A 138,423-nucleotide genomic window follows, 5' to 3' on the forward strand; every position below is an offset into this window, starting at 1 on the left:
AGACATGGCTGTAACAATGGCTCATGGTACTCACCAGCAGCTTCCCAGAAAAGCAGGGCTGCCACAACAGCAGCTTCCAGACATGCCAAAGCACAGTTGTGTATTTCTTCCCCAAATCAGATGTCTCTGTTTAAAACTGGCAGACCCTCGAGCTCCTGGCTGCCAGTGGGGAAAGATGCTGCTAGTGGTTGGCACTGGGTATTGTGCCATGCAGGAGTCACGGTGTCTGAGGCAACACGTAGGGTGTGACCTGATCTCATTGTCGGTCCTTCCGTTTGTGCTGCCTTCAGCACCATGCACATTGCACTGAGGTCACTCACACCTTTGCACACACTTGCAGCTGCAAGCGTGGCACTCACGGGTACCAAACCTCTTCTGTGCATGTCCCTACATACCCCCCCACCAAGGAGTTCCCGGGCCAGAAATCCTATGGGCAGGCAGGCCTTATAAAGCAGACACCGGGGGACAACAGTCTGATGCGGTGTGGGCAGCTGCAGTGTCACGCACAGCACTCCGACACCGCCAGTGCCAAACCTGCATGCGCCAGACGCTGCATGATGCTGACAGGTCCCTGAACAGGAGCTGCCACCTGGTGGCACGGGGACAATCCTGCTGGCCTGCCAGCTGCCAGGACCTGGATGGGGACATTGGGGTGGCCCTGCACCATGGCACTGGCTGTGTTCAGCTGTGCTGAGGAGGCTAGGGGTACTTTGGCACAGGCTGGTATTGCTGCTTTCACCCAGGGACACGTCCCCAGCTGGGGGAGTGCCCAAGCCCTGAATCCTGGCTCTCGCCAAGTGTTCCAGCTGTAGCTGCTCTCCACAGGTTTTGCTCCATTAGTTTGTGCCAGGCTAGAAGGTGGCTGGGAAACGCTGCCTCCGAATCCCCTTGACTTCCCGTGGCCACTCTAGACCTGATGCTGCAAGGTCAGGCAGCTCTGGAAAGACGCAGCTGGGTTTGTGCTGCAGGGGACATGTCTCCATGTGTGCCGCACCTCAGCCAGCGCATGGTGGGATGGGATGCCTTGGTGCAGTGGGCACAGCAGCAAAGTGAGGAGGTGAAGAGCACCACCAGATCAGAACTGCTTTTCTGGGACCAGAGAGGATGTGGGTTTGAGCTTGCTGGGAAACTCCAGACCACAGCAAAGGCCCTTTTCCAGCCAAGGTTATCCCTGAAAACATCAAACTGTTCCAGCTATATTGACAGGAAAGCCTGGAGGGAACAGGTTCTGCCAAAGGGAAAGCCCCCTAGGAAGTTGCCTTCCCTTGACTCTGGGAAGCCTCAGCAGCACAGAGGTGCTGGAGCAAAGCATGGGCTGGGGGCTGCCAGCCCATTCCCAAAGCCTCCTTGCCCACCATGATTCCCTTGCTCAACAGGACTCGGCCCCGTCTCACTTTCCAGAAGGAAACAAAAGAGCAGGAGGGGGAAGGGAAGGGCCTAAGAAAAACTTCTTCCAACTTCTTGGAAAGAGAAAATCCCTATTCAGGCAGGAAGAATACCCGTGCGGAGCTGGTCACTAAGCAACCTGCAGCAATTTGGTATGGCCACAAGGAACAAAGCTGCCTCACTGCCCACCGAGAGCCCAGCCGAGCAAGCGACTGGCTGGGAGAGCCTGCAGGGCCTGGGGACGGGGGACACCAGCCATAGACCACCGCTGTGAGGGGCTGAGACACCCAGCAGGGTCCAGAGCTCCTGGGTGCAGAAGTTTGTCCTCTGTCAGCTCTGGATGGTGACCAGCCTTTGTCAGGCTCCCACTTCACGGGGAGGCCATTTGCTGCTCAGGAAGGACTTCTGGTCTGCTCCAAAGCCTGTGGCTCCCCATGGGTCTGGTGCTCATGTGGGGCTACATACATCACCCCCAACAGAGGCATGGTGCATTTTGGATAATTCCCTGCTCCCACAGACACTGCATGGCTTGTATGGGCAAAGCAGCCAAATGCAGGCTACACCTTCCCCCAGATAAGCTGGATTCTTCATTTAGATTGTCAGTGTGGGGGGTTGTCCTTTGCAAACAAGCTTAGTGAGACATGAGAAACTGCTTGCCTCTCTGCACAAGGAAGAAAGGGACAAAGGAAATCAGGCCTGACAAACCCTGCTGACAATCTGCACTGAAATGCCTCCCTTGGAGCCTAAGGGTTCCTGGAGATTCTGTTGTCCTCAACAGAAATGCTGCACAAAAGGAGAACTGCTCACAGTCAGAGCAGGTCCACTGGGACCAGTCAGTGTGCAGCTGGGCCCCCAGTCTAGAGCCTGATGAGCTGCCTGGACACCCAAAGTGGCTTTTCACTTGCATGTTGTCATGGGGGACACATCCAGCCCTTCATGCATTTATCTCCAGCTTCCGATACACTTGGACAGCAGTTGCTGGGACAAGGACAAACTTTGCTGTTTACCCACTTCCTCAGGGAGGTGTTTGGCCAGGTGTGATCCCTGCCCTCTGACGGCAAGGTGAACAAGTGGGGGATGCTCAGGTAAGTCCACACAAGCAGAGCACTTGCAGATGGAGAGATTCTCATTAACACTCAGTCCTGCCCTTTACTCACTTCATTGTCTGCTATCTCAGCCTTTAAGCAACCACTTTGGACACATATTAAATAACCACAACTCGCAGGGCTGCAATGAAAGATCAGCTTGGCCAAAGTATGGCCATTTATTTTGCTTGCAAACCCCCTTTCAGAAGGCAAATAAGCTGCAGGCATGCTGGCTGCAACTGAGTTCCTCTCAGTGCAATGGGGTCAGGCACTCCAGCCAGCAGCAAGGACGACAAGCATCCAGCCCTGCACTTGGAGAGCTCCGACCTCCCCAGGCAAGAGGGAAAACACGGTGTTTCTGGCACAGCTAGGAGCCAAGCATGGCAAAGCCCAGCTAAGCAAGGACCTGGCACACCAGAACTGTGACACAAAATCCACATCTCCTGCCGTCAGGGGAGCCCCAGAGCAAGAGGTACCAAGTCTGGCATGCCTGCTGCGCCACAGAGAGCATTTACCTGCTCTTGAGCTGATTGTGGTGCTCCTTTGGAGGTGTCATGACGAGGCCACACTGGGAAGCAGAAATGAGACTCATTCTCTCTCAGATTAGCCACCTGGAAGTGTCCCGTCCATCCTCTTTATCTGCAGGGAGCAGAGGAAGAGCAGCACCTCCAGGAATTAAGTCAAACTGAGACAAGATCTGTGTGTCCACCTCCATCCAGTGCCTGCTGAGAAAGCTTGCTTAGACAATAGACCCAACTCCAAAATGGGCACCACTAACGGAGAGGATCCATCCGAAGTAGCCCCAGCCTGAAAAGCATGTCCTTGCAGAGAGAGAAAATCTGCATGAAGATGCAGGACACTGGACCATATGTTACCCAGATCCATCCTGGATTCTTCTCTCCCAATACCAGTGCCTACAACCGTCAGCAACAGTCTTGCAGCATAACCAGATGGAAAATTTTTTTTGGTGTGCTGCATTTTCTTGCTGTTCCTCTGCTCTGCAGCATTTGCACATTTGTAAAAACATTGTAAGAAAATAAAGGTGCTGAAGAAGGGAAATATCTTTGTGAGAATGAAACGTGCCTGGAAGTCCAGAGTTAACCTTGGCTTTGGTGGTCCTCTTCTGTTCCCAGGGAGGTCTTGTTGAGATTTCCCAGGCAATGACCCCTGCCACACAGTCTCTGGATCTCAGGATCTCTGGTAAAGCTTCATTATATTCTCGTCATGAAGCCTTTTCCACACCTGCTTCTCCAGGCCGAAGTCATGGTTAGTGTAGAAAATCAGACGTTTCCAGTTCTTGTCATAGTAGTGATCTGAGTACTTCTCGTGACCCTCCGTGATGTAGCCATAGGCACTCACCTGGGAGACACAGATGGCTCACTGGGGAGAGGTACCAAGGACAGAAGGAGCCAAGTGAAATACAGGACACATTTTCCAAACTGTGTGGGAGGGAGCACAGGACAGGGGTGCCAGTCAGTGTGCCTCCGGGTGACCCTGCATGGGGGTCCAGAAGAACTAGATTATGAACACCGGCTCCAGAGAGCCTGCTGGCCTCCCATGGCCTCCCTGGGAAGTAAGATGGCTCTCAGGCCATAGCAAGCTTCACAACCTCTACGTGAACTAGAGGGCTGTTTCTCTTGTCTTCAGTCTACTTCTCCACAGCTGACAAGAACCTATACACTCTCAAGGCAGATGACAGGCAGAGTTGCAGCCACCCCTGCTCTTATTCTATCCCTGCTTCCAGACAGTGCTGTGTGCAAGAATCATTGTGCCCTTACCCGGTCACAGAGATGGAGGGCAGTCAGCAGCAGGAAGGCCCCTGTTGTGGGTCTGTACAGCCGCCAGTAGGGCTTTTCTAGACTTTTAGATTTTAAAAACCTGCAGCAAGAGAGAAGCAAGCACAGAAAGCTGGGTGTGGTGGCTCAGGTTGGGCACACCTTGTCCTCCTGTAGCCTGCACGGCATCTTCCCTCCCTGCAACAGTTTGTGGTCATACAAGGCATTTCAGACAAGCCACAGTGTGCTCACATGCGTGGGTACCGCTGTGTCCTCAGTAAAGCACAAGGCCAGCCCAGAATCACCTGCATCACCTGCACTGCAAGCTAAGCCCAGCTTTGCCCCAGCTTTATGGAAGTGGTAGGTCTTGAGGCAGTGGTGATAAAGAGGGGGTAGGTTAAAGGATCTAGTACATTAAAGCCCACTCAAATCTGTCCTTTGCCTTGCAGCGCAGAAGTAGCTTTGAAGCTCCCTGGTATATTCTGCTCCCCATCCGCATTTAGGAGTGAAACAAGACATAGGAAAGGTGCAGAGGAAGGTCACGACACCCGCTAGGAGTTGCAGCATTTTATGCCAGCAGTTGTTAGCAAGGCAGGAGTCCACACCAGGAAAAAATAGCATTCGAGTCCTCCTGGCCTTGGAAAGGACCCAAGTCAGAGGGGAGACAGCAGAACAAGCAGGAAGATACAAGCCATCTGGTACTGCATTTGCCTTCTCTCAGAGAAGGCGCAACTCGGAGATCAAAGGGTAAACACAGCCAAAGCCAGACACAACAGGAGCTCTTCTTCCTATGCCTCTTGGTCATGTCTGGCCCACAATTGGCAGATTTTACAATGACACTCACTGGCCAGCAAGCTTGTGAAAAGGATTAGAGAGGTGAAAAAAAGCAGCCAGGCCAGGCAAATGGGATACTGAAGAGGTGCCTATTACTGTGTTTGAGGGCACAAACAACTTCCCAAGTCAAGAAGGGATCTCAGGACAGAAGGGCTGTTACAGAGCCTGCCTCAAAGGTGCTAAGCAATAGGGAACATGAAAGGTTGCTCCTGAACTAGAATAGCTATTCTGGCACTTTAGCAGCACTCTTCCCAGCTCTAAAGTTGCCGTTTGCCCAGGACCTCTTCTGGATGCAGAAAGCCAAACTCTCTGACAGCTGTTCCTTCTCCAGCTCACAGATGCTGGACATCTACACTAACATCCCACTGCAGCACCACGGAGAATTTTAACTGGATGCACACTGATGAAGTTTACCCCCCAAATCTGGTGGTGTGGCTAAATTGTAGCTACAAGGGAGTGAGCTGTGAAGAGAGCGCCCAGAGACAGAGATGGTGCTGGCCAGAAAGCCCGTTAGAGCACGTAAGTGCCAGCTCACCTGTTTTTCATGTATCTGAGGAAATCAGGGTGAACCACCAGGTATCTGTCCATCGTGAAATCTTCACTGAATCTCTCCCGGGGCCTCTGCCTAAGGACAAGAATGTGGAGGCTCAGGACAAGCTCCTATATTTCATCACAGCTGGAAAGCATCAGCCCTGATGCACTGGGTGATAAGAGGAGAACCATAAACACTGATAAGTTGTTCTGCAACACTTCCCAGATTATGACAAAGCCTCCATAACCTGCGTGCATTGCAGAGGAAGAGATCAGGAAGGAGAGGCAACAGGAGACAGGAAAAACAAAAGCACATATGTGTATAGACAAGAATTGGTGAAATCAGGCCTTCATCCATGCGTAGGCCACCGTGTACAGACACCAGACCAGACAACAGCACGTGTTCACCCCAGAGGACCACAACGCTTTCTCCAAGCTCTGTCTGCATATCACTAAAATCAGCTATTTCTGGGAAGGTGGTATACTGGTTACAGCAGTGCTCAGAGCTGTGGAGGCAGTAAGCTATTTCTCCAGACAAATCTGCTGAGGAGGGATGCTTTAACCTAGCTTTACCCTGGCCTGCACCTCGGCAGGGCTGAGCACTGTGGAGAGAAAAAGGACAAAATACAGAGCTCCACACTGAAGGATGTAAAGGTGGGGCTAGTTTTGTTTACCCATAGTGGCTCAAGAATCCTTTCCTGATGTTCTTGTTCAGCAGAAGAGCCTTCAGCCACTCATAGTCTCTAGCTCCCTCCAGGAAGTGAATGTATCTGACATGCTACGGAAACAAGTGAGCATTAGTGAACAGCACAAGAGAGGTGCATCCTTTAAAAATGGAAAGCAAGTAGGCATTAGGCTCAGTGAGTTTCTCACACACACATCTTCGGTCTGCAGCATTTAACTATCCCACAGAAGCAGAATGGACATAACACCTGATGTGCAGCTACTTCTACACACCGAAAGGCCAGGGTAGGAGTGACACAGCTTACCACTGAAAATACTCACCCCGAGCCAAGCCAATGCAGGTTCCCTCACTAAGGGTAATGCTGAAGTGTTAGCTCAGCCCATTTGCTCCTCATGCACGGCAAGGTCAGAACTGAAGGCCACAGACTAACAGCATCCTATCAAAGCTGTGCATGCATACAGCATGGACCTGACTTACTTTTCCCTGTGGGATGTTGCTGAACCCTCTGTGTCCCAAGATCTCAAGAGAGGACACCAGGGAGTAGGCTGTGAATCCATAAAAGGAGGTTTTTGTTCCCACATCTTTTTCGTAACCTTTGATTACAGCCCCGCTCACCCTGGCCAAGGAAATCAAAGAGAGGAGCAGAGTTAGAAGGTCACCCTTGAAAACCCTTGCATCCGTGTTCCCAACAGGAAAATACAATGGTAGTGTGGAGGAAGGGAGGATTAGGCCCATTTTGAGCTACATCTCTTGGTCCACAGGAGAGCCCCTGCTCTGGAGATGGCTCTTTACTGCTTATTTGTGAGAATCCAGGCTCTTCCTGTGTGCTTTGGAACTTTTTTCATCTCCTCCTGCCACCACTCATTTTGGCACTTGGGAGTCAGTGTAATACTAAAAGAGGTGAAGTTATCTAGCTGTAATCATCTGCTAGCCAGAATAAGCTATCTGTGTATCTTCTAAGAAGGAAGCCTGCCTTACCGGAAGATGTAGTCATGGGAGTCAATCTCCTGGCCCATCCCAGAGTTATTCAGTATTCCTCCATTTCCCACGACAGCACAGCTGATGCATGTTGGCATGCTGGTGTTGCTGTTGGCCAGGAGCAGCTGCTGGTGGGGATTCGGGGGCAGCAGGGACATGACTTCCTCCACCACTATGAAGCAAACACGGTGGAGAGTTAGCATCAAGAGCCTTCGGGATGGACACAGTGAAACCACCACAGTTTCCACCATGCAATCCACCTAGCCTGATGCCTTTGACAGGGAGATGCTGCAACCCCCCAGCTACTTGGCATAAGGCTCCTGTTGGGAGTTTGATGATCCCATCCTGACATGCCCTGAGGGACTCACATGAATAATTCAGCTCCATAAAGCCATAGGGAGGTGCAAAATGCTCCAGGCGGTCCCATTCACTGTCACTGAAGTATCTCTTGTCTGTGAAGAGCACAATGTTGGGCAGGAAAAGATCTCGCAGCCAGTCAGACTTGGCAGCTTTGGCCTTTACTGATTCAGAGCAGATCTTGAAAAACAAAAAGAAAACAATAAGGACTGATTAGCAGGGAGCTGATAAACCTGACTCCTGAAAGAGTACCAGTGCTTGTCTGCCTGTGTGTGAGATTATTGGAAAGAAGCATAGAAACTCCAGTGGCACATCAACCATTACCCTCAGTGTCCCTGTAACCATGAACATGAGGCATAATTTCAGCACTACATCAGTAATGAGCTGGTGAAAAGTCACCTACAAGGAAGCCAGAGTGAACCCAGGTCTCCGAGACTTTCCTCTTCAGAACAACAGGCCTGTGATGCTCAGGTTTTACTGGCTTTAAGCCTCACTAACTGATGCAAACTACTATCTGTAATAGGTCTAACCTAAACATACCAGGTAAGGCTAGCAGTCTCTGTTGGCAACACACCTCACAAGGTCCTGGCCTCAGAGTGCACATGAGCAAACACATTGAGGTATATGTGAGATCAGATCATCTTTATCACTCCCTTGAAAGATGAAAAAAAGCATGCAAACAACCTGTTCAGTGTCATAAATGAATCAGAGAAGTGTGCAGCTGAGAAGGGAATCCAAGCCAGCTTATCCTAACAAGAGGGCTCTCATTGTAGCTGACAAGAGTTAGGCTGTGTGTACAGATGGAGAGCAAGCAACTACGCTACACTGGTTTTTCCACCCGGTCAGTCTGGGCTCTACTTTCTTAGACATCTTCCCCAAATATCTACTGTAATACCCACTGAAAGACAAAACAGGAGACCAAGGGGACCCGCATGCCCAGCTCAAGTGGACCCCACATTGCCAAAGCCTCACTGTGTGCTCCACGGCTGAGCTGGGCTCTTTGCTATGGGTGAGGATGACAATCCAGTCACAGCCTCAGGAGACAGCCCTCATTCTGCCTGTCACAACAGGAGTTCAGTAAGAAAAACATTGTGGAGGGTTTCATGTTGGCATCATTCCACTTGTAGCACATTTCAGGGCCAAAGACAGGGACATTCCCTTCCTGTTCAAGCTGTGCTTTGTACTGTCCAGGGCCTGGTACTTTTTGTGCCTCCACAGCTAGACTGGATCGATACCAGAGGAACTAGAGAAAAGTCTGATTATGCAGGAAATGAAGGAGGTGGGAATGCTTCTAGTCACTCCCTCTCTCTGCAGAATTAGAGATCAGGTGTGGGAGTGAGACTCAACATGTGATGTCTGGATCAGCATCTTCACTGAAGACCCTTCTGTGTGCATTTTCACCCCTTTTACATACTGGGGAAGGGTCTTCCCCACTGTCTCAGATGTTATGCACACCCAGATGCTCTGCAGCCTCAGTTACAGTGGAGGATGTTCTCAGCTTCCTGCTGTGAACTGCTGTCTCATATTTCTCTGCCAGCTCCTGCTCTGCACTTCTGAGATGGCTACACATGCTCTGCAGCTCATCAGGTGAGAAGATGGGAGCATGTGACAGTAAATGAGCAGGATCACGGTGACCTAACCCCACTGCTAGAGGCAGTAACATTAGGCAGGTGGGGTGAGGTACTGTCTCAGGTGGCATACACGCTCTTGGCTATATAATTCACCTGCTTCCATCATATATTGGGTGCCTTGAGACCATGTGGAGCCCAGGAAGAAGGATGCACATCCTGCTCAAACCACAGACTGGATCATCTGCCAGGCCTTTCTGCTGTGACTCAGTAAGGCTGGGCCAGTGCATGAACTCAAGCGTTTAACAGCCAAGTTCCATATTTAATAGTCACAGATCTTTGGATAACAGAAGTATCTTTGGGGCCAGTTGCTCCTCTCGAGCGGCTCGATGCATACTAAAGAGCACATCACATCAGCAAAAGAATGCTGCCAAAAGGGGCAATGGGGAATAACATCAAAATACTAGAAGGGAGAGAGAACTTAAAAATAAAGCATCAAACAATAAAACTCATCTTAAGATTATTTTTTTTATCAGCCCAGCTCACCTACCTCTGCTTGCTGCATGTCTCCCAGGGCATCCTGGGAACCCTGGGGTTGGGGAATGGGATTAAATTTTTCAAGAGTAGCTCCTGCTCCAGTGGGAGATGTCTGAGCAGAACAACATGGTGCTTGCAGCCCTGACAGTCCACTGCAGCAATATCTACATTCCCCCCAATGCCACCAAAATGACACATGGCAGCAGTGGAAGACTGTGGCTCTGGGACTTTAAATGGGCAAACAGCTCATCTAAGACCACTGAGCCAGAGCAGGGGCACCCATCCTCTGCTCATCTGCCCATACCCTCTCTCCTCCCTAAACATGAGTAGCGTGTAAATGCCACTTAGACACATGTACAAAGACTCTCCTCACTCTAAAGAGGCTTACACACCTGCCCAAGCCTTCCAGCAATAGGAGTGCCAGGGAAAACTGCTCTGGCTAAGTTTTACAGAGTTACCAGCATAAGATGGGGGACAGAGACAGTACTGGGCACCACAATCAGCCCCATCTGCTTGTTGAGAACTTTACTACAGTTTACAACTTTCCTAAAGACCCTGTTCCTGGACCCAAGTAATTATGAGATACTCAAAGTTCACTTTAAATTAGTTCCAAACCCTCATAGCTACAAAATAAAGGTCAAAAATATGGTCAGAATGAGAGTTCAGTGCAAAACAGAAAAGAAAAAGCCAGGCGTTCAATTCCATGGCTGTTAAGACAACCTGACGGCAGGCACCAGATTTAGCATTTTGGAAGATCGCATCAGTAACATAACCTATTCAGGCTGAGGTGATCACCAAAACTAACCTACAGAACAACACTCCCAACAAACAGGATCTGTAAGAAAACTTTGAAGCTGTAGCTGTGCAAGTGCTACTGCCTTGACAGGTACAACTGTATCATTTGAGATTCCCATCTTCACCTCTACCAAAATACGTCACCTGCACTGACCAAGCCTACGGTTGTTTCTATTTAACAAAGAGGAACAAAGCAAGACTGTTGAATGCCACATCCGTTTATGAATTATTTGCTCTGCTGTGATGAAGGCTCAATGTATTGCAGGAAAATCCTAGACAGCAACCCAACATGCTGGGACCATCTGTGTCATGGAGCTCTGAATGGGTAAAGAATCAGCTTGCTCACTACAGGTGTCTACACACAGAGTGGAAAATGTGACTTGGCAGCACCTGGGAAAGACTCTCCTCTTGTTGATAATAAACCACAAGAACATAAAAAGAGTTACTTTTTAACCACCATTTCTCCAATGGGGAACACATACACATAGTTGAATTTTTGCCAATATTGACAGAAACCCTAAAAATGGGAAGAGTCCCCACCCTACTGTCTCCAAAGCAGGCAGGTACATGCTTATCAATCCTCATCAAACCCTTCTTCTTTGACCTTATTTTGACTTTAATAGAAGCAACTAACAAAGCCTCCGTTCCCATGCACTGAGACTCTCCTTACCATCATGGTCAGCATCATTCTTCACAGCCTAGCACAGCACAAGTGTCACTGCTGCCCCATTGCTGCCAAAGCTTTTGGTTTACTTTGGTACATGTGTGCTGGGGCACACAGAGGAATTCCTATTCCTGTTCCTCACCATGACCCTGCTTGTTTTCTTTAGCTGGGCTGTATAAAACTGAGATCAAGGCAAATCTGGGGTTGCAAACCTGAGTCTTCATAGGAATGTAAATGTTCAGTTTCCCAAGAGATCAGGTTAGAAATGAGATGCCTGTATGACCATTTAGTATCAGACATCTAATGCCTGCTCATACGCATCACAAAGACTAGATGTGACCCACCTTACCTTAGGGTGCCATGTCACAGGGAACATACATGTCATATTGTGTGCTTAAGTCCCCTATGCAATATATCAAGGCACTTATGAGTGGGACCACCTGGTAGCACATGTAGAAAGACAGATATTTTCCCCAGCTTCTTATGCACCTGAACTCCAGAAAGGGCTTCTAGGGCTGACTTTCAAAGTAACCCATGGAAATATGTGCAGTTGCAGTAAGTTCCCATACTGGAGCATGGTGGAGGACTGGACAGGCTAATTGAGTCGTTACATATAGGTCTCCCTCTCTGGGTCCCAGCAGCATCTGCATATACCAGTGAGTTGACCTACCAGCTTGAAGATCATCCTTGACTGCAAAGAGCACACATGCCCAGGAGACAGCAGACAAGGAGGTCAACAAGGAGGCATCAATCTTGGTGAACACACAGGGCCATCTCACCTACCGATGGTGGAGATGAATTGTCCAGCAGGTACCTGTCCTCGAAATCCCACTGTGGCTCAGACTTGAAGTCAGCAGCCCTCAGTTTCTTCTTTTTTGTCACTGCTGCAGCCGGAAGAACAGGTCTTAAAATTTTCACTGATGCAGGAGGCTCTTCTGGCTTTATTTCGTCTTTTGATGCGTTCTTTTCATGAGCTCCCTTCACCCCAGAGGATGGTTTCACTGTTGCCTTCTCCTTCGCTCCCTCCACCATGGGACGTGGTTTCACTGTTGTCTTTTCCTTGGCTTCTTGCACCCCTGGGGCTGGTCTCACTGTTGTTTTCTCCTGGTTTCCCTGCATTTTAGGGGCCGTTTTCACTGTTGCATTCTTAATTCCCTCCAGTCCAGGAACTGGTTTCACAGTCATGTTCTCCTTGGCTTCCTCCACCCTGGTGATTGGTTTCACCATTTTCTTCTGGTCCTCCTTTCCTTCCCATTTTGATGACCTCTCAACCATATCTAGCTCGAGCCTGGAAATGTCTCTCCCCAAAGTCATCTTTAAAAATCTCCTTGAGTTCCCAGTGTCAGAAAAGTTTAAATCCTGTTGCTCTTGAGTGTCCACTTGTAGCATATCTGGGGCATCTTGGAAAATGGTGAGTTGCCTGAATGCAATTAAAGGAAAAGAAGACATATCACACACACTTCCCACATCTTCCAGCCCATTTCTAGTGCTCTTGATTCTGAGCACTGCTCTGTGCTTCAGAGCAACCACTGAACATGACAACCATACCCAGAGGGCATGCCTTGGCAGCTGCTGCTGAGTTTCTGTAGGATGCTGTATGCAGGGGTCCTCAAACTACGGCCCACGGGCTGGATACGGTCCCCCAGGGTCCTCAATCTGGCCCCCGGTATTTACAGACCTCCCCTGCCCCCCCCCCCCCCCCCCGGGGGTTGGGGGGGAAACCAAGCAGCTGCAGATGACTGCCTGCCACTTCATCCACGCACCGGCCCCCTGTTTAAAAAGTTTGAGGACCCCTGCTGTATGAATTCATTCTCAGCTTTGCCCCTGAAGTGTTATTCAGCTTCCCACACCATTCTGGCCTGTATACCACTTCTCTCCCCACTAAGCAAATCCCAGAGGCTACACAACGTTCTCAGCACTTGGCTCCTGAAACATCCACACTAGCAGTAACTACAAACCAGTACAGAACAGCTTTGCCCTGTGCTGGGCAGGATGTCTGGCAATGTCCCCAGAGCACCGCAGGACAGTTTTGGAGATCCTGAGCTAAGGACATGGTACACACCATGAAGGCAGCCATCTGGTTCTCTTCTTTGCCAGCAGAGCCACGTGCTTCAGCAACAAAGCATAAAGATCTCCCAGAATTCAGTAAGGGAAGTGTAATAAGAAGTGAAAGACTCCTTTACCATACGCCACTTCTTAAACATTTGGGGCCGGAAGGCACTTCTTCCTCTCCTCCTCCCACTCAGCCAGCTAATGCAATGGCCTCACCCAGCACTCATAAGGTACACACATCTTAAGACCAGCACTTTGAAGCTATTAAAATACAGTGTGAAGCTTAAAAACGTAAAGACCTCTGCATTTTCAGCAACTGCCTCTAATACTGCAGCTGCCCTGTTGCCTGATTCAGAGGCACAGGCAGGTACAAGGATATCGTAGGAGGATACAGCTGCCAACAGCAGAAGAGCCACCTGCAGCAAGACTGGGCTGAAACCCAGCAAAAAAATCAAGGCAGAAGCGGGGGATTTTTGTCCCAAACATTAATTCTTATCTGCACATGCCTGGAGGGTGGAACAGGAAAAAGGAAGGTGAAAAATTTCTGCAGCTGAGCTTTTATGTACAGCAAAGCTTTTCAGGATAAACCAGCACAGTTGTGGCAGTTTGATTTCACACTCATGTTCACCCTCTGCATGACACATTTGTTTTGGAGAGCTGTGGATTGCTTCCGAGGTGATAAATGAGAAGAAAAAGCACCTTTGCAGATAGCAGGCTGTAGATAACAGTTCAATTGCTGCTGAAGTTTCAGAGTGGTATGGCATTCATTAAAGTGCTCAGGAAATTATCAGCTAAGGAGGTTTTTAAAAATCATTTTGTACCAGATAAATATTTGAACGCTTCCAACGCTATTTCTAAGAAAAAAAGGTTGTAGTAAATGGCCTATCAGCTCTTCCTCTACTTCCCGACATAATCATTAACAGTTTCAACTAACTATGCAGCAGTTGCTCTCTACCATAGTGCTTCATGTATAAACTTGTGCTACTGTTTACTGCCTAATAAGAGGATACTTACTTATATATAAAAAAGTGTATTTTATATATACACTTTAAGTAAAAAGAAATTTGGTAAGGTAGCTCAGGCAGATCTTAAATCCCTGGATGATCTTCTGTTGTATTTTTAAGATGACATTTAAAATTTTGAAATTAAACAGCAGAGAAAAATGAAACAGGACAGTATGACAAACCACCCCCTACCCCAGACTTTCCATATGTGCTGTCTTGTAGGGCACAGAGTCCACCCCAGCTTTAATTTCAAATACTGTCCCAAATATACAGAGACCAAAATGTAAAACTGAGGGCCCTTCACACCCAAAACCTTACTCCCTGCAGTCAGACCAACATGGCCAGGCACTCATGCCTACAGAGGACTCTGCTCTCCTGACCAGCACTTTAAATGCAGACAAATGGTCAAAGCAGCTCATCAAATTTCAGGCTCTAGAGTCCATCTGGCAAACAACTGCAGAAGCTCAATGACATTTACTGTCATTTTCCTCTCCATTTACAGACCCCTAGGACAAATAGAGGATAAAGCCATGAAAACGCTGCTTTGTGTATTTTATGTTACATATTAAGGTACATAAATAGAACTGACACACAGATAACCACATACAGCGTGTGCCTAGTTGTGTTTTACTTAAGTTGCAAAAACATGGACATTTCCATTACCTGAAACTACAGCAGAATGAAATGCCTTCAAGCAGCTGGGCATGGAGACCCAGTTCTTGTCCCAGCTCTGGTACTGATGGGCTTTGTGATCAAGGACAACTCACTTCATTTCTCTGCACCTCCTCCTCCCCTTCTCCCCTGCCTCCCTTGTGCAGATTCCAACCTCTCCAAACTGATCACTGTGCCTGTGGTCTCAAGTCGCTGGAGCTGAGCTAAACTCATGCCACCTCCAGAAGAGATGTAGGTGTTCCCAGCCTCTCCCCTCCTGCCTGCCCCCACAGCGTCAGCCCTGACAGGACAGAAAACTAATCCCACCAAGATCAGCCAGACAAGCTCACCAGGGCAGGTGGGGCTATATGAGGACTGGTGGGGAGGCTGAGGAGCAGTGCTTCCTATGCATAAGGTGCCATGCTTGTAGTAGGAAAGGCTCAGATATCTGCTGTGCTCATGCCAGGAACAGTGCTTCCTGCCAACAATGCTGGAGACATTTTACTGCATGGCAATTCCCTCCACACCCACTGTTGTAGTATTTACTTGACCATTTACATAAAAAATAATATATATATATGCATCATGTCTGCACGACATTGGTCTCCCAGTCTGCAGCATATCTGTGTTAGGAATCAAATGCTGAACTCACTATAAATTCAAAGCTATCCCACCAAATTCAATGCCCAGCAATGCAAACTGGACTAGGGCTGAATGAGGTCCTTCTGGAAGTCACCAGAAACAGCAAATACTATGTAGTGTCAAAGTACAAAAACAGCATTAAGAAAGCAAAAGCTGCTTTCTCAAACAGCTACACATGGAAACACTGGAAACTAGCAATCCAGCAGGTGCAAGTTTTTGACTGTGGAACTTCCAACACTGTGCTCCAATTGTACACGACATGGTCTGCTAAAGCAAAGTGGTAATCTAACTCAGATCAGAATTGCAAGTTTCAGGGTAAAAAGACACAAAGACAGAGAAAGAAAGCGAGCAAAAGCACCTGACAGTGCATATCACAAAGAAGCTGGTCTCCTACCTGAAAGTCCTCATCTTCAAGAAGCCAAACAAGGAGCTGAAATTAGTAATGAAGACACAAAAGTGTATTAAAACAATGAGCCAAATGAGGGCTCTGGGAATTTTAGGAAGCCTTCTCCTGAAAAAACACATGGTGAGATGCCTGAGAGCTACAAAGGCTCAGCTACTGCTGCCCAGAGGTGCTCATCAGCAGTGCTTTTCCAAAGGTGTGTTTGAATGAGTGGGTTGGTCTTCTCTGTGGATTTCCGTACAAGAAAACAAACATCCTCTCTCCCAACATTCCCAGACTTTCTGGGACAAATTTCTGAAACAAAACAGCAGCTTTACATTGTTTCCATCTACCCCACTAAGCTTATTGCAACACAGAGTGGGAAAAGAAAACCTTTTACTGCAAACAATGGAAGTTTGCTACGTTTTCCTTAATGGGGTTAGCCAGCCTAATCTGCTGGAAACATCATTGGGAACATTCATATGAATTAAGGAAGTAGCCATAGTTACAGCCAAAGAAATTAGCTTTCGTACTACCATCTGTCCAAGGGCCCCGGCAAGATTCTAGGCATAATCATAAACATATCTTTATTTTCTTCTTCATGCATTAGTTGCTTGTAGCTCCAATCTAGAAGCATCCCTGCCCCCAGAAACCAATGGCTACATACACATCCATTTTACCTTGTGATTGCTTTGAAGTAAGTCAAATAAAGAGTCCTTGCAAGTCCGCCATAGAACAGAGGAGTTTGTGTTTAAGGGCAGATGAGTGCTTGGGTAAAGCATCAGAGGACAGGGCTTAGAGTCAGACAGCCCCATCCCTCTCTAATAAAGCTGACCTGCCTTTAGGGCAACTGGAAAAACTTCAGTCCAGCATTTCACTTGTGTGAAAGGTGTCAACTCCATCACAATCTAACTGCATTATTTCTGACAAACTTGTTACACAGGCCTGCCTGCAGCTCAGGTTCCCAGGCTGAATCAAGTTTGCCACTTCAGCTCTGAGCTGCTTGTAGACAAAGCAGCAATACACATTCTTCAGCTGCTCCTCTTTTTGAGCTTTCAGTCAAGCTGCCTCCAGTACCAACACTAGGACTAGTCTTTTGACTTTTGAACGATCCCAGCATTTCAAAGGGATCACTGAGTGGGCGGGAAAGGATAGCTATGTCAGTTGACAACTAAAACAGGACCTGTATGGATTTGAGTCTGTGGCTAGCTGTAGAATTTAAAAGAACTAAATCACCCTGGAGACCCCCACAGTACCACTCCTTAAAATCCAGTTGGTTTCAATGGAGCATCTAATATATCTGAATTTTTATTCCACATGACACCAAGATAAATTTCATGTTTCTCATATCTGTGAACTATGCCATCATGGACAGACAGACAATCGCCTTCTGCATTACTGCCCTTAGTGGGACTCTGGTCATTTAGATTTTGTACAGTACAACCAGGCTTTGCCCATCAACAGTATCAGTTAAAACAAAGCTTCACTAATGCCACACGCAAATGAAATGCTCCAAGAGTAATGAATCCCTGCCACAACCCTAGGAGTTTGCACTACACTTGATTTGAGCTATGAGCATATTCAGACCTGGGATATGTTGCTTCTTATTGATAGGTAGCACCTGACAATCAATCTCCCCATCCCAAGTTCCACAATACATATCTCATACTCTTCATGAAAATCAGTGGTCTGTCTGGAGATTGATCTTTGGTAGTCCAGAATACATCTCCCCACCAGCAAAGGGAAGATTAGCAGAGATCAAGACCACAGCCAGAGAAACGATTACCTGTGCCAGAGATGCCGTTTTACATGCTACAGCAAAGGGCTATTTTAATTCATGGGGACCTGTTAAATATTAACCCTGACAGTTCAAGGTGAGATGGCTATATCGCTTCTTACAACATAGACTGCTGTTGCACAGCTCTTCTTAAAAATTAAGCTCAGATATAAAAAAGCTTTTGTTGAAAATCTCAGAAGCTAGCACTCACACTGTTACTGAATAGACAGAGAACTGAAAATGTTTGCTTTAAGTTACAGGAAAGCCAGTCAACAGGTTTCATACTTACCTTGTACCCCTCCATGCATCACAGCAAAAAGCTGCAAGGATTCCCTTGCTCAGTAGTAGCTGCATTTCTTTATTGTCCATACTTCCTGACAAGTTATTCTCTCTAGATTTAAGTGCAAGACATTGGTTATCAGAGGACCTAGGAGAGAAAAATGAAACAATAACACAGGTTTGAAAAGCCCTTGAAGAAACACAAGGGAGGTTGTTAGTCCAGGGTACAACCCTGCCGTCATCTACAGCAAAACATTTCACTATTGCTCAAACTGAGCATGGGATCAAAGGAAATCCACGGAACAATTACAGGCACTGAGAAAGGGATCAGCCAAGATTTTGCCATATTCCTAGGTGGCCCTCACTAGCTCCGGGCAATTATAGAGAGGTGGGCTACAGGTCTGAGTGTGCAGCAGGCAAGTAGCAACTCTGTGCCCGCAAGATCTCCAACAGGACATTCTTACAGGAACAAGTACCAGAGGCCTGAAGCTCTGATATGCAGCATGCATCGTAACGGCTTCACTTTAGCCTTCCTCTTTCAAGCCCTACGCACCTTCAGGCATAATGCTTGGAAGAAGCCGCCTGTGTGCAACTACAAGACTTTTTTTGTTAATAGGGTCCCAAAGGGAAATTCTGGAGGCAGCAAACATTTTCCTTCAACCTCCCCCATGTAACATTACTGTGAAGTCAAGACCCACAAGGGATAGCAAGATTCCTACAACCAGAAAAAGACAGCTTTCTTTGCTTTTAAAGAACTGGGCTGGCAATTGTGGAGAGCATGTCTGTAGTACTCCGTGTTCAGGAAAGACTGCGCTTGGGGGAATATCCAAATCCGCGGCAAGTGCACTGGCCAAAAGCAGGCTTGCTATGCAAAACACAGAGCTTTTCACCTTCTTGGTATAGAGAAAAGAAAATCTGTACTGGCTTTCACTTGGCTTGGAATTTCATCCTCCTCCTTGCCCACTGCTGAAATTAGTCTGTCAGAGCCCAGGCTGCCAGGCTGGTTAGCTCAAACATGAGGTCACACTGGGAAATGCGGATGTATTGCAGCTCCTCAGGGATGGCCAGGTGAAAACTGGAACAAGTTGCCCAGAGAAGATGAACACTGCCAGGAATGGGGAATCCTCAAGGCCTGGTTGAATGTGACTTGGAACACCCTGGGCTAGTGGAAGGTGTCCCTGCCCATGGTAGGGGGGGTTGGAACTAGATGATCTTTAAGGTCCCCTACAACCCAAACCATTCTATAAAAAGTGAGGCCAAGAGCAGAGCTTCTCCCTTACAAAGCTCTGTAACCCTGGGGATACACAGGGGTCCCAGCCCACAGACAGGAAGATAATAAATAAAGACTGCACCTAACACAGGGGCTGGAAACCTCTCAAGGGTCACAGGCCAGATGCCAGCCTCCTCTTTCAAACAAGGTTTTTAATGTTCTCTGGTAGTCCTACTGGCAATCCCAGGAGATGCTGCTTCTCTCATGGTGTAGAGATTCTGAGCTCAGCACCATTACTCCATGTTCAGTGTGTCCAGCTACCAATATCAATGCCCACACCAGAAGTTCTGTTCTTTAGTTTGTGAAAACAAAGATTTTTATTATTTTTTTTTGCTAATTCCACCTGGGATCATCATGTGAAGATGGTTATCTGTCAGCCCTTTTCCATCTCCAATACTCCATTTAATTCCACACCTACTTAACTACATCCTGGATAGATAAAAAGGGCAGATTTCCCTTTCTGTTTTTTTTCTTCCATTTGTTTTTTTATTTTTAATGAACAAACTTTATCTCCATTAGATCTTAAGCTGTGTGTGTTGTGGGTGTTGGCTAGAGTCTGAACTACGCCAGCAATTTATCTGCGTGCATGTTCTCCAGAGGGCTGTGTATTAAATCTTGTTTACTTGCTTGTGCACTGTATGCTTTCCATTTTCCCATGGCTCTGGGCTAGGGAACAGGGGATCACAAGATGTGCTTTAAAAACAGAGCTCTTCTACAAATTGATTAAGCTTCAACATAGGACAAACTTGTCTTTCAGTGATGTCCACAACATGCCAAAATGAGTACTTGACTGGAAGCCTGTGGAATAAGAAACTGCTAAAACAGCTTGGGAGTTGTTTGGACTGGTTCACAGTATTACTTGATGCTATAAGAACTGAGTGAGTTATAACTGGGAGAGAAAAAGAATGACATTTCTTGCAGTCATGCCTGTGAGTTAGCAAAGGCTTGGCTTGAAATATGTTAAGATTCTTGTTTTCCCCTCCCAGTTCAGTAGTCATCTTCAGAAGCACATGCTTTCAGGCTGGGAATTCAGAGAGGAAAGATATTACAAGAGCATGCTCTGCACAGCCATTCATCTTGTTTTCACCAAACAAAACTAATAGCCCAAAAACTCCCAAGCTTGTCTTAATTCCCCACTCCCTAGCCATTTTTCAGCTAGTCCATTCCCTTTTGCACCAAACCTTCTCACAAAAACACGGAACAAACACCCAGAGACAACAGGATTTATCGAGGCAAAGCCCCCACCTCTTCTACTTGCCAGAATACCTGCAGATTTGCTACAGAGCAAAGGCTCAGAGAACTGTGCCAGGAGGTGGGGAACAGCTTAGTGAGCCAACTGATCCGTGCTCTCCATAGGCTGAAATGCCCCAGGAGAGAGAGAGTGTGAGACTTTCATGGTGGAATGCTAAAAAGCACCTTTCTGTCCACACAGCAGAGTTGCAGAGAATGCAAAACTTTGAGGGTTTTTTTAGTGCTGTTTTGTCTGCTTGGTATCCAGCCTCACCCAGTTAATGCCCCAGTAAAGAAACTGCTTTGAATTTATGTTGTGACAGCAGGTAATATGGGTCCAAGCTGGAATATTTCCCTCTCCCACACAGTAATGGAACCATAGGCAGGCTCTTCTAGCCAGCTCCCATGCACCAGGGAAAGTCCATGCCTAGAGAAATCACTGGGGGATAGGGTGTAAGTGCTCTGAATTTGGTCATATTATAGCCTCTGGTCACTGGAACGTGTTTTAGTTCTTTCTGCAAGCACAATAACTACTCAGCTACTGAGCATGTTCCCTATGGCCACAGCTATAGGTACTAACCACTCTGTATTGAGTGAAGCAGACTGTCTTACATCACACCGCTTTTCTGCTTCTTGAGCTCTTGCCATTCACCCCATCCTGCTTAAGCTACAACACTGAAATGGCTCTGGTGCCTGCATTCCTTTCTCAGATACACAAAGCTGAGAAGACTGATGAGCCACTTCATTTGAGAGAATTAAAAAAAAAACCAACCCAAAACCAGAAAAATACACTCCCAGTATCAATGCCTGGAAACATCAGCTGGAAAGAACCAGGGATCCTTTATTCAAATGCCTCCCTCAACAAGCTTTTTGTCTGTGCCATCCCAGCAGGAAGCCTAACATATTGCCCGAGAGCTGACAGAGATACAAACTGACACCACTTCAAGGCTGATATGGATTGTGGGATTTTTTTCCCCTTTAAAATCTGTTTGACGGAAAGGAAGAAATTATTCTGCTCCTTGACTAGGAATCTCTCGGAGAGCTGTTCACCCAAGAAGCAAGGCAGTACTGCAGACAGGCGAGGAGGTAATTTATTAAACTCAGGGCTAACTGACCTCCCATCAGAAAAGCAGCCTCCCCAGTTCCTGTCCCTGACAGCTGCCAGGAGTAGGAGCATTCTGGGACTCTCCACTGCTCCAGAGAAACACAAGAATCACAAAGCTCAAATCACTCTCTGTACCCTTGGCAAAAAATGCAGGTATATTATCTCCACACTTCACATCTGGCTGCAAAAATCAGGCCCTGCACAGATATGAATTGCAGAACCACATCTGTGCAGGGGTCTACTAATTTTAGAGCCAAAAGTGAAATATTTCTTGCTACAGGTCTTTCCTACACTCTTCCACCGACTTAACATCAGAAACCATCCCTCTTGACATCTGGTAGGACAAATGTGCCATTTGGCATCATTCTGGATGAAAAGTGCTATAGGAATGCAAAATACAAGTCTGCTTCTTGAGTGGTATAAATCAGTGTCCCTGACTTACACTTGAAAAAAATGGGGCCTCGCAGTGCCTTTGTCTCTGTTCCTGACAGATACATCAGAGAAGTGCAGTCACATTTTTAGCTGCCATAGTAGCACAGCCACAGGGTCCTGTGAGAAGCAAGATGGGCATACTGCTGGGAATCACATGCTTCTCTTTCCTTCTGTCTTTTGTCTATTGTCTTCTATTTAACAGACATTTATTGTCTTCTGCTGCTGCTTTGTTTAGATACCTCGAGGGTCCAGTGCTATTTATCTCCACCCTCCTCCTATTAACTTGACAGAAGCTTTTGCCAGCCATGGAGAGAAGGTAATTCTTTGCCACAACTGCACTACATCTATCAACCTCATACTGAGAGAAGCCCAGGCACAGTAATTGCTGGGCAGGAGAGCACCACACTGTGCTACTGTAGTGGAAATGTGAGATCTTTGTGCTCAGGAAGGGCATGCCATTCTCTCCTGGTACCCTAGGAGCTGCTTAGCATCTGTTCAATTGGGATTTGTCTCACAGGCGTTAGATCTCTGGGAAGGACACTCCTGTTGCACAGTCTCAGCCAGGGCCAAGAGGATCAGGCAGTCTGTTTCTAGTAATGCTGCTCAATGACATTATTCATCTCCTCCCATACGCTGCACCTCCTAAAGATGGGTGTCACTAGTGAAAAGCGTGGCACAGAGGATTCAGGCAGGACATACAGTGACTGTGCTTGTTCCTAGCTCTGCAGCTTGCATCTCAAGCCTCGTGTCCCCAGTTTTTAGTTATCAAATGGGAATGACCAGGCCTACAACAGGAACGTTCTAAGCTGTGTTGTTAACAGGACGATATCAAATTCAGGTGGTGTCCTGCCCTTACAACTCTCTCTGTAGTGAGCATTTTGCACTCACTGAGACACTACCCATTCATCTAGAGTAAGTTACACTAGAGAGGCACAGCAACAAAGGCTGGAAGAAACATCCTGGAAGGTCATCCCATGCTGCTCCAGGGTTAAGTGATATCTAAACCAGCCCTGTGACTCAGAGCAGATGTCAGTTGGGGCTTGTTTATCTTTTGGCACTTGAGGTTTCCCTCCCTCTCCCTAAGCAATCTACTACTGCGTCACACTCCATTGACCATCATCTAGGGCACCCTCTTTGTTCCACCCCACCTTTCAGCTTGGTCAATGTTTGAGTTCATATTTACACCTTGATATTGTAACCATAAGTAAACACAAGCCCAGTTAACCACAATAATTAGTATCTGAAGAGTAAATGCACAAAACAGTAAAGAGCAAGAGGACACCGAAAACTCTGTAGAAAAATAAGGACTGTGGAAAATGACTCTTCTGGTTGTTTAACTACATGTATGATTCTGTGAAACCATATGGTAAAATGCTCTGAGAATCCAAGGGCAAATAACAGGCCCTGGGGTTTATAAACTTTATGTAATTTATGCTAAAACACTTGCAAATTACCTTACTGTGTTTCCTGCAGTTGACATTGAAAGGCAGTCATTGCTGAGAGGAGTATGATGAGTGATGCTACAGCACCACACACTTTTCCAGACAGGAGGTCTCTGAAATGAACAGAAAGGAGTATTAATGATGTACAGAATTAGACACTATAGCTCAAAAGTTATAAAGTAGGTATGTTTATTGCGCGCAGATGCACGGGAGATCGCTCCTCCACAAGCGTGCATGCCCGAAGTGACGAACCATCTCACATTTATACAATAAAACAAATGAATATTCAATTAACGCCTATACATATTCGTTACCTAAACCCGCTTACTCTCGCTTCGTATGTTAATTAGCTTATCAGTCCTTTGCCTGGAATGTGGTGGTCTTGCAGGTTTGTAGGTGATTCATGTCCTTGTGACCATCAGATCTTCTCCAGCAAGAAGCCTTAGCACTCCCTCCCTCTAGATAACATTGGAATGTCTCTCATCCTTTTCTCATCCTTTTTATAAATAGCCCCTTTGTTAGAGGAAGAAGGGTAGTGTCTCCTCAAAGCTGTGTGAGTATGTGACCATACACCACACCCATGACCAGTCACCATACCCACATTCCTTGAGCAGACATATACAATCACAATCGATGTCCATTGTCCCCATTTCACACTATTTCTCCATATCATTAAAAGGCAGTTAATCGCATGAGAATTTAACAAGGATGGTGCCAACAGTCCTGTTTTCACCCAGACCTACATGGATTATCTGTCTTCAGCTTTATCGAGACACCGGTGTCTCCACCACAATGTCCTCAGAACTCTGATGGCTGAAGCCACAATGCTCTGGCAGCTCACGAGTCTAAGGTGGGCTATCTGTTTTGCCACTGCCAAAGTATTTCACTATTGTTCAAGAGGCCAATCTATTAAAGCATTTGGATATATCATCAAATGCCCCACAAACACATTAAAATAACTACACTGTTTCATGGAAGTTCAGGTTCTCCCTTAAAATACAATTTGAGAATTAGCTTTCTCTCACCCATAACTCCCATCTGCAAAAAGCAGATTGTCTCTTTCAAGATAAATAGGTGGCATCTTACTCATGGAACTTCACATGGTTTGCTATCTAATCTATCGGGGGTGGGGTGGGTGGGTGGGGGGTGGGGGGTTGGGGTGGGGAATATCCCATCTTGTCATGTGGTTAGTTTTTGGGTTCTCTGTTATCCTGCAAAAGAATTTCTTGCCTAGGGATTGCAGCTGAATTGCAAGTTTTTCGAGAAGGTCAGTTCCTTCAGTTGTCTACTGTTTTCTGTAGAATGCTGTATTCAGACAGGCTCTCACTTCTCTTAATATTAGTATTTGACAAGTTCTGGCCTTACAACTTTAAGTAAATCAGAAGACTGCAGTTCCATTAATGCATAAATACATAGTGCACGCTTCACCAAAAACGCCATTCACTGTACATACCTCAGGCACAAGTTTATCTGCTACAAACTTTCAAGTGCACCAGCAGTCTGGAAGGTCAACAGAAATGGTATTTTAAGGCCGCCTGATCTTGTGCCGGGGACTCTGGGTTAGATATGCTCAGTCACAGATACCTGTTCTACCTGCCCACTCTGCCATCTGCACCTGAAATGCCAAAATCAAGACAGGCTTGGTGGCCACCAGCATTACCGGGGTTTTCCTGCAGGCCAAATCTGAGTCACAATCATGCCTACAAACCCTTGGTCACCAGTTTTATTAACCTGGTTTGACTCAGAGCAGAGTCCAGGTGATGAAATTTTGTTCCAACACTGCAATTGGCAAGTAGAATTGATGCATGAAGAAGAGATGAGCAGAACTGGCAAACAACAGACAATCCTTACACCATCTCTTCCTATATGCACCAAAACACAACTTCAAATAACACACCTGTCAATACCTTCAGCTAAGTGACTCAAGAAGCACATTCTCAGTACACCAGCCACCTCTTTCTCCAAAACTAGCTGTACACATGGCTATTTTATCATATTTTGTGCTCACAAAGAAGGGAAAAGAATTGAGTTCCTGACCTTTGGTGGGTTTGTTTAGAAAGAAACAAGGTTTGTACGAGGGGGTGTCGGATCACACCACATGCTGATGATCTCCTGGGTTGAGGGGACAGAACCCTGCCATTACCATCACCACATATGCTCTCCCACCTCAGAACACCACGGTGGATCAGTCTTGCACTCCCAGATCCTAATCCCAAGTGTCTGCATGGTGTGCCACACCCCACCCACCCCCCTTCCCTGTATTAGAACAGTCACTTCTCAGCTGAGTCAGTCACCACAACTGCAGAGGGCAGGATAAAGCCCACCATGTTTTGATACAGTTAGCAAAAGGGTGTCTGCCCTATCTCTTGTTGCAGAAAGGTGAATAGGGACATTAATACCATTGTCACAGGCTTGTCAGTATAAACAAACGTCATGCACAACAAAGATTGATCCCGGATACAGAATAGCCATGTACAAACAAGCATAACCCACCTTTTACTAAGGAACCAATTGCCACAAAAGGCTATTGAGGTGGAGCTGGCAAAAAGGATGATGGGAGCCAGAGAGAGCGGGTGATGATCCCACAGCTCCATGGGATCCTACCCAGACAGGCAGCATCACTTGGCTGCAAAGACAGACTTTTGCCATGAAGGAGCTTTCGGAGGGGCCTCCCAAAAACAGTATTTCTGCTGGAAACCAGTATAAAGGTACTGGATGCAGGTCCATCATCTTCTCTGCTTGTGCACCTAGTTTTGCAGTGATAAAGTTGCCACCCCCAACCAGTACCAGCAGCAGTGGAGCAGCTCCACTAGCAGCCTTGCATGGATTAAGGGGCTTCTTGTAAACCTGCAGCACCTCTGCTGAGATGACTGCTGAGCTGCAGGTGAGGTAGAAGTGCAAGAGGGGAGGGACCATCCCAAATTTTGTTTGCACAAGTTCTCAGCCCTCAGAATAGGAAACCACCTGCTAACACCAGTTAGCAGGATCTTCACAGCTGTACTGAGTCCTGGGCAGAACATTTCAGTGGTGAAAGCTTCCCAGAAGGCACAGGTCCACAAGCCACTGGTGCAGGGTTTTATTTTTATGACTTTGTATCACACAGGAATTTCTCTGTTCTGCAATACATTATATTCCCAGATTTCCTCCCCTCATTCTGCTCTCTGTTCTCATCTGTGAGAACATATGATAAAGGAAAGCTTGGGACCAGAGTCCCTCACAGGTCTCAGAGGCAGCACAAAGGACTGCTGGATCTTTCAGTTGCCTGAACGGTGTGTTAAATCAAATAGCCAAACAGAAAATTTCCCACCTCAACTGTGCTGACAGCAGTTTTTAAAAAACAAAGGAGGCGTGTAAGATAGGGTGCAACTTCCTCAGGACGTTTTAGAGAACCATCTCATCAACCCACTCACAGTGCAGTTATAGGGTTGCTGAAATTGTCATGGTCTACACACAAAACAAGAAGAAAGAATCGAGACTCATCACTCTTGGGTTTTCATGGGCAGCTTGAGAATAACTGGATGATAAAATCCCTCACTAAAAACAAGTTTTCAGAATGCCTCTGCTCCTATCTCAAGGTTGCTAGGTTCATACACAGCAGTACTCCCCTTCTTCACTAAGGTCATACAGTTCTATGCTACCCCAAGGACAGCAGATAAACAGAAATCCTTTATTGCAGGACAAAGAAACACAGCCCACTGAGGAGAAAGAAATGGCAATACCCAAACTACAATTTTCAAGCAGCACTCCCTGAAATAGAAGCCTTTTTGCTCATGCCAAAAGTCAAACTTCACCACTACAAAGTTGATTTAAGTGCATGGGTGTGAAAATCTCATCAGCGTAGTCTGTACAGAGGAAGGCTGAATTTTCTACTTTCTCCATCCAGCTTCCTTTGGTCTGCCTATTGCCAATATGCAGGTAACACCCTGTGTAACTCATCCAATAGCTTCACATCACAGTGGAAAAACAGAAAGAACAAAAACCATGGAAGAGGAACAGACAACATCTACCTGGCAGATCGAAACTGAAGTGTATACACACACAGAGGAGATCTTTTAACAAAAAGCCAAAACAAACAAAGTTCAGGAATCAACAGGTGTGAGCCTCTCTCCCAGCCATTCTGATCACACACAAACCACATCTTAGAAGTATCTAGAAACTGTAACTCCTCCATTTTGCAAGACATAACTCTAACTTTTAGTACAAACATCAGATACTGGACATGCCTAGGCAGCCAGTCATTCTATCTCCTTGCAAATCTGTTTCCCCAGGCAGTTCTGGTTTATCCACCAAGTCATATTTTCAGTAAGTTCCTCTTCCCTCCAAAGGCCACAGTCATCTCAATTAGCTGCTGGGCTGTAATGTTTCTCCTCCAAAATTAAACTGCTGGATTTTCAGATGGTCCTTGCTGACATGAAAGTACACACTCCGCACAAACAAGTAGCAGCTAAAGGGAATTCAGGGTGACAGGAGGGATTAGAAAGATCCTGTGCTTCAATGGGGAACCACTACCCTGAGTCCAAACAGCTTACAATAAGATGAGACATTAAGGCATGAATCTGACACAGGACTTGCATCATATACGAATCATCAGCATCCTCAAAGATGCTATCTCTTCTGACCTCGCTTTTGTAGCAGCCAGTCTCTAGACCCTGGTTAGTCACACTCACACACGCACCCCACCAAATCTGCTCTTGATTAGCTCAGACATGACTGCTGCAGGAACCTGGGTACCGATGAAAGCCTTGCCACTGACACAGAACACAATGCGCTGAACCAGTGCCACCAACACAGGGGTTTTCTACCTGTAGCCCACAGACTTGCAGTGATAATCAGAAACCTATTTACTGCCAGCAGACTGCATTTTCTCTGCAAAGTTCTCCTCTGCTACCAGAATTTGGGGTATCTGGAAACAAAAAAGTTGACATTCAGTCCTCTGATGCTGGAAGGCACTAAACATTCAAAGTATCACCTTTCAGAAGAGTTACTGAACCAATGTGGCCATCTTCACTTACTACAAACTAATACTTTCACCACTTCTCACCCTCCAATTTCCTTAAAATCAGCATCTTGAGTTAGTTTCTGCTTCTATCAATTATCAGTAGCAGAATTCCAACAACTGAGTAATAGGCAGAGCTTGCAAAACAATTTCTCATAACAACCAGGCTACTATTCTTTGTTTCCTTTCCAATAAAGGCTGTAACAGTGTTGACAAGGAAGACAAATTACAGAGGCAGTGATCCACAAAGTCCTCTCCTTCGTAAGAATTACCATTTTAAGAAAGAGTTATAAAACAATACAATAAAAAGTTACAGGAACATTAAACCAATGTCACATAAATTGCAAATACCTATTTCAGATCTTATCTAATGTTATGGCAAGCAAACAACATTTAAACTCAAGTCCTGGCCTCTGGAAAGGTGGCTTAGTAGTCAGAGGAACAGGTCTTCTCTTCCCCCACGATGAAGTATAACCACAGGATCTGAAAACAAGCTTTTCCTCCAGTGACTCCCAGCTAGCTTACTGCACTTGAGTGAGCCAACAAATACTCATCCTACATACAGGTGTACACATACAGGTGTACACATACAGGTGTACACATACAGGTGTACACATACAGGTGTACACATACAGGTGTACACATACAGGTGTACACATACAGGTGTAACAAAGCCTAATTGGGGTGGGTGAGGGCGGGCTGGTGGATTGAAGGAAGTTTTAAATAAGATTTTTCAGAAAAGTTCTGGTCAGGAGTAATTGCTCAGAAAACAGTTTTCCTATCTGCAGTTACTAGTTAAGTTTAGCAAGTTACAGGAACGCTGGATAACAGGCAGATCACAACATGGATTCACAAGAGATTTGCTATGGAGAAAAGGACTGTGTATATCCTCCTTAATTCTCTCTGAAAGAAAAACTGCTTGAAGTCTTCAGTCCGAGTCAGGCAGAACGCGGCTGCTGTTTGAATACAACAGCACCATCCAGCGGATAAGCAGCACTTGCTTCTCCTCTCCCACCACCTCACCTACATTTACCTATAGAACACGCAGTATATAAACCTTCTTCCAGCTGTGAGCATTTTAGACCACATTAGAAAGCGTGAGCCATTTCAGGAGAGTGGTAAAAAACATCTCCAAAAAGAACTACACTTTCTACTGCCAGGAAGCTCTGGCAGCAGCAGATTACATAGCACCATCTCTCTCTAGGTGTTACCTTTCCTTGCACCAGAGCTGCAATCTCTTAACCCCTGTAGAGGAGAAAAGATTGACCCTGATGTAACAACTGACCATACCTCACCCTTGGATTTTACCACTGGGAACAGCTTCACAGCCAGACACGCTGCAGTGAGTCCACACGTGACCCCCTAGAGAAGGCAGGCAACCTCCTCTGCACGTTTGGCCCTGCTCACACTCCAATTTTGCAGATGCATCCAGACTGCTTGTGACTCCCCAGGACGATGACAGTTGGCTGTTTCATCTCTTTCCACAGCGGCATCCCTAACAATTTGTCTTAACACTTGCAAACAGTCAGACCCCCCCCCCAGGAGGTTTGACACTACGCCCTCTCACAGGAAACAGGATCAATTATCCCCTTTCTTTGAGACAAATGAAGATGAGACAAACTATGTAATGCCTCCTCCTTGTTAGTTTATTGTTCCCAATGCAATTAGCAGTTAACAAATGTAATAAATCTATCCAAAGTTTTAAAAAAAATGAAAATCACAAAGACTTCCATGTTTTGCTCTGTTCCCATCCTAGCAGAAAGCCAGATTCAAATCCATGGTACTAGCACTTGGTCCCCATCCCCTGAGATTATCTTTAGGAATTCTTACTAACTAGTGCCACTTCCATAACTCAGTCTGAACACTTACTCATAGATCTGAGTCTCTGCTGCTTCACTTGACACTTACAGAAGACTCACAAGAAAGATCACATTACTAGAACACGTCAAAATGCCTACAAAATCTTACCTTTGTGAGAAAAGCTTTAGTCACATTATGGAGAAAGAATAAAACAAAATACCATTGACTTACCACAAAGAGAAGGTAGCAGACACCACTATGTTTTCCACCACCTGAGGTTGGGTTGGTCAGACAATTTCCAGAGAAATGCAGGTAGAAAAGGCTGCAATATCAAGGATTTTGTAGATATATGTCTCTCTGACCCTTTTAATACAGCTCTTACATTATATCAAAATGTGATTCACCAACAAAAGCATGGGTGGTCATAAAGGTAAAGCTGCCTTCTTAAAACAGGAGAAGCTCATGCCACACATTCACTGCTTGATTACTACACAAATTCCCTGTAGTCACCAAGTTTCAGAACCAGTTATTTCACTCCCCAGAGGAAATTAAATTCTCTAAAATTGACTGTTATCTACAACATGATTTTTGAACTTTTTTCCCCACCATTCTTATGTGAATAAACTCAAGTCTATTATAAATTCAGAGACTGTGGATTTAATTCCCTGTCAAATGCATGTAGCCTGGATACAGTGATTAGGAGACATGAGGGACTGGGGCAGGCAGGGGTGGAAAGGAGTGAAGGTTTTTCAGTGTTATGATAACCCCCAAAGCTTGTCCGAAAACTCCTGCTTGTTCTCCTCTGGCGGATATCAATGAGAACTTTTGCCTTTGATTCATACCCCTGAGGAACTTACACAAAATATTTAACATAGTTTGAAAAAAAAATCCCGTAACATCCCTGAACAACAGAGAAAGCTAGAATACAACCTTGTAGGTGCAAAAAGCAGGTTTATGGTGGGTTTAGGGCCACACTCTTTCCCATCTGTAACTATTCCCATTTCCTTCAAAGGAAAGGACGGTGGAAACAGGTTTATCAGATACACTTGACAAGCTCACCGGCACAATTCCCCATACCGTTGGCACAGCCATCTGTTTACACTGCTAATGCACTGGGCCAAGCCCAATTTACTGACTTTAGCCAGCTACAGAATGTAAAGCAGATGCTGTTGTATTGTGGAACATAAGGTTTACCAATTCCAGAAGCAACCTATGCAAAAAAACCCATTTAAACGACCTGTATAAGACAGTCTCTAAACCTGAAATCCCTATCAAAGCTACCTACAGAGCCACAGCAGAATGATTCTGCTCACTTCCTCCTGCCTCCTCCTTCTCCACCTACTAGATGTCCTTAACTAAATAATTTCAGATTTTTTTTAAACCTGCATCTGTGGTTTAGAAAGACTGCCCAAGTTTGCATGTGAAGTGGAAAACACATCTAGTAACGCTGAGGATGCAAAACAAAATGCTCTCATTTTCTCATCTACCCATGATTCGATTGGGACAACATTATCTATTCCTTATGTGCAGGATCAAGGGTTGTTAACAGTAGATGACACTAAAGCACGTTTAGTGGGATGTCAGGAACACACACGAATAAGAGCATCAGAAAATACGTGGCTACAAAACATCATAGCGAAGATCCAGGATGAACCATTCGTGACAAGTACGCCAGAGAGGGCGGCAACACACCCTGCACTGGGCGCTCTGCAGGGGCGGACAATCCATTTCAGCACAGGCAGAGCCCCAGACCATCACCGAGCACAGATTTATTAAACAGTTTAAACCGTCAGCACCTCATCCCACTGAACCCCGACGGAAACGACTGCCCTGACGCCTTCAACGGCCGCCGGGTCAGGCGAAACACCCGGCGAAAACCGCCAGCGCACACCGGGCCAGCCCGGGCGGCAAGGCCGCAGCTCGGGGGCCGGCGGAGGGGCGGCAGGTGAGGCCGAGCCCCCCCGCCACCCCCACGCGGCAGCCCACCTCGCAGGCCCCCTCCGAGCGGCCCGCAGCGCCGCCACACCCCCGCAGGGCCAGCGTATCACCAGAGGCTGCCGCGGGCCGCCGAGACAGACGCCCGCAACCAGCCCAGCCCGCCGCCATTTCAGGGTGAGGGGCGCGGCGCGGCCCCGCCTCGGGCAGGCGGCGGAGTGACGTCACTCGCAGCGCCCGGCGCCCACGTGGAGCGCATGCGCGTTGCCTCACACCGGCGGGTCGGCCTCGTCCCACCCTGCCCCTCCCCTCCCGCCCGGGGCACGCAGGCCAGCGAGGGAGGAGCCAGGCCCGTTCCGCGCGGCGCGGCGCGTGTGCGGTCGCGGGTGGCCCGGGGCTGGTTGCCGTAGCAGCGGGACCCCTCGCCGGGCCCTGCCCAGGCTCCGCCGAGGCCGCGGGCCTTGCGGCCACAGAGACCCGCCACGCTGGGCCCTGGCCCCCGTCGCCCTTCCGAAGCGTCCGCGACGGGGCAGGAGCTGCCGCCGGCCGCGGGGGCAGTGCCAGGGCGGGGGGCAGTGCCGAGGCTGGGGCTCGCAGGACGCCGGGCCTCCATGTGCTGAAGGGCCGTGAGAGGCCCCTCGGTGGCAGCGCTGATTCGGGATCCTCCCACCCGTGTCGGGGGCCTAGAGCTTGTCAGAAGGGAGAAGGGTCTCCCCAGGGGCCCTGACAGCGAGCCCCCGCTGCCCGCAGGTGTTCATACAGCCACCTCTCCACCCTACGGCCACCTCAGTGCCCTATGACCCTGTGTGAGGCTGAGGAAACGCTGTCAGTGTCATTTAAAGGACAATACCCGGAAGGGGAGATCCTGCCATAGCAACTGGTGAAATTTCCTGTATAAATATTGATGAGCCCAGAGGGAGAAGTAAATGAGAAGCCGGCCGGCCAAGTCGGGACGTAGCCTGCCAGTGCAGGCCCAGCAGCAGCCTGTGGACTCCAAACGCTGCCTCCCCCCAGCTGCCCCGACTCCAGGGTGCCTTTATTTCAGCCTTCCAACTGCACACAGAGAAAACATCACTTAAAACCCATGGGGTTTACATCTAGGCATCCCGTTGTTTCATGTCTTTGGCAGAGGCTTTTTTACTTTGCTTCACTTCTTTCTTAAATCGACCTAGGAAATGTCAGATCTTTTACCACTGTCCTGTTATGAACAGTATTGTAACACTTTGGTGACAGTGCTTGTAGTTGGTCTGGACAGAACAGGTTTAATGCCAGCTGCTCTGCCTTATTCAGCATATCATTGCTGGCATGATGTGAAGCTGAGGAGTTTGAGGAATTTTTCCAGAAATGTTCCTATTCAGAGAAGGCCCAAATGTAAAAGAAGAAATATAAAAATATTTTGGAAATAATCTGTAAAGTCTACAAGAGAAAGACTAAAAATCAACTAAACCTTAACTCTCCATTGCTTGCTTTCAAGAAGAGCTTTGGAAAAGATCCTGCTTTCAATTTTGAACTAGAGAGAAGTCTCATATACAGATTTTCTATATTTTCCCCCTTGCACAGCTTGACAAAGGAAACTGTGGCCTAGATACACAGCAAGCTAGGATGATGTTTCCCATCATGAGACTCCTTTTCACCCTTAATTCCTTCACATTGAGTAAGAAGAGGTGATTTTCAGACATTAGATTAAGTCATGACTGGTAGCAAACCCAGCTTGATCTCATGATAAATATGCCTTCATCTAAGTGAAAACGATTAGAAGATAAAATGATTCTTAGAAGTCAAATAGTATGGTGTTATAGAAGATACTGTAGTGGGAAACAGTGACCAGATAATGAGATATTTGGTTTCCCAGACTCAAAAGGATTACACAAAATAAAGCAAACCTAACCTTTTAAGAGATCATTCCCTAAAACTGGCTCAGAAAATGTTGCCTTCCTTTGTCAGCAGTTATTAAAACTGAGAAAATCCTCCCTGATAATGAAGCATTTAACAGGATTTCATAGGAGAGATAAGCACACCAGAAGACATTCAGTTAAAATTAGGAATGCTTATTGATTTACTCTATCCAAACCCAGGGCTGGTTAAGACTGTTCAAAAGACTTGATAAATTCAAGAGATTTCCTAAGTATGTAGTTTCCCACATAATTTTTAAATTAGGGTAACAGGATCTGAGTTTGACACAATCATCCTTATAGAAAAGGATGCCACCTTTCTGCACTACTTTCACCAGTGTCAAGAGGCGAAGAGATGTTTGTGTTTCCAGGCTGAAGTTAGCTGCTGTTTTTTTTCAGGTATGAAGATGAGCTCAACGAGGTCAGCCGGAACTGACTTGGCTCTGTTTCAAGAAGCCAGCATGAAGGAGGATGAAGCATTCCTTCCGAGGAGTTGAGAAAGACAACTCACCTCTGATCAGAGCACTAATGCCTTGCCTTTGGCTATTTGTTTTCCGACTGTAGGATTGGAAGCCTCTCTGCCAAGAGAGGTTGTGCAGTCTCCATCTTTGGAGGTTTTCAAGGCCCAACAGGATAAAGCGCTGAGTAACCTGGCTTGATCTCATAGCTGATACTGCTTTGAGCAGGAGGTTGGACTACAGTCCTCCTTAGATCCCTTCCAATCTGAGTTATTCCATGATTCTATTATTTTCATTCATTTTACATCTATTTTCTTTGGCTTTCTTCAGATATCAAACTGGTAAACACTAGGTTTGAAAGTTCATTTTTATAAAGCATGGCCAGAAAGAAGTTGTGAGTTTAACTGCTTTGCGTGACTGAGATATATGACCCAGCCAGAAAGAGGTAAAAATCTCTGTATGAGATGAAAATATCATCATTATTCAAGGAAATACAATAAAAAGGGTGAGAAATTACAGGTCTTTTGAAATACATATCACAGGCCTATATGCATTTGCAAAACAAACTGGAACAGCAAAATATCTACTGGAACACATTTATAGCGCTACAGCCTCCAGTGTCCTGCATAGTAAGGGCCAAGATCAGGTTTGGGCATAGTCTCCACTGGCTGCAAGGTTATATATCATACAGTCTAAGCTGCTCCTTCATGTCTCCTTCAGACATCTCTCCAAATGTGTCACTTTTTTCCTTCATGAGCCTGAAGATGGCAGCCAGCTGCTCTCTCTGAACCCTGTCAAGAAGAAAAGGAGAAGTAGGAATAGCCAGTCCCCGAAGGCACTTTGAGCAAAAAAACTATGGTCAAGTCAAACACAAAGCCAAACGCAGGTCATTTTATAAGCCTTACTGGCTACAGGAAATCTGCCCATGTGAGATAAGAAAGAGGTAGCCTCTGGTTCTCCTTCCTCCACCTTCCCATCTATCCAATCATCCTGCACATCTCTCTGTAGTTCTTTAAATATGGACATAAAACAGGCTGCTTTAACTCTAGCTTCGGAGATCCTTAGGGCTTAACTATGCTCAGAGTTTCAAGATGACATGTAGAATTTCATAAGACCAACATGTCCCAATTTAGCAGACTCCATAATGAAACTGGATTAAGCTTCATCAACACAGTGTCCTTTCATTCTGTAATGACAGCATGTAGATACAGAGTAATTCGGAAAGAGCTATTAAATTTTAAATGCATACCCTATCTTAAAACTAGAGACCAAACTGCGTTCTAGTGGGGACATGACTTTAATCAGCCACTGGAAGATAAGATCACAGAGAGAATTTTGCTTTGATTTGAGAATTTGCCTGCCAGTGTCAAATAGAGAGATGGACTCATGTAGCCAGTCCAGCAGTGAAGTGATCCCCGTGCGGGCAGAGGCTGACCAGCAGACCACCTAGCTCAGCTTTCCTTCCCTGGAAAGTCCCATAGTAGATGATTAACACCCTTCTCCCCATAACAGATGATATCCTGATTTTTCCCTAAGCTGAAGCAGTTAACCATTGTTGTATGTCCTGCAGCATGAAGATTGGTATCTGTCACAGGGCTTTATTTGAGGAAGGTTTGTAGGAGGGCTTATATTGGTCATACATCTACTGATCATCATTCAGAGATACAGAAGGGTGGGCAACACAGGGGTGTCATTTGTGCACAACTAGCTCATGAACTGATGCAAGCATCTACAGAATCCTCTTTTAGGGCAAAACCAACGTGCACCTTGGCTCCAGTCAGGGTTGGCTGCGGGCTGGTACGTTCTCATCGCCAGACTCCTGCCTGATTGGGATCAGACTGCAGTATTGCCTAGCACATCTCATACCTGACTCTCCTGTGTGAGATTAAAAGAACTAATGAGGTTGTGGTGCTTTATGGCTTTAACAAGGGAGAAGCAGTTTCTATTACTTCAAGGCTTATTTGCCCCCTACGTGACTGCAGGGCCAGAATTCAGCGACAGCTCAGCAGCTCAGAGCACAGACCTGCTGCAATCCCAGCTCTCCTGCTTGCTTAGCATCTTTAGACCTCCCATGGGCTAGAAAGACAGACTCTGGCTTTTACTTCCATATGGTCACCCTGTCAGGAGTCCTCTTCTCTGTCACAGCCAGCTTTCCACATAGGACTTTAATACACTGTCATTAATCCATTTAAACGCGTGCCACTAGTTAACATGGGGTAGTCTTCCTGCAAGTCCTGTGTGGACAAGGTGTTAGCTGTTCCAGTAACAGGAGGGGCAGAAATACCTATTGACAGACAAAACCGGGACACAATCTTGTCTTGAAAGAAGAAGACAGCATCAACACATCAGAAGCAACACCACCACGAATAAGATCAATAGAACGAGACAGCCAGGAACAAGCAGAGGGGCCCTTGCGTGCTGAGCTCCTGCTGAGTGGAGCTCTGCATTTTTTCCTTTCCTGGGCTAAGCCCCAGCAGAAGCAGGACCAGCAGGCTGTCCTTCCAGCACCATTGGAGCAGGCAGGGCAGGAAAAAAGCAGGTGCTGGCAAAACAAAGCTTATTTGTCTGTTCTTTTCTATTGCAATTAAAATGTAATTGTCCTAAGGCCAAACATATCCTGGTAACGATGTGGGATCTTTTGGTTATGAAAGCTCTGCCCATAGGCTGTCAAGCGCCTGGATTTGTCTGTCTCTTCTGTAATTTTTTGTGCCCTCATGAATAACATCCATCTGCCCTTTCCAGACAAGAGGAAGGGAAGCACAGTCGTTAATGATCAATATTTTATTTTAGATCACTGCTGGGCACCAGAGGGCACATTTCCAGTCTGGTGTGGAGAAATTCAATACACAGCTTTGCCTCATGTGTCTGAAATGCATGCCAGCTGGGAGTGCTCCACACAGGTCTTGCATCCCTCACTCATCATTTCACAGACATTAACACCCGTGAAACCTCCCCAAAGGTCTGTTTCCTTGTCTCCAAATCTCCAAAATCAAGATCACAGACAATATTCACTCTATTTTTTTAAGCACAACATCAATGCACTTTGGCTCTTCCCTCACGTTTAAATATCATGACTGCGTATTTGAAAAACAGAAATTAAAAAAAGCTATTACTGCTGTTACTTCTCTGTACTACATAATTACAACAGGAAAGCAAAACAAAGATAAAGAGAGAAAAGAGCCTGGGAAGGAAGAGTAAGGCATCAAAAACATGAAACTGATTTTAAAAAGGAGTTTCTATCAAAGGCGGCCTTGCAAGACAACCTTGTACTGCTCCACATTGCTTTTTTATTATTATTTCAGATCAAGCCTATCCCATTCTCAATAAAATCATTCTTTCTTCCCATAAGTGGCATCCTCAGAACTACTTGGATTCAGGAGGTCAAACAGGATTTTACTTACTGCTGACAAAATAGGTTAATTAAGGATTTTCAAATTGCCTTGATAGGCAATTGAATTTGCATACTTAACTCCCTTAGGCTTTTTTTAGGCATTTCACTCCAAGACGTTTACAATTAGCTGGAGGTTTGGGCAGTGAGCTGTAGGTATTTTAAAGGAGATCTCGGTTTCAGGAACTGCTAGGCACCCGTGTTCACAGCAGCTAAAATCCTGGGCAGAGCTCTGCATTAGGAACATTGGTAATTACTCTGCAGCCAAACAAGACCAGGATCCTGCTGTGACACCCTGTTGCTCCAGCAGAACTAAGGGAAAATCCCTGACTTTCACCATGGGTCTGACACTATTGTTAAGGAAGCCACTGGAATCTTTTATGGGGTAAAAGGCGTAGGAGGACAGAATGTACCTCTAACCTAAAATCCAAATTTTTCAACACAAATCTCTTGAGAAAGAAGTTACAAGCTGCTGGAGGCAGGGAGAACAAGCACAAACCAAATAAACTATTCAAAGGTTTATTGGACCAAACAAAGGCAATTTTTACAGATTCAAGCCACTAGAATTACAGTCCTTTGTGTAAGAGCCACCATCAGATACAAAACAAACAAACAAAACAAACAAAAGTAAAAAATACCCAGACAGCCATTTGAGTTGAAGAAATAGTTTGACTTGCTGCCACTAGCAAAAATCTGGACTCGGCTCTAGACTTTGCTCAATGTACATATTGCCATGTAACTTCAACACAATGTATATAAGGCATTCTTTGCATAGTTGGGTGCTTGGGACACAGAGTCAGCCAGCCAGCACCAAGGGGAGACAGCGGCTGTACCAGCGGGATGTTGAAGCAGAGGGTCCAGATGTGCCTAAATTCATATGCAAACCAGTGAACACGCTTGCAGTTGTCGGCTGTGAAGGGGCAGCCCAGCCTCTTCTAAAGCTGAAGCCTCCTGCTGTTCTTTAAATGAGCCCTTTTATTAAGAGTTTGCCAACCCCAGGTGCTGGAAATGACAACTGTGTACAACGTTTCAAGTATTGTCTGCATAGGAATTCAAAAGAAAGAAAAAAAAAAAAAAAAAGCAGCCTGTTGGGTTTCCGATATGTTTGCAGCGTTAGCCAAGAGGCCGTTGTCCGGCAATGGAACGGGAACTTAAGGACCCATCCCCACCCAGCCTGGTACTCATACAACACTGCTAGAAGACTCAGATCCTCTTGTCACGCTTGCAAACCAGCTGGGTTTGATTTGAAACCTGCTATGTCTGAAGCAGGTATACACACCCAGCCGAATTCATCTATACGTGACAAAGCTGAGGAGCAATGCTGAGCTCTGGCTCCAGTGGACAAGCCATGGGGCTAGCAAGAGAAGAGGGCACTGGAACAGCAAGCAGTCAGAGGGTGAGGAGGAGGATGTCTCTTCTAGGACCCCCACTAAATCATCCTGAGCCAGAGGGAACCCCTGATGCTATAGCTACCTCCTTGGGTGTCACCTCTTGGGAACCAGCGTAGGGAAAAGCGAGAATCCAGATATTAACAGCAGCCAAAGTGTGGCCTCCTAAACCTCCACCACAAACAGAACAGCTAAACTATCAATCCTTGTCACTTCTCGAGTCTTCTGTCTACCTACAGAATCAGCTTTCTGCTAAAATAACTACAGAAGCAAGATTTGAGTCAGTCCAGCTACCATCTGCCATCCCTCACTTGGACCCCACTTTGTCCCTCCACCCCTCAGAATAAAGCAGCATCATACAACATTTTAAATCATAGACAGTTTCCACCCCCCAGCAATAAAGAGGGAGTTTGGCCCTAGGAAGAAACAACTTAGTCTAGTATAAGGTCCAGGCTGGTCTGGAGAAGAGCTATGGTTCACCCACCCCAATAAAGGAACAACAGAATTCATGACAAGTAATACATGGTAATGAACACAACTAACAGACTCACTGCATATTTAGTGTCAAATGCGGGTTCTGTTTAGGGGAGGGGGAGAAAGGTTCATCCCAGCCCCTCCAAACACAACTCAAGTCACTGCTTGGGCCCAGCCCCGGTCCCCCGGAGCCACACAACAGGATCTCCTTAAACCAACAGGATCTCCTTAAACTTGACACCACAGGAGTTTTTGAAGAGCTCAACTTCAGACCAAGAGGGGATCCCAAATTTTGAGGGTTTATGGATTTCTCTTATGGGTGTGTTTGGTTGGTTTTGGTATTTCTCTCAAGCCTTTAAAAGATGCCAAGGGATGCCTTTAGGAGGAGGCTAGGGACAACTTCATATAGTCTTCAGTTCTGCAAAGAGAAACAGGGAGAGAAGAGAAATTTCAGTCATTTTCACCCCTCAGGCTGGTTCATTATTATTCACATAAATGAGCAGGGGGAAAACTCGGTGTGTACGTGGGAGAAGGCAAGGCAACTTCCCACCTCAGGGCAGAACAAGCTGCTGTTTGCAAACCTCATGCCTCTAAGAAGGAGACACTTTGCTTCATCAACTGCAGCAGGATAGTCAAAACCCAATCAGAAATGTAAATTCTCTCATCTGGCACCAATCTAAGTTACAGCCCTTTTGACCTACTGATGAGAGCTGGAGAAGCCCAGCTAATTGGAAGCCTTCATTAGCTCTAGGGGTTATTGCCTCACTGTCCTGTGCAGAGCCTCCCTGAGCTGCTGGCACCCTCGTCCAGCCCAGATTCCTCTTCCCTGCAGCCAGATGAGCTGGGAACTAGCACTGGTTTCACAGGGCAGTGTGCCTGAACAGGTTGACCTTTCTCAATTTTCCTACAGATGTGTCTGTTCAAGGAAAGGAGGCAAAAAGCCCCAGACTCTGCAGGTCACAAGGCTTCCTCTTCATGGGAAGCTCTCCTAATGTCCCAGGGAAGGAGGGTGAGATAATTAGAGATGTTTTATGTGTGGGGACATCCAGGCACTCCCTGAGGTCTTGCAGCACGTTGTTAGCAGAGCCAGGGCTAAAAAACGTGATCCCTCATTCTCAGCTTGAGCCTTTCAGACACTCTGCCCTTACTGCCCCAGCATCTCCCATGGCCCAACCATCCACAACGGGAAACACCTTACAGTAGGCTGGGCAGCTGCCCACAGAGAGAGACCTGCACTGAGGGAGAAGGAAGCCTCAATACACGTTACCTGGGTAGTTGCAAACACACGCAGACACACCACAGCCTAATTCCTCCTGAATTCAATAGGATTCACTGTCTGTAATGCCTGAACCCCATTTGAAAGGTCCTTACTCCTGCCAGCCGCAGCATGAAGGCAAGTTACAGCCTCAATTCTTCCTCACTCTTCTGCAAAAACTTGCCTCCTCCAGCAGCCTTGCAAGTGCTGCTGGCAGCTTGGATCCCCCATGGGAGATGCAGAGTGAAGCATCACGTGGGACCAGGGTTATTTGAGCAATGCTGCAGAGGCTCAGTGGCCAGCCCATTAGGACAAAGAAAGGAAGTTCTCCGGAGTAGATAATCGCTCTGTGGGATTCACAGTGCTGAGGATCAGATCATCCCGCTCAAGTCACGCAAGCATAATCAGATTTCACGCGTGAGGGCATAAGGTTGTTGCCACAGGGGCCCAGAAGGAGAGGTCCCCTGCAGCATGCCACAGTTGGAGCGGGGAGGGATGGAGGACGTCGGGGAGGGGGGCTGAGGCTCAGTGGCAGCCTACAGCCCCTCACAGGGATACTCACCTCCAGGACATGGCCAGGCCAACAGCTGGGGTAAGATGATTTTAAACCAAGTATGAACTTAATGGAGGAAGTCCATCAGAGCCATAAATTCCCCATCTGCAAGACAGGGTTCCCCCTTTCTGCTGCTGGAGCAAGCTGTGAGGGGAATTAGACTAAAGAACATGAGGCAGTCCCTCACTGGGGACATCAGGGCCATATAACTGCCTAGGCTGAGAAGCTCTGGCATTGCTGCCATGGAGCCTGAAAAACTTAATTAGCTTGGGATGGAGGCTGAGAGCTTTGAGCCACTGCTTATCCTTGATTCTTCCCTCCTTTCCGTTCACCTTGAACAATGAAATCCACCTGATCAGCATGCTTTTCCCCAGCAGCACAGCAATCAAGCCAGGTTAGGGTCTTCTTTTGCTGGAAGCCCATATCCTTTCTTCAGATATAGATTACCCAAATATCTCTGCTCTGGCCCAAGCTGAGGGCCAAGTCCACAAATCATACGATTTTTCAGCTGGACATGGTTCTGTGCAAGGAACAGCTGGAGAATAAGGAGCTTAGACAAGAGCAGGTCCTGGATTATGAGAGACGCTCAGGTGCTGAAGGTCTCAAAAGACCATGCTTCTCCTGAAGCATGGAAACTGAGTGTCCTTCTGGTGGCTTCAGAAGCATTCCCCTTGCTCCCTCTCAGCCATGGCATTGGCACAAGGCTTCTTGCCTTTGACAGCAGACAGCGTCCCAGCACTGACAAACAGGGTGGGCTGGTGGCATTCCTGTGTGCATATATCCCTAGTGTGCAAAATCTGCAGTGGGTCAGGAAATCCTGTAGCCCATCGATAGACTGTAGCTTTCCAAAGGAGTCCTGACCTGCTCTAAGGAGATCCCAGAGCATCCTGCTGTAACCACTTCTGGTAATTGCTTGTGCCCTTTCCAGGAAGAGTGTCACTCAGGAAGCTGATTTTCAGAAGCATGGAGCATTCCAGCTCCTTCCCCTGGCAGAAGGAGAAGGTGCTCAGCTTGTCGGGACCATCAGTCCTCTGGTCTGAAATCCTGGCAAGGAGGGCAGATGGCAAACTGTCTCCAGACTCTTCTTATTCTAGTCAGGCTAGGATTGACCCTTGAGGATCAAAAGCAGTGAAGAAAGGCCCTAGACAGACCTGGCAATGGGTGGTCAAGCCCTCCCCAAGCAGATCCCTCCCATCTCACTGCTGGGGATGGTCCCATCACTACTGCTTCCCATTTCTTTACCACAAGGACAGCTACCATCTCATTTCTGGTAGCAACTGTAGCCTGGTCTTGTCCAGGACTGGGGTATTGCAAGAAGAATATGAGGAATGACACACTAAATCTAAGCTTTCCCAGTGGTCCCAAAAGTGTGGGCCAGTTGCTTCAGCCAACAGGTAAAACACAGAGAGAGGAGACATAAATGCAGAACAGGGAGAGACAGTCAGTGCTTAGGAAAGACAAGAGCAGGAGAGTGAGAGGTACCAAAGGGAGCTTCTATCAACATAAAGCCAAAATTCCTCCAATGGGACAGAAAAGTTGAAAGGGGCACTCGACCTTGGGAATCACCCCTGCTCCTCAGGAACACCAGGAAAGAAGTTGAGGTTACCAGTGCCTGCATAACTGGGGAACGCAAGTCCCATTGTCTTTAGGACAGGGGCCAGCAAGAAGTCAGTGGGGTTGGGGACTGCATCACCCCCCTGAGCAGACCTTGCCTACCGCTGTTTCAAGGCAGAAGCCTCCCATGTCTCCCAGCCACAGCAGCAACAGCTGAAAAGGCCAGAGCACAGCCAGGAAAGTGGCGCAAGCTCCTGGCCAGCTCAGCCAAAAGGCCACAATTGCCTCCTTCAGTTGTGTGCCCATCTCATTGCAACACCCCTGACCCCCCCAGCCAACATCACAGCAGCGGGGAAAGCCGTGGACAGGCCAGCCGGTGCTTTCCTCCATCACTCGGTGTTTGTGCCCCAGTGAACTGTCTACCACTTGCACCCAGCCTAGTGTAATGCCCCCATTCCCTGCAGCCCTTGAGGAATGAAATTAAACTCCCTGGCCGCAGGGGAGCCTCAGGAGAGGCAGGGCCAGGCTCCCAGAGAATTAGCAGATAAAGAACAGCAAGCTGCCCATGCTGCACAGGATTAAGCAGAAGCAGATGAAGACAAGTTGTGAGCATTGGGTGAGGGAAACACGGAGAAGCAGCCACAAACTAGGACAATTCAGGACCTGAGCCGAAAGAAAAAACCCAGAAGCTCAAGCAGAATTGCTGTTTGGTCTGAAATCTCATGCCAAGGCAGGGTCAGAGACTCATACCCTGCAAAGACTATGCAGGAACTTGCAAAACTTTCCTCTCTGGAACAGGAGAGGAGGAGATGGGGAAGGGGCCTCCTGGCCTCCCCTTCCCTCGGTTTCTGAGGGAGGTATCCAGAGTTGCTCAATTGTTAAAGCTGCTGGCGACTCATGACTCAATCGGATGCTCTATAAATAGGGACAGAGCTCAAGCCTACTGTCATCTCATAGATCAGAGGAGATTTTCCTTGGGGACACGGTGGAGGCAGGGAACAGCACTGGGCCACCAGGAGACTCCCTCCTCATACAAGCAGAGCCTGGCATCTAGGGAGGGAGCATCAGAGCAGGGGAAGCTCAGCAGGGACCTCCCAAACACACAGTGCCCCTTTCCTACAAGAGGAAGGTGGGAAGGAAACGTGCCTCATGCACTGGGTGTTTTGCAGCTGAAAGCAGCCTTGCCCATGTTGGGTGTCATCCCCATGGCTGGTGGCCACAGTGAAGCAGTGGCCAGCCTGACCTGAAGAGTCCCATGGCTTTGCAATCCTTTGCTGCCACTCCTCCTCCCTCTGCCCAGGATGACTATCGTGCTGCAGAAGATGAAAAGCAAACAAATAATAAAACCTCAAAGAAAACCCAAACTTACCAGCTTCCCTCATCCAAAAGAAGCACCATGCTGGACAGGACAGCAAAGCTGCTGGCTTGGGGGTGAAGGTTAGCAAAAGAGAAGGGAGGAGAAAGAAGGCCAGATCCCATGCTATACAGAGCGGGGAGCAAGCAAGCAAGCCAGGGCTATGTGATGGCAATGCAGGGGGTGGACAGGGACACATGCCAATGGAGAGCTCTCCTGAAACGCAACCTCCCCCAGCCCAGTCCACCCACTTATTTTTGGAGGGCCAGTAGTGGAGATGTTTGGAATAGGTCAGGGTCTGTCAACACGGTCATTAAACCCCTGCAGCTGCTTCCTGCCCTTGTGTGCTCCAGAGTTGTCATCACAAGCATTGTTTCATTCAAAACCAATCTTCGGCACGGCTGTCCCTCAAAAGCCACAGCTGCATCCCCACTTTGATCCAAGATGTCTGGCAGAGCAGGGAAAGGTCTCTCCTCTCTGCCATTCCCTGGAGCCAGGGTCCATCCAGGGCACCCTGCCTTGCTGAAACTCCAGGGCTCAAGCCCAGTTTTTATTCAGTGCCTCATAACCAAGAGGTACTCTGAACCCAGCTGGGGAGGAGACAGGTTTCCATTGCTAAATTCCCACCAAGAAAAGGACTGAGCATGAGATTTACAGCCACTCAATTCCCCTTGCATTAATTCCAACTTGCAGTGTCCCCTCAACCCATCCCTGGCCAGCCATGAGAGGAGAGGAGAGGACTGAGAGGCAGGAGGACAGTTTGCTCCTAGAATGGGTCACCTGGCTGCAGGAACTGAGCCCATTAGCCAGGGAGACCAGGAAGCCATCTCCACCTTCTCCTCAGTTTTACAGAGACTGAGTCCATGTAAGTGCATCTGCAAACAGTGGAGCGTGTCCGAGCAGTTTGGTGCCATTCACTCGGACCTTGCTCAAGGGGTGCCCTAGCTGAGGCTCATGGGGCAGATTCTGGCTCTCCAGCCCAACCTAAATCCCAGAAAGAAGAGAGAGGACAAAGAGGAGAGACCTTTGCACAGACTGTCAGATGGGTTCTGCTTTCCTTTCTCCAGCCAAAACACCTAGCAAAGAGTGGCAAGAACAGAGCACAAACAGCTCAACCCCTTGGCATCACCGATGCCAACCAAGACTGCCCTGCCTCAAGGAAAAGAGAGAACTGAAAGCAGAGACCCAGGGGAGTAATTTCTCCTGACTGTTTTCTCTTTTACTATGAGTGGAGCCTTCTCGCAGCTGTCGATGCTTAAGAGAGTCCTGATCATTCTCCTTTCTAACTGCAAAAAACCCCTCACTTAACCTCTTTCAACTTCAAGGGAGGTTTGACAAGCAGCTGATAGAGACCACTTCAATCCATCCATGTGAGCCAGGCTCCGGAGGCACACTGGGGAGCCCTTCCTCTTCCTCCCTCATCTGCACGACGTGCCCAGCCATGACAGCAACACCTAACAGTCAGCCTTTGTCAGCTGCATCTCATTCCTACACAACTCAGCCCTGTCTGAACAGGGGTGAGCTGCACTGCTACCAGTCACATATCTCAGCCTGAGCTACTGCTTTGCACCATGGCAGCTGCAGTTGGCAATAGATGGTCAAAAGCCTCTGGTGCAGAATAGAAGGGTTTGGGAAATAAGCTGTGCTGGCTTGACTAAGAGCTGCATCCTTCCCCTGCACTCTTCCCCTTCCTGCCCAGACTGTTTTTCTCCCCCAGGGAAGCAAATGCTACGTGCTTCTGTACTAGAAGTACTGGTGACTCCCAAGCATGATCGAGCACAGCCACCACCTGTGCAGACATATTTGCCAACTAGATTTACTGTCCTCCTCCCTCATTGAGCAGTCCCTCTATTTTTTAAGGCTGAAGTAACCAGAAGGAGGAAGTTGCATCGCTCAGTAAAGGTCACATTCCTTCTCCTTTTAGTTCTGATTTAGCACCAGTTCGAAGCCACAAGACTCAAGTGAATACTAGGCAAGAACCACAACTTCTGGAGTGATGCAGCTTAGAGCAGAAGTGGGTTTTTGGCTAAATATCCCAGTCTACCGCATGCCTGTCCTCACCTGTCTGAAGTCCTGCAGCTCTGCCTGGAAAAGGCAAGTAATTCTTTCAATGGCACCTCCAAAATTAGGGGTCCCTAAATTAAGACTTGTGGACACCGATCAACACAACAAGTAGCCTCAAGGGGGTCTGGGGGACCCACTTGCATTTTTGGGATGTTGCTTACAAGCTCCTTCACGTGGGAACCTGTTGGTCCATGGGAAAGCTGGAGGAGTGACAAGTCTAAAAGCAAAGACTAAGCCTGTCTCAGCTTTGGCAACACACCTTACGACTAACTACCCACTCACTCAGCAGCCCTAATTATTCCAAATCAGCAAACAGAAGTGGTTGTGGGACATCCAGTTTCAGACATCTAAGACAGAAGAGATAAGCATCTGAATATGAAAGGCCCCATTCCCGCCCCCCTCCCTTCCCCTAGTGCTCATGGAAAACAAGATGCAGGCAGAGGGGAGAGGACTCATTAACCTGTTATGAGGAGGGAAGGGGGAGGGAGGTGAGACAGGTGGTCAACTGCAGCTCAGAAACAAACCCTCCCCCAGAAAATGAGACACAAAAGCAAAAATAAACAAAAAACACATTAGCAGATGTTATCAGTGGTACCACTACTTCTAAGAAGCAGCGTCCTTACCAAATAGATTTGCAAGAATGTTTGTGGTCGAGGACCTAATGTACTGGCTACAGAGATGTGAGATCAGAGGTCAGCTCAATCCTGCAACATAAAGGTGGCAAACCTGGGTCACAGCAGATCAGCAGCATGGTCGGGGTGCACAGAGTTAGGGAAAGGGACGGGACTGCCGAGGGAGAAGGATGAAGGACTGGGCTGAGCCACTGCGCTCAGCTCACCTCGGAGCTTACCTGGCAGCAGCCCTGCCCCCTTACACCATCTGCGAGGCCTGAAATGAAAAGCTGCTGATGCCGCAGTGAAGATTTGGGGGGAGGGAGAAAGTAAGCCAGCAACAAAGCAAGAGAAAAAAAAATTCACAAAGCTGCCTTAAAGAAATGAACAACACAAATATGGAAGAGAAGAAAATAAAGGAGCAGTAGAAAAAACACATCTGCCAATGGTCCTCAGTGTGGAAGGCTGCTTGGTCCCTTGGAGGGACCCAATGCCTGGGCACTATCCATCAGTTCTAGGTGCACTGTCCTGCCCTGGGATTGCTCCAGACAGACGTGAGAAGTGATGTCTGGGAGGTCCTTCATGCCTGGGAAAGGTCCATCATCCCCTGGAGCCTGTTCTACAGTCCTGAGTACAAAACCCCCATCCCACTGCTGTCCATAGCCAATGCCCCCTCAGTGTCCCCAGGGTGACAGCAGGAGCATTTGTTGCCACAGAGGAACCAGCCCAAGGCCCTACAGGACTCCTGGCCTTGAAAACCTGAGCAACGATTGCTCAGCTGGTTTGGATGGAGCTGCTGGTCTTGCTGCAGGTAGACTTCTTGCATTGGAACTTAGCAGGGTCCTGAAAAGCAAATCCCATTGAGCCCCATGGCCTCCTCCCACATCCACTCGGTTCAATCCACCACCACCCACCCCAGGTGAAAAATACAGTGACACTAACAGACCTGCTTAGCACTTTACAGGCTGGGGGCTTCAGGCACAATAAAGATATAACAAAAGGAAGCAAGCAAGCAATGTTTTTCCTGATGCCACCAATGCAGATTCAACCGTGTACCAGAAGAAACTGGAGTTCATTTCTGTTCCTGACCCCAGAACACACAGCCCTTGCAGGTATTTGCTCCTGGCAGTGCTAGAAGGTAGGTAAAGCCCAAGATTTGAGGACAACTGGGAGCCCAGAAACTAGGGGAGAAAGGAAAGACATCTCTTGTTGCTGACATGGAAAGGATAGCTGCAGGCTCAGCTAGTGAAGGCAGCCTGCACAAAGCCCCGTGCACCACCTGAGTCTTTCCCAGGACCAGAGTGAGCGTGTGTCAGTGCCTTGGGCAGGTCTCTGGATTTACGCTGCCTACCGCAATGCCCTGCTCATGCCACAGAGACAAACCCTGGCCAGCCCAGCAACTGGCAATGCAGAGATGTTGCCCAAGGGCCTTGAGGCAAGGCTTGCCAGCAGGAGCACGCCTCGCCCAGGGGTGAGGTGTGATCCCTCCTCCATCCTTGCATTCCTTGCTGCACTCAAGTTTCCATTTGGTCTGTATCAGGCCCTTACACCATATCAGTTGTGGTGGTACTTAGACCACGACGCCACAGGCGAATGGTGACAAATTCCCACAAATCATTCTAGGAGGTGCACACCACTGGGTGCAGAATTGGGTCCTGCAGCTCCTGGGACAGCAATGGAGAGAACAACATCTCCCAGGCTTGTTGAGCCACCACTGGGAAATGAGTTCCCTGCAGCCTGACCAAGAGGGAAGGGGTACGAGCTGCACACATCTGCTAGGGAGCAGCCTGCCACAGAGCCTGCCTGCAGGGCAAAGCCCTTGGCTGTGGGGTTTGACATCTCTGGTTCAGCATGCTGGTGAGCTAAGGGCTCCCTCTGCACGTGGGCAGAGGCTTCATGCTGACAGCACAGACTGGCTTTGGACAGGGCTTTGCAGCTCAAGGTGCAAGGCTGGCATTGATTTCCGTTGCATAGGCTGTGAAATCCTCAGCTAGAAAGCTTGGTTTCAGCAACAGGACAGGCTCTTCCTTTCTTCATGCAGGGCTCAGGAGGACACTAGCAAAAAGCGTGAGATGAACAATTCTCCAGCTCTCCCAGGCCCAATACGTGGCAAATCCCCACTACTTACAGCTGAGGAGCCAGCCCTGGGTACAGACATTTCCAGTCTCAGCCCTATCACAGTGAACTCTAAAGCTCCACACTCACTCACTTTGCTCCAGCATTTCTCAGCTATGCCTGTGTCCTCAGTTTGGAGGCCATCCACAGGGTAAAGGGAGGGGAAGTAGCTAGAGATCAGCTCCTCAACAGATGTAAATCAACATGGTACTAATAGGATCAGGGGAACTACACCAACTTGCATCAGCTGGAAGATTTGGTCTAAGCATCCAGAGAAGGAGCCACACACAGTGTTTCCATCTCCTAAATCAGTGTGACTTTATTTGTTCTCGTACCTTCCTTGGTCGGAGAGGTCTGGACCACTGTGCAATGAGACGTTGAGCCTGAGGCTACCAAGGCAGTATGGGGAGAGAGAGGTCTGAACACACCAGGCTTGCTTCAAGAGGATGATAACCAGATGGCCTTGGGCAAGAAGAAAAAGGAAACTCACCTTTGTTCTTCCTCAAGTTCTTCTTTGGTCATCATTGACTTGTACTGGTTTCCCCTCAGCTTTCCAGGACTGTATTTAAAAGAGAATGTCTCATCTGCAGCTGGAAAGGGGGAGAGAAAAAGAAAATCAAGAGATCATGTGAGCCAGAGACCTCCCGCGAGCAACAACCAACAGCAGTGGGCTTGTTCCCTTGAGATGCTTGCTGACCCCTGCTCCTGCACACATACCCCAAACACTACAGCCACCCCAAAACCACTCTTCCTCAGACAGCTCCAGTCTCCAGAAAGCCTGGGCAGCGCTGGGGAAACTGTGTGGATTGCAGTGGAGAGCCGAGGTGTTGCTGGCCAGAGGATGTCAGGAGTCCTGGCTGCAGCTAGCACTGGCAACAGCACGGACTGTTGTGAGCAAGCAGCCCTGCCTGGAAGCAGATACAAGTAAATCCTACAGCACGGGAACCATATGCTATTGCTCTCCCTGGATTCAAAGCCTTGCAGGCCCATCTTGGCTTATCAAGACATGGTAATCCTTCCCTGATTAGCTTACAGCATTTCCCACTTCTCTCCAGACTTGCATTCCTCCTTCCTCCCTCTCCTCATCCAGGGGCCCTTTCCCAAGCTTGGGGCTCCCAGACAGTGCCACAGGCACAGCCGTCCCAGGCCACGCAGCCCAGCAGCTCTCCTTCAGCCCTTGGCAAAGCCTGTGAAAAAAGGAGGTGCCACACTGCAAATCCCAGGGCAGCCCCAGGAGCACCAGCATAGCTGGGTCCAAGTCCCTCTGTCACCAGCTGACAAACCTGAAGAGGAAACCAAGGTCTCCTTCTCCAAGCCTGGATGGTCTCCTACCCACATTGCCAGCCTCAGTCCTGTGCTAATTACAGCACCGAAGCTCACAGACTCTGAGCCAAAGCCAATCCTTCTCCAATCGGATTTTGTTCGAGCACTATTTGCTTTTAAAAACCTCTCCTCTGCTTTATCTTACTACAGAGGGGAGAAAACAACAGAGTGGAGGTCAATCCAAAGGGCAGGCCAGGAAGAGCAGCTGCTTCGGCTAGTTGCCTTTATTGGTTATCTGTGGGCTGTTTATCTGCAAGCTGTTATCTCCCAAGGACTGCAGGACTCAGCGGCTGGTTCACATCAAGCCATCTAGCATTGCTGTTTCCACATCCACCCAGAAACATCTGCAGATACTTCCAAAGAGTCCGCAAAAGGAAGATGTTATGGTATTATCTGCACGGCCCTGAAAAATTGCACATCATCCACAAACCAAATATCCAGGGTGATACTTCCCAGAACCAGCAAGACCCCAAAAGTGGTGAAACTCTCCCGATTTTCTCACCTGATGTGGCAGATGAGCAAGCCCCAACTTGCGCATCACCCATGGACCCATCCCCTGTCCTCAGCCACCTAAGAAGACCCTTCCAATCCTTGCCACTGCTGCTGCAGGCACCACATGCATGACAGTCTCTCCTCCACCTGCCCAAATGAAAAAAAACACCCCACAGCCCCTTTCCTCCCTTCCTCACACTGAGAAGGATTCAGCATCAAGCAGCTTCCCTGTATTTTCTGGTCAATACTGCCATTAAGGATTTTCTGCCCACATCCAAGGTCAGCTGCTTCATTTAGTGATTTCTCCCAACCCCAAGCTCACACGTGCATTCAGCTGCTGCCAGAGCTCTCGCAGACCTTGGGGACCCCCACGCAAAAGGCAAGGCAGAGCCACATTTTGTAGATGGGGATGCCTGAGATCTCAAAAACAAGGCTATGTGGGCAGGTACAGGACCGACCACGCCGGCAACAGCAAGGTCACTGCCACTAGCATAGAGTCTGCCTGGAGCAACAGCAGCGGGCTGGGAATTTCACAGAAACCTCCTCCCTGCAGATACCCACATTTCCTCCCTTCTCTATATCTCTGTCCCTCATCTTGGGGAGCTTCCCTGGGAAGTGCTGGTGGATTACTGTGCAGTTACTGATCAAGAGTGTTCCTCTAATCCCCAAACGCCATCAGAGCTCCCGGGGGAACTACAAGGCAAACCCTTTCCCTAGCATCTTCATAAGTGTCTGAACACAAGCGCCCCGATGCTCCGGTCCTGCAGCCCCAAACATTCAGCTTGGCCACATCCCACTTCCCTCGGTGGGAAAACCCTCCAAACAGGCAGACAAACAAGTCTGGAAGCAAGCAGTAATGCTGTGGCTTATCAGCCTTTTGGGTGGCTATTAAAGTGAACAGAAAGAAAATTCAGCTGGCTGCTGCTTTGGGAGACATTAACAGAGAAAGAAAAAAAAAAAAAAAAAAAGCAAGGTGTAACATCCTGTTTCTTACCCTGATGCAGAGCAGGAGCCGTTTTGTTACCTTTGTATAGCTCGCCTGATTTCAATAACAGTTAAGATCATTTCCCTGATGTGACTTTCTGCCAAGTAAATTGAGATTTGGGACTTTGCCTGTCCCCAAAAGGGCAGTTGAATCGCCACCCCTCCAGGAAAGAGTAAGGGAAGGGGGAGGCAAGGAAGCTACCCATCTCCCTGCCCACATGTTGTGGTTGAAAAGGAGCCAGTCTGCAGCTTTGGAAACCACTGGCTGTTTTCTGAGCTCAGGAACTTTCTTTGCAGACCAAAAAAACACTTCAGGAAACACACAGAAAAGGGGAGGCTGGCTTTTCACAGGGACAGCAAAAACACTACAGAAATATGGTGACCTGCTTACTCAGAGCCTCCATGAGTTCATATTAAAGAAAACACTTGTCTTTCATCTCTCTGCCCTCGCGTCGCCAGTGCCGTGACCTGGAGCTGGCAGGGAGAATGCAGCCCCAAGAGCGCACCTCTCCCTGAACATGCTCACTCTGGCACATACCGCGTCTGCTCCCTGCCAGCTTTGCTGCCCAAAGCACACAGAAGGCTGTTCCGGTGGGTTTGGCCACCACAGCAGCATCCCAGGCTGGTGACAGACCACCTGCATGATGTCCAAGGGGAGCCTCTGCTCGGGGGCTTGCCAGGCAGCAGCTCAGCAGCTCGAGTTGGGCCAGGACCAAGCGACACACAGGAGACAGTGAAGGGAGGAACGAGGTTGCTTCTCAGCAAAGCCAGGGCACTGCCGTTATTCCCAGCTGCAAACTGCTTGCCTCCTCAGGCTGAGCCATTGCTTTACCCAGTCCCATTATAAAGCACTTCAGAAATGGTGCAAATATTTCAGGAGAGGGGTTGATGGCTGTCTGCAGGAGATGCTTTAGGGAGAATGCTGGGATAGCCACAACTCACGGCCAGGGACCATCATCTCCTTTTGATCCCAAGCCACAGCCGCTTTGGGGTGATGCGCAGCTGTGCTGGAGCAGCCCTGAAACAGAGATGAACTGAAGGAGGCAGACCCTGGCAGAGCTTCTATGTGGCAGGATACATCCATCATTCCTGCAGTCCCGCATGGTAACATACCTGATCACCAGTGCTGCAAGGAAGCCTAACAGGGTGGAATAAGTGTGTTTTGAGAACCCCACCTCCAAAGGCACTTCCCCCACCTTGTGGGCACAGCACCAGGATTAAAATTTGATTCTCCATGGCATTAGGCATAATCCTCCTGAGCTGGGGGATTGCCACACAGCGCCTTAAAAAGGGCAAGCAGAAAGTGGGGCAGGGAAGGGGGAACACCTCAAGCTCTCCTGCTGCCTCTGGCTACCCTGGGCAGGGGCTCCTGGGGATGTCCCAGCATCTCTGGGGCTGCTCAGGAGAGCAGAGTCCCCTTCAGACGCACACTCTTGCTTGGCACCATCTTTCATTTTCTTACGAGTGCAGCAGTTGTCACACCAATTAGTCAATTAATCATTTTCCAATCAACTAATTGGTTAATCAGTTAAACACAGCTCTGACTAAAGCCCTGGAGATCGTTCTGGATGTGAGCAAGGAGCTTTTTGGGCAGCTTTATCACAAAGCTACCCCATGGCAAACAGCTCAAGGGCATGTGGGGAAGGAAACAGGGGCTGCTGTCGGGGTAGGAATTTTCTCTGCATTTCCTGGAGGAAGGAGACCGTCCCCAGGCACTTGGGGTTTCAGCCCTCAGACCCATCCATACCCTCCCCGCAGGGTACTGGCTTGCTTGGCACTCACCGTCCTCATCCTCTGGCTCTCTCACCACCAGCTTCTCGTTTTCTAAGTCCAGATCTTCCTCCTGGAGGAGTTAAAAACAGAGCAGCCGTGAGAAGAAGGTGCTGTACTAAATAACCTGTGCCCAGTCAGGGCATCAGAGCCCACAGGGCAGGGAGCAGAGCCCAGAGCCCCTGCGGTGAGGGCTGGGTACCCCCCTTCCCTGCCTCCTTCATTGGAATAGGCCAAAAGGATGTGTGCTAATGAGCAGGTTCGTTAGCCTGCTTTCCTCTCAATAGTCAGCGGGAGGGATTTGGCCTTGCTTACTGCAGTCCCACCCAAAGGCTGCGAACTACAAGTGCCTCCCCACAGTCCAGGGGATATTATGGGTTTTAAGAAGAACCTGGTGTCCCCAGGCGTAGCCATGTGCCTGAGCACCCTCCTGGGCTGGCACCCCGCTCCCCTGCACCCCCAGCTCTGTCAGGGAGCTGCAGGACTTCTGCATGCCCCCAGGTCGGGCTTGGGCAGACCATCCCAGCTCTAGGAAAAGGGGGGTCCCCAGCAAAAGCCACCTTGCAGCTATGGGCCAAGCAGCTGCTCCAAAGCACAGGAGCACTCACCATCTGGGGGGGTCGAAGCCAGCACTGGGGCATTTGTGCCGAGACCCCCCAGCACCCCTCCCAGCCTCGCCCGGCAGTGACCCCCAGAGACACCGCTGCCTCCTGCCCATGGGCCCCCAGCCCCTCACCCCCCTAAGACGTGCCTGCCCACATGCACTGCAGCGGTACAGCTGATCTCTGGAGTACAGACAGAAACAGCAACAGCATGTTTTTAGTTTTAAATGCAAAGCAATTCTGGAAGTTTTGGGGGTTGCCTTCTACAAGTCACAACAAGCTTTATCAAGCCCAGGTTCCTTTCCCTTGCAGAAAGTCAAGCAAACTGCAAGCAGGGAGGGAGATGGGCACTCCAGCTCTGGAGATAAGACAGAGGACACACAGCAATGCCCCCATGTATGTGCTTCCTCCTGCAAAGCACAGCACTCCGGCTGCAAACCCCTACAAGCTGAGCCTGGAGGTCAACAGCACCCTGGAGCATGTGTCCTCCTGCATCCTCCCCAGCGCCGTGCATCCCATTTGAGGTAATAAGGCTGGCATGCAAAGGGCAAAGCACATGGGAGAAAGGGGAAGGAGCACGGAGGGAGCCTGGTGAGCCACCACGCTTTTGAGGGGGACACAGAAAAGGGAGGGTGAAAGAGAAGTGAAAAAAATGAAGGTGATCTGAGAAGGACCTTGCACAGAGCTGAGCGCTGGCTTTGCAGTGCAGTGCACTCCGGCTTTAGATAAACTGCTGGGGTGCGGTATGCAACCACAACCCAGAACTAGGTTAGTTTGTCATCGGTGAGGAATGCACATTATTCACAGCCGTTTGGCTTCTTCTTGCCACCCTGCTCTCCAGAAGGACATGCCCCTGCAGCCACCGCTATTTTGGACCTTGCCTCCAAACATGGGCACTTCCCGGCAGAAGCACAGGCTTCCCCAGGGGACAGCTGGGAGCAGGGAAGCACCCCAAGGAGTGGCTTTGGGGAGAGTGTGGGAAGGGGATGCTCAGCCCTGGCGACTTGGCTATGAGCCCAGGGCAGAGGTTCCCTGTCACATCCATCTCTCCCAGTGAGCCTGGATGCCCCCAGGGAGACCTGATCCTCCAGAAGCCAGCACAAGAAGGGATATTTTAGCCCAATCCCTGCCCAGCCATTAGGAACTGCACGTTTCTGAGCATTTAACAGTGCAAGCAAGTAGGAAATTCGGGTGCCAAACCTTCAAGGAAGGAAAATATCTCTGCTCCAACCCAGAGGAAGAAACATTCAATGGGAGCAGAAAGGGAGCAGCCGGGGATGCCAGGCTAGTAGGCGCCAGCAACTTGCCATGGCCGTGCGGGGAACCCCCGACTCGTGACAGCCAGTAGCTCACTGCAGCGCAACATTTTCCTGCTTGGATGGCCGAGGCGCAGATGCCAGCACCTCCCTTCCTCCCACACTGCGGCCCCAGCCACAACATCCCCGCCTGTCTGCCTCGCTGGGGCTGCTCGCACCCTCGCACCCACAGCCATGCTGCCCCACTGCCGGAGCCCCCCCAGGCTGCCCCCTCGCTGAACCCCTAGGATCCAGGCATCCCTCCCTGCACACCAGAGAAGCACATTTGCACCTGGAGCACTGCTGCTCTCTGCTTTAAATGGACCAAGCTATTAAAAGCCTGGCCAACCCCTGCCCAGGGGAGCGCAGCAGGCAAGCTTTGCCCCCCGCCATGGCCCCTGCTACCCTGGGATGATGTCCCACCCGTGCAGGGACGCCAGCACACTGTTCGCTGTGCCACCGTCCCCAGGCTAGCTCTCTGTCCCACGCACCTCTGCCTTGCTGGAAAGCACTGCATGGCTGCATCCATCCTCTGCTTGTCCTGTGTGCCCGAGGTTGGACCCAGGTGAGGCACCCAAAGGTGTTATCTGGAAAGAGGCAAAAGTTTTGAGCACAAATGCCCCCAAGCCCTCCCTGTGCCCCAGCAGCATCAGTACACATGGACAAATCTCCAGATGCGGCCAGCAGCCTGCCTTGTCCCAGTGCCCAAGAGCCTCCCATCCATGTGCCAAGCCATGGCATGACTGCTGGAGTGAGGAACGCCAGAAACCTTCGATGCCCAGCCCTGGAGCCAGGGTTTGGAACTGGTGCACTGCCCGCTGTGGCAGCCCCAGCCTGCAGGATCAGCACCCTTGCAAGGAGCCGTTGGCTCGGCTGCCCTCGCGGGGCTGGAAGCAGCTGCCCAGGATGCTGATGCAGCAGATCAGGGCTAGCAGGAGGGAGGAGGAGAGCAGGCACAGTATGCTCCGTTCATTAATGCTTGCAGGGCCTGCTCTGCCAGCTGCCTTCTCCATCACAGGGTAATACTGAACACTCTCCCCGTGGTGCCGGGAGGGCAGCTGTGGAGGAGGAAACGTGGGCAGGGAGCAGGAACATCATGTCCATTGGCCTTGCAGCAGAATACCAGCGCCAGGCTGGAAGCAGCCTCTGGACTGGCTTGAAAATCTGTCAGAAGGGACAAAACCCCCACCTGAGCCTGGCTGTGCCCACAGCCCCTGCCAGCCGAGTTGGAGGGGAAAGCCCTCCCTGCCTGGAGCATCCCAGCACCTCCAGGGAGCCTGCCCCAAATTTCAGGGCTCCTCAGCCGGGGGGTGCTGCTGTGTTGGCTCCTTTGCAGCCAAGGGGCAAGAGCAGCCAAACTGGGGGCTGTGCCCCCAACCATGTGATGCTCTGCAAGAGGAGGGCAGCATCCTGCAGCCAAAAAACGGAGGAGGAAGGTGTTAGGGCAATGCTGGGAGACTCGACAACCAAAGAGGACACTACAGCACCCACACCCCAGGCACTGCTCTTCTATAAGAAGCACAGCCCAGAGGCAATGCAGGGAGACTGTTTCAAGCTGTGGGGAGCAAGGGAAGCGTTGCCCAGGGCCAGGTGGCAGCAGGAGCTGCTGGAGAAGCAGGGACCTGACTGCTCCAGCCACCAGCCTGTGAGCCAGCATCTCTCCACAGTTGCATGCCGACAAAGAAAGCCTCCTTGCAGGAAAAAAAATAAAAAGGCAACAAGGAGCACTGCAGGGAGACCATGCACATCATTATCCAGGAGCATCTGGAGGACACTTGACAAGGGACGCCCAGGCCAGCTTCTGTAGCAAACAAAGATTGCGTTGCTGCTGACATCGGCAAGGGGACACATTCAGCAGCAGCTGCCTAGCTCTGAGGCTGTGCAAGGCCAGGAACGTGCCCTGCATTCCCTGCCTGCTCCTGCTTGCAGGCGGGATGGACCCAGCCCACTCCACAGCACATCCCATGCCTGCTTCTCTCTGAATCATACCCCTGTGCAGCTTGCCAGGGGCTCTGGAAAGCCCAGCGCCCGCCACCGCAGGTTTAAAATCCAGCAAGTCATTTACCTTAAATAACAATGCAGCAATACATCTATCTTGGCTTTTGAGCTGAAACATTTGTTGGACCATTGGAAACATGCTTTTGCCCTTTAGTTTCCATGGCCAACAAGCAAGACACCTGTGTGTGAAGGTGACTCTGGCAGCAGAGGCTTTGGACCAAAGCAGAAGCGAGGGCAAGACTTCCAGGGACATTTTGGGCACAGGCAGCACTGACCATGGACAGTCTCCCAGGGGAAAATGGCTCAGCTGCAGGAGCTTGGCATCATGACCCCAAAATACCCCCTCATGGCTCTGCCACCACATGAGCCTTCTCTCAGCTCTATGGGAGAAGGAGGCCAGGCTCCCCATCACAGCATCATCTGGTTTTCAGCTCATTTCCAGCTGTTTCCTTTCCGCTTCTTCCATCCACGGCACAAACCCCTCTGAGCAATGGGTTTCCCTTCTTGGAAAGGACACGAGAAGGCCATGGGGCTGGTGTGTCCCTCCCCCTTTCCTTAGTTGAAGGGACAACCCTGGCACCTATGGGCAGGATGGGGACAAATGAGTGCTCCACTCCAGCTCTGGGAAAAGGGCAGATCCCAGGCTGCAAAGCAGGAGGAGAAAATTGTCTTAAACTCCTGAGCCCTGTGTGTTGCCATTTATGGCTGCACTTTCTGCTCCAAGCCTGATGCAAGACATTGCAAGAGGGAAAGAAAGCAGACAGGAGACAGCCAGCCAGAAAGAGAAAAGCCAGGAGGAAAAGGGGAAGGAAGAAGCCTTTAAAAAAAGAATAAATAATGTTGGGCAGAATTTAGCAAAGCAGCTGCTATGTCGGCAGCTCCCTTTCACCCCACCACTGGGGCTCTCCCATCTTCCTGCCAGCCAGAGAAGCAGCTACTACAGAATAAGAGCAGTTTTCCTGGCCCAGGGGATGGTCCTGCCAGCCCTGGGGTGCCTGGTGAGGACGTGGCACTTCGCAGGTCTGGCTCCCTGCAAAGTGTGGAGAGTATCTGCTCCCACCAGTGCCCCTCACCACGGCGGGCAAAGACGAGCCTCGGAGCAGCCAGAGCCCTGCCAAAGCTCCGGGCCCACCCAGCCCTCGGCAAGGGGCCAAGCAGTGTCAGATCTGATGAGAAAAACACCGGCACATTGCATGGTAGGGTGAGGAGTCCCAGCTCAGCAGCACCCATCCCTGCAGGGACCATCACACCCCGACACAGCATCCCCAGCGCTGCACCCAGCCAGCCCATCCATTGCTCTTCCCTTTTGTCTCCCACCTCTGGCAAGCAAACACCACAGGCGCCGACACTGGGACATCCCCTTGCTGCCACAGACAAGCCAGATGGCATCCTTGGGCAGGGAGCGAGGGCAGGCAGCACAAAGCCCCAAAACAACCGTGCCCCATGCTACATCCCAGCATCACAAAGGGATGTGCCTGGGATACAGGGGAGGGCACGACGTGTGCACAGGCTCCTTGCAGGGGTGTGTGACACATGTCCTGCCTCGCTTCCCAGTTTGCGGCCTCTGCAAGAGACAATGCATTTGTTATCGGCACAGACTGCCCTGGGCGACAGCCGGGACACATCCCAGCAGTTAGGAGTCTAGCCAGCGAGCCCTGCATCCCACCAGCACGGGCCACGCTGCTGCCAAGGCTGCAACAAGGGGTAGCACATCACCACATCCCCCCCCCAGCAACACTGTGGGATGACGGAGCTCCTGCACAGACCTGTGGCAGCGCAGAGGCAGCCTGCGCCGCTGCCAGTTAAAACCAGACTAATTAGACACCCTCTCCCCTCCAGCACTGGGTAGAGGTACTAGAGGGGGAAATGCCGACTTCTTAAATTTAAGAAGGTACCTGCTGGGAGCCGGGTGGTTTGTATTTCTGCTGCCTGGCATGTCTAGAGGCACAGGGAGCCCCCAGGAAGGCACAGATCTGGGGAGGGGGCGGGGGGCAGAGGGGGCATGGCGGAAAGGTGCTGGGAGCTTTGTAGAAGAGGCAGGTGACATCCCCTTCGTGCCTTTGCTATCCAAGTGACAGCACCGCACACTGCCCTGGTCAGGCAGGGTTTGCCTGACTCCCTGGCCAGGACGAGCTGGGCACCTCCAAGTGCAAGGCTCCCCCTTGCTGGATCACCTCCAGAGCTGTCCCCTCTGTCACCCACTTGCCCCTGCTCTGTTTGAAGCCACCGGGGCTGCAGTTAACCCTTGGCAAACCAGCCAGGCTGCCATGCCCGGCAGAGAGCCTGGCACTGCCCGCTCTGCACATCCAGAGCATTGTGGCCAGGATGGCACCCCGGCAGAGGGACTGACCACCACTGAAAACCCTGCCCTGTCCTTGCCACCTGCCACTTCCAGAACAGAAATACTCATTACAGAATTGAAGCTTTCTGACTGTTTTCGCAAGAGCGAGACTCATCAGCTCCAGCGATGCCGAGTTTCCACCCAACAGGTTTTCATTAGGGAACGGCTTTGACAGCACTGCCTCATCTGTTAACAAGCTGGGGATGGGGATGAGAACAGACAGCGACACACTAATTAACTTTTTTCAGTGATGAGAGCCAGCAAAGACAAGGGGAACCACTACCAGCAGTTAATGGGAACAAGGACTTCTGGGCTTCTTTCCCTACTCTGCCACGGCTTCATTTTATAGCCATGGGGACAATGCCGTAACAGTCCGTTCCTCCCAGAGAGGGGCAGGGAAGCCTCGACCCACACTGATTTTACCAGCCAGTTTCACATCACAGGCTGCCCTTGTGGGAGGTGGGAGCAGGAGGGAGGCTGAGTCACGCAGCTGCCCCAGCAGATACTGGGTTGCACAGGCCGGGAAGAAGGGAAAGAAGGAGGCAGCGAGGTGCATGGCTCCAGCCAGCCATTAAACACGCCAAGACTGCTCTCCCCGAGCGGGTTCATCTATCAGCATTTTGGTCGAGTGGTTAATGGCTGCAGTGATTCCGAACCAGCCTGGCACGGTATGTGCTGAGCAAACAGGAGGGGGAACAAAAAAAGGATAGCAAGCTCTCCAACTCCCGAGCATAGCCCTCTGCTTGCTGATGCGCTGAGAAGCCCTGAGCCTGCAGCAGCCCGGACACCCCGCAGCTGAGCGGAGGGCGGCCTCTGGGAGCCTCGTCTGCTGAGTCACATCAGGGGACCGCAGGCTGCAGCCGAGCCAAGGCGGGTTTGATAGGGCACATATCCACCAGCAGCCAGCCGCCTGCAACGCACTTGCTGCTCTGCCCACGGGCAGTCCCGTCCCTGCCTGTAACATCTGCTGGGGTTTGGCCTAAGCTATGCTGGAGGAGAAAAATGAAGCAACTCTGAGGATGTTTGCAGACAGCAAAACCAGGGAACCTAGGGGAGACTCTGCGGAGCTGCGGATGGTCTCCCCAACTCTGCCTGCAGGATCAACCCCTGGATCAGCAGCCCGGGCACTGCTCCCAGCTCACATGTGTGCGGTGCCTGCTGGAAACGCACGTACATGCTCCGCCGTGCCACCCAGCACCATGGGACTGCCAGCCTGTGCTGAGCAGTCCTGGCAGCTGTGGGATCACGCGCGGGCCAGCACTCCCAAACACTTACTCAGCAGTGAGGAGCACCCTTCCCCCTTCCCACTGCTCTCCACCACCATCCAGATTGCAGCCACTGCCCGGTCCCTGTCCTTCCCAAAGAGATGCTGCCCAGGTCCAGGGTGACTTGTCCTGCCTTGCTCCTACAGTGAGGTAACCATTTCCCAGGGAGAAAAACTGGCCAGGACCCTACTCAGTTCCAGTCCTGCCTTTGCTCTGCTGTAAGAGGGGCTGAGGGCAGTGCAGCAGAGACCCCAGCCCCACAGAGCCCAGCCAGGCTTCTGGAGGACACAAGACCCCCTGTGTCTTGAGTAAGGGCTCACCTCCAGGCATGCAAAACCCTGTTACTGCACCTGTGCCAGAGCAGGGATAAAGAAGTGGGGCCCCTCTCCAAAGGCAACAAGCATTGCAGCAGCATTCGTTCAAAGAAATCAGGACTGAAGAGCAGCCAGAGGGGAGGAAAAGCATTCCTGAGACTCAAGCTAGAAAGACAGCAAAGAAACCTGTGAGCTGTGGCACCACTGGATATGGCCACCTGTCCCAACAGGGTGCTGCACCTCATCAGAGAATGCTGGGTGCACCCCAGCCCCTACAGCAGCTCGGGCTGGGTGGCCAGCCTCAGCGCCGAGCTAGCCCAGCCGAGACCCAGCCAGCTAATGGCAGCCCAGGGGCTCTCCAGCTTGACAGCGATCCTGGTACTCAAAGGCACCAACAGATCATGCAGCAGAGGGACAGATGTGGCTTCCAGGAAACTGGGAGGAGGCTGCTCAAGAGCCAGAGAGTGCTGGGAAGGGGAGAGGGAGAGCTCTGAGGCTCAGAAACAACAAGGAGAGGCAAGGAGGAGCACAGGGAGGCAGACTCAAGCCCCAGCCCAGAGAGAGGGTCGGGGCTCAGCCCTGGGCATTGCAGAGCATCACGGTACAGAGGGGGCGTGAAACGCCCTAGGACTTGCCCAAGGCCATCCAGTGAGTCAGTGGTGATGCTTCCCAAGACAAGGGCTGTCTGCGCACTGCCCAGCAGCCTGGATACAGTTGCTGAGGATTACAAATGCTGCTAATAATAGCCAGCAGGCACCTGGGCCCCAGGCCTTGAGCTCCCCAACCGAAACACGAAACACGCTGCCTGCACACACACAGACGACACATCGCTCCCCGATTCCTGAGCCACCCCATTACTCACTTCTCCCCACTGGGACAGGGGGCCGCCCCAGGAGAAAGCCACCGCTGCAGGGAGTTCAGACACTTTGGGTTGTCACCGAGTCCCATCTGAGCTGGACAAGAGCTGAGCAAGCTCTTTCCACGGATGCTGGGTCACCTTTTTATTTTTAAGCAAGATCCGGTGCCGAAGGAGGATTTACCCGGGTGTTTATAGGCATCACTGCCCCCCCAGTTCAGCCAGGGGTCAGACCTCGGGGCCAGCACCCTGCTGGCTGGGGAGGGAGGGGGCAGGCTGCCCCTTCCCCCGGGCAGGCCAGGACAGCTGGCGGGGGACAGGGTAAGGACCCCGCGATGGCGAGGGGACCGCTTGGCGCAAGGGGATGTGGATGGGAAACAAACACACGCGCACCCCCAGTGCCCGGCTTCGCTCTCGGGAGAGGGAAGAGCCCCCCCGGGGCAGATGTGCGGATGGGGGAGGCTCACACCCACATACGCTTCTTCTCCCCCAGATCTCCGCTACCTCAAGATTTTTAGGAGTATACCCTGGGGAGCGGTGGTGGACAGGAGCCAGACACCCCCCCTCCCCCCCCCCCCCGGGGACAAGGGGCTTGTCCGCACCGGAGGCCACAGCCCGGCTGCCGGCACCTCTCTTCTTGCAGCGGAGACCCCCGGCCGCTGCTCCCCCTCCCGCGGGACGGAGGCAGCCGGGGGCGGGGGGTGGGGGGGGGGGGGGCGGCGGACAGAGCCCGGCTGCGGGGACCCAGCGCCCCCGGGGCCGGGAGAGGCTCCGCAGGGAGCCGCCTTACCTCGCTCTCCGCATCCTCCCGCTGCCCGGGATCCCGGGGCTCGGCGGGCGGCGGCCGGGGGATGCTCTCGGCCGCCGCGGGGCTGGGCTCGGCCGCGGGGCTGGGCTCGGCCGCGGGGCCCGGCTCCGCCGCCGCCTCCCGCTGCTCGGCAGCCGCCTCCTTGCCCGCCTCGCCCGCCCCGACCTCCTCCACCGGCACCCGGCTCCCCTCGGCCTCCGGCCCCGCGGCCGGTTCCGCTCCCGCCGCCTCTTCGCCGCCGGGGTCGCCCTCCCGGGTCGGCTCGGCCGCTGCCGGCTCCTGGGGCCGCTCCCCCTCGGCGCCCCGCAGCCTCACGAAGACGGAGGCGAGGACGAGGGCCAGGACGGTGAAGAGCAGCGGCACGGCCAGGTACAAGTCCACGGCCACATCCATCCTGCCCTGCTCCCGAGCCCGCCCCGACTGCGCGGCCGCGGAGGTGCGCGGTCAGCCCGCTCGGCCTGCGGCGGGGCTGGGCCGGCGCTCAGCCGGCTTTACCCGGCGTCACCGCCGGGGCCCTGCCCACCGCCGGGCCCCCCCGCTCCGGCTCGGCACCCACCTCCTGCACGGAGCCGGCGGCCAGCGCCGGCCCCCCCCGCACCCCCAGGTGGGGCTGGGCGAGAGGGGGGGCGGCGGGGGGGGGGCTGGCGCTGCCCCCAGCCCGGCTCTGCCCGATGCAAGCGGCTGGCTTGGGACAGCAGGATCTTTCATTAGACACTGCCCTGCATCCAAAAAGTCATTCCCAGAGCGTTCCACACAGTCGCTGGCATCATTCCCAGCTGTTTGGCTTGGGAAAGTCTCTGTCTCCTGGGATGCTCGCTGTGGGCAGACAAACACCCACAGCTTGGTGGGCGGCAGCTGGCCTCCTGGAGCGCTTAATGGGCCACTGCACCTTGCTAGCCCTCGGCCGGGTGGTGCAGGAGCTGGCAGGGCAGGGGAAGGCTGTCCTGGCTGTCCTGGCTCTCCTTGGCCAGGAGCATCTGCCAGTGCATCTACGGCAAGCTTCAGGGCATCCCTCCACCTTGCCCGGGAGCTGTGGGTGAGACCAACGGTGGCACGTCTGTGCCATGAGCTGCTGTTGCACCCACCAGGTAAACTGGGTGCTGAGAGAAGCTGGGCTGCGAGAGCCTCCCCCCAGGCACCGTGCTGCTGGGGTCTCTGAAAAACAGGAGGCTCAGAAAACAGGAGGTGCCCAAAGGCCATCGCAAGCTGGCAAAGGAGACTGGCCGAGGGTCTTCCAAGAGTCCTTCCAGACTCCGCCACCAAGGATTTCTGATTTCCTGCCTCTTGAGACTGCTGGGAGGATTAGCCAACCTTTTACAAAGCAGGCTGAAATTAGAAGGCCTAAGCTATTCCTGCCAGGGTAAAACCAGCGCGGAGCTTTTGCCCAGCTGCGCATGAGGAGAGCAGACGTGGGAATCCGCCCCCAGAATTTCCTCCAGAGAAAAGGCTTTGGAGATATTTCCAGGAGCAGAGTTTTTTATTGACTGGCTAAAAACAAAACACGAACAAAGACGGGATTAAATCCCCAGGATGGGAGGAAGGAAGCGAGGCCATGATCCTCACTGCCATTTGTCTTTATTGGTAATCCTATCAGGCAGGCAATCGTTAGCGTATGGCTAATTGTATTCTTAGTAACAACCAACCATGGTACTTATCTTCCCTGCCCCTGCATACTTTGCATTTCCTGGGCCACGATCATCAGAGCTGCTCTAGAGCTCAGCCAAAACATCTAGAGATTGCCAGCATCACAGCACTGTTTGGTTTGGCATCTTTTTTTGATGTATATTTGGTCCCTTCTCCCTCCCTGTCCAAATCCACTCTTTGGTTTGGTGAAGCTACCAGCTTCCAAAGGTTTGACTCACTAGATGGAAGTAGTGGAAAAGCTTGAGGGATGTGACAGTCAGGTAGATATAAAGGGATATGAATAGGTCTGGAGTATAGTGAGACCAGAATTCTCGCTCAAGCTTCTGGAAGTCCCTTCCAGGGGCCGAAGGAGCAAAGAGCCTCAGCCGAAGGATTTATAGCAGAGCCTGTCTGACAGGACAGGCTGACTGCTGATTAGAGCCTGGCACAGCCTCGGGTATGTGATACATCACCGTGTGTTTGGAGAGGCGATTTGGGAATCAGTAGTTAATCAGGTTTGGGTTTATTTCTTCTAGTTTTCTAAATAACCTTGGAGCTGAGCAGACCCACCTGCAGCAGCCATGAAGGCATCGTCCCCAGTCCAATGCATCACCTGCTTTCGGAGACTTCCCCTGAGCCCTGGAAATCGCTCACAGCTGGAGACAGAACCAGGGTGGGGACACTCACGGGACTGGGTCTTTGCTCCTGTGTTCATGCTGATTGTCTGTTTTGGGGACAAAGAGGGATTTGTGGCAAGACTGCCAGAAACTGGCCACTGTGGCGTGCCAGTAGGGTGACTTGGGGTGTTTTGGCCTTGCACACATTTGCAGCTGTCACACTTCCCTTGATTACTGCTGACATCCGGGACATCTCCTGCTCTTTTTCCCTGGCACCATATGTTTTGCATGGCTCTTGGCTGGAAGTCTGCTAGAGGGTGTTTGCCCGCGCAGGAATGCAGTGGCACGTGGCTTGCATTAACCCAGCACAGAGATGGAGCGCTTCAGCGCATACCTCCCAAGAAGGATTTCTCAGTGCCTTAAAATAAGAGGCACCGGCTCTCACGGCTTCTTTTGTAGTCGAGGTGACTGGCGGGGGAACCAAGCAGGAGCTGCAGCCAGAGACGACCGTTGGCGGCTTCTGGCTCTGGATCTGCAGCGATTCTCTATCAGGCTGCTGGAACCTGCCGCACTTGTAGGCGAGTTGAGAACTGCAGGGCTCAGACATCTCCGAAAAACACCACCCCTGGTCCTGAGAGCAACAGCAGCGTCACGGACGCACCTGCGAGAGCCGCTGCTCCAGCCAAGATCGCTTCATACAGCAGAGAGGTGGCAGAATCAGCAGCAGGGCTCAGCCCCCCACATCCAAACCCGGGGTGACAGCTAGGCCCTCCTGCAGGATGCGATCTGAGGGTGACGACCCCCCAGGGAGAAGCCAGGCCCAGCAGGTCCCGTGTGACAGTGGTTCGTCCCCTCGTGGCTCTCCAGGGACACCCGGATGGACTAAGCTTGCCCCGACGCAGCGAGGCTCGCACTGCGGGGGGCAGGGGGCATCTGCCATGGCTCCCCCACCAACCTGCGAGGTGAGATTGATGCCGCCAGCTCCTGCCGGGGCGGGCGGGGATGGAGCCGCACGCCAGCTCCAGGCCGGGGAGCTCTGCCCTGGCCCTGCCCGCCGGCTGCAGGGGGCTGCCGCAGGCGGGGTGGGGGAGGGCAGCCCCCCATCCCCCGTACGGCGCCCCAGCAGGGGCCAGGACCAGCCCCGGGCCGCGGCGCCAGCCCCGGGCCGGGAAGCGGCGTGGGGACGCGGCGTGGGGACGCTGCCCTCTCCCGGGGGACGAGCCGCTCTGCACCGGCCGGGGAAGGGGCTGCCTGGGCGGCCGCTCGCCGACAGCCCCGGCCCCGCACACCAGCTGCTTTTCGGGGGCTGCCAGCCCCAGGCCGCAGCGGGGGGATAAGGGGCTGGGTGACAGCTGAAGAGCTTCACCAACAAAGGGGAATTCCGGGCAGCCGCGGTGACAACTGCTCCGGGAGGCAGCCCCGCCATGGAAAATGCTGGGCTGCAAATTTGCCTGCAAGAGGGATTGGGCTGGGTTGGGTCCCTGCGGTCGGCGCTGCTCCTGGCATCCCGGGCGTAGCGTGCCCAACACGCGGGAGAGCCTTCCGCGGGGACGCTGAGGGGCCGATTCACCACGCCGCATGTTACTCTCTCCCACAGCACCTGAACTGTGCAGGCAGTGGCTGCTCCCAGGTTCTCTGCTGACACAGTCGCATCCCTCCCACCCAAAGCGGGAGTCAGCTGAAGCAAGCTGAGCTTCCATGCCCCTGTCCCCAGCCGTAACCCAAGCACGGGTCAGCTGTGAAGCGAGCTGAACAGACACACGCTGGTTTCCAGCAGGGAAAGCAGCAACTGCTGGTCTGCACAGACCTTAGCGACTTCAGGCAGCGCCTGTTCCGTACACGCTTCTCTGTTCCCAGGCCCTCCAAGAACCCAATTCCCCTCACGTAAAGCTCCAGCACAGACTGGTCTTTGTAACTGCTCCAAACTCAAATTATTTCTGCAACCCCCAGTCACGCTCCCAGTCACCAGTACTGCTTTTTTCTTGCCAAGGACGGTAACATCCTCTCCGTGTTGATGACAGAAAATGAGGAGCTATCCCAGGAAATGTCCCCGTACTTGCCCTGTTCTTCAGCCAACACAGGCTTGGAAGTCACCAAACGATCTGCTGTTCCTGTGTTTTGTCGCACCTGGTGATGTGCCAGCTCTGGTGCTGCAGTGATGCTCAGAGAGCTGGTTCAAGTCACAAGTGGCAGCAAACAAAACATTGCAAGAAGAGTTCAGCTCACCCAGAGGTCTGAGCCAGCACAAGGGCGAAGGGTGGCTGGCTGTAACTTGCTCCCTCGGAGAGGCCCTGCCAAAGGAGTGACCCTACCAAGCAGCTCTCCTGCGAGTGCCTGTTTCTATACCTTCTCCCTAAGCTCCCGTTACCAGCCCCTCTGCTCGCTACGTCTCTGGTCTCACCCCTACAGCTCTTCCTCCATCACATTAAAACTCATTTTCCAACCTAATCCCTGAGCCAGGGCAGGCTCCAAGTTGTTGTTGATCTTCAAAGTTCTGAAGCAGCTGGATGATTGACCTTGCCCTTGAAGGCAAGCTGATAGTCTTAACAGTGAACCAAAAGCTCATGGACACTGGCGGCCAGTCCCGCTGAAGAAAGGCACAGCCTTGTGTCCACACCAGGCAGCGCTGCATTAGAAAAGCAATTCTGAAATGCTCCTCCCGCCCCCCCGTACGCCCTCCCGGCTAGCACAGCTGGGACATGGCTGGACCAGCTGCTGCTCTGCCAGCCACCCTCCTCCTCCTCTTGCTGGCAGGCAGCGCAGACGGTGGCAGCCCCCCAGTTTCAGGCCTTTCTGTTGAACAAGAGGACACACAATGGTTACAGACATCACCTACAGCTGGGAGCTGCCAGCTCTCAAACCACAAGGGACATGGAGCCGTTATTTCCTTTTGAACACATTCCCAATCAGCTCTACCTGCCTCAGTTTGTACTTCTCCAGACCCAGAGGAAGCGCAGTCCTGCACAGGAGTCTTTTATATGCCTTGGGGAAAAGAGATGCTACAAGCTTGTTAGTTCAATCCCAAACCAGTCTTACAGCATGTAGCTACTTAGTGCCGCACCTAATGCTCAAGTAGGAATGCAGCCCTGCTCTCTTGTCACTTGCTTTCCAAGTGCCACAACAGAAATGGCAGTTACTTGCTTTCGCATCAAACTGGAGGGAAGGAGCAAGAACATCAGCAAGGGTGCAGCACAGCCAACTCGACCTCCACAATCCCACTCAAGTAACCTCATCCATTGGCTCCCCAGTAGCAATTAAAAAAAAAAAAAAAATCAGTATGCTGTCCTTGTTGAATTGAGGTATTAGGTTGCAACTGTCACAAAAAGAAAGATAGGTAGATAAGTCAGAGGAATACAAATAAGTCAAGTCCAGATTGCAAGGCCACAGCAGCACCGAAGGAGGTACCAGCGGTACCTGCAAATTAGGAAGAAAAACTGGATTATCTTGAAGCTGGGAGCATGCAAAATCGCCTCTCTTGGGAATTAAAAGCAGAAGATATATGTTATAAAAGTATTTAAACAATGGCTCCACATAGCTTTCAGCCACCACAATTCATACCATTTTCTGGATTTGGGTCTTCTTAAATGCCAAGCACCGACGTGCCCAGAGCACCCACAGAGAACAGGGGCTCGTTTGCTAATTGTGACTGCTTGGCTGCATCCAGCTAGACAGCACCTAGCAGAAGGCATGAACAGGGCACGGGGGCAGATCTTCTGGACAGCCATTGGAAAGGAGGGAAAAAATCCCTTTAATTTTTATAGGTGACACCAGAAGAGTGTTTACATCAGTTTGGGAAGGACAGAGGTTTATGCAGAAACGAGCAAACTTACTGTTGCCATAAAACCATTTACTCTGAGGTGTTTCTTTTACAAAATATTAATATAAGTATTTCAAAAGCTTCCAGGCTGCTGTTCCATACTCAGCTTATTTACCTACAGTTACCGGTTTCAACAAAGCTCACTAACAAAATACACAAGTTTTCCCACTTTCTCAATCCTCATTCCACCACACAGCCAAACTCCTTAAGAGGCAGCTCCAGACACCCCAGAGCACCCTCGGAGGTGATGCTCTCTCTGAGCTCCCAGGTATGGGAGGACGGTTGCTCAGCTCCCTGCTCGGAGTCCAGCCCTTCCACAGCAATCCTCTGCACTGGGCGCCTTATCTAGAAGCTAAGTTGAAAGCAGCAGGCAACCCCTGGAAGATGAAAACCCCTCTCACCAGTACGAGGTGGCAAGAGAAATACAACACAACGCTTCTTGTAATACAGCACGGAGAGGACAGGGAAGGGGCAAAAAGCAATCTGGTAACAAAAGCTACTGACACAAACCTTTTCCCAAAGCCACTACAGCCCCAGCAGCTTCCAATACACACCCCACCATACAGACATACTAATCACAGCGTGTGAGAAAGAGCTAGAGAAAGTCCCCAAAGCACCCCCATAGCTATTACCTAAACCCCATTTAGCACACTGCAGTACTTGGTGAAGCAGAGGCATACACCTCCAGTTTTAGTTTGGTTCTTTCCCCAGGTCATGATATGAAAAAAAAAAAAAAAAAAAAAGTGGCTAGCCAACAGGATAATGCAAAATAATTGATTTTATTTAAAATAAAAAGCAAAACCACAATCATCTGAACAAGACAATTAGGAGTATCCCAGCTCTGCTGGATGGGGTGATAAAAGCAGCTAACGGCAGTGGCAGGGCTTGGAGCCGACAGTGTGACTGTCAAATCCATCAGTTAAGCTCTTTCCTTCCCCCCTTTGCAAGGGGGGATGCCAAAACCCTCCCATTACAATTAGCCCACACAGGCATTTCATATTCAGTCAACACTCTTGCTTCCTGCCCCACAATGGCTGGGGATTCAGGGAGAAAATGGGTCTAGGTTAATTATGAAAGAGGTTGCTGTCCTTCTCCTAAGCATTTGGAGAAGCTTCATGTAACTGAGAAGACAAACTGGAGCCAACATAGCCGAGCTGGAAAGGGGAGGAAGGTATGCCAGCGCTTCCTCGGCATCACCTGCTCCCCCAGCACTTGTGCAGAGAACAGGTGCAGAGACTGGCACTGTTGTTCACATCTACAGTTCTGACGGCGTATTTATTTGTTTACTCCTGAACTGTCACAGCAGACAAGCCTGTATTGGTTACTAGACTCAAAAGCATGGCCAGAGCTCACAAATCTACCTTTCACCAGAGCAGGCAGGACAATTGACACAGATATGCACAGTACAATCGGGAAGCTCATGGTCCAAGCCCAGCACGCAGCTCTAAGCCTGTCCCTGGGGAAAAGGGCAGCCCACAAAACACCAGCAGGCTGACAAAGTGTTTGCGGGGCCCGAGGCAAGGCAGTGCTGCTGCTTTGGGGCTCAAGGAAATGAGGGGCCCACCGGCTCTGGGTGCTGGACCACAGCGGCCTGCTACATCCAGGGGCTCTACAGTACACAAAAGCGGTGGGGATGGGACAAGAGACACGGATGCCCCAAGAAGCACAAGCCTGAGAAGTGAGAGCACAAAACCCACTCCCCCCCCCCATTCAGCCTCCCACAAACGTGCAGCTAGGCACAAGGCAGGCACAGTTTTTAACTTCCTCATTCCCCCAGCCTGGAACGAGGGCCTGGGAAGCACCAGCTCTCCCCCTTCTGTCAAGGCCAGTGAAGCTGACCCCCTGATAAGGGATAATTTAATCTAGTCCTGTTCTTAAGCATCCTGATCTAGCAGGAGACCCCGTTTAGAGCAGACCATGAAATGCCAATAGTTAAACTCTGGTGAAAACAAAATGCCTTGTTTTGCTACAATTTATGTACCACACAGCAATTCTGGAAGGGCCACCACAGACCACCATGTGGCCAAGGGTGCTGAACAACATCCCCAATGTTTTCTGCTACAAAAAGCTAACACCAGGTTAGGAAGTCTCAGTTTGCTTAGGATGTCTGGAACACTTTTTGTGGGAGGATGACTTCAAAGCATCTCACACAGTAATTACATTTCAGCCTCACAACACCCCTATATGAGGTAGGTATTTTCCTCATCTACCAAAACAAAGACAGAAGCTCACCAATTCGGCTGAGGCAAGAGCCCAAAAGTGGAAGAACCAGAGATCCCAGGAGTCACGATTCCCAGGTAGCTAAACAAATACACCTTTGTTTTAGATCAGAAAGTGCCTTGTGAAGAAGTCAGTACAGCATTGCTGGTATCATGATGCCTGCAGTCCATTTCAAACACACCACTTTTCTGCAAGGGATGTCAAACAAGCAGGCTTCAACCTGAAAGTGTTTTATTTCACACCATGGAAGAGCTCATAGGCACGGAAGAATACTCTGCTCTGGATCTTCCCACTGTGCTTCTGGTGGTAGAGGTGCAGCTTTCCCAGTACAGCAATCATGCTTTCACACACATCTAAGATTTTAAGACTGCAAAACCGAACCACGCACGCTAAATGCAACTGCAAACTACAGCATAAGCCATCTTACTGGCATGCTGTCAAGCCACCGAAGAGGGTAGCGGACAGTTCTTTGAGGGAACCTCTCATCATGACAGAGCTGAGACCTCTAAGCCTTCACACCTCTCCAAGCCCCCATGTTCTTCCAAAAGGCAGCAGCTGCAGCCTGCTCTGTTTGAGAAGACATACAGATTGTGCAGGCTCCCAGGCTGTTCAACTGGCCAGGAAAAAAGGCAACCTTGGCCAGAAATGCCAGGAGTTTGAGAAGTTGTTTTTGTTTTGTTTAGTTTTTTATTGTTAGTTGTTTTTGGGGTTTTTTTTTTTTTTTTTTAGAAAAAAGAAGTAATCCTGCAGAAGAATCTATAGCAGTCTACAGAGCAAGCGTGCTCATTTATGCCTGGCTATCACAGGGAATCCAGGAGTCTGGACAGCTAAATAATGTACCAAAAAACCTTCCCTCTCTCCATTCTTCCACCACCACGCTGCTCCTACACAAAGTGACTGGCACAGAAGATTCAGAAACAGAAATCCTGACAAACATATTTAGGATTCCCTTGTACAACAGGATATGGCCTGGTCTCCAAGAAGAGAGTGTTTAAATAGGAAGAGACAAGGTTAAAAAATAAAGGTCAGAAAACCCAGACAAACAAATGTTCTGGGGTCCATCAAACACAACATGTATAAGAAAGTCACAGTTAAGGCTGCAATCTGCTTTTTAATTCTGCTACCTGTGCCTGGGCATTATTGCATGTTGACTGCACACACACCACTTCTGTTTTCAAGGTTTCTCTCCCAAAGAAAGAAGTGAGATGGAATACCTATCTCCTAGGTCTCAGGAGAGCACCCAAGGAAGCACCCCAACACAGCTAGCTTCTGGCTGTGCTGTTCAGCTAGAGAAGGATCACTTCCTTGCAGCACGCCTTCAGCCAGCCAGACCTCTTTCGCTGACACTACCAGCACAAGCCCCTGCTAAAAAAACCCAGCAGCTCCAACAGATCCCTTGGGGATGAGAGCTTTACCCAGCATAACACAAATGCATCTACACAGACTTAAGCAACACAGCGCATTTTTAAAAAGCGTAAAACAACAATATGTCCCCCTCCCGGTCCTTTAAAATTGGCACTGCAAGTTCTGGAAACATCTGAACTCACAGCTTCGAAGAAAAGCCATTTAGGTATGTGAACCACACTGGCCTGAATGAGCCCACAGCCCTGTAACTGCTTGGTATTTAAAGCCCAGCAACTGTTGTATCAGAGCCAGACATTGTCAGTTGTTGCCTCGTGCTAAACATCATGCCTGCACCTAAAGGATCGTAATTACTGGCAAATGCTGGCTTTTCCCCCCACAGTTTTTGCTGTGCAAGAAACCCAGGATTCTCCCGCTCCATCAAGTTTCCGATCACAAGGTGCTAGTGCATCTTTGTTACCAGTCATCATAACAAACACAGAGCAAAAGTAAATGGACTGTTGCTGGTTAAGGTGTTGCACCTTAGATGTATGCATGTAGATTAAGACCATGAAAGATGCTTCAGGTCGGCGGTCACCTCCACTGAAGTTGCTTCAGTGTCTGGAGCATTCATACAACTTTCCCTTCCTGAAGTTCTGGTGCAAGATCCGCTGGACGTTCAGACAGGCCAAAAGGGCTGGTGTTCCTTTCCTCAAGTGTACAGGACAACATGTAAACATATGACAGTGTCAAAGCAAGGCAGGTTTTTACATTTACCTGCTGGTTTTTAAAAAGAGTTCTTTAAAAACTGACCGTCGTCTTCCTTGCCAGTTATGTGAACCATTAAATACTTGGCATGTCCTTACCCAGAGCTGGGTTATTAGTGCACTCACTTGGGGCGCAGAGGGGACAAAGCATTGCACAATAATGTAGAGTCGGGGCATTCCCCTAGAAGTTATTAAGGAGCCAACCTTTGACAGCACATAATGAAGATGGAGGTCTGGATCAAGGAAGAGTGACAAAAAGTTAAGGACTGTGAGAAACAGAAGCAGAAGGGGGCAGAACAGAGCTGGCTGGCTGCTAATGGAGCTTCGATCGGCAGCTGCCTCTAGGCGAGTGATGTCATCTCTCAGGGGTAGCTGCGGCCTCCACAGGATTCCCTAATCCTGTCAAAAAAAGTACAACTGTCTGTCAACAACTATAGCACTCGTCTCATATCGGGACACAAGATCACAGCATACAGGTTAACCGCATGCTTATACCTCCTACAGAATTGTACAAGCTAGGTAACATTTTACATTTGGAACTGTTTCTATCCATTTATCCATCACAGAAAGCCACCCATCCTCACAGAGTGAAACAACCAAGGTACAGGAGGAAGAACAGTGAAACCTGGAAAGCAAGTGATCTAAGCAATGTGCTAATTTTTAATATTTAAGGTATAAATTTCAAAGTTTGAAGTGCAAACAAAATACATGGGATTTTCAGAAGAACATTTGCATGTGTGCTCTGCATTTTACAGCTTTTTAAAAAAACCCAACCAACCAACCAACAAAACAAACAGGGTCTGCAATAAGGTTTGTTACGATCTGCTGCTCATTGCCTGCCTGAAGTCACACTGGCTGCTGAAATAGAATTTGAGAATGTTGTAACAAACAAATTGTTAAAGCCTCCAGAGCAAAATAAGAGTCAGTATCGTTCTCTCCCACTTTTTTAATGATGCTCTGTACTTGTAATTCAATTGTACTCAGCTATGAGCAACTCCTGAAAACAAGAGAGCAAGATAAATGGTAACACATACAGGAGCTAACAGGCCTTCAGGCAGTGCCCTACACCAGGAAGTCAGGCCTGTTACTGGGAATCTGGACTTCCCCAAGTAGTTCCTTAGCAGACCACACAGTAAGCCACCACAGCACTTGCATCTGTGCCAGACCTGGAGCATCCAACAGCGCAGTAACTAGACAGCAGCTGAATGCAGGCAGGCAGCTAATACAGCAGCATCGGTTAACCAAACTGCAAGAAGCTTGCTTAAGATTTTTGGCAAGTCTCTGCTATATGAGGAAAATGCTTCATTTACCAAATAATTTCTAAGTCCTGCCATGCAGTATACTCCCAGACTCCCAGTGTTTCACTGCTTTTAACCTCGCAAGGCCAGAGAACTGGCTCCCTCGGCAACTTCACCCTAAGTAGTATCTAATGCTGGTTCTGAAACGTTAATATTCCCTCCCTCCAGACTGACTAGCAACTTGCTTTTTTTTTTTTTTTTCTTCCTAAAAATACCCAAACACCCAAAACCAAAGGTGAACAGAAGTTTGGGATGAATTATGCCCGTAACAAATAAACAGTGGGCCAAACTGAAATAATCCAGGCAACAGTGAGAGAAACCCTACAACTACTTGAAGGTTTTCCATTTGGACAACAAAGCATTGAAACCTGAGTCTTGCCTGATCATTCCTCATCTTTAACTGTTTACTGTTCACTTGTGCTCTCTGAAGAGCGCAGTTAAAATATCCCACCTCTCCCATTAACAGAACTAAAACAAAATACTTCCCTCTATTAAAAGAGACAACTAGGAAAAGTAATAAAACTGTTTATTTAATAAATAAAAAACTTAATTAAAAAAATAATCAAGAATCTTAGTTTCCAGTGTGGAGCAATTAAAATAATTCATGGAGGGAAGATATCACCACTGGCCAACTGCTTTACGCTTTGTAAGGAATCTCTCACTCGCCATCCCTCTGTCCTGATGTATCACCCTATCTGAAGTCAGCCAGCTCTGCCTTGTATTGCCTTTTGCTTGTTTAAAAACAACAGTTGCCATTAGGTCACCTGGAGGAGCTTCGCTCTTTGCTCACACAGTCATCCTGGGAAGTTGTATCACCGTTACCCATCATGCTGCATGTTCTCCTTTTTTTCCTCCGGTGCATCATCCCCTCCGTCTCAGAGCCAGAGTCACACTGAAACATGAAGAGATGAAACCAGAATTCAGAGAAACTTAAGTAAACTGTTTGTGCTGTGTAATTCACCATAAGAGCTACCTCAGCAACCCTGAATAATCAACATTCAAAGCATGTGCTATTTTAGATAAGACACATGAAATCAATTTTAAATTAAGTGTTTAAAAATCAGGAACAGGTACATTCTTCGATTTCATTACTAAGTTGGCTCGGGGCAAGACAATGAGTGTGTTCCTTCTGGCTCCTAGAAGGACTTAATTTTCCGAGAGCAGAATCCATGCCTTCTGAAGGACTTGGGTGCCTAGAAAAGTCCACTGTCATAACTGACAGTCTGTTTTGGATCTTGTTCCCCCTCCCCATTTTTAAAAACATTAATTTTGCAGCCATTTTACACAAGCATGGCTTAGCTGAGTGACAGATTTATTACAATACATATAAAGATCAGACAAACTGAATTCATTTAAAAATACAAAGAGGGGCTTCACCAAACAGAACCAAAGGTTCCTCCGCCATGTGGATCTGTTTAGTTGCTTTCTATCAATTTTTTCCTTAAGACAAGAATATTAAGATGAGGACCATGATCAGGTATGGAAAAAAACGATCCAAATGCAGGATATGGATGACCTACTGTAGTAAAAAGCATTACCTCTGAATCAGAGTCTGAGGAGCTGGAACTTGAGGAACTCGAAGAATCACTGGAACTATCGGAAGCAATACCAGTAGATTCTTGCAGGTCAACTGAATCAGCCAAGGCTGCCAGGTCAGGATGTTCCTGCTTTAGGATCCTAAATACAGTTGAAATTTCAGAGTCAGCCTTTGAACAGTAACATTACACATAATTGAACAGGGTATTTTTGTTTTAAATAGAGAATATGAAAAGCAAGCTACTAAATCTCTCACCTGTACCACTTCCGTGACAATTTGGGTCTCCCTCTTACTGTCTTGTGCCACACCACAGGGAAGTTGGTACAGCTGGCAAAGTTTTGCGTGATGGCAATGGTTGTGTCAAGATTGAGAACTACATGCCACCAGCCACCTATAAACATACAACACCAATGACCGTTTCTGTCTACACAGCAGAAAGCAAGTTCAAGAACAGTTGTGAACACTTTTCCCATAGCACAGGTGGAAATTGGACCTTTTTGTCCAAAGCCGGTGAGGATGCCACCATGTCATCTTTCCTCAGTCTTATTTTGGCATTCGCTCCAATGCTTTACAGGTTCTTGTTACAAAAGGCTGCTGCTCAATGCTCTGACCAAATTATCCAGCTCACAAACAGTACCGAGATCTGACTTGACAGCAGCACACTGGCTACTGACAGCTCATTTAACAGCAAGAGCCATTGTAACCCAGACTGCACAGAGACCCTTTCTGTTAAGCTGGAGAGCCCTTTCCATGCTGATTTAGTAAGGTTCTTATGACTACAGACCAACCTTTCATTTAAAAATAGATATAAAATCGTTTCCCCACACAGTATAAAAATAGACAGTGGTGTTCTTACTACCCACTTATAACCTCATAAAAAGACTAAGGAAACGGTATAATGAAACCCAACAGCTAAGAATCTTAACAGAAGGTAACTGAGGAGTCACTAGTAAGTGCCAAGACAATCACAAGGCACTCTTCAAACATGATGTCAGCTGTATGTATGTATGAGATCAGCCATATGGACAGAAGCTATGGGCCATGCTGCACAAAAACGATGCAACATTTAGAAGTTACAATTTGCCACTGAACTCACCTGCTTTATCCACCAGCCATCTCACCTCCCAGTTACAATGGACGCACAGTGCGTAGCCACCCAAAGAGAATGGCATCTTCATCAGATCTTTCTTTAGCTTTTGCTTTCAAATGCAAGATGAAGCATAACCACAGAGAGGTGGGTGGAAGGTGTTGGTGCTTTTAAGTAGTTCTTTTCCCACAACTAAGACAAATTCATATGCAGTCAGACTACCCAGGCAACAAAATTCAGTCATGAATTTGCTTCAGCATATATGAACTCAAAACGTTTTTGTCTAAGAGTAACTAGTGCTCAAACACTTATTATTTTATGCCTTGACAGTTTCCTATTATGCAATTTAGTTCAGGATCACATTCCTGCAATGCTGCAACTCAGGTCCCATTTGTTTTGTCATCCATACAACCTGCAATCCTATGCTACAGGCCATTCAGAAAATAACTGAATAGTCTCGAAACGCACATCACAATATATATATTCCTTTTGAAACAGGTCAGAATACTTTCTTTTGTAAGAGACGGACCAGATAACAAAGCTGAAATATTCTCTTCATCTCTACCACACACAAATGTTAAAAAAATGCTCCTCCCTCCCAGATTTCCGTACTGGAGAGATCCGTACATACCCGGCACGAAGACCGTCTCGCCTGGTTTCTGTAAAATTTCCAGGGGTTTGAATTCAGGGGGCCAGGTGGGGAGCTGTGTCCTAGGGTAGATAACACTGAACCAAGTGATAGCCTCATCCTGCTGGTTCCCTCCCTCTTCTCGCGTCACTTTGATCAGCTCTCTGGGAGTGCTGGTAGGGAACAGGCACCAGCGCTTATGTCCCTGGACTAAGGCATTCCACGCACTAGTTCCCAAGGGATCGATGTGAATTCCTGTTCCAGAACGAGGTGGGCCCATCACAAACCATCTGCATGGGGGGCGGGGGGAATAAAATAATCTTTTAGTCAGAGCAAGCAAGTAGCTACCTTCTCTTTTCTTCCTATTAGACAGAAAATTACAGCTGTTAATTTTACATACAGTTAATTTTACATACAGTTAGAAATCAAGGTAGTTACAGTTCATTCATTTACCTTCTTGAGATTGTTAGGCTCACACTATAGCAAAAAGATGCAACATGTGCTTAACCTAAAAAACAACATGAACTGGGACAGGAATGACTCTGGGACAAGCAAACAAAGATAGCTTTTTATATTTCACAGCTGTATTTTGTTTTAAACAGTTTGTCAATAAAATATATAGTGATTTTAAAGTTTATGAATGATTGAAACACAACAGCCTGCATTAAGATTCTTACTATGCAGGAGGATTCTCCTAATCCTATGGTTTTCTAAAATTTGCTACTCAAGGAGATCCAGAACCACAGAACAATGAGAAACAAACAAACGCCAATACAAGTAAGGAATTGAGCAAAGTTATGCAACTGTGGCCTCTCTCTGTGCCTTCTGTTCACTTAAAACAGGCTTTTCATTTTAACATTTAACTAGATGGAGCTTATTCTCCAGTGACCATTCAGGATTTGGTGTGTATATTCTCACTCCCTGTTTGCAAGGTTTACTTCTCCCAGTGGAGAACTTTATCTACTATACATGCTTAACAACAGGCTTTAACTGCATGGCTGACAGGCAGGGGATACCGAGCAAGGAGTTCAAAGGTTCAGGAAACATTGCAAGCTCTCCATCACCCCTTTCCAATGCAGGTGCAAATTAAGCTGTTTTCAAGTATCATTTGCTAGCACCAATTGTAGGACTAAGTCTGGTTACCAAGCTGTGCTCTTCCTGCTTCGCAAAGGAGCCATATAAACGTAAATAAGCAGGTGTCTGTCACTTCCATTGTCAATTCAGTCTTTAGATTCGTATTAGCCTTAGAAAGCTAATTAAACCACAAACAGAACAGCCAAAGCTTTCACTAAGAAGTCAGAAGAAATTACACACATAAAGATCTGTCTGGTACACAGATGGATGCACTGTTCAATACCATTTTTTCTAACTATAACCTGAATTACACATGCAGAAGATTTAAAAACCCTTATTTAGCAAGGCTATCATTTACCAGCATCTTCCTCCAGGTGCTTAATTTACAATGAACATAACCTAGTTTGCCACAAGACATCAAATTTACCATTAAAAACCTCACAACCTGTAACTTCAGTTTAAAATACACCCCCCCAATAGTTGTTTCAGTAAATAGCTTCAAAAAATTACCGCCTTTATTTAAAAAGGAACAAATCAAATAAAGATGCTCTAAACAGCTTGTGTTCTTATTTTAAGATCTACATGCTGTCACAGACCTTTCAATCCAGAGGTCAATCTGTACAGTTCATATCCTGATCATGTGATTAGAAAGCACCACTTCCTGATGGATTTTCCATTATGCTCTCAAACTACTGGATAGTCTTCATCAGTTTCTGTATCTAGATGAAATCCCTAACTCTTGGAGGCATCAGTGTGCTCTCTTGCATCACTCATCTCTCAAACTACAAGAACTTCGAATAGCAAGATCACAAGTAAGGAGCTCAGCATGTGCCTGTAGGTGGGGAGGGTGTGGGGTAGACAGCAATATAAGTGAGTCACAACCAGATTATCTGGTTTATCTATAAAGATAAATGATTCCCAGTTGTCTAAGTGTATTCAGTTTCTACTAGAGGCTACACCTGGTGTGCTTTTGCATTTTATCACAATATTGTACATTCTTCCTAGAAGTGAATTATAAAAAGGGTCTGTTACAACACTGTAACAGTGTTAACACCACCTACTTCAGTGGTCTTTTAACAGATTAGTTTCCTGCTTCACTCCTGCTAAAGCACAACTGGACTACAGACATGTGAGAGAGCACAGAGAAGAGCACCATTATTCATCACTTGTTCTATTTCATTTTAACTTCCCCCCATCACAGCCTCATGCCACTTGAAGGGCAAGGCATTCTCTGACAATTATAATGTCACTGTAAAGATTTTAATTACTTTGGAGGGCTCACGTTATGTGCGTACTGCTATTAAATGTTACATTAACACAGGTAGAAAATCGTTTTGTCTCTAACAGTGCAAATACAAAGTTGTTGCATATGGACTCAGGGGTGAAGTGTCATCTCAACCCTTTTCCAATCAGACGCAAAAAAGGAGTTCAAAAGACTACACAGAGGTGAAATATCATTTTCTCTCAAAATCATCTGAAGGGGAGCTAATAACTAGTCTCCACACTTCATACTAATCTAGCTTAAGATCTTCACCTTAAAAGAACTGACATAATTAAACAAAATTCCAGACTGTACATAAGCCACTGGTGTACAACCCAGGAGCTAGTCCTCAGGTACTTAAGATTTGAAAGCCAGAAGGCATACAGAGCAAGAAATTAATCTTCATAACTTTCAGTAAATAAGTTATTTTTAAATCTAAGAAATACGGTAAACTGACCTAACAAAACGCAAAAAATAAAAATAACCCCAACCACCAAACCATAAACCCACAGCAATGCTGGTGACAAAATCAGAAATTGTGATACACAAATCTGCCCTTCCCCCTCTCGGGGTTATGGATGTACACTCATTTTGAAAGAGCGGATGTAAAACTAGCGCTTTGCTTTATATAAGACAATCGTACCTATTTAGGAATAGCTAATGAGATGGAAAATACCTAGTCTTATCTTGGTGTCACTGTACTGTACCTGTAAGGTGGCCTTCGTTTCTCCCCTGCATACTGGAAGAGATCATCAGTGAAGAATTTGGGTACTTTGTAGTCCTCCAGGAGTTTCCGGCGCTTGGGATGCTCTCCATAACTGCTGTCAAAGATGTAGAGTGGGCTGTCATCACGTGTGGTTTCCATATACTCTATGTAGTATTTCATCTTCATCTTCACAGAATAACCGTCATTGTCCTCCCCACATTTGAACTTCTGGTTCCTATACTTGCGCTTCAGCCGTTCCAGAGTCCACTTCTCCTGGGCAGACCAGCCAGCCTGAGCATTCAGCAGGACTACAGGCTTGTAAGGTTTTTCATAACGCTCAACAAATTCATCCACTGTTAACTGGAGTGCATCTGCCCTCTCCACGTTATCCTGTGAAACCAAGCGCGGAATACAGAACAGATATTAGGACAGACTAACGTCCTAGAACAGTGCTTTCTAAGTTTGTGTGGAGAAGCTTTGCACTCGTACTTTGCAATACCCCACGAGGGTATTAAGCAGCCTACATATTATTTTAAGCTCCCTGAGGCTGCAGTTCTATTTCGCATGCCCCGCTCCTTGTGCACACCATCAACATCAGCAGCTGGGCACTCCCCACCGAGTTAATTCTCCAGCCGGCGAGGCCACCCGCCCTGCCCTTTCGGCTACACACCCCCTACTGCATCTCACCCCCCTCGCCAACCCCGGGGAAGGTGCCTGGGAATTACGTGGGCACTCCGGCACTGAGGGTGCCCATCCCACCCCGGCGGGGCCCTGCACTGGAGGAGGAAAAACCGCGGATGCTGCCTGGCCTCCCCCTCCCCGCCCTAATCCTCTCCTTCGGGGTCTCCACCCCAGCAACCCCAGGGAGCCCTGCCAGCCCTGCGGCAATCCCGGCCACAAGAAAGCGGCCTTTTCCCCCTTCCCCTCAGGAACGCCCTAGTCAGCACCCCGATTCCCCTCAGGCCTCCCCCTTCCCCTCTGAAACCCCTCAGTCACCACCTCCATTCCCTTCAAGCCTCCTCCTTCCCCTCAGGCACCCTCCGATTCCCCTCAAGACTCCTCCCGCCTCCTTCCCCTCAGGTCCCCGTCAGTCACCACCCCCATTCCCCTCAGGACCCCCTCAGTCGCCCCTCTCCCCTCCACTTCCCCTCAGGCCTCTCCCTTTCCCTCAGGACCCACTCAGGCACACCCCCCCCCCACATTCCCCTCAGGTCCGCCCCACTCCCCTCAGCCCCTCACCCGTCCCCCACTCCCCTCAGGCGCGGCGGGGCTGCGCCCGGGGCGCACCTTGCAGGCGGCAGGGCTGAGGGGGAAGGTCTCGCAGTAGTTGTGGCGGGTCCAATCCAGCGAGTCCTTCAGCTCGGGCCGGGCGCTGCGCTTCGCCTCACGGATCCGCTTCTTGCTCTTATGATTCATGGCGGCGGTGTCGGCGGCAGCGTTGGGGACCGTCACCATCCGCCACCGCTGCCCCCGGCGCTCCGCAGACCTCGCCCCGCGCCCGGCCCGGCCCCGGCGCACCCGCCGCACCTTCGAGAAATTTCACCCCCTTGCCGCCGCTGTCGCCGCGGCTCCGCCCCCGCCGCCCTCCTATTGGCTCGCTGCTCCGCCGTCTTCTGCCACGCCTCGCCCAACCTCCGGCGCTGATTGGTCGAGGCGAGGAAGAGGGGCGGCTGCGCCGCCATGTTGGGAGGAAGGGTGCTGAGGGTGAGAGGGAGGGAGCTCTAGTGCTGGTCGCCCTCGGCCGCGCTGCCCCGCGCTCGCTCGCTGCTGGAGTAGCCCCGGGAACTCCCCGCCGCTTCTCCCCTTCCCCCAGCGGGCCCGCGCTCCGCGCCCGCCGCTGCCCTGAAGACGGCGAACCGACCGCGTGCCAGCCAGTTTCCGTGCGGGGCTGACGCGGTGCCCCTCACGGCACCGAACCGCCCGTACTGCCCCGCCAGGGCACCAGCGCGGGCGGGAAGGGCCCGGTTTAACTACGGCACTGGGCGGAGGCGGCTGGGAGCGGCGGGCCAGGCCGCGCGGTGAGCCTCTGGGCCGCCGCCATCAGCCCCCGCAGCGGCGCGCCGCGTGACGCCACGGCCGGCGAGGGCGCCGATTGGCCCGCGCGGCCTGGTTCTGCACGTGGCCGCCAGCGATTGGGCGGCGGCGCGGCCATGGGGGAGGCGCGGCGGCAGCGGCGGGGCAGCGTGCGGTGCTACCGCTTCGCGGAGGGGCCGGAGGTGCTGGCGCTGCGCATCCCCCAGGTACCGCCTCCCCCGGGCACCCCATCCTGCGGGGCACCCGATCCCCCGCGGCACCGCCTTTCCTGGGCACCCCATCCCCCGGGCACCCCATCCCTGGGGCACCGGGCCGGCGGTGCACCCGTCTCAGTGGCAGAGCAGGACCCACCTTCCCAGCGCGGCGCCCGGTGTGTTTCAGGTGCTGGACTCGCAGTACGGGATGTACGTGTGGCCCTGCGCCGTGGTGCTGGCCCAGTACCTCTGGGCCCACAGGAGGAGCCTGCCCGGCAAGCGAGTGCTGGAGGTACCCCGCGGCATGCCCTGTCTCTAGCCGCAGGGGACGCATCCCCGCTTCGGTCCCCTTCACCGGGCTGTGGTTTCAGGTCGGTGCAGGCGTGAGCCTCCCCGGTGTGGTGGCTGCCAAGTGTGGGGCCGACGTGATCCTGTCCGACAACGAGGAGCTACCCTGCTGCCTGCAGAGTTGCCGGCGCAGCTGCCTGATGAACGACTTGTCCCACGTACCTGTCATAGGGCTCACGTGGGGGCGGCTGTCACCCCAGCTGCTCTCGCTTGCTCCTGTAGACATTATCTTAGGATCAGATGTCTTCTTTGACCCAAAAGGTATGTTAATACTCTCAGCTATCTTCAATTTGTGACAAACTAGGACTTCACATCCAAGCAGTACAGGGAACACTGTCAAGATACCAGGTGACAGCCTTTGTGGCAGTACTGTGCTATCGAACTTGCAATTCTTGGGGTAACAGCTATAAACACCACCAGAGGGTACATATAGAAAATGGAGTAACTAGCTAACCACTGAAGGCCATGCTTCTCACATCTCTCATAAGCGGTCAAGTCTTGTATTGATTTTTAATGTTTCATATCACCAGGCATATTTAACTATACCTGGCACCTAGAGACTAACCAAGACTGCTTCATTTCCCCCAAACTACAGATTTTGAAGATATTTTAACTACAGTTTACTTCTTGCTGGGAAAGAATCCACAAGCTCAATTCTGGACTACTTATCAAGTCCGGAGGTAAACTTTTGCATATTTAAGACCTGAATCTTAAGTCCTGTCTCCCCATCTTGGCTCTTAAAGATCATTAACTTCTTGGGAGGCACCACTGCATTCCAGAAACATTCATTGCAAATTGCGATAAGTAGAGTAAATCCTAGGGGGAGCAGACAGAAGCAACCAGACCAGAAAATAATCCAAGAACCACCAGTTTACTGTTGGCTAGAAAACTGTTACAAACTCAGTCTTGTGAACTGTTGCATTTAAGTTTGGTGACAATCTCCTGTAATTACTGCAGAAGTTACAAACTTGTGTTCACACACTGGTATTTCCTCCCCCAGTGCTGACTGGTCTATCGAAGCCTTGCTCTGCAAATGGAAACTGAAGAACACCCACGTTCCCTTACATTCATTCAGTGCAGACAAAGAGCACTTGGCAAGCTCTTCTCTACCAGGAAGACATACAATTGAAATGATGATCATCTCACTGGCACAATCAGATGGTACTTAAGTTTATTCCACTTGTTGGTTCCAATACAAGATGATACTTAACTGTTTACTGTTGCATGGATCTGCAGAAAACAATCCTGTTTACAGCAAACCTCATGCATAATTTTTTGGGAAGCAGATCCCCTTAGCAATAATTCTTAAAACATGCATTGTAAAAATAAAGCTGTTTGATTGTTCAGCTATGGCTTTTGAGAAATTTGTGCTCCTCCCCAAAGACCATGTAGTAAGTAGTTCAAAGACTCAATTCCATTATGTAAGCCACTACACAACATAGCTTAACAACCTGACAATCCACAAGATCCAACTTAAAATACACAACTTCAGCTATGAAGAAAAGTTAACTGCACTCTTTCAAGATAAAAAAATATCCCCATAAAAATCTGTTTCCCAGGACTGAGGCTCTTTCCCAAAGATTCATATACAAAAGCCAGCCCCTTCGTTTTTGAAGGAATCTGCATAGACTGCCACTGACCATGCAGTCCTGGAACATACAAACTGTTTTCTCAATTTATAGAAAAGTACTTTTAATCCTCAATCAAGCCAGATTGCAAGTATTCAGATGTTTCCATTCCCATTTAACATACATGCATAAAGTTAACAAAGCAATACAGTAACCCTTGACACATGATGGTTGAAGTATACATTTCATTTGGTATCCAAATCAAGGAAAAAAAATCACTGTAAGATTAGCTACCATCAAGCAGCAGGCCTGTTGAATCAGGGCAAGCACACAGCAAACAATTCATACTACTCAGTGTATATCTTCCATAACAACATCCAGCGGACCTGTCTGAATCTGTTTAGTCTGGTGTGCAATACTCTCCATACAAGATTTGTGTTAGTCGCAACACAAGTTTGCCCATAGAAATTTAAAGCAACCCCAGTTGCTACATAAGCAGTAGAATGCATTCAGTTACTATACAGAAGTTAAACATTGACAGTAAAATTGCAGAAATCTTTTCAAGCCAAAAATAAGCTGACTCAGACATTAAGTTGAGAAAAGTTAACACAGAAAAATGTTTAATTTTAACTACAGAGACAGTGGGTATAGTACAGAATGTCTTAAGCAAAAGATACACCAATCAGTACTTACAAAGGAATGAACCATTTCTTTTCTTAACATTACATTTCTCTATGTAAGTTCATATATGTAGGTTGGTAAGTTTTACCATTCTGGAAAAAATAAGGTGTGTATATCATCAGCTAGATGTGCTCACTGTATGCTCCATTATTTTTACGCAAGGCCCGGGTGACTGGAAGTGCAGTTGTCAGGCATTTTAATTAACTGGACAGCCATTTGTTTCTGCACGACAAGGCATCGTTACACAGGAGCAATCAGGAGAAAACAGGAAACAGCCAAGCACTCTGCACTGCAACACGCCACCTTAACAGCTAACCAGCATTACTCAACTGCTACACAACTGCGCCTAGTGCACAAAAATACATAAGAGAAGAGATTAGAATTGAGTCTGATAAAACAATCCTTTCAAATATCAACTGTCACCTGAAAAGATTTCTACCAATTTGAATTTGAAGGTACTATTTGAATTCAAAGTAAAAAAAAGCATTTACAGTTAAGTTTCAAATTGAAGTTTTGCAAAATTTTATTTAAGGAATGAAAACAAAATTGAGGATACTTTGACAGAGTTAGCTACTCGGCATATAGTGGCTGCATGTTTCCTCAGTATGAAACTGGAAGCAGCAAGTTATCATCAGTTTTAATTTCAAATAAAAGTCAGCACTATATAAACAAAAATGAAGTTTTACCTCAAATATCCAAGCCAATAATGAAATCTGTAGTCGTTCACTTCACTAAATTACAAGAAATTTGAATAACAGCAACAAAATGGCACATAAAATGTAAAATCTGCCACTTGAGGCGCAACTTAAACAAGTAAAAAGTTAGACAAAATGTTACAAAATAACCTTTTCAACAGCTGGTTGCTCGCCAGGGGTCTCTCCAATGGACTGAAGACTCAAGCGATCTTTTCCCCCCAAAGGCGTCCTTTATGTAGACTCTCATTTAGCTGATGCATCTAGGTTTGAAGAAAAAAAAGTTCAGCCAGGTTTCTACCTTGTCTCTTTTGGGTGTGTGGATGACTTCAGGTATAATTCTAGTTGTGTTTCAACTGGCTTTGCCTACTTTAATTAAGTTTTAGGAATTTCCATTATGTTCCACCTCCCCCCATGTGTTGCTTTACTTCAGAGGCCAAATACAAGGTTCTGTTAAAATATTTAAAGAATAAACATCAGGCTGTAGATCAAACCACCATTAACTTCAGCCTGTTCAACAACAGATTATTAAAAGTTATATAAAAGTTTTAAAACTAATACTTCATAAAGAATTAACTAAACTCTAATTAGCATTCAAAACAGAAAATGTGACTAATTTTGCTACAATTATCTAACTCCAGACCTAGCTTAGGCCCTTTCCTTTTAAAAATAGGACCAAACAGTTTGAAGGGTTAAAGACACACTATCCTTTCCCCACCCGGTGTATCCTTAGATGCCTCTTCAAGGTGTCGACTTGAGGAAAAACTAGTTTCCATGGTTGTCTCGTTGCAAGGAATTTGCCACTTTTCTAGAACAATTACCTCCAGTCAGTACAACGGCCACTGAACCGATCTTCCATTATAAAAGGATAGTGTATCTTTAACATTTAAAGACAAACCTGCTCCAATACACGCCCACAGAAACTGGTCCCTGGAGGATCAGCCAAATCAGTTAAAATCTGCAATACTGGCCAATATTCTTTTATCAAACAGGAGACCGCAGCTTTAAAGGGGAAAATGCAGATGTTGGATAAATACAGTAAGAAATAGTCATTTTCATCATAGGTTGCGTCTCATACAATATTTTACTAAAACCAAGCCATTAATTTTTCAATAAAACATTTTCTCTGTAAAAAAAAAGAAATTTCTCCGTAGAAAGCCCTTCGGTATTAATTTCCCTAAACCAATAACCAAAAAACACTGCTCAAGAAAAAAAAAACAGCTAACAATGTGCCCCATTAGGATTCACTTGCTTCAGGCTATTAATACTCTAAGAACTACCCAACACCCCATCTAAGTGCTATAATAAAGTAACATGCAACATGTGCTGATCCCGAGGTACATTACCATGTTCCTAGGAGGATACAGCTCCTTCTTCTTCTGGAGACTTGGGAGGGCTCTTAGACCTGGATCTAGAGTTGGATTCCCTCTTTGAGGCAGGGGGAGGGCTTCTAGATCTGGACCGGGATCTAGACCTGGACCGGGATCTGGAGACAGATGAGGACTTTGACTTGGATCTCCTGGCAGACCTGGACTTCGAGGTGGAGCGAGACCGAGAGCGTGTGCGAGACCGGGATTTGGATCGACTGTAGCGGGACCGACTGCGGGATCTAGAGCGGCTCCTGCTTCTAGACCGGCTGCGACGGCGTCTTCTAGGGCTAAAACACACCGGGAAGAAGTAAAATAAAAAAGGACGTTAGAAGTTGAACACTTCAACGACTACTTTGGGACAGAGAAGGCGGAACGGGACCCACGTGGGCAAGAATATGAGTGTTAAGAGGGCGCCATTGTTCAGAGTGAGTGGCCGGGGGCTAAACGTACTACAGGGCGAAACCCTTCCGCTCCGAGGGAACTCCACGTGCCTTTGCTACTAACGGCCTACTCTCCCCTCCGACCCCACCACGAAACTCCCTCGGAAAAGGAAACAAAACCAAGCGGCCCCGCCGAGCGGGTGCGTGCCTAAGCCCTGTGTCCCCCGCTTTATTACTGAAGCTCCACTGCCCCTCGCAGCCTGGCCGACGCTTACCTGCGGCTGCGGCGGCCGTAGCCACTGCTCCCGTAGCGGCGCGGCGGCGGCCCCCGCCGGCTATGGTGCGAGTCGGGGGGGCGGCCGTAGCGGGCCATCTGCACGCGCAGCTCGCGGCCATCCAGCACGGCCCCGTCCATCGCGTCCATCGCGTCCTCGGCGTCGCGTTTGTCGTGGAAACGGACGAAGGCGAAACCGCGGCTCTCCTTGGTGTAGCGGTCCCGGGGGATGTAGACGTCGCCCACGCGGCCGTACTTCTCGAAGACCCTCCGGAGCGTGTCCGGGGACGTACGGTAGGTCAGGTTGTCCACCTTGAGGGACGTCATGCCCTCCACGTCCGGCGGAGGGCGCCCGTAGCTCATGGCGGGCAACAGCCCCCGAGGGGCGGCGGCGGCTGAGGAGAAGAAACCCGAGGGAAGGGGGGCGAGTCAGGAGACGGCGCGGCCCTGAGGGGTGGCGCCTCACACCGGAGGGGGGGCGCCGGAGCGGCGGCCCAGCAGAGTCCAGTAAGGAGGAGAGCTGCAGGGCATAGGGGAAGCGCCGCGGGGTCCTCAGCGGAGAGGGAGGAGCGGGCACCCACCTCTGGGATCCGGGCGGGAAGCGGCCTAAGGCCGGAGCGGAGACGAAGCGCCAGCAACAGCCGCCCCTGCCCGCTGCCGCGAGGAAATGAGCGGGGCGCCGCCCGCGCGCGCCTACTTAACGCCACAAAATGGCCGACGGCGACCCGGAAGTGAAAGTGCCGCGCGCCGCGCGCTCTGCCCCGCCCGCCTCGCGCCCCGCAGCCGCCGGCTTTTTTCTCCTCACCGGCCGGGGATCCCGGAAGCGGCTTGGGAGGGCGCGCAGAAAACCGTCCTCTCAATTAATAACGCAGCCGCCGTTAGCGGTGACCGTTGAGGAGGCTCCGCCGTGACCCGGAAGGACTCGGCGGAGGCGGGGAAATTTTGAACAATGTGTGCCGAAAACGGTAAAAAAAACGGAAATAAGGCGAGGCCAACCCCTGGCAGGGGGAGAAGGGGCGGGAAAGCCCCGCCGCGTGAAAAAAAAACCAACAAATGTTAACGAAGGGAATCGCCTTTCGCTTGGGCAGGGAGGTGACGGTTTAAAATGGCGGCGGCCGAGGGGGCGAGAGCGCTGCGAGGAGGCGAGAGCGCTGCGAGGGGTGGTGGGCCGGGCCGGGCCCGTCGCTCGGGCGGCTGCCGTGCCCGCTGTGCGCTGCCCGCTCTCGCTGCCGCCGCTGCTGTGAGGGGCCTGGCGGGCGGGTGGGCGCGGGTGGGCCCTGCTGCCGCGGCTGCTGCCGGCGCTGCCCGGCGCAGCCGCCGGGGACGCGGCGGGACGCGCACAGTGGTGGCGCAGGCTACGGTACCGGCCGCACCGCTGCCTGCGGGAGCCGCGGGCCGTGCTGGGGAACGTTCGGAACCGGATTTTCCGCAGGGCGCGCCCGGCCGGTTGGTGCCGCGGCAGCACGCGCGGCGGTGTGGGACCGGGGGGGATCAGCACAGCCCTCGTGTCGGGACGAGCGGCAGATTCCCGGAGTTTTGCCTAGGGAATTCAGTGAAAGCTGCTCGCCCAGCCCCCAAAGATGTGGCCTTGTCGCTTCAGGTCCTGAATAAAGTGCCCAAAGTCCCAGTGGTGAACTACAGTACCTAGTTCTCATAAGCCACAAATGTTTCTAGCCATCTGTTTCCCAAGGCTATGTTAAAAAAAGAAAGAGTAGAAGTGAAGAGACAATTCTCAACTGATCATTTTAATGCAGGGACAGTATCAATATGAGAAGAAAATTCGCTATTAGAATTTAAATCCTTATTCTTACTGTAATTGTATTTAATATTTTTTTCACTGAAGAAGTCTAAAAATAAACAGTGACATCAATATAAACTCAGAAGCAAAGTTTGTTTCCTGCCACAAAAGACATGAGAAATCAAATAAACTAGTGCTAGTTCTTTTTTTTTTTAGTTTTTTTAATTTTATTTTTATTTAGTTTGTGTTTCTTTATGCTGTATGGTTTATTCTTTTCCCCCTCAGTATTTTGATTCAAAATTTTGTGATTTGTCTGCTGTAATGCTTTAAGGAGGAACGTGAAGTTTATCTTTACAATGAGTTCCCTAAAAGACTTGCCTGTGTCCCTTCCTCCCAAATGGCAGTTACTTCAATACAAGCTGCTGCTCTTGCCAAAAGAATTGGTCCAGCACATCAGCCCAGTTTGCCATGCAGCGAGATGAATGCTTGTGCTGGCACCACAGGAAGAAGGTATGAGTGGGACACAGTGCCTAGGGGATCTTAAAAATCTCTTACTACAAATTCATAATATAAAAAAGGAAGAAGAAAGCTTTGCTTGTGTTAAAAAACACACCTTGATATTCTACTACATTTTTTAGAAAATACAGCTTGGGAATCAAAAGAATATTAAATATGTAACAACAGTTGCGATGCAGATTTTACTGAAGTCCTCTACTGTAGATAGTAAAATTTGGTGGTTTGTCATTTACTTCAATCAGTTCTGGATTTCCTTCCTTTCCTCTTTGGCGGCAGTTAAGTGGAGCTGGTTTAGCTGAATGCTCTAATCCTGACTTGGAGGCCCAACAGAACGGACAGAAGACAGTAACAGTAAAACCCAGCCATTCAGCTGATGTTTAGTTTTGCTGACATTTTAACAGAGACCGTCACAAGTTATAGATCAGTTGTCTTAAATTTATTATTTAGAAGTACTGTGAAATAAAATATTAAGGGTAGGTAGTTGCTAAAAACTAATGTTGCTCCTTGAGACTAAGCAGTGAAAGATAATGAAGACCCTTCCCTGAGTCACTGAAACAATGAAAGGCAGAAGCACTGTGCAGAGCCTCAGTGGTGGCACCGAGATACGTAGTTTTTCTGTGGTGGGAATGATTTTCTCTTTGGAATGACTGTGTGTGTTTGAATTCAGCTAATTAAGCAGTTAACTTAGATGACTTTCTAAGACTTTTTTTTTTTTTTTATCTTGCCAGGTGTTATTTAGTGGATAGAGATTATAGTTCTTAAAAACTAGTACAGCTCTTTTTATTTTAAGGATTAGGAGATTTCTACCTTTTTAAGTAGAAAAAGGTGTACTTTCCTAAAACTTCATTTCCCATAGTGCACAAGGGCTTTCTAGGCTGGGTCAGCTGATTTAGATTGTGAAATGGTCCTTATTTCCTGTCCAACGTGCATGGAAATGACTTGTGTGTACAAATGTCTCATCTTTCCTTCGTCAGGTGATTTAAAGGCTGTGGACCAGAATTCTGATTTAGAACAATGGCAGGAAACTGAGCCGATGAACTAGCTTGATATTTGGAAAACTGCTTCGTTTGTGAAAGTGATGTCATGAAGTAACCTACTGCCGTCTGCTCTGTTAACTTCATGGGAAAAGGTAGAGAGAATCTTGGTCTGTACCTTTTGTACCAAACCTTTCTTTGTTGTTTTGAGTTTGTTTTTGAGTTACTGATTTTACTGCATGTTATTTATTTAAGAGAGTTACCAGATTTCTTGATTGGTTGATGGTTATGTCCTAGCAGCTAATCAGTAGCCCTAAGTAACTCATTCTTGAAGCTTGCTTTTTTTTTTGTTTTATTCTTTTTGCTTGTTTGTTTTTGACAGAGGTTAAGAGGAACTTTTTAGAAGAAAATAAGAATTTTTCCAAACTGAAGCTGAGGACTTGGCAAAAACCCATAAAATGTCTCCTGAATCAAAAAAACTTTCCAACATAATTATTTTGGGAGTCTCATTTATGTTTATATTCACTGCTTTCCAAACATGTGGAAATATTGCGGTAGGTGTGAATTTTAAAACATGCCGCATTTGTATCACAGTTATGAATCCTTTCTTGTCTTTTGTGTACTCTAATGTAAGAATTGCTTTATTTGGGATCTTTTTAATGTGCAAGACACCTTGACATTTTGTCTTCTTGATTTTGGTTTAGTGTTAACTAGATTAAGTTCATTAACTGGATAATTAAGCAGTTTATTTTGTTTAAGATAGCATAGCCACACCTGTAACTGTGCCTGATTGCTTAGAAAGTAGGAAATTAATCTTATAAAATGTTTGCACTCTAAAATAGTGTCTGTTTTGACACTTGCAATATTTAACAGTTGAATTACATTGGACCTTCCACATTTCTAATTATTCTGTATAGTCCCTTTCAAAACACTTGCCTATGTTGTTATTATTAACCATGAACCTAGTTTTTCCTAGAGTGTGTTTCTTAATCTAACATCATTTTCTGTTCTAACTAACTAGGCATTGAGGGGGAAGTCTGAGAAGCACTCAGACTTCCACAATTGCCAAAATTGCCAAGTCACCTTCCATCTGAATACGTAATTTACTGCTTTAGTATCATGTATCTATTTGAGTGCTGAAGCAAAACTGAGCATAACATAAACCAAATTTATTTTTAAAAGAAGACTACCCTCTTACTACTTAAATTCTTAGAATCCTGATACTGGCAGACTTAGCCCAGATCCTCTAACTTACTGGGTTGTTGACGTTGCTTTCAGTATTAGTTACACGCCTGAAGCACAGATTTCAACATACCTCTTGAGCCTACAGGTCTTGCAGCTTTTCTTTTCTTGCATGCAAGAATCCTTTCTGGGTTCAGACAGACAAATGTTCTTCACTGCATTATAGAAATAACTACTTAGGATAGTTTTTGTAAAAGTCATAGTGCAGTGTGATATTGTACATGAGTACATAAGTACAGCCCAGTGATCTTAGAGTTCTGCAATGATTCACAGCACCTCACTGAATTGAACCTAGTAATCATGCAATCATGTAATTTATTGTCATTAAAGTCATTAGAAGTGGCTTTCAATCAGATCTGCCCTCCAGTCCAACTAATTACGTGGTCTCATGATCACTGAAGCTGATTCAAGGGGGAAAAAAAGGAACAAGGGAATAACGGGAAGACAAAAAGGATGGAAACTCTTACCAGAAGCTCATAGTTAGGTCAAATTAAGAGTATTTTGAAACTTCTCCTTTCCCCCCTACATTTTAAATTAAGATGATCATACGTATCTACCTAAGAGAGGTTTTTAGTGAAGCAAAAGTTTTGTGAAATATTTTAAGGTCTCTGATGAAATCATGATATAATCCTAAAGTACTAATTACTGCTTCAAACACAGATGTTTCCCTGCCAAATGTCTCCTTCACTTTCATTGTGGAGGTGTTGTGAGTTGTAATAAACACTTTATTTTAAGTACTTTTTAGAGTCTATTAATGATTAGTTCTAACGTTTGATACTGACTTCAAACTGATGCAAGTGTTCTCAAACTACAAGATACATTCTAATGTATTACAATGTATGATTTTCTCCTCACAGCAAACTGTTATCACAAATTTAAACAACACGGATTTTCATGGCAGTGGCTACACAAGGTAATTTACACAGATCTTATTACTTTGCTCATTGCAGGGTGAAGCTAGTTCTAATTCCATCTGATAGAGATACACTCTCACGAGATTGTAGTGTTCTGCTGACTTCACAATTTAATAATGTACTTAAAAGCAGTTTGAAACATTGGCTTCTCACTTCTTTCTAGTTCTACTCTGAATTCTTTCTAGTTGAACTACATTATCTGTTTTGTATGTTTTCTTTGTAGGGAGAAAAACCACCATACATACATAGTCAGCACATCCTCAGCATTTTATCTTAGGAGATGGCAAATGTGGAAGTTTTAAAATAAATAAAACTGCTAACTAAGCTGTTGGTTGTTTGCCCTTGTACACTTCTGTGTGTATGCATAGGATGGGTGGTGTGGATCAACTTCCAGGAAATACTGCAACATAAGTGTGAAAGGAGCAGTCAGAAAGATGAGAAGCAAAGCCACAAAAAGCCATTCTGTTTATTGCACTGGTGTAGCTGAACTCGCCAGGCATGATCAGGGACCTTTTGTATGCCAATTAATCTGTCATATAGGAAAACCTGGTTGCTGCTTTGAAAGGTTTACTGTCTTAATTTAAACTAAAAATACAACTGGCACAATACATACCTATAAAATTTCAGTGGTGTATTGGCAGAAAATGAATACCTCACTGATAGACAAATGAGGCTCTGGAACATTCTCTAGAAGTATGAGACACAAAATACAATTAACTATTGTTGTGGCACAGTTTGACAAATGCGTGTTATAATTTACAAGATGTGCTTGCCTGCAGTAGTTTGGGACTATTCAGCAATCCAAGAAACCCACTTGTACAGTCCTGTATTCCCATATGGAGTGCAGTAAGTCAAGGTAGCAGAAGAAAGGAAGGAAATGTTTGACCACGAAAGTTACGCAGTTACTTAAGTTATGTATGTACTTAATTATTTTGGAATCAACTGAACATTCTTAAATCAGCTGCACTTACAACCGATATTTTATTTTAAGTACTTAATCATTTTTGTTGTTTATTTATGTAGCATGTCTATTATTTATGGAGTATTCTCTGCATCAAATCTTGTATCACCTTCAGTGGTTGCAATAGTAGAACCTCAGCTCTCCATGGTTGTTAGTGGCATATTTTATAGGTAAGTATTAATTCTGAATTTTTGTCTGCTTCCTTTGAAATCTCTCTTTCATTTTTTCATACCTAAGGCTACCATGTCATGCATGAAATTGTATTAGCTAAGCAGGCATCTTGCAGAGATACTGTGTGTATCAGTAGATGTGTAACTGCAGAGTACTTCAGCCTACTGGAAACAGAGTGTATTTTTTCCACAACATTTCCAGACTTTGCTGACTGTGGAGTTCAGGTTGTGGTCTCAGATTAATGATTATATATATTAAAAAAACCCTACATACTTAGTGGAGTAAAAAGATTACCTTATTTCACATATGACCTATGACCTGAACTTTTTCCATGTTACTTAGGAGGGAGTAGCTGATTTAGAAGAAGCTAAGTGAGATATCCGATTGTTAAAGAGCATTGTCCACTTTAAGTCTATATTCAATAAACTGATGTGTTCTATTCTAGCCTGTACATTGCAGTTTTTATCCAACCTACTACATGGGCTTTCTACACTGCTTCTGTGTTTATTGGCATTGCAGCTGCTGGTAAGCATTGTTCTTACCTTGCTTATTATTCTTTGCTATATTTGAATATACCTCTAAAACATTTTTATTTCCTGAGCAATATATTCGGTATATTTCAGTACTCTGGACAGCACAGGGAAATTGCTTGACTGTAAATTCTGATGAAAACACCATTGGAAGGAACAGTGGAGTATTTTGGGCACTTTTACAGTCCAGGTAAGCTTTATCTGTTAATCTTTTCTTTGGTTGTGTACACATTCTACTTTTTACATTTTTTGAGAAGTGGGAGACTGCATCAAGAAATACTCCACTGGTACCTTGCAGTCAATGAAGTGGGAGGGAGAGCTGGAAGCAACGTTTTTATTGCTATTGTGCATTAAAGAACAAAAGTTACATACTGCAAGCCTCTGCTCTCAACATGCTAGAAAGATACATTTTTGTTAGGGGAGTGTTTGATATACAACAAAAATTTTGCTGATTGTTGAGGGCTGTGCTGATTTGTGTCAGGATGTTAAGTGCACTAATAAGCCCTAATGGTCCTGAACAACCTCACCTAGCACCTCCACCACACCCTTCCCATCTGCCCACGAGCTCAGGAGCCCCGTTTAAACCCAGCCGTGGAGCTTCAGTTCTTCTAGTGCTGCATTGGAGGAGTATGGGTCTCCAGCTCAGCCACAGCCGTACACGTGTCTAGCTATGGATCCTGGTGGTCTAAATCCCAGTCTACAAGTCCACAGACTGATTTCTTATCCTGGACTGAGTCTGGCCTGTGGGATGGCTTCCTGGCTTGATCTCAGACCTGCCTTGTCAACACAAACTTGTATGGTGGCCTGGACTCTTGGTTGACCCTGCCTACAATGTTTGGATCTGCCCTGCTTGAGTACTTCAGGGCTGGGCTTTAGCTGATGAGGCATCTCCTCTGCTGGATGTGTTATTCCCCCTTCACTCGTAGCCCCCCTTCCCTAAGGGAGCAGCCAGACCTTGCTGCTCACTGACAAACTGAAGTGAAGGTGATGGAGCTGGGCTTGGCAGTCAAAAGTAAGAAGAGCGCTCTTGTGCTTGCTGTTAATCATTCTCTGATATTAAGGTTTGAGTGCTGTATCAACCAAAGAAGTCAAGAAAATGCTTGGCATCGAGAAAGGTAGTGGATGTGGTTGTTGCCATTGAGTATTTTGTGCAGATACAGTTATGCCTCTCAGGAGAATGTAATGTAATTAGATTATAGGGGAAAATAATGAAATTATGCAAGAAGATGGAGCTGCTGACTTGGAGAGACTAAAAAGGTTGGGACTCTTTTCTTTGCAGAAAAATCAGGTGAGGAGGATTAATACTGGTGAGTTACCAAAACATGAAGCCCACAGGAGAGCTGAATTTAGAACTGTTGCTCACCAAATGCTGCTTTACTAGAACTTAGGTCACTTGGTGGGACTGGAAGAGGATTGGTTTGAAACAGATGAAGTGGTTTTTTATACATTAGGCGATACATTTTTGAAGCTTGCTGCCACTGGAGGGTATGGGGTTGGACAGTTTCTGCAAGATCAGGAAGGGATCAAACAAATTTGTTGGCAACAGGGTCCACAAATGGTTCCTGAAGATGCGTTTTACCATCCCCAATACTGCAGTTCTGGATATTGGGAGATGGGGAAGGGAATGAATTGAAGAAAGTGTTTAAGCTGGTGAGCTTGCACTAGATGGCATTGCTAATGCTGTTGTGGGGACAGAAACCTGGATTAGCAGAACATCAGTCTGAACCAGTGGCTACTTCTTGTGTTTCTTAAGTTTCAGGTTACAGATTAACATATCAGTATGTTATCGGAGTAGCAATTTCCACAAACCCAACTAATGTGTGTGTTCGTTTAGTGAATAAAATGAATGGCTTTGTATGAGGAAAGTTGACTTCAATGCTGTTTTGAATCACTATTCAGAATTACTGTATTTCAGGAAACTGTAGGCAGGAACACAGAATTTTCCTTCACCTGTTAACCAATTCAGCATTGCTGGAGCAATACTTCAGACGAGACACATGACTCGTCTAAGTATTACAAAATCATCTCCATAAATATGTTGGGTTTCTAACCTACACCATTCCAAAATTAGAGGTAACTTAGGTGCAGATTGCCTCATTTTTGGTACTACCTTGTGTCTTGATTGCTGAAAATGAATAGCCAGAATTATGGGGAAGAATCCTCTACTGTGTTTGAAGTTTTATACAGAGTAAGCAGTTTGCATGGGGAGTGACTAGTGTCTTTTATTTCTTTCACAATGGTACAGTACTTTTTTGTGCATAGATTAGTATTACTGTGGTGCTACAACACTAATCTTACTTCAAAAAGTGCTGTTCACTTTTGTTGTCTTTTTTTTTTTTTTTAACAGCTTGTTTTTTGGAAACCTCTATATATACTTTGCTTGGCAAGGAAAAACTTACATATCAGGTGGGTATTGCTTCTTTATATGTGAAGCCATTCTTTAAAATATGGTAGCATGAAAAAACATATGAAGTAATAAATGGGAAAGTGGCAAGAAACTTACACAATAACAGACAATTTTTTCTCAATTTATTGTTAGACAGACTATTTTTGGAGTATGTTTTTGACTCAGTGTTCCATGGTACTCACAGCCCCTGTATTATGTGTGGTGTTTTCCAGCATGCAATGCACTTTGAGTACCTTCCTTTAGGACATTGTCTATGAAATCCTTCAGTATGCTAGTTTAGAATAAGGTTTTCCTCAATAGTTATTCTGGGATTTTTCCCTGTGCAGACACGCTTATGCCAAAATACACATATTTTGGGGAAAAGATATTCTGGAATGGCTGTACCTTTAATATACCACTATCCCGTTCCAAAGTAAGTTTGTGTTGTAGACTGTCCTTCTAGATCAGAATGGAGATTAACTTATAAAATAAAGAAAAAGAAAACCATTTCTGTTCACTTCATGGCTGCACTAATCATTGCGCTGGCATAAAGTAGTGCAGGAAGACAGAGGCTGAGACGTGCAGCTGGACTGAGAGCAGGCTGCTGCTGCTGCTTGAACTGGCAGCATTGCTGGCACGCTGTGTAAAGAACTCAGTCTTCCATTCTTGGCATAGTTTATGAAGACTAATTTCCTGATGGGATTGTAATTAATACTGTAGTTTTTTCGTTTGACATCATGCTACACTGGTAAAGAGCAGGAATTAAAGAACAGTAGACTTTGCTAATATTCTTAAGAAGCTGCATAGTGGTTAAAACTCAGTGGTTTTAAGGCAGAGATTTCTGGCAACTTTAAGCAAGGAAAGGTAGGTGGGGAGAGTGAACTAAGAAAACTGCAATGGTGAAAATAGAACAAAATCAAAGATTTGATTATAAAAACCGAGCATTGCTGGAAAAAACAACGTTTTGTAAAAAAATAGGTTTGATCGTCCTGTTCTATAATGACTGTGAGAGTTTTTCTTATTGTAGTCTTAAAGTAAAATATCTACTAGCATGGTCAATTCTTTTAACATTTAAAAGATAAGGATACTTCTGCTTTAGTCAAGTAGGAATAAGATGTTGACTTTTAAATGGTAATTATCAGGCTTCAGAAATACTGCCCTGTTGAGGTGAATAGTCCACTTCATGCTTCTGTTAGATCTGTCTTTTCAGGTTCTCCACAAACACAGGCTTGGTAGCACAGCATAGGTTAATTTTTAAAGATCATCTTCCACATTACCTCACCTTTAATACAAGGGTTTAAATGTTATTGAAAGTATTGGAGACACTTAGAACCTGGTGGGCCTGAATTTCTGTGCATTTTAAATTTCATTGCTCTTGCTAACCACAGAATAGAGCAATTAACGGTGAGGGAGTTCTGCTGTTATATTTTCCTCCATCTTTAAATGTCTTCATAGAATCATAGAATGGTTTGAGTTGGAAGGGACCTTAAAGATCATCTAGTTCCAACCCTGCTGCCATGGGCAGGGACACTTTCCACTAGACCAGGTTGCTCAAAGCTCATCCAACCTGGCTTGAGACTGCACTTTATAAAAAATGTTGTTATCAGAAAATTTAGCAGTATTTAAAAATCAATTCCTGCTTCCTTTTACTACCTATACAAAAATAGTACAGGTATTTCAAGGTGAAGCACATATTCTGGTTTTGATCTGTAATCATTATACATGGGTTATTTTTAGAACAATTTTAGGTTTACCTTTAAGTTAAAATGGAAATAAATACAAGCATAGGCAATATCTTCAGAATCATGTGCTAGTTCAATCAGAACTCTTAGCTGTTTCTTGGCTTCCCCCCCACCCCCTGCTTAATATTTGTAAATGAGTGTGACTTCTGTGTTAGACTTGTCCATGCTAAACAAGTTGGTTGGTGCAGCAGAGCTGGTGCGCGTAGGGCAGTGGTTACCTTCCTCCAGGTGCACGTTGTGTGCTGCGTTGGTTACTGAAGTTTCAGTGGTTTTAAGGCCTTTGTATTTTACAAGCTTACCAGTTGATGATGTTACAGTGCTAGTATTTCTGGTGCTGGTAAAGGCTTTTCTTAGAAATCTGAAGGGGTTTGGGGTAGCTTGCTATGTCCGCTCTGAATTATGTAAGCCTTGAAAGATGTGTTTTCTTTTGCTAATAAGTTAGGCACTTTCTTTGTTAATTGGTTCCTCCTTGGTCATAGCCTTTGCATGGCAGAAAATGTGAGTGACAGTCTTTAATATGCTGATATTTTATTAGCATCATAAAACTGAGACAGGAATTTGCCAGCAGCTGGGTACCTTTTACTCCATGTGGAAGGTAAGTTAGAAAATTAGTATGCATTTTAAATACTGATATGTAGTATGTTTGTATTAGTTCTTTGAAGGTGGCTGAGTTGGTTTGAACTGCTTTTGCACATCTAGTTATGACTCTTGTTTGTTTTTCCACAGAGAGTGATCGCAGAACTGTCTTCATTGCTCTGACTGTTATCAGTCTTGTGGGCACAGTTCTGTTCTTTCTGATTAGGAAACAAGAAGACACAAAAGCCCCAGGGGAGGAAAATTCTACTAATGAAATCCTGGGGGACAGCTTGTAAGTGCTCCTGGCAATAACATGTTGTCACATACACTCATTTGTGCTCCTGTTCCTCAACTGAACATCGTGCATTTGCTTTCCTCTCTACTCTGGAAACATGGATGTTATGAACCACCTGTACAATTTATAGATTTAGTAGAAAAGTGTCTGTACTTTAACTAAAGTGCGAATTGATGTTCTTTATATGACACATTCTCAAGAGTGGAGTGTAGTAGTGCCCATTTTATCCACTTCAAGTAAGTGCCTTTGGAGAGATACCTTTTACCTCTGTTCTCCACTGATTATTATTAAACAGGTGTCCGCCTTTCATAGTCTGACTTGCCTTCATCAGACCAGTTTAAAGGCTGGAATAAGCAGAAATAACTTCCTTTCTATAGGTTATCTTTTACATACTGAAACATGTTTTTCATATCATCTCTAAATACATATATGCCACCCTGATATTTACATAACAATTCCTTAGGTACACAGATAGTCAGTGCAGTTTTGCCTGAGACATCAGTTTATATATTTTTGCTTTGTTTAAAGAACAATGAAAATATTAGAAAAATGTCAGTAAGTATGCCCATGAAAAAGTATTTAAAGCTAAAAATGCTCAGAAGAAGGGTTCAGTTAAGCAGGTTAATTTTTGAATGGCATTCACTACTGCAGAAGGCAAATAAATTTTGTAGTTGATAGTTTAGACTCTCAGAAACTTTTAATAATACACTAGCATATTCTAGCGTATAGTGATGGGCTAGAAAATGTACAGAAAATTTGAGAAATTAAGCTGCCTTCCAGCACAGCAATACAGTGTGATTATTCTTTTTCCATTTTGACCAAGTAATTTATTTTTCTAGGTCTGCACAAAACAAAGTGACGAGAGCAGTGGCTGCCTTCAGTAAGTACTGTGTCACCTAAGAGTTGCTTCAAAAAATACTGACATAGCCTTTGCAGCTCTCCATGGTTCTGCTGAAAATGTGTTTATGTACAAATCACTTGGAACAAAAACTTCTGAACAAATAAGGTTTTAAAATGCATTTCAGTTATTCCACTTTAGGGGTGGCCTACTTAGAAAAATGACTGCCAGATGACAGTGGTTTTCAGACCAGAGATGAATGAGTTTTGAGCCTGAACAGGAATTCAGTTGTCTGTGTGAGAATTTGCAGTTTTAATCCTAGCCAAAATGGGGCTTTCAACTGGAAAAGCTTGGGAACCCCTGAACTAAAGTGTGGGAAAATTACTGTTGACATGTGATTGGTGTGAGCTGGCTATCTGCATTTCAGAAGTGCTCCTTTCAGGTGACACTGTAATACAAACAAAGCTTGACTGCAGGTAAAGTAAGTGAAGTAGACTTCAATTACATACTAGTGTAGACTAGGAGAGGTGTGGAAGGTTAGTTGTTTGATGTAGTTTCAAATCCAAGCTATTTTACATCAGCATCCTTATATAGATGAGCACAAAAAGAGCAGGTCACTGTTTGGGAAAGCTAGTGCATGAAAGTTGTTGTTTGTTTGTTTTTTTTTTTAAATTACAAAATTCACTCATACTGTTTTATTTTGTCACTAAATTATACCAGTTAACAACAACTTTGAACTGTGGCATCTGCAGTTTCCTTTGCAGTTTTGATGTGGTCTGCTTGTGACTGTTAAGTGTGTTTTGAGAACACAGGGATCTTCACTGAGAATTCATTTATCCTTCTAGGACACAACTGCAATGAACTGAGAGAGAATACAAAAATACAATGAGCAGAAAATTATCTGCTAATTGAAAACTGTGTATACCCTCTTTAATAGTGCCCACTTGCATTTCTTACAAAAAAGAATTTCAGATCACCGCATTTCATTTAAAGGGCAGGTCAGGGGGGGTTTGTTTAGCACTCTGTTTACTGTAATAAAGTCACAGTTTGCATCGTTTTAGCCTATTTTTGCCTTAAGCTGAGAGCAAAAGAAAGTGCAAGTTATCTTAGTAGTGTTGTCAGAAGTTATATTAATTTGCATTATTATGTCTTTACAGAGAAATCTATAAAGCTGAGCTTCACCAAAGAGATCATGCTTCTCAGTGTTACAACAGCCTACACAGGTATGAAGCAAGCAGACTGTAAAATCATGTAGCAGTGTCAGGACATTGAATTTTAACCCCAGAGCAGAATTTCAATCCCGTATCTCTGCAAACATTACTTGAATATTTTAATTAACTTTGATTATTCACTTATGACATTTCTGTGTGCTGGAAAGCATTTCTGTATGGAAGGAAGGGTGCACTTAAATTTGCAAGTACTGACAGATGTACTAATGGTTTAGTACACTTCTGGGTCCCAAATTGAGGGAGGCAAAACTTATATAGCTGGCTTTTATGTGATTTGGCATGACACTATCAATAGGTTTTAGATCATGTTTAATGCAATTTCATTGCATTTGAATTAAAATAATAAATATTTATTTATTAAAATATTTATTAAAATAAAACCAAAAAAGCTTTGTACATTACATTTGCAATGTCATCTTGATTAACGTGTGGGAGATTTCTAACAGTCCTCATTTTAGTGTTTGTTCTATTGGGAAAAAGTTTAGGAATGTTCCAACTTTTTCTCATTAGTATTTGCTGTGGCAGGAGCCTTTAATGGATTTAAAGGGGGTTTTTGGTCCTTAGTTCTGCTTATGATCAAATTAAGTTTTAGGAAGAACAGATGCATTTTCAGTACCTCAGCTCTGAGTCACCGTTATGAAAAATTCTTGTTAGCTCTTGTAGGTGAAAAGAAAAACTTAGATGTGAACAAACTATAGGGAGTGCCATATCATCTACCGAAGGGTACAGTCAGCTGCTGGTAGAGAAATCTCAATAGTAGCTATGCAGTCAGCTTGCACCAGCCACTAGTCTGAGTTACAACTTACCTCACAGTATCTCCAGTGTTGTGTTAACCCCGATTAACTAACTTGAATTCCTCGTAGATGTTTAGTGCAATGGGAATATGAAGCAAGAGAACAAGGGAAGGGAGTCAATCAGGTTTTGCCTGATTAATCTGAAATTTAGTTTTACAGGTAGTAGAAAAAACATGAGGCCAGCTTTGAAAAAATAGCTGCTGCCATCTGGTGGCTCTTGGTCAATATTGCCTCTTTATGTAGGAAAATACAAAATCCTCTAAGGCCAAGGAAAGATTTTATTTTCAAAATTGATGGTCAGATTATTAAGACTGCTCAAAGTTTATCCCTTTTTGAAGCTGTGCAGTTCATATACCATGTTAGGTAGCCTGCTACATGTACACCAGGATATGGTGTACTGTATTTTTGCAGTAGCAAAAGGTAAAGGAGGTAAATTAGAAACAGTTTTATTTTTGAACTGTTTTTCTTTGTTTAGGCATATCACTTTGCATAGTTTTAAATATACTTTCTGTTAAGGAGCTATTATTTTTATACTGATGGCTGCTTATAGTCGTGCTAGTTGGACTCAGCTATGTCACCTTTCTTCACAGTAATGGCAATAGAAAGAAAGAAGTGTTTTAAATAGCAGTCATTCTTTCTCAGTTTTAATTCATTATGTATGTATAGAAAAGTAGCAGTCCATTTTAGGAGTCTTGGTTCCTTATTGGTATTTGGGGATGCAGGGACTTTCTTAGGAATGCCGTAACTTGTGGAGAAAAATGTTACACTGCAGTGGTGTTTTATTTCTTCAATTACTGTAAGTATTATTTCACATGACAGTTTTCATTTGGATGAAATTCCAAAGTTCTTGAGAAGTAGAAGTATAAACAATATATAGGGGTTGTGGCAACAGCAGCAGTACTGAACCTAAGTGCACACTTAGTGACACTGTTTTTTCTAATACAGTTTTTGTAACGTGGCATAGCACAATATTATAATCACATAGTTTTAAATTCCCTGTTTGCTTCTGTTACACATAGAGCATTTAAATATATGTATTTGAAAGATACCTTAGGGGGAAACAGCCTTTAGACATGAAGATTTTTTTCATAACTTTCATAATGGTTCATCTATCAATTTTGTTTGGTTTCCTTCAAAGGTTTGGAATTAACATTCTTTTCTGGAGTATATGGAACATGTATTGGTGCTGTGAATAGGTTTGGCAGTGAAGAGAAAAGCCTTATTGGTCTCTCTGGTATTTTTATTGGTGTTGGAGAAATTTTGGGTGAGTCTAGATTTACTATCTTGTAGACGAAAAAAAAGATTAAGATGATACAGTTAATAAAAATTCTATTTCGGTTTAACTGAATAGTATCTTTCAAGCTTACAGGAATGATTATGTGAACAATAAAAGAAATACTGGAAATAAAATTGGCAATGTGGTTCCTTACTGCACTGTGAGTTACACTGCGTAAAGTGGATATGGACTAGTATGTGAAATACTGATGACTATGAATTCTAAGATTTTGCATTCTTTTTGGATTAGTGCAAAGAAATACATAGGACTTGGAATGAGAGAAACATTTAGGCTACAATATTAGGGAATTACCAGCATTTCGATATTCTCTTTTAAAATAGTATTATATTTACATTGTATTATTTCTTAAGTGGTACTGTAACTGTTTTAAATATTTTAATAAATTGGTACCCTAAAGATTTCTTTAAAAAAGTTAGTTTGTGTTAAGTGAGATCTGATATTTGGGTAAGATTAAATTGGGGTAATATTCATTAAGTAAATATCTTCGTTTGCTTAAACTCAAGTTTTACAGTGTTTAACAAAAAAGCATAGCCTTTGTTCACTAGCAACTTGGATCCATAGAGAGGTGCATGCTTTTGCAATTAAGAGCTAAGCACAAGGCCATGCACTTTCACTTAATGCTATTGCAGTACTGGAGGAAACAGTGGCTGCTGGCAAAATACTTGCAAAAAGGTTAAGTGTCTTCATTGGCAATCATCTGATAAATCTGCCCTCATTTATCAGACACTTCTCACAACCCAGAGTTTTGTGTCATCTGGCAAATGGGGCTGGCAGATCTGGCAAACTCCTTGGGGCTGTTTTCATATCTGTTGATTTTTCAGGTAACCAATATGGGGAAGTTTAAAGTATTTTTTTCAGTATTTTAAATTTGGTTCTGTTCTTTACGTCTTCAGTTCTAATTATCCAGTTTTTTCCACTGCTACAGGTGGAGGAATCTTTGGTTTACTGAGCAAGAATAATCGCTTCGGCAGGAACCCTGTTGTGATGCTAGGGATTGTTGTTCATTTCATAGCCTTTTATTTAATTTTTTTCAACATGCCAAATGATGCCCCTATTGCTCCTATGGAAGGAACAAATGATGTTGCTTATATGATTCCAAGGTATGTAAACTTCCTCCTTTGGCTGGTATAACTCAAGGTGTGTATAAACAGCCTGTTCCTCTAACAGACAATTCCTTGAAACCTCTTTTCTGCGTAGTGGCTAACTCCGTAGAAAAAGCTTTCAGGAATTCTGTTTTTATTAAAGGTAGATATTCTACCAGCGTGCACCCAATTTTGGAACTTAAATGGTATGAGAATAAAAAGCATGAGGGTGTTTGGTAGCAATTCTGTCACTTGAGAACTGACATTCCTGACATCTAGTACAATAGCAAGACCAACAGCTATTGTACTAGATACTAGGAATTCAGTTTATTTTAAAACAGTGTTGGGCTCAGTTTTGCTACAGTAGGCAGCGCCAGCCTTGCGCTGGTTTCCAAAGTCTTTCAGTGCTCATTGTCAGAGTCCGCTTGGTGTAACTGGAGCCTTGCTATGCCTGTCTCTTAGACTGCTCAGTGTTAGAGGAAGAATATAGGGAGCTTTCTTACCTCATCACTGCAACTTTCTTTTGGGGTTGCATTTTTGCCAGTTTGTGTGAAAATGCAGCGTTGTCAGTTTGTACAGACACAGCTGCTACTTGCAATTCTCAGCATTTGTGCCTGCAGAGGTGAGTATTCTATATTTAACTGGAGTATTTTTCTGTAAGATGAATTAGTATTTCTCTAATATTCTTGCAGTTTTTATGAACTCACCGTGTGTGTGTCACAGCTTTTAGTCACAGCCTTGGCAGTTCTGTGCTCCAAGCACCAACGTGAGTTCTTTTAGTGGTGCTAATTCAGTGTAGAATTGACTGCAGGTAACAGTAACAGAAGTCTTAGCATTCAAGCAATTAAAATCTGATGAAACTATTCTTTTTGCCAAGCCAGGTTATTTCCAGTTCTTTTTCCAGTGAAATTTAAAGGTTGATAAATTTCTTCCATTCTCAGTTTCCAAATAAGTCTGCCAAAAATAATTTATAGATGTGTAAGCTGCTGAATGAATGGCTTTTAAATTTGATTCACTTTCTCCTTCAGCAAAGAGGTGGCCATATTCTGCAGCTTTCTGTTGGGCCTGGGGGACAGCTGCTTTAACACCCAGCTCCTCAGCATTTTAGGATTCCTGTATTCAGAAGACAGTGCTCCTGCCTTTGCCATCTTTAAGTTTGTTCAGGTATTACATAACACGGCCTTTTGGAAGTATGACTGTTAGAATGTTATTGAAATACTGGGTTGAGTATTTTAATGAGCTGAGAAAAATGTTTTTGCAGAGAATTTCGTCTGGCTTTTGGTATAGTTTGTGATGCTGTAAAACTGGAAATAGTTTTCTAGACTGTTATCTTGAAGCCTTGGGCTGTGTTGTTTCTAGATGAAATGTTTTGAAATACCAGAGAACTGCACTTGTAATGTTACAAACACTTTTGGGTTTGGTGTTCGTTTTCTACAGTGAACACTCTTTAAATAACAAGTCAAAACTAAATCTGTTGTATATCATCAAGACATATGTTGAGATATAATGAAGTCTTCTACAGAAGCATACTGCTGAGAGTTGCAAATACTAACCTGGGTATCTCCACTGATAATCTTTTTGCATTGTGTTTTTTTTCTCAGTCTATCTGTGCTGCAGTTGCATATTTCTACAGCAACTACTTCCTTCTGCAGTGGCAACTCCTGATCATGGTGATTGTGGGCTTCTTTGGAACAATGACCTTCTTTACAGTGGAGTGGAAAGCAGCAGCAGCTCTTGTTGCCCGTGGCTCAGACTACAGCAGCATTTGATCTGGATACCATGCCTAGTCCAACGTAAGGAAAAACACAGGCACATTTATAGTGAAGTGATGTGAGAAGGTGAAAAGATCAGGTTGCTGTGGAGGTTAAGATGGAGGAAGCTACTACTAAATCACCATCAGTCTAATTGAATGTGAAACATGGGAGAAAAAAAATGCCAAATTTGAAAGGCTTTTTTTCATGCTTTAATCAACTGAGTGTGCTGTGCGTGTTCTTAAAAATCCAGTATTAGAAATGGAAGGAAATGTAGAGATCTGTATGAACAAGTCTGTTCTGAGATGTACCTTTCAGAATGTAATTGCCTAATTTCACTCTACCATGCACTACAGAATTACAGTTTTGCTTTTTACCTTTTCTATTACATTATTTTTCTTCTGTTCTAGTTCTACAGACAGTTGAATTCTAGTCTTGAATGAGTGATATTTTTATAAGGTACATTATATTGCAGAATGTGCCTGCACAACTGAAATCAATTTGTTATTGACTTGTTCATCAGTTAGATACGCAGAAGTATTTCTGTGGGAAGTGTTGCCTTCTTATTCTGTATCACCCAGATCCTTGCTTCCAAGTCATTTGTTTATTAATCTATTTCATGTGCTTAAATTTTATCGGATCTATGGGTGGGTTTGTTTGTTTGTTTTTAAGAAAGTGGATCAGATTGTAGTGTGACACGAAAGATTTTTACAAGTTACCCTTAGCCATCTTCAGGATGTGATCCTGAAATCTGTGAAGTATTGTTAATGGAAAACAGTCTCTTGGTTCAGCATCTCAGAATCCAACTGTGTTGGGATAGCTGCTGAAACTTTCTCAGGGTAACGCTATGTGAAGGACCATAAAACATGACTTCCCTCCCAGACTCCCAAATAGTTCTTTTGAGTTTGATGACATTTTCATCATATTCTGTGATGGAAGCATTGTCTAAGACATCTAAGTACAAATAGACTCAGAATGTGAACTCTAAGAATAATCCTGCGGTGTTTCTTCTACTGCATAGTGTAAAAATACCTGAAATGCTTGACTTAAGCTGTTCCTTCAGTATGTTTTGGGAAAACTGTACTGTAATCTTATTCTGCCAAATATAAACCTGAGGTTACTAGCATAGTAACTATGTTTTAATGCAAAAACTGTTATAGATGATAGAATACAGGCAGTGAGTGCAACTCACCTTGATTTTATCTGTCTACATGACTCCGTAGTACTTGCAGTTGTATTTCTGTCTAGCAGGCAAACAAGATGCAACCGAGAGTAGGTATAGAACGCTGAGAAGGTGTTTCTAGACACTCCGTGTAGCTATTTTTAGTAAAGTACCATTCACCAACCTTTCTTTACGCACAGTCAGAATGTTAATGTCTATCTTTAAAGACAATTAAAAAAAAGTCACCTCAGTATGTGTTAGTAGCTCCTGCACATTGTAACTACACAGGTGTACCCAAGGTTAAACTTGGTGAAGGGACTATGGTATCTTCTGTGACAGATGCTGTCACTTTGGCTCTCAAAGGACATGTAACACAACTCCCACGAAGCACAGCCCTCTTCATGCACAGGGAAACAGCAGAGAGGGATTATTTTAAAGGCATATAGAAAGAGATTTTGAAATTCACTGCAGGTTTTTGCTGTGAGATCAGTGAAGTGTTAATGGGAGGATGAGAGGGCACCTGAACATTTGGCAAGCAAAGAAATCCATGAGGACAGACAGGAGAGAAAGCCTTTATGTATTCCCAGGAGATTTAATGAATGATGTAAAAGAGAATCAGATATAACACACACTTGAGTGAGGGGCTACTGAAGCCATTCCAATTTGTCAGACAAACTGAAAAAGCATTCAGTATTCAATCAATATGTATGATTAATGTGACTAGCAGCTCTAATGCCTCTCTCTTATGCACTCCTGTTATCTTGTAAGTTGAAGCATACTATTTTTATATACTGAGCACCATAAAAAGTATAAACGATAGGATGCTGTTAGTGATTAGAATTCTTTTGTTGCTACACATTTGTATTTTCTACCAAGTACCAAAAGGGATAAAAAGCTTTTTTTAAGATGGGGAATTACTGACTTTTGTCTCTGAACTTTTCCTGGAACCTGTTTTCCCCTACATATCAACGAGAGAAGGAAGACTTGAAAGTTCACAAGGAATAATTTTTGTCTTACAGTCCCTCCCTCCCCTTATGGGGCAAAAAAAAAATTATTCTCAGGTCTTGTGGTGATGAGTAAGTTATAAATGCTTTTAAAGTAATGCCATTTAATTGTAGCTAGATTACGGCTCTCAAGAGGTTACTTCTTAAATTGACCCCTTTTTACTGATGAACTTCTGTGATGTTCATCTGCCATACAAGAGTTATATGAACTATTTTATTAGAAATTAAAGAAAATTGCTAAGTTTATGTAGTTTCAAAAGCATTTTGAGACTGACTTTCAGGGATACTAATGAACTAGGACTTGAGGATTTTCAGTACCTCTGTGAATCTTGATGCTTTTTTTTTTTTCTCCTTTTTTCTCTGTTCTGCTTGGTCTGACTCAGTATCAGATAATGTTAGAAGGCTGTTCAGAGCTATTTATGGGGTCATTAAAGTGAAGTATTACTGCTCTGTGACAAGTTTTACAAGAACTCATGAAATTCTCAAAACTGCATCATGAATAGCCATTTTTTTAACTATTAACTATGTAATTATTGATTTTGATACTTGATCTGAAGAGGCAGTTCTCAGTTAGTCAAGCTGATCATGATGTGATTGGTTTTCACCTGTTTATTTGTCTTTGATTTGTCAGGAGGTGGAAAAATCTACCCAGCTACAGACAATTGTTAGTTTGGTCAATTTTTTTTGTACAGCAATATTAAGAATAGTAATGCTGACATCCATTTATGATTCCATCTCTTGATCTTTTTATCAGCATTTACCAGCCTCCCATTCATTTTGCCTCCTTGGCCTTTGAACAATTTTGTGTTAATCTGAATTGGGAGATTGCTGTTAAATTAAGTGGGATTTGAGAAAAAGCTTTTGCTGTATTTGTGGTACTGTGGCTTTATTTTATATCAGGGGTTTTATCTTTGTAAGTGAAATTACACATTAAGTTGCTTGAGTTTATTGAAAAGAAGTCTTTCTTTCATTTGTGGGTGTTTTTTTTTAATCCTTTCAAGGTGTCTCTTACCCTAAAGTTTAATATCTTGACATATCACATCCCCATCTGGTTTTCAAACAAATGCTAAAGAGAAAGTAAAACCTGATATTCGTGACATTTGAGTGCCAAAGAAACTGCTACAAATTAGTATTTAATGCATATCATATAAGCATATCTATATTTTTGTCTTGCCATTTGGTTTGCCTTTTGATATATGAATGTATGGAAAAAGAAAACTTCTGCAACTGTTGACCTTGTTCATAATTAAGTCATGTGATTTTACTTCTGTTGTGTTAATTTCATTAGGTGCAATCTGTGTTAGAGATAAGGAAAATAACCATTTATAAAATGTTCTTTATAAATAATTCTAATCTATAAATTGCTGGAAATACAGTTAGACTCATAAAGGACACCAAAAAGTAAAAAACCCCACCCCAAAACAACATGAAACTAAACCAAAACCCACTAGGAAACCTCATAAGATTTTCCAAGGTCTCTCCTGTGGTATAGTTACTAAAAACAAGTAGTGTTCTACTGGTATAGTTCTGTCAATTTTTGTGACCACTTTATACTGGAAAGAAATTATTTTTCTATAACGTTATACCAGCAAATCCCAGCAGGAAGTTAAGTGTGGAAAACCATAAATTCAGGACTGTGTGTCAGTGAACCAGACAAAGTTCCACTTGACTTTAATTGAATTCCACAAGTTTACTTCGGCTGGGGAATGTGATTCCCTGGACACCAGCCTTAGTGCCAGTGATTAACACTACGGAGGTGGCCTAGCAGCATGCCTCTGAAGAGTAGGCATGTATGCAGAGAACCCCAAGGATTCTTTTAAGGCACTGATTAATTCTTTGCTGTCAGTATAATTAGGAACCACTATGTTCAACATCGTGCTACTAGACACAGTACTCAACTTTAACTGGAATTGTGCAAGTATGTTAGTTAGGACAGGGCTTTACAATCACAATCATTCATTTTTCTAGTGAAATGCGTTTTCAAAACCTTTATCCATATCACTGTTTTCCTTGCAAGTTTTGTAGCCCCACTTATGCTGATTGAATAGCAGCAGTAGTTAATACCGTATTTTCCTTGTTCCCTGCTGGGTCTTCTAACATGCTGGCAGAAATATTAATAAATGGGGGAATTTAGATAGAGATGAAGTTAAGAAGTTAGCTGCTTAGCAAGATACTTGCCATGCTGATACAACCACACTGGTTCAGAAGCAAGGTTGATTGAGACTGTTGTAGTTTTCATGGGTAAATTCAAAACTATGCTTTGATAAGCTTAATTTTAGAGGTTGTGCTAGTACCACAGAGAAGTAATGTGAGAGTGGAGGAAACATCCTTAGAGTGCAAGAGTGATCAAAGCTGGAACTGAGAAGAATTCTCAGTGGGCACATGAAGGGGGTGCTTTGTTCAGTGGAGTTTGGGCATTTAGCTGCTGCTGGCATTGGCTCTATTAGTTTCATACTTTCTCTCTTATCTTAGTTATTTCAGCTGTTGACGTGTCCTTCTCCAAGCTGGCGCCTCTCTTTTGTTTACATTTTGACACTGTGCAGAAGTTTGAATGATTGAAACCTTTTTACCTTAATAAAAGGTGTCTTTGGGTTAGAACTGCTGATAATTGGGAACAGGCTCACACAGTGATTTATCCTAATGAAAATGCTGATTTCGAGTGTACTTACCCTTTGTGTATTTCTTTTCATGGACACAGCCACGTAAATAAAAGTGAATTACAGACAATGATTTTGTTAATATGCTGGTTGTCAGAATTTCTTGTGTCACTAAACACTTGTGCCGCGGGCTTTGGAAAAGGGAGATGCAGTCTTAGCTGACGGGTCTCGGAAGTGCTTTGTGGCACCTGTGAGGGCCTGCTTAGGAAAATGAAAATGCTTGGTTTAGTGCTACCAAGCTTTGAACCACTTCATTCTAGTCGTAGTGTAGACTAGTGAAATGTCTTGGGGAAAGCAGGGTGGCTGCTTCAGTCCCGGCCTCCCATTTTCTTCCCCTGTCCTGTTTGAGAGCCCATCTTAAGAAAACTGATGCCATTATTGATATGAGAACTTGTCTAATGTTGTGGGGGTTTTGTGGGTTCCTCTTCCCGGTATCCTTTCCGACGACTTCAGATATTGTTCTCCTAATTCAAGTGTTGTATGTCTGAAAGACTCCACAAAATTCATCAGGATTGTGGAGTATTTGGGTTCTCTTTATCTAAAATTAAATGCAGATGTGGAGGGCTGTTCTCCAGTCAGAAACTGCTCAGCTAAAAGGCAGGAGTCAGTCCTGGAGTTAGCAGGCACAGGGGGAGCAACTGGATACAGCTTTGCTGGCTGTTGTTTGGCTGGGTTGTATGTGAAAAAATACAATTGCAGAGATGGAAGATGCTGAGGGAAGGTAAGAAGTGCCTCAGGCAAGGAGGCCAGTACAGACAAATTTTGCTTGTTGCATTTTTCCTTCAAGATTCAGTCATTTGCGCATTCATCAAAATCCACTGTGGTTCCACTAGTGTGGTCTTTGGATGGCCTTGGTATTCTGATTTCTGAGAGAAGGAATCTGTATTCAATAGCTGACTGTAAAATTCTTTATGTGAACAAGTAGAAAAGAACCTTGCAGGTTAGCTTTTGCTGTGTGCAGCCCTTTGAATCTTTGGATAAAAGGACATTTAGGAGTTTGCACTTCAAAGCTAGATCATGAAGGGGTAAAAAAAAACCCGAGAAACTTTGTGCCTTAAATGAAAAAAAATCATTCATTCTGTCATATTAAAGGGAAATTGCTATTTGTTAAGGTCACTTAGTGAAATTAGCTTCAATTAAGCATCCTTACTAAATGCAGTGGTGACTGCTTATTGTCAGAGCCACTCATCTTGTGATAATGCCTGACCTGCAGAGTTTATGATTATTAATCTTTGTAAAAAAAAAAAAAAAGCAAACAGAACAACTAGCCAATTACATAGATAATAACCTGTTTGAAAGAGCCTCACTACCATACATCATTTTTTTTTTAATGCTTGCAAAAGTATAACTGTAGTACAGAGCATTTGTTTTAACAGCTCCGGTGCTGAATGATCGTGTTAAGGAGGTGAAGTGTTTCCTCTGTGGCAGCAGGACAGCGGAGGATGCTCCGGGCTGCGTGCTGGGCCCCTTTGCCATGGAATGGAGTGGCTGGTGGTGAAAGGCAGCGTGAAGAATTGCAAGCTGCCAGAGTGCCTCTGCCCTGTTCAGGCAGCGTGACTGATGGAGGAAAGCACAGGTGGAGGATAGTGGTGAGTACTCATCCTTTTCCCTTGCTGAAATTTCTCTAAATGCTCATCTAAAATTTGCAGGCTGCATTTCTAAGCTACCTTCCTTCCTGTTATACATATTCCTATTAGCTATAAGGATACAAATGACATCTATCAGGTACTCCTGTGCTCAGCTTGACGTGGGGTAAAACCGACGAGTCCATTAGCTGCCACTTCCAAGCTTGACACGGGGTAAAACCAACACGTTCATCAGCTGCCACTTCCATTTAGGTGTTTTCTCTGTTAGGTGACCCACTGCAGCTGAAAGGAGTTGCTTTTCTTCCCCGCAGGGCCAGGATGACTTCTCCGCCTTCAGAGGCAGCAGGCAAACGGTGCTGGCAGGGGGCTGGTGCTCTCCCTGGGTGTGTTGGGGCACGCAGCAGGCAGACACCAGGCAGTGCTGAAGTCACCGGGGAAACTGGCACTGGTGCTGTGACTGGAGAGAATTACGAACTGGAGAGAACAGGGTGTGAGACTGTCTGGAAAACGAGTGTCACAGGGATCACATTCACAGGCCTCCCTTCCCTCATTGCAGAGTGAAACTGAGCAGCAATCACAGGCAGATCTCAATGACATTTATGAATAATTATAATAATTATGCTTCATAAAAACTGAATTCTGCAAATTCTCAGACGTGTCGGTAAGACATGGAGTGCTGCCCTTTCACAGTCAGTGGCAGAGGACAGTGCTCAGCACCCCTGCGGGTGTTTGTCAGGATCAGCCTGGCACGGCACTTGCCTACGCTTTGTGCTTTCATGCTAGCACCGCTGTGATTTGATATACACATAAAAAATGACTGTAGGGGAAGGAAAGGGCATTATGCACACTGGGTTTCATTTCGTGCAGAAGCAATTGGATTTAAAAGTTTGGTTGTTGGTGAAAATATTTATGATGTTCTGCAGCAAACAAATAAACCACTGGTCCCTGGGTGGTTTATCCCAAACTGGGATTGGGAGGGGAGGATGACTTGGAATGCTGCAACACTGGCAGCTTCATGGCTTTGTGTTCAAGACATGCTTCCTAGATAAGAGCCTTTGTACTGAGGGGAATCCAGGCATGTTGTGTAATGCTGTTAGTTGAGGAAAGCGCCTGCTGGACTCCAGTTGGAGGGCCAGCAGCTGTGGATAGCCCCAAGATGCCCACTGGGACTCCCCCTGCTGCGGGCCAGCTATGAATAGTTGCACGTGGCCATTCCCCTGGCTCCACAGCCTGCCTGGCCACTTTGCTCCAACCTCTTGCTCCCCTCCAGAGCTGTGTCTGAGCTCAGGTCCTTGCCGTCATCCTTGTTTGAGATATAAAGTAGGTTCGTGCCCATGCCTGGCCTTCTACTGTGTTGATCCTGACCAGGTCTTACTGGTGTGACTTGTTCAGCCCTGCCTTGTCTGCGGGTTGCTGGCTGGGGCTGCTGTTGCTGCTTCTTGTTTGGGTGCGGTGGGCCTGTGCCCTTGCTGGTGGTGGCCGTCTCCTGGCTTGCCTTGCAAAGCTGTCGCTTCTGCTGCTCTGGGGTGCTGAGCAGCTCAACCTGCCCTGATAACTGTGTGTGCTCGGGGAACCTGGTGGCTCTGCTGTGGATGGAGCCCGGGGCTGATGGGTGCATTCCTGGAGGTGTCGCAAGGCTATGGACAATCCGACCTTGCTTTTACCCACCACGAGCAATTTTTTCACCAGACAAGTAAAGTATGCTTGGCATTCATGATCAGGCTGGGAAAGGGTTCCTAGGGCTTAAGCTGGTTCTGCTTGGACAGTTTCACACACTCCAGTTGAAACTCTGGAAAAAAGAAAAAAAAATATGGGCCTCATTCTGCTTTCCAGCACCATTTCACCCACACTGTGAGTCTGGATTCACAGCAGGATCAAAGCAAAAGATTTCAGTTTGTGTGGGAGCCGAAGGCTGTTGCAGCTCCACATGGCCAGGCGAGGTCGGTAACAGGACAGGTAAAAGAAAAAGCAGAGGTGACTGCTTAGATACATAGAAGGAAAACAAGGGGATTATTTTTCACATTTAAGCAACCAGGAGTTATAAAATGGTGATGTGTGGGTAAATAGTGATAACAAGGGATCAGCAAAGCACAGGTTCTGCCTGTCCGTTAGAAGCCAGGCTGGGGCAGAGCACAGAAAGCCTGCTCTGTGTCCCTCTGCACAGGCTTTTTGATTTGCAGCATGCCATGGTGTGGCTTGACTTTACTCTCTGTATGTGTCCATGTGTCACTTAGTTTTGACGGGAATGAAGGGTCATGTTACACCATTAAAAATTAAACTTCTTTTCAGATGGTGATGAAGTCATAAGGTGGCGGGTGCTTAGGCTGCAGAGAAAAGGAGCGGGAATACCCTGGTAAGTTCTAAGCAGCTGAAAGTGCAGTTTGATGATCAATATTTTCATGAGAGGCTATATTTAGCAGAAATTATAATGTTCCTGGGTCACTGACTGAAACTCTCAAATGACCTCAGTTTGTCTCTGGTGGAACTAAAGGCTTCGGATATCGATAATATTTAGATATGGAGACTGCTCAGTATTTTCTACTGCAAAGTACTGCTGTGAATACTCGATTTGTTTTTCCTCTATTAATAAATTCCTTGCCCCAGAAACTTCATGCAGGAGATAAATATTGCAAAACAGGAGAATTTTGAAACAGAAAAATCAAGTGGTATGTCCACGGCAACAGGTATCCTCAGGGGTGGAGCTGGGATTAGCAGCTGGTTGCTCCCAGCTAATCCAGTTTGCAGATGCCCAGGCACCACTGCCGCTCGGGGAGATGCCGGCAGCTGTAAACAGCTCTTCTAGCCCCCCCAGATCTAAAATACTGTCCAAAAATTTAACACAAGCTTTCCTGTCTGAGGGTGGGGAGGTGGGAGGATGATGGAGAGAGGCGGGCTGTGAGCGCTTGAGGAACTCCCTGCTGTGTGAAGCTGTTCGAGGACCTGCAGCAGCAGATCCTGGGGGAGACACGGGCTCGTCCACCCCTGGCTCATCCTGGTTTTGCTGGCCTGACTGCTGATGGAAAGAAAAGGGTGGGCATTCAGCCTGAGCAGAGGAAGCTGTGCGGCTTGGGGGAGCAGAGAGAAATGCACTGGATCTGCTCAGTGCTTGGCAGCGCTGTGGGAAAACCTCTGCGGAGAAACACCTTGAAACGGGCTTCTGCGTGCAGGGGCCGTGAGCCAGACCTTCTGCTCCTGCTGCCTTGGCACTGGGTCCCAGTGCAGGGTCTGTATGCGAGTGGCACTTGTCCCTCCAATGTCCCCTGCGGAAGGCTTGGTGCACAGTGCAAAGCAAACAGCCTGGATGTGATTTAATGGGCAGGAGCCCAGGGCTCTGGAACCCAAACCTGAAGAACCCACTCTCCAAAGCCAGGGTTTGGCTCTCCTCGGCGCAGCTGCAGAGGGTGCGCTCTGCTTGCACCACTCCCGATGCTCCTGCCCTGGCTGCTCCCTGCGGAGCATCCCCAAGGTGCCCTTTTGCATCTTGCTCCCACTGCCAGTGACTGGCTTTCAATTAAATCCGGCTCAAGTCAGCTTTTGACAAGCAGCCTCCCTTGTAACTCAAGGAGGTTACCAGCCAGCAGATTCTTGAAATGCATCTTAAACCAGAAAGGCTTGGGCTGAGAGCCAAGGTAATTTTCTTTCTTTTTTCCTTCTTTCTTCTTCTTTCTCCCCCTTTATTTTCTGTAGCAACTCTTTCTGCAGAGCTGTGGCTTGGATGGGAGGCTGTGGGGACCGAGAAATGATAGGGGGTGTGTAACATTAATTAGCTGTTGTACCTGCAGCATTTAAAACCCCGATAGATCCAGCTGTCATAATTAACCACAGAAATAGCGGAAGGGCTCTTAGACCTTGTGCCGGGGAGTTTAAGTCAGTTTCGAAGGACTAGAAACCTGGGAGAGGCTTGAGTGAGGGCAGGTCACCCTGTGTTTTTGCAAAGGGTTTCTTGCATCCTCCTGAAGTGTCCAGAACATGATGCTCTGTGGTTCAGGATGTGGGATACAGCTGCTCTCAAATATGAGCTCTTCTGATGGCGTTTCTGCAGTTACCTCTGTCTCAATAATTATAATTGTCCTCCATTAATAAGAAGGATCTCAGCGCTGTACAGCACGAATGGGGGATGTGGTTTTAATTTTATAGTTGAGGCCTCTGTAGCGTATTTGGGGCAGAGGAAAAGGGAAGGAACGAAGCGATGCTGTTTGCTTTCAGGCACTAAATGTGAGCAGCCCTGTTGTGTTGTCGCAGGGCATAAACCAGGGATTGCTGGTGGGGGGGTGATGGGGGAGCTGGGCCCCCTGTGATGAGCCAACCGACACGTCTCATTGCATCAGCACCCAGGTGTAAAGGTAACTCCTTGCTCCTGCTAAGAGGCAGCAGGGGCTGCTGTCCCTGCTTGAATGGCAGCGGAGGCTGCACGTCCTGCCTCTGGGGTCAGCTTGGGTGGGAAACCGAGGGAGGATCTGGGAGAGGTGTGGAGCTGGTCACTGCTCCGCTGCAGAGGGCTGGATTTCCGAGCAAATCTTCCTAGCTGTGGAGGAAAGGGGGGCTGGAGAGGGGGGAGTGTAAGAACACAGGCAGGGATGGGGAGATGTGGCATTGGTGGGAAATTCCTGGGCAGCTGGTAGGAGACTGGTGGCCAGGACGCTGGTCTGGATGTGCATTTGAGGATGAGATTGATCCTGGAAACTTCCCCTGCTCTTTGTGGAGTGGCAGCTTCATCCTGTTGGTTCAGGAAGGTAAGAACCTCCGAGTATTATCCTCTGAGGATATTGTGTGGAATGGGAGGCACTTTGTGGTATTTTTGCATTTTGGTGATTCATCAGAAGCCTGGCAGGGGGGTTGTGTGTGACCTTGATAGAATTTTTACCCTCCCAGTGTGACTGCACAGGCAGCCAGCCCCAGAGCAGTGAAGGGACACGGTCCACACTGCACCATGGATGCAGGAGGCGAGGTCCCACCTACCCGCTGCACTCTGGGGTGGGGATGTGTCAGCGCAGTGGGAATTGGTCCTGTCCCTGTGGCTGCTGGCTGACCCTGGGGCACGGTGCCTCTGCAGAGCTTCTGACCTCCTTTGCAAAGCGTCTGCAGATGAGTGGGTGGAAATAAGCCGGTGCGAAGAGCCCGAGGGGAGAGGAGGAAGCCTCTTCTAGCTGGCTACAGCGGGCAATAAAGTCTTGAAGGTGGCAGCGTCCCTGCTCCCCGAGGCATCGTTATTCCTCCCACCAAGCTGCACCTGTATCGGGGGCAGCCCGCAGCTGGAGTTAACTGAGCACAGCACTCAGTTAACTGAGCCAAACTGCTGTAGAGCAATTTTATTCCAGGTTTATGCCTTAAATTTGCTTCCACCCCTGTTGTACTGCTCCCGGCCAAAGAGGTGAACACAGCACAACTGCCAGGGCCTCTGGCGGTGGTGACACTGATGTTCTGCTGGGAGTTGTTCTGCGCAAACCACTTAAGGTTTCCTGTCCTCATGATCTCCTGGTTTGTGCTAGCCACAAATAGAGATCCCAGTTATGCATAAGATACTTGGCTTAACACATTTTAGGGGCTCTTTTGCAATTAGGTGCAAAGCAGAGCAGAGCATGGGCTTGGAAACAATCATTCTGTGGGTGGCAGGAGCACTGAGGCTTACAGATGCTTTTCTTGGCTGCTGTTTGTTACCCTCCTCACCTAATTGCCATGCCGTGACCTCCCATTCTCTCTATCTGTTTGGCATATGTGCCAGTTTTTTCCTTGCAGGCTGGAGGTGCAACAGAGATGGGGGTTGTCCTATTGGACTTGCAGTGCAGAAGAAGCTTCAGATACACAAGGAAGCATCAACTGAAGAGAAGTGGTGGCAGGTTCAAATGAAGCAAAATGAAATACTTGTTAGGCAATAGGTAATTTAAGCTGGCTGCTCATGCCATCAGGACATTGGGTTGCAAATAAACCCATGCATATTTGAGGAGAGATTGGACACAGTCAAGGAATAAAGATCTCACCAGGAAAGTTCCTGTGTGGCAGGTCACTAGGAGCAGGGGAAATACTGGTTTGTAGCAGTGCTTGCTGGCAGAGTTTATTGCTCTGTTGGGCAGGTACAGCTGCTGACCTGTGTGTTTGGCTTCCCCCTTATCTAGTGGAGAGACAATTCCAGCCCCTGTAATTAATGACTCTCTCCCACCAGGGTCTTGGGTGAAGCATCAACACAGGAAATTGGCCAGGCTAAGTGGCCTTTGTGCTTGAATCCCAGCTGCAAAGGCAGACGTTAGCCAGCTGAGATGAGTTGTGCCTTGGTTGCTGAATTAATTTTTCATCCTTGAGTCTGAAGGCAGACATGGGAATAGCTCCCGCGCAGTCTGAGCTGCACACTTACCACACTCCTCCTCTGCCTGGGGCCTCATTTGTTGCAAATATCCCATCTGCTGATGGACAAGGGCCAAGGCTTTTGGTCTGTATTCCTGGGGGTTACCTGTGCTTGGGTTTTGCAATGGCGTTTGGGGACCAGACAGTCCAATACTGCTCCCGGGGTGATAAGGTTACAAGAGAAGGGGTTAATTCTCAGAGAGCAAGCAGGCTGCTAAAAGGCAATGCAACTGCTCTGATCTGACCTGGCATTTGGTTAATCTCAACAGCTCACCCTGAACATTGGTTCTGAGATGCTGTCAGGCTCCCAGGTGCAGCAACAGCGTGCACCATGGCCATGGTTTCAGAAAAAGTCGATTTATTTAGCTTGTAGTGAAGCAGAAGATTAAACGTGGAGGCTGCTTAATGTTTAAGGGAAACTCCTGTTCCTGTACCCCTGCGCTCACTTAGTGCGTCCTTTTGGAGAAATCTGGGTTCTGGCCAAATCCTCATCACTGCCATTAGGGTCAACCGTGAAACCCTTCTCTTGTGCTGGCTGTTGCCGTGCTGGTGCAGACATGTTGCAGGAGGACCAGAGAGCTGCATAAAGGACTGTTGAGTGGAATTGCTGATTCTATGCAGCAGTGTCCGTACAACCTGGGCCCTGGCTTTCCAAAGGCTGTTGCAATACAAGCTGTGATGTCGGTGTCAAATGGTGTGTCTTGTGCAGAGCGGTGCTGTGGACCGGTGAGTGGTTTTGTTGGGGAAAATGAATGTGTGCTTTAGTTTTGCATCACTCGGAGGTGTTCATGGGCTGCATGGACAGGGGAGTTCTGCTCTGTCACCAGCCAAGGGTTTGCAGATGAGCAGTGAAGTGTGAAACCACAGCTGATGAGAATCGCTGGCAAAGAAAATCCAGAATCCATCCAGGTGCAACATCTGCTTTATTTTCACCTGTTGTGTTTGCTTTGGAAGGGAGCAGAGTCAGCCGTGCTGGCCAGGATGGGATGTACTGGGTGGCAGCAGGCAGCTTGGGATGTGGCTGTTGGGCAGAGCAGACGCATGGTCAGCGCTACCTCCCCCTCCCTGCTGCTGCTCCAGGACGTGCTCTGGTAGATCCTGAAGTCTAGGAGAAAGGGTAGAGCTGGTTTTGGCCCGCTTTTTTCTCTCCAAAGCCAGGTCTGTGTCTGAGACCGTACCCACCCTGTTCCCCAGCAGCAAAAAGCAGCAGTGAAGATTTGTGCCTGTAGAGAAACAAAAACGCCCATGGTGGACTTGGGTGATGAATGTGCATGTTACCTCACTGCTTTCCTCTCTCTCCTTTACTTTTTCTGCTTCTCGTCTGCCTCCCCCATCACTTTATCTCTTTTTTTTTCTTTGCTCCTTCCTTCCACTGTAGCTACTGCTTGATAAGTAGCTGCGGTCACATCTATCTCAAAGGTTCAGCAGTGTCAGTGTGTGCCATGTCCACGTGTGGTACAGACAAGGCAGTCTAGTGAGCTGAGCTTTGAGCTCTGAATTTCTAATCCCGGCTCCTTTGCTGGCCTTAGGCAGGTGCCTTAGGGCAGGTCTCTGCTTCCTTACCTGCAGGATGGGACTGTTGCTAAAACAGCCCACTTCTGGGGCAGCATGAGGTGAACTTGGTGGATCAGGTTCAAGGCAGAACAGCTGAAAATGTGTTAATCAGAACTGATGGCCAGCAACATGTATCTTCAGTAGCTAGCTCTTCCTGGGGCTGGGAGCGATCCCTGCAGGAGCAGCCCTGCTTTGGTTGGACACACTGGGTGGGTGGGCAGGGTTTCCAGATGCGATGCCTGCCATCAGCTAACCCAAACAGGCTGCCTTGCACCCAGGAGGGGACTGTGGGACTGTGTGTCTGCTACTTCCCTGCTGCTCGATGTGCAGCTGGGAGCAGGCGATGCTGCTGGAAGTGCTGGGTTACATTTAGAGGCTGCATAAGGTAAGCAGGGAGCATCCGCCTTCTGCAGAAACTAAGCCGAGAGGCTCATCTGCAAGTTAGACCCAGCTCCCAAAAACTCGTAGGTGTTAAAACCAGTCCTTCACCTTACCAGGACATCTTTGGAGATGCTGCCTGTTCCCCAGCCCTGGGAAGAGCTGGGCTCCTGCACCCTATTGCAGAAGCAGCCAAGGGGAGTTTGGCCCTGGGGAAGGGCTGTGATGGTGCTGGGGACAAGCTGCCTCTACCTGCAGTTTGTTCTGCCCCGGGTGCCTAACTTTTAAGGTGCTTATATTTGCCGCTGTTGGCAAATAAGGAGATTCTGGAGGCTGTTGGATGGCTGAGCAAGGACTGCAGCAGCTTTCCATGGCACTGAAGAAACTTTCCCAGCCCGCCATGAGGGGAGGAGCAGAGATCTGCTCAAGTCCCCCGAGGAGGGAGGATGCTGACTGTGTTCAGATGGGGTGTGTTTAAGCCTGTGCATTCGTGAGAGGGAAAGTGCATTTTGCAGAAGTAGCTTTTCCTGGCATTGCAGTTTATCTTGTTAATAAATCTCTTGTAACACCTCCCTGCAGAGCCCCTCAAGAAATCGGCTAACCGGGAGAAAGTCAAGATCAAAGATAAGCCTCCTAATCCATTATCAGCAAATGCAATCAGACTCCCCATCTGCTATCAAAGGCCCCTGCAACCCGACAACTGGCAGCCAGCCATCCGCTGCCTGCCTGCACAGATGCTTGGTCACTGCCGTGCCTTTGCTGCCTCTCTCTAGATTCAGCCTACTGTCATCTTAGATTAGTGAGCTTGTGTTCAAAGTCTACATCTCCTCTTGGAAAGAGCCAGGTAGAGCTGATGGGCTGAAGCAAGCACATGCACCTTGGCTGAAAAACAAGTGCTGGGTGGTTTATAGAGCCATGTTCAATTTAGTGCTGTGTGCTCTGGTACAGAAATAAGAGCCACCGCTCAGCCAGGATTGCTTTGGAGAGCATCTGCAGGAGGAGGAGACAGAGGGAAACTCTTGTGATGGGTATTTATTAATGACATGTGTGGAAGTGCTTGGCTGCCTTTCCCCCTCCCTCCATGTCTGAGCTCAGACCTGTTTGGAGGGGAGCACTGGCAGTGTCGGGGTAGCCCTGGGGTGTGTGGCTCCAGCACGTCAGGTCTCTGTAGATGCTCACCAAGGGGACAGTCCTGCCTCGGAGGAATTTGTGCTCTGAGGACCCTGTTTTGCAGGTAGGGCACAAAGATGTTACCTGACTTCTCAATGGCATCTGAGCACCGAGCTGAGACTTGCTGGCAGGGCTGTGGCGTGCAGCGTTGCCTTTCCCACAAGACCATCTTTCCTGCCCTCCTGCTCCTTGGGCTGGTTATCACAGGTTCCCAGACTGCCTGAGCTTGGAAAGGACCTCTAGGGGTCATCTGCTCCAACCCCCTGCTCAAGCAGAACCACCCAACAGCAGGTTGCCTAGGACCATGTCCAGTTGGCTTTTGAGTATCTCCAAGGGTGGAAACTCCACCACGTCCCTGATCCTCAGGTGATCAGCATAGTCTGTGGCTGAGTCCATGAACAACATAGCGGTCTGACTCAGAGGGCTGGCCCAGCCTTTGAGCCCAGGCTGTGGGGGCTGTGCCTTCGTTGGTGGCCTCTGTGGTAGTAACGGAGCAGTAGTGGGACAGTTTGTTGGAGATCTGTCATCGGTGCACCAGGTGTACGGCCACACAGGCATGTTTCTGTTTGTTCCAACCCCGTCATGCTTTTCCCACCAGCTGCATACTAAGCTTTGGGGACCACTAACAGTTCCTACGAAAAGCCCTTTCTCTAGTCCCATTTCCTTTGAAATATTCAATAAAAATCTGTCCCAGGTAATTTCAGGATTCAATTTGCTGCACAGAATGAGCAAAAGAGCAAAAATAACAGCAGGTAAAGAATGGTTTAATTTACTAACTAATTTTCTATAAAGTAATTATTTCTTGAAAAACAGGGGATTTGCTAAAAGTATCACAATTACTTTTTTCATTACAGCTACAGAATGCAGAACTTGTTTAATTAGTAAATATTTGGCATGCCTTTAAATAGGTTTTTAATTACATTAAAAGGACACTGTCAAGGTGTCTTTCATCATTTTTAATAGCCCTGGATATTCCCCGCCCCCCCTTAGCAGTTGGATGCAACTCCTTGGGTTTGATTGGCTGCTCCACACAAAAAGTGGAGAAGCCATTTCCCTAGAAAAGATTAAAAAAAAGCATCTTTGTAGGTTTGGAGCTGAGCTGTGGTCTCTCTGCCTCCTCTGTTTCTCGACTTGCTGGCAGTAGGGCTTGTAGCCTGCTTTGCATCGTGCTGCTGGCTGGGCTGCAGGGAGGTGGGGGGGTCCCCATCCCTGAGCACTGTATCCCCTCACGTCATCGTACAGGGACCCTCTGGGCTTGGTGGCAGCTCTCCTGCCCCAGCCAGCCCTGAGGGTCACTCTGTGCTGTACACCCTATGCTAAACCAGCAGCTTTTGCCCCATAAATCACCCCGTGTTGTTCACGACCCCTCCCTGGTGAAGCAGATGCCTGTACTCCAGCCTTAGGGCTCACAGCTGCTGATAAATCACTAGTGCTCTGACCGAGCTGAGCTTGCAGAGGATGTTCCACTCGGGGTGAGTCCCCAGGCTCCTGCTTGCCTTTGGATATGCGGGGTGCTCCTTCCCGGGGCTGTGAGATGCTGTTGGCAGAGGCCAAACATGATTAACTCTGGCCAGGGATGGGGTGCTGCTCATCCCCTGCCTGGCGCGGGGGGGCTGGGCACGCCCGTGGTGTTGGCAGATGATAAATGAGGCCCTGAGCAGCAGCCCCAAGTGGGGCAGGGGCCGTTTGTCTGTGTCCTCCTGCTCTGCCTTGCAGCAGCTGAGGTTTCAGCCCTCCTTTTTGGGGAAAAGTCCTCTAATTGAAATAGATGGAAGTTGCTGCAGGTGGAGGCAAACCTGGCTTGACCAAAGGCTTCCTGGGGTGTCCCTGAAGGGGAAGAAAGAACAACAAAGCTGGAGCGTGGCAGGGGGCAGGCAGCACCGGCAGCACCTCCCAGAGCTGTGTGGCATGGGGCTGGCTGGGGGCACGTGCCAGTCCTTCCTGCCCTGCTCTGTGCCATGTCTCTGCATTGCTCCCCGGCCCTTTTACAGGCTTAGCAACCAGATCAAGATGCCTGTTGCTTAATTACTGCTTGCATTTCAGATATCGTTGCTGCCCTCTGAGGAGCAGGAGCTGCAGGGAATTAAAATACCCAGTGTCTTTGCTTTAACGTTGTTGACTTTCTGCTCTGCTGGGTACCAGCAGGCTTCACTGCAGCCACTTCCTCCTCTGGCGTGGTCTAAGCACCTCTTCTTGGGTTCCTCATGTCTTCCCTCCTCCACACCATCCACCACCTGCCCCTTCCTCCTCCTTTCCCTCTTGGCTCCCCACAAAGTCCTTTGCATCTCCTGCAGCGGCTGTCACCCTGCTACGTGGCCTTCAGTTAAGGTCTTCCTGATGCCAAAGCAGATGGAGATGTGGAGCAATGTGGAGATGTGGGAATGGTTTGTGCCCCTCCACAGCCTCGGGGAGTCCTGAGCAGGAAGGGTCCTGCCTGCTGCACCTTGAGCGGGGCCGCAGAGGAACCATGGCCCTTCATCCATCCCTCTTGCTGGAAGGGATGGCTGCGCAGCTTGTCCACCCGCCTTTCCTAAAGAGAAGCGATGCCCCTTCCTGCCTCCCACCTCAGCAGGGCTCCAGTTTCCAGGGAGACAGCCCCTGGGAAAGTAGTGGAAGCACTGGAGCTGCCAGGATTGCACAGCCCAGCATCAGGTAGTGGGTGCCCCAGTGGTCCCCTCCCTCCCAGCCTTTATCCCATCCACTGGGAGACAGAGGGACCTGCTTCCCTGGGAGCAGCTCCTGTCCATTTGTCCTGCTCAGCATCGCTGTGTGACAGCTTCCTGGGCAGAGGGGATGGTTCTGTGGGAACGGACCCTGTTCTGGATCCTTCCTTGGGGCCATAGAGCCTTTTTGCTTTGTAGAATCAGCGCCAGAGAGGGCTGCGAGGGGGTGGATGCAGGAGCAGGGTTGTGGTGGGAATGGTGCTGCCTTGCTGTGTGACTGTCAGTGTCCCCTCTGTCCTGGGGTGCCTGTGCCCTGGAGGTACTGGGGGATGGATGCTGGGATGGAGGGGTAAACCCCAGCCTGTGTTGGTGCCCTGGGAATGTGGCTGCCCTGATGCTGCTCTGTGCCCTGTCCCTGGTGTCGTGGGGAGCCCAGGTCCCCAAGGTGTAACCTGCACACCGGCTTTGTCCCCACACCCGCCACTGATGGAGGTTTCTGGAAGGGAGCAAATGGTTGTGAATAACCACAAGCATGACTTTGTGAGACTTCCATAAAATATGAATGCATGATAGCATCTGCATAAATTATTCAAGATAATCAGCACGGGGTATATTTCCTTGGCAATTTCATGTGGGCTCCTGGAGCTTGATTGTCCCACCTGCAGGGTGTGTGCCACCCCCTGCAGCAGAAAGGGAAGGTCCTGAGCATCCCAGGTCTCCCAGCTCCTCCTGTCACTCTCCTTAGATTGCAAACTGTTCTCCCCCCTGCCTCGATGTGCTTTCCCCCAGCTCCCAGCACTATTAACACGTCTAATTAGAGCTGCTTATTGATGTACCGCTGTTTGTCTAAGTGCAGCTGATGAACGCAGAGAAGCCATCGAGCCTCAGTGAATCACATCTCCCTGCCTTACAGCACGGCAGCCTGATGCCTGACATGGTGCTTCCTGGGTCTGGGGAGACAGGGAGGAAAGCATCCAGATGGGAAAGAAAGTGCAGAACAAGTGTGTGCCGCCAGCCAGCCGCGGCCATGCTTTGTCTCTGTGCAAGTGGCTCCAGGTAACGCCAGCATTTTCCTCTCTGGCTGCCGTGACACGAGCATGCTGTGCATGCAGTAGTGCTGGGGAGAAAAGTGTCCCTGGTGTGCATGCCCGTATTCAGTGTTGCCCCATCGGGATGGCGCTGCATAATGAAAAACCCCTGTGGGTACAGTGAGTGCTCCGAGGAGGGGGTGATTTCTTCTAGGCACTTACAGAAACACCCTCCCCATGGGGTCACCCAGAAAGTGGACCCAGCATCTAGGGGTGGATGGATGGATGGATGGATGGGTGCAGGCTGCAGGAGAGCCATGAGCACAGGGGGCTTGCAGGCATGAGTGTCAGGATAGGATCCAGCCCCCAAAAGCAGCATGGGGCATGGGTTCTGTCCCCACAGCTGGGGTACTGGGGGACATGGTCCTGCTCTCTCCTCCCAGCACAGGTACTTGGGAGGGCCTGGGTGTTTGCCCCTCTGTAATGCCACCCCCAGACGAGAGCAATTCCCAGTGCCGAGGCAGTCCTCTGAGGATGTGGCTGCTACGGGTGCAACCAGTGTAATGAGAGAGAACGGAAGGATTTACACAGCACCGTGAAAACCTGTGTTTGGACTCTGCCTCCTGCCAGTGGCTGGACATGGGACTGGGCTGATCAGCTCTCCTGATCTCCTCGCCTTGCTCTGAACCCGGCACCTCCTCCCAGACCACATGCACGAACATGCCGCAGGGCCAGGCAGCCGTGTGCTGCAGGAGGCAGGGTGCTGGCTGTCCCTAAGGCACAGCACCCCCCAGCACCTCTAACTGTCGGTCAGCACGGGGACAAAGTGAAGAGGGTGATGCAGTACAGGAGTGTCTCCCTTTCTCCCTTCCCCCTCACCACTGGGTTTTATTAATTCCTCATGCAGTGAAGTCTCTATTAATAATGGCTCTAGGATCTGGCTGGTAAGCTGGGTAATGAGATTCTCTACCTGCTGTTCCTGTGCTGCTGTGATTGTGTTTGGAGGACAAAATTCTATGTGGATTAATTAAAATAAAAAACAAAAGGAAAAAAAGGGGTTTGTTTGAATTATTTACTAGTTTCCAGGAGACAAAGCAGTAATTGCAAGTGTCTTATTGCAGGTGTTTGGAGGGGGGATGCTCCCTCCTCCAGGCAAGGAGTGCAGTCGGGTTATTTACTGGTGATTTATCAGTCCTCACGAACACCAAGTGCAGCTCCAATTGCTCTTCAATTTGCTGATTCTGATTTTCTCCTCTTGGTTTTTGGAAATTCAGAAGAGACAGGCTCCCAGACAGCTTTGACGTGGCTAAACATGGGGACGCACGCTCTGCCAGCAGCACACTGTCCCTTGTGCGTAAGTAAATATAAGGGAAAAAAAACCCAAACCATCATGCCCTGAGGAGCTGCCTGTTCTTGGTCAACTTTCCATCCATCCCTGCCAGGACCCCTTTGGGTCACACAAATGCCACCACATGTTCCTTGTAGTGCCCCTTTCTGGACACCCATTGTGCCGGGGGGGGGGGGGGGGGGGGGGGGGGGCGGGGCGCGGTGTCAGATCCTGAGGCTGAAGCAAGGGGAATGCCCCTGGGATGGGGACAAGTGCCCTCTGGGGCTGGCTGAGGTCCTGTCCCTAATGGACACATCTGGGTCCCTAACTCACAGCTGGATCCAACCCAGGGAGAACCCACGGTGTGCAATGTCACAGCTGTCCCAGCGTAGTACCGGGGTCCCATGGCCAGGGTGGCTTCGGCAGTGTGCCCCAGCCGTGCTCCGCCGGGGTGTGGGTGGAGGGCTGCTCTAAACTCCGGTGTTGAGAACCTGTCTTCTTTCACAGACCCTCTTAGCTGGTGGATTAGCAGCATTTTACAGAATTGCTCTGTGCTTTTACTGCTCTTTTACTCAACTACTTCTCCCCCTGATTGCCTCTGTCTCCTTTCAACCAAGGTCCTCGGGAGCTGCCTAACTGACTTCAAAGGGAACAGGACTTGCTTGAAATTGAGTTCTGCATTCCTCCCAGCCTCCGTGACGGAGCGCCGGCTGACCCCATCTCCAGCTCCTGCAGCAGTTCACCTTCACTGGTTCATCTAGAGAAGAAGAACAATAGAAAGAAAGAAAAATAAAAGAAAGTGGTACAAAAATTTCTGTTTATTAATATATGGCATGATCAATATACCTTTGTCTCTATATTAAAATTGTGAATCCTGCTGAGGAGAAACAAGTGGAGCTGAATCATTGAAGATGAGAAGTTAATCTGTAAAGCCAATAAAGATTTAGGACAGTGTGATTGCCTTAAGATTTGATACATTAGACTATTCAAACTTTAAATTTTTACTCCAATGACCTAGATCCTTGGCAACGGAAATGCTTCAAGATGAGGAGCAACGACACCTTGGTGTCCTGGAGAGAAGCCATGGTGATGCTGTGTGCCCTGGGATGCCAACCCTTGGCTCGGTGGTGGGGGACACGTGAGAGCTGGATGCTGCCTGTCCCCAAAAGCAGAGAGTGAGTAGAGAAGGTGAAGAAGAGTGGAATGGGGAAGAATATAGGTGGAGGCAAAGAGGAATGCACAGCCTGCATGGCAGAGCAGGGTTTGGCCAGGAGCTGAGGTTCATGGGGGTGTTTTTTGGCAGGCTGCGGCTGTGATGCAAGTCTGCCTGGCTTTGGCAGCTCCCCCTTGCCTCTCTGCCGAGCAGGGATGTGCTCATCATTGCCCTGTGCCTCTGCTCCTGCTGAGCACCCCCACTTTGGACCCCAGAATTGCAAGGGAAGGGAACATGGGGAGTCCTCTCCTCCCACAGCCTCCATTGGTGATGGCCAGATCCATGCCAGGGCATCCAGGCTGGAGGGGGCAGAAACACCTTTCTCCCTTCTCCATTGTCACTGCGGCGGTGATGGGGCAGCAGGCTATCTTGAAAGCAAGGCAGACATCACAGCAAAGCAAACGAAGCATCACAGGTTATTACTCACCAAAGAGGTTACTGGGGCTGGGCGCTGGAGGAGAGGGCTGGGATGGCTCCACGGCCCTCATGGGAAGCTCAGCCCGAACTCCTGGACACGTGCAAGGACAGGTCCCCTCGGCGGCAGGGGCAGATGGCCCAGGAAACACAAGCCCTGCGAGGCTGCTGGCTGTGTCCCTTTCTGCAGCCCAGGCAGCCGGAGGGTGGGCAGGAGCAGCCCACCATGGAGGGCATCCCGCATCCCCTGCCTCCCTTGTTATGCCCATGAGGCTGTTTTTTGTGAAGGGCAGCTCTGGACGTTCAGCTGGGGGAATGACCACCCTGTTCTCAGCCCAGACTAAGGCATCCTGCTGCAGATTCAGCCCTGCCAGGGGTCGGCAAAGTGCAGCACTCCTTTCCCTTCCCTGCTGGGAGTGGGGCAGGATTAAATCCCAATCTTTTCTGCTGTTGTGATTTTAGTATTTATATGGGAAGGGAGCACATTAGCAATGAGGTAGATCATTATGTGCTTATATTATCAGCAGTAAAGCAAAGTCGCTTTTAATTCCTAATTCCACCATTGTCTGACACATTTCTCTCCGAGTTTTCTATTCATCCATAATTTTTTTTTCCCTGGGTCTCCGCTAATAGAAATTGCTTTGTTGTTAAACTCAATTTCACTCTTGACTGGATTGAAATATGCTTATTTCACTTCTAAAATAATAATAATAAAAACCTAAAATGATTTCCACTCATTGTATATGAAAAGTGAACATTTTTCTTCATATGGCCTATCAGGTTTAAACGTCTGAGGGTTTCAGAGGTTTATTTTTTGATGGCCTAATTGCATGATCTCAGCCCATAGCTGGGGGCTTTCCAATTGTTGCTTTATGAATTTGAATAAGTCAGGACAATATATGATTTCCTGGGTGATCTTTGAAGTCTTTCAGCAGAGAGAGAGAGGCTGCAAAAGGAGACTTCTCCCAGTTTCTGCCTCACAACTTAGCAACCTGCAGCATAACCAGGGCTGGTGGATACCCAAAGAAATCACCTTGAGCATCCCCCTCATGCTGGCTGGAGAGGTCTGTGGGCTGATACCTCCTTCTCAGTCCCCAGCTGCTCTGTGCTCAGATAATCCCCATCACCAGCAGCTCCCGGGGCTGTGCCCAATGCCTGGAGCTGACCTTGCTTTCTAGATGGGTTGGAGAGGATGAGGAAGGTGCTCGCGGCTCCCGCCAGGTGCTTTGTGTTAAGGGAGAGGCTTGATAACAAAAGCTAACTGTGCCTAGCTAGTATCTGTGCCTGCCTCCACCAGCACTAGGCTGGCGTGCTTGGTGTAATCCTGCTGCTGTGTTGGGTGCCCAGTGTGGCTGTTTTTGCTGTGAGTTTTGGGGCTGTTGAGGTGCAGTAGCTTGGCTGAGCCTGGGCAGCATCCAGAGCATGGTGGTGGCTCTGTCCCTCCGGTTACTGAAGAGGTGCCTGGAAGGAAAGCCCAGCAGGAGGTAGGGACCCCCAAACCCAGCTGGAGGCTCCCGATGCCCTTGCTGCAGCGAGGGCGCCCCAGGGAGCCCTGTGCTGGGCTCTCCTGCTCTTCTCCTGTGTCCAAAGCTGGACAGTGGAAGACCCTGTTTGGGCCTGCCCAGGCCCAGTCCCCAGCAGAGAAGTGTCCCCAAAATGCAGCTCTCTCAGTGAGATGAGGCTCATCTCATTACTGGAGCGAAGCACTGGCATTCCCCCGGGGAACCGACAGCAGCAATGGCTGAACCCTTTTCCCCATGATCTGTGACAAGCATGAGATAAGGGCAGTGAGAAGCTGGGGTCAGTGTCATGGAAATGCCACGCATGAATGCTCTGTTCACAGCTAATGAACGTGTGTTAGTAAGCAACGTAGGAGCCCGTAAGCCCTGGCTACCGGCAGGGCTCTGTCACCTCCCCAGTTATGATGGCATGGGCTCTGTACCCTCCCTGGGGACAGCCAGGATGAGAGAAACGGGAGCTGCCGTGGGGCATCCCGGCTTTGCATCCCCCCAGCCTGCCCAGATGTGGCAGCTGAGGCAGTGCCAGCGGAGAGCCGGGACTTTGTTAGGAATAAGTGAGGGAGCGGGATGGGTTTATGAGATGTGAAATGAAGAGGTATGGCTCCCGTCACAGAGGGGTTGCATTGCCTGCCTGGCTGCAGAGCCGTGCTTGCATGTGAGCAGAAGCACTTTGCTGGGGTATGCCAGCATTTGGGGGGAGCTTTGGGGCTGCCTTGGCTGAGATGACGGTGCTTCTCTTCCCTCTGATGGGATGCAAGGGATGGGGTGGGGAGGCACTTGCACCCAGAGCTCCCCTTTAGGTGCTTGGGTTGTGGCTGCTGGGCTCAGGAGCACTCTGCACGTGGGGCAGGGGTGGCACACTCCTTAACAAACCCCAGCAGGAAGGGCTGCAAGCACAGTTCAGCAGCAGCGACTCTCCTGCAGTAATTAAAAGGCTGGAGACTTCTTGCTCTTCTAACCCTTGACTTTATTTTCCTTAATTACAGCTGAAGCTCGATACGCCTTGTCCTTCTTAATTTGGCTAAGGCTGGTGCAAGCCTTCCAGTAGCCTGCTGCTGGCTGCAGTGCCTCCCAGCTCCGGCGCTCCCCAGGCGCGACGCAGGGGGTGTCAGTGTCCTGCCCGGGCTCCCCCAGGCTCGCTCTGGGCTGTCAATATGAACCCTGAGCCCCTGCATAGGTCCAGGCACATGCAGCAGGCTGTCGTGGGGGGTTATAAGCTCTCCCTTCTCCCTGGCCCGTGGCACAACATTTTGTATCCTCCTCCTTTCTTGAGCTCAACAGATTGTGCATGTTGATGCCACCAGGTCAGCAAGCTCATTTGGCTGAGCCTTGGGGCCATGGGGGATATAAAGTCTATGCAGTGGGATGGCTGGGGGAGCACCAGCAGCCCCTGGACACTCCCAGTCTGGGGAGGCAGCACTTGCTGCAGGAGCTCAGTATAACGTACTAACTAATAAGCCTGGGAGGCTCCTCCAGCCTATTTTTCTTGTGGCTTCCCCTGCACGATGTCCTTTTGATGCTAATTCAATGGCTGAGCAACGGAGTGTCCTCTCAGGACCATGCTGGGCTGGGAAATGCTGCTCAGCTGAGTGTGACAGCAAGGCAGAGGAGGAGGCAGCAAACCTGAACTGGCAGCTCTGAGAGGTCGGCCCGGCAAAGGGACAGATCCAGCCCTCAGGTCTGACTGTGTTTTGGAGATGTCTGGATTGAACCCAGACGTGCTACCCTGTCCCCTTCCCGGTGGGGGTCCTCTGGTGGGTTTAGCCTCAAATAACCTCGCCCAAAGGGAGGATGCTCTTCCCTTCAGGAGCTGTGCTTCAGCAACTCCCACCTGCCCTGCTGCTGTCATTTACCCCAGGCCTGGTCCTTTCCTGGTCTCCTCTTCCCTGCCTGGACTTGGGCTGGGCAGAGCTGCCGACGGCAGGTAGCTGTGGTCCCCCAGGGTGTCAGGCGTCCCCCCAGGGCAGCTGCAGGCTTGTTAATGCACTGCAGCGGTACAAACACTTCTCCGTAATCTGCTGTACAGCTCTCTCTCTTGCTTTAATTTTTAATTTCTGCTTTTGTTTCCTCTGGACATCTCCCTTTGCAGCAGGGCAGTCAGGAAACCTTTCTTACCTGTAAAGATGGTTCAGGCTTTCCTTTTACCTTTTGCATTTTCTTCTTGATGAAGGCAGGATTGTTGCTGGTTTGAATTAACACTGTAAGAAAAATGCACTTATTTCTTTCTCCAAGAAGAGAAAGGGAAATTCAGCTTCCCTTCGGCTCTCAAAACACATAATCCTGTTGGGAGCTGAGGAGTGATCCTTACCTCTATTATCTTCCTTTGCTGTAAGTGAATTAGCAGCTAATGGAAGTGAAGGATTCACGGTGCTAACAGGCTTGCAAGGGCAGGACCTTCCCAAATTCCCCACGCAAGGCTGTGCTGACACTGCCCTGTGCTGACGGGAGCTGTAGAATCCCATGTTTTACACTTGATCTGGCTGTGCACCTCCAGCAGGTACCCCAGCCTGAGCTGTGTCCCCTGTGCTGTGCTACCAGCACTGTGGGCTGCAGCATGCTGTGGCCATTGCATCCGCAGCCTGGTAAGGGTTGCAATGCTCCTTCTGCTCCCCAAGCAGCATGGAGTGATCTGGCAAGCTGGGAGAGCTTGGTCTGACTGCTGAGGGCTGCAACCAGCCTTTAACGCTGCCCGATCTGTCCCCAGGGGATGCTGCTGGCTCAATCCTTTAAGCAGTTCAGAAGTGCTGTACATCACCACGAGACTCCCTGCTGTCATCCCAGGGAAGGGGAGGGCAGAGATCAGCATCTGCTTGGGGTTACACTGCACCCCACAGAGACCTCAGGCATGCAGACAGCCCCAGGGACAGGAGAACAGCCCCAGGAACCCTCATGGTGGGTAAAACACTCCCTGGGGTAGTGTCAGGTGTGCTCTTATAGCTGTCTTTTAGCTGAGCAGTGCTTCTGGTTTTCAAGCTTTGAAGGGAAATGTTGCATCTTCTGGAGGCTGCAATTGCAGGGACTGTAAGTCAGCGAATGTCTTCAACACCCATGGCTCTGGTATCAGCAAGGCCATCCATGCTGCTTGCTGCTCGAGATGTCCCATCTGCCATAGTCCCTCCCAGTTTCTCTTGGTCCCTTTCAGCAGTCTTGGGGGACCTGTGTGGCTCCTGACCATCATGTGTGTGGGGATGCAGGGGTGGTTTTAGAACATCACCATCCTCTCCCTGCTCCTTGCCCAGTGCCCTCTCCAAACACCAGTGGATGAGCTAATTTAGGGCTGGTTTTTCTGCCCCTAGGAATAGGCAGCAAACCTCAATGCACTGCAGGGGTGGCGCAGGGCTGCCTGTACAGGCATGGCAGCCCTGTGGTGCCTGTGGCAGCCCCTGGTACAGTGAGAGCACATCGTGGTGCTGGCAGGCAGCTCTGTGCCAGTGGGGCAGCTGGTGATGCTTGCTGGTGCGGGAGATTGGTACCAGGCTGAAAGCCTTTCCGCCTTGTTGCTACAGAAATGGGCAGAGGTGTGAATGCAGTAATTGAGGCTGATCCAGTGATGGAGCTAAGTTGTTTTATGTCAATAAAGAGTGCCTTGTACCCAGCAATGTTGCTTGAGGGGGACAGAGAAGTTACTGTGACTAAGTGATCATAAGCCCAGAGCATTTGGGCACGGCAGCTCCTGCAGTCAAATTATATTTCCTATCTCAAGGGCAAAACTGTGTGTGGGGAGAACTTGAGGAAGTAGCTTGTCATAGCACATTACAGCTTGGTGGTTTGCTGTGATTCTCCTCCCCTGTGATCATTAGTTTTCCATGGACATCCAGTAGCTCGGGGCTCAAGAGGAGGATCCGAGAAGAAACGTGGACAGAGTCCAAGCCCCAGGCTTTGGAAAGCATTGAAGAAGGGTCTCAGGCTGGAGCAGGGAGTCTCTGGAGAGTCCTGGGGTGTCTTTGGAGCCCTGGCAGCACTGGGGCGTTGTTCACCGAGAGCCAACATAAACACTGTCACTGTGACTTGTCTGGAGGTGCCCATGGCTGTGCTGTCCATAGCTGAGCAGTGGTGACTGTCAGTCCATGACCATTAGAGGAATATGATAAGATTGGTCTATGGTGGTTTCCAGCCCACCTTGCATTTATAACCCCTTTTCTCCACTGTGCTGATCTAAACCATCATCTTTTTCCCAGTGATGACTGGGTTAGGGAGCTTTCGGACTCATAGTAACATGGTTACTCAACATCAGTTGAAAAGTCCTGAGGTCTTTTGCTGGGCCAGCAGCACAGGATGAGTCCTGGCTGCTGCAGGATGCTCTGGATGAGTCCTGGCTGCCGAAGGATGCTCTGGTGTTGGAGTTGGAGCTGCGGTTCTGCCTGGCTTACAGACAGTGCTGTGGAGGTGGATGTCTGGAGCCTGTACTGGAGATGCTCCATGTCTGCCTCTGGCTGGGAAGGGGCTCTAACTGGTGGGAAACTGGTTTCTTCCATACCAGTCAGCTGCTGAGTTGGTTCTCTCCATTCCCTGCTGCTGCCTGATTTGTAATAATAACAAACATACATGTGTGTCTGTACGTATAACTTCAGCATATTGATTTTTGGGGCCATTGCTTCTCAGCTGCTGAAGAAGATAATTCACCACTTTATTACCATCCTTGGATTTTAGATTTAGAATCCCTCTAAACACACCAGTGAACTGGTAGTTAATTAAGCTTTTGTTTCAAGCAGCAGCAGAGGGAAGGGACTGTCTGCTGCAGCACTTCTCGGGGATGAGGGTTCCAGGGGCCAGAAAATGCTGTGATCCTGCCTACAGGGTGATGGATCCCGCACGGGACGGCAGGAGTTGAGAGCAGCAGAGAGAACCCTGCCTGGCCCCCTGGCCAGCACTGTGAGTGCAACTGCTTCCTGCGGACCCCAGCACCCCCCAGGCTGCGCATACGGGACGTGCCTCTCCCCACCTCCTCCCCAGCTCCGGACAATCCCTCTCCCACATGGCTTTGGTGGGCTTGGATTGAGGTTGGGTGTTCTGCAGCAGGAGGTGGGAGACCTGCAGCAAGGGGAGCAGCGGGCTGTGGTGGTTGCCCTGCCTCCTTCCCTCGCCTGGCCGTAGAGGTGTCCCTGCGCATCGGGGTTCCCCACTAATCACCAGTTCACAGGATTTTGCGTTTTGCCTGTTGCTAATGGGGCTGTTACAACATCGCTAATGCCTGGGCGCTGCCGGGCAGGGCAACGGAGAGTTACAGCCTGATGTGCTGACCGGAGCCAAAAGAAAAGCTCGTTGAATGGAGATTGCCAAGAGCAGATTTCTGCATTTATTTTATTTTATATTTTTCCCTGGCTGGCACTGCAGCAAGCACCCAGAGGAAGCCAAGGTGGCTGAGCTGCCTTCTGCCTGCCCTAGAAGCAGCCAGGTCATCAGGGGGCCATTGTCAGCCCTGGAGGGAGGTGTAGGAGCGGCACAATCTCTTCTCTGCTTCCTTTCCCCTCCCCAATGACCCTCACCCCTAAGACTTACAAAATTAATGTGTCATGCCTTGCCATACCCCAGCCTTTTCCTGCTGGGAAGCTGCTGCCATTGGTCTCAGGGAAGAGCTGCCACTTGGCATGACCCAGAACCCGTGTGATGTGCAGAAGGACCTTGGCACTAGCCTTATGGAGGTGAGACGGGGGTCCCGTCCCACAGCAAAATTCATCCCACACTGGAACTCTCGTAGACCCCTGCTCTGCAGTGGCTGGGATGGGATGCTCTTGGGAAGGCCCAGCCGGCTCCTGGCACACGGGAGGCAGTGATTTGGCTGCTCCATTGACCAGTTCATGTTGTGTGTTTACGTGCATTAGGAAGATTTCCAGCTGAGCTGGTCTCAGAGCAAAAGGCTCTGCCTCCTGCTGCTGGCTGGAGTGGTGCAAGAGCAGCAAGTGGAAGAACACCAGGTTTTAAAGTGGTTTTACAGCTCAGATGAGGGCTGAAGGTCTCCTGTCAGAGGAGCAGAAGCTGGGAATGGAGATAACAAGCAGGAGCAAGGACATCAGGGGTGGCAGGATCCCCACAGCACCTTCACTAGTCTGCTGCTTCCCTCCTTGCCCAAAGGCCAGGTTAAGAAAACCAGGTGTTTTTTCCAGAGAAGGCCAGATGCACCGAAGACTCACAGCTGCACCTAAAATGGCAAGGGCTGAGGCCCCGCAGCTCGAGTTGGGTGTCTGTCCAGCCCAGTGGATCTGCATGGCCGTGTCCATAAGGTCCCCATGGGATGTGCTGCGGGGAGGGGTGTCCTTGTCAAGATGTTGGGCTGCCTGCATGGAAGATCAAGGAGAGCTGACCTAAGGGTTTGTATTTGGCTTGACAGTGCTGACTGCTGTGTCTGAGCCATGCTTTCTGCAAATCCTCAGTCTGTGTGTCCATTTGCCTTGGCCCGATATTATTCTGCTCAGACCTGGTGTGGCAATGACACCTTCCCTTTCCCCTGCCCATGAAAAGTGTGCATGAACACGTAATTCCTTTTGTATTTATGAAACCCTAAAGGATAG

The 138,423-nt window shown here is 48.1% G+C and overlaps 6 protein-coding genes across 26 annotated transcripts; 2 read left to right on the forward strand and 4 right to left on the reverse strand.

Annotated features, from left to right (window-relative positions):
* Nucleotides 1-2,619: 2,619 nt before the first annotated feature.
* On the reverse strand, nucleotides 2,620-32,453 carry ST6GALNAC1 (ST6 N-acetylgalactosaminide alpha-2,6-sialyltransferase 1). 6 transcript variants are annotated; one of them, XM_055721779.1, is made up of 12 exons: nucleotides 30,489-32,453; nucleotides 23,474-23,574; nucleotides 17,993-18,130; nucleotides 15,939-15,974; nucleotides 11,979-12,615; nucleotides 7,706-7,811; nucleotides 7,275-7,446; nucleotides 6,774-6,912; nucleotides 6,286-6,389; nucleotides 5,616-5,705; nucleotides 4,250-4,349; nucleotides 2,620-3,830 (listed from the first exon to the last, which is right to left on the reverse strand). In XM_055721779.1, exons 2-12 carry the CDS (start codon nucleotides 23,497-23,499, stop codon nucleotides 3,660-3,662), a joined length of 1,719 nt encoding a protein of 572 aa, XP_055577754.1. In that variant the 5' UTR covers nucleotides 23,500-23,574; nucleotides 30,489-32,453; the 3' UTR covers nucleotides 2,620-3,659. The 6 variants fall into 6 exon arrangements, with proteins under 6 accessions (XP_055577754.1, XP_055577742.1, XP_055577747.1 ...); XM_055721767.1 differs by having other exon boundaries at nucleotides 7,643-7,811; nucleotides 30,489-32,452; XM_055721772.1 differs by lacking the exon at nucleotides 15,939-15,974 and having other exon boundaries at nucleotides 7,643-7,811; nucleotides 30,489-32,452.
* A 2,549-nt stretch (nucleotides 32,454-35,002) lies between these two features.
* On the reverse strand, nucleotides 35,003-63,910 carry MXRA7 (matrix remodeling associated 7). 4 transcript variants are annotated; one of them, XM_055723473.1, is made up of 6 exons: nucleotides 63,329-63,886; nucleotides 56,256-56,351; nucleotides 53,880-53,940; nucleotides 49,789-49,888; nucleotides 47,196-47,276; nucleotides 38,434-40,210 (listed from the first exon to the last, which is right to left on the reverse strand). In XM_055723473.1, the coding sequence occupies exons 1-5, from the start codon at nucleotides 63,737-63,739 to the stop codon at nucleotides 47,243-47,245; spliced, it is 702 nt and encodes a 233-aa protein (XP_055579448.1). In that variant the 5' UTR covers nucleotides 63,740-63,886; the 3' UTR covers nucleotides 38,434-40,210; nucleotides 47,196-47,242. The 4 variants fall into 4 exon arrangements, with proteins under 4 accessions (XP_055579434.1, XP_055579456.1, XP_055579448.1 ...); XM_055723459.1 differs by lacking the exons at nucleotides 38,434-40,210; nucleotides 47,196-47,276 and adding an exon at nucleotides 35,003-35,333 and having other exon boundaries at nucleotides 63,329-63,890; XM_055723465.1 differs by lacking the exon at nucleotides 47,196-47,276 and having other exon boundaries at nucleotides 63,329-63,880.
* Nucleotides 63,911-70,163: 6,253 nt separating this feature from the next.
* On the reverse strand, nucleotides 70,164-82,904 carry JMJD6 (jumonji domain containing 6, arginine demethylase and lysine hydroxylase). Its single transcript, XM_055721994.1, has 7 exons — nucleotides 82,610-82,904; nucleotides 81,324-81,712; nucleotides 78,285-78,571; nucleotides 76,822-76,957; nucleotides 76,568-76,706; nucleotides 75,794-75,921; nucleotides 70,164-74,130 (listed from the first exon to the last, which is right to left on the reverse strand). Exons 1-7 carry the CDS (start codon nucleotides 82,775-82,777, stop codon nucleotides 74,094-74,096), a joined length of 1,284 nt encoding a protein of 427 aa, XP_055577969.1. The 5' UTR covers nucleotides 82,778-82,904; the 3' UTR covers nucleotides 70,164-74,093.
* A 125-nt stretch (nucleotides 82,905-83,029) lies between these two features.
* METTL23 (methyltransferase 23, arginine) lies at nucleotides 83,030-85,244 on the forward strand. The gene is made up of 5 exons (XM_055722009.1): nucleotides 83,030-83,562; nucleotides 83,738-83,842; nucleotides 83,922-84,159; nucleotides 84,494-84,578; nucleotides 84,899-85,244. The coding sequence occupies exons 1-5, from the start codon at nucleotides 83,473-83,475 to the stop codon at nucleotides 85,065-85,067; spliced, it is 687 nt and encodes a 228-aa protein (XP_055577984.1). The 5' UTR covers nucleotides 83,030-83,472; the 3' UTR covers nucleotides 85,068-85,244.
* Nucleotides 85,053-89,592, reverse strand: SRSF2 (serine and arginine rich splicing factor 2). 10 transcript variants are annotated; one of them, XR_008734130.1, is made up of 6 exons: nucleotides 89,445-89,592; nucleotides 88,865-89,258; nucleotides 88,186-88,496; nucleotides 87,738-87,841; nucleotides 86,993-87,102; nucleotides 86,060-86,493 (listed from the first exon to the last, which is right to left on the reverse strand). XR_008734130.1 is itself a non-coding variant. In XM_055722021.1 (4 exons), the coding sequence occupies exons 2-3, from the start codon at nucleotides 89,224-89,226 to the stop codon at nucleotides 88,193-88,195; spliced, it is 666 nt and encodes a 221-aa protein (XP_055577996.1). In that variant the 5' UTR covers nucleotides 89,227-89,258; nucleotides 89,445-89,591; the 3' UTR covers nucleotides 85,053-87,102; nucleotides 88,186-88,192. The 10 variants fall into 10 exon arrangements, 4 of the variants coding, with proteins under 4 accessions (XP_055577996.1, XP_055578005.1, XP_055578025.1 ...); XR_008734126.1 differs by lacking the exon at nucleotides 87,738-87,841 and having other exon boundaries at nucleotides 85,053-86,493; nucleotides 89,445-89,591; XR_008734127.1 differs by having other exon boundaries at nucleotides 86,060-87,102.
* A 98-nt stretch (nucleotides 89,593-89,690) lies between these two features.
* Nucleotides 89,691-116,694, forward strand: MFSD11 (major facilitator superfamily domain containing 11). 4 transcript variants are annotated; one of them, XM_027798148.2, is made up of 16 exons: nucleotides 89,691-89,828; nucleotides 91,006-91,111; nucleotides 92,092-92,246; nucleotides 92,474-92,645; nucleotides 94,191-94,246; nucleotides 95,271-95,378; nucleotides 95,825-95,904; nucleotides 96,003-96,099; nucleotides 98,257-98,315; nucleotides 100,764-100,905; nucleotides 101,748-101,788; nucleotides 102,904-102,969; nucleotides 104,908-105,033; nucleotides 105,992-106,166; nucleotides 107,177-107,312; nucleotides 107,750-112,804. In XM_027798148.2, exons 4-16 carry the CDS (start codon nucleotides 92,550-92,552, stop codon nucleotides 107,915-107,917), a joined length of 1,350 nt encoding a protein of 449 aa, XP_027653949.1. In that variant the 5' UTR covers nucleotides 89,691-89,828; nucleotides 91,006-91,111; nucleotides 92,092-92,246; nucleotides 92,474-92,549; the 3' UTR covers nucleotides 107,918-112,804. The 4 variants fall into 4 exon arrangements, 3 of the variants coding, with proteins under 3 accessions (XP_027653949.1, XP_005434197.1, XP_027653950.1); XR_008734120.1 differs by lacking the exons at nucleotides 89,691-89,828; nucleotides 91,006-91,111 and adding exons at nucleotides 114,099-114,311; nucleotides 116,598-116,694 and having other exon boundaries at nucleotides 92,013-92,246; nucleotides 107,750-107,941; XM_005434140.4 differs by lacking the exon at nucleotides 91,006-91,111 and having other exon boundaries at nucleotides 89,693-89,828.
* The last annotated feature ends 21,729 nt before the right edge of the window (nucleotides 116,695-138,423 follow it).

This window comes from Falco cherrug, chromosome 1 (genome assembly GCF_023634085.1).
Source record: "Falco cherrug isolate bFalChe1 chromosome 1, bFalChe1.pri, whole genome shotgun sequence".
Classification (NCBI taxonomy): domain Eukaryota; kingdom Metazoa; phylum Chordata; class Aves; order Falconiformes; family Falconidae; genus Falco; species Falco cherrug.

What these genes read in the sequence shown, in the direction of transcription:
- ST6GALNAC1 (XM_055721767.1), bottom strand. Translation starts at nt 23,499, where the DNA reads ATGTCAACTGCAGGAAACACAGTAAG. An exon ending in TATGGAGCTGAATTATTCAT is followed by an intron (nt 7,447 to 7,642) that starts GTGAGTCCCTCA and finishes TTTGCTTCATAG; the next exon opens with TGGTGGAGGAAGTCATGTCC. An exon ending in CCCTCCATCTCTGTGACCGG is followed by an intron (nt 3,831 to 4,249) that starts GTAAGGGCACAA and finishes TGTGTCTCCCAG; the next exon opens with GTGAGTGCCTATGGCTACAT.
- MXRA7 (XM_055723459.1), bottom strand. Translation starts at nt 63,739, where the DNA reads ATGGATGTGGCCGTGGACTTGTACCTGGCCGTGCCGCTGCTCTTCACC. An exon ending in GGGAGGATGCGGAGAGCGAG is followed by an intron (nt 56,352 to 63,328) that starts GTAAGGCGGCTC and finishes GCCTCTTTCCAG; the next exon opens with ATAACACCTTTGGGTGCCTC. An exon ending in AGAGCCAGAGGATGAGGACG is followed by an intron (nt 49,889 to 53,879) that starts GTGAGTGCCAAG and finishes CCCCCTTTCCAG; the next exon opens with CTGCAGATGAGACATTCTCT.
- JMJD6 (XM_055721994.1), bottom strand. Translation starts at nt 82,777, where the DNA reads ATGGTGACGGTCCCCAACGCTGCCGCCGACACCGCCGCCATGAATCAT. An exon ending in CGAGACGGTCTTCGTGCCGG is followed by an intron (nt 76,958 to 78,284) that starts GTATGTACGGAT and finishes GTATGTTTATAG; the next exon opens with GTGGCTGGTGGCATGTAGTT. An exon ending in AAAGAGCGAAGCTCCTCCAG is followed by an intron (nt 74,131 to 75,793) that starts GTGACCTAATGG and finishes TTTTTTTGACAG; the next exon opens with GATTAGGGAATCCTGTGGAG.
- METTL23 (XM_055722009.1), top strand. Translation starts at nt 83,473, where the DNA reads ATGGGGGAGGCGCGGCGGCAGCGGCGGGGCAGCGTGCGGTGCTACCGC. An exon ending in TGGCGCTGCGCATCCCCCAG is followed by an intron (nt 83,563 to 83,737) that starts GTACCGCCTCCC and finishes GGTGTGTTTCAG; the next exon opens with GTGCTGGACTCGCAGTACGG. An exon ending in TGTCTTCTTTGACCCAAAAG is followed by an intron (nt 84,160 to 84,493) that starts GTATGTTAATAC and finishes CCCAAACTACAG; the next exon opens with ATTTTGAAGATATTTTAACT.
- SRSF2 (XM_055722021.1), bottom strand. Translation starts at nt 89,226, where the DNA reads ATGAGCTACGGGCGCCCTCCGCCGGACGTGGAGGGCATGACGTCCCTC. An exon ending in TACGGCCGCCGCAGCCGCAG is followed by an intron (nt 88,497 to 88,864) that starts GTAAGCGTCGGC and finishes GGTGTGTTTTAG; the next exon opens with CCCTAGAAGACGCCGTCGCA.
- MFSD11 (XM_027798148.2), top strand. Translation starts at nt 92,550, where the DNA reads ATGTCTCCTGAATCAAAAAAACTTTCCAACATAATTATTTTGGGAGTC. An exon ending in AGGAAAAACTTACATATCAG is followed by an intron (nt 98,316 to 100,763) that starts GTGGGTATTGCT and finishes GTTTTTCCACAG; the next exon opens with AGAGTGATCGCAGAACTGTC. An exon ending in TGTTACAACAGCCTACACAG is followed by an intron (nt 102,970 to 104,907) that starts GTATGAAGCAAG and finishes TTTCCTTCAAAG; the next exon opens with GTTTGGAATTAACATTCTTT.